The following is a 121,896-nucleotide window of genomic DNA, read 5'->3' as shown; positions in this document are numbered from 1 at the left end:
CTTATATAATTACGTATTTATACAAATATCAGGATTGACGACAAGTCTCCTTGATAATATGTCCATCATGTGTGAATGGGTGAATGACTGAATGTAGTGTAAAGCGCTTTGGGGTCCTATGGACTAGAAAAGCGCTATACAAATGCAGGCCATTTACCATTACCATTACCATCATTTTCTTCATTCTCCCGACGTCAAATTTCCCACATACTACGCAGAAAAACAATGACTTTCCCACTAGAGGGCGGTGTGGCCTTGCTTTTTCAGTTGAGTGAAGTTTAACCAGCATGTAGCTTAAAAGGAAATACAAACGAAAGTAAGAAGAAACCAGTGCATTTTCTTTTTGATATTGATTAATGAGCTTTAAAAACTGTAAACGAGCTGTAATAAAAAATCACCCAAATTTGTTTTCTTTTTTGCCCTTTAATGATATATTTTTAAAAAGCAAACAGAACACCTAAACAGGAGAACGAGAAGACAAAATCTGTATATAATGGTGTCCTAACTTCATGCATGCAGTCTAAATGTTCTTACAGGGGTTATACTTTGGTATACAGCACAGCTGTTGAAGTTGAAGGAGACGCCGCCGCTGTCAGAGAGCACGCCGAGCATCAACCCGGACATGAAGTACTGTTTTACCGCCTCGACGCTGTATATCAACCGACTCGTTCTACCCAAGGAACTACATTTCCTACATTTCCATGTCGGCAGCGCGAGCGCTGTTCAGAAACGAGGTGGGGCTATTTTGAATCAACAAGTTGCCCAGCCAGACAGGCGAGCAGCAATTCCATCGTGTCTTCGTAGCAGCAGGTGGTCACCGCGCGCCCAGCACTTAACCACAGCCTGTTAATTGGATTACGCCAAGTTTCCACGACAGAGCCCACGGGCTGAAATGGACGGAATAGATTAACTTTTTCTTCTTTTTTTGTGAACCAGCCCAGTTCTCTTTTTCTTCTCTCAAGGACGCTGAAAGTGACGCTGTAAATTGGTAGATAAGACTTTCTTTTTAGCGGACTGCACGTTTCTGCGTGCCTAGTGCTCTCGTGCTCAAGACTGTTGACAGTTTTTTTTTAAATATATTTTTTTCTTTTTAAAGTTGAAGTTAGTACATTGTTAATAATGGCGTTCGGTAGATTCAGTAAACTATTTCGTCTACCCACCATGGATATGAAAAAGAAAGCCAAACAGTACGAGCACGTCAATCGGGACGTCAATCCCAACGACATTTGGGAAATTATTGGCGAGCTGGGCGACGGTGCTTTTGGAAAGGTCTACAAGGTAAGTGTGTTCTCAAAAGACACGAGGCACCTGTTGTCTGACAATGCTGTAGAACCCCAAGAACCCCATTTGTCCTCAAATGAAGTAGTCCTCTCGAAATGTTGATAAGTTGCCTGTTTGTGCTTATGAAAACTTCCTTGAATATCAAAAAGTTACTTAAGTTTACTCTGACAAAATGTAGTAAACGTCCTAACTTTATACCAGTTTCATTTCAAATGGGTGTTTCTGTGTATTTTTCCCCCACCTGTCACACACTTTAAAGCCTTGCATCCTTTGGGTGTGGACTAGTTCCATTCACCTGTGGGTGCTGAACCATCCCAGCATTGCTGTAATATGACAGATATCTGAACTATGTTGCTGGTCAAGAGTTCTTATGTTAAACAGACCCATGCAGTCATTACATTAACTTTGGCTGTCATGTGAAAGTTTTGCTAAATATTTAGAATCAGCATGGGTGACTACTACTTCTGTGTGGCTCCTCGATGCACCTCTCTTCTTTTCTCTCTCAGGTCTGACCTCTCAGAACTTGTGTGAATGCAGTTGAAATTATGTATGCCATGTGGAGGATTTAGAAAAATGCCATGATGTGACTCCACTGTTGAGTCAGCCTGCAGGGACAGTGAAAGCACCTTAGCACCACCACCAGCAGCACCACCACCATCAGCACTTTGACTCAGTGGAGATATTTAATCTGGCTCTGTAAGACATTCACTGCCCTCTGCAACGCGGGGCACAGGCCTTCTGTGTCTACACAGCCCAGTGGAGCACAGTGAAGGTCTTTGACACATCAGGGGCCTCAGTGGAAGAAGTGATGCTTTAAGCAGAATTCTGCACTGAACAGAGAGCGCAGTCTTTTCAGAGGACCCCACCTTGTTTAGACTTTTCTTTTTTTTGTTTTTACTGGAAAGTTTACATACATGTGGGGAAATGGGTGTGAAGAGCACCATAATGCTCACTATTCCAGCAAAGCTATTGCCACGATGCAATTTAATGAAAAGAAAATAGTAACATGGCGATCAAGTTATAGCTAGAAGTGAAGTTGCATAATTTATCTTAACAGTGAAGCATACTATGAAAACGCACAGTGCTTTGAGTTTTCTTCCTGAGATGCTAAGGCAGGGACCTGGTACAAGGTTCTTTAAATCTGAAGAAACCTTTAATAAGCTGCTGTTTATTACTCAGGTTTTAAGGATTACTCAGGTTTCTAAGTGCAGAAGTACACACAGTCCACTTCAGCTCCAAAGTGTTTAAAGCTAAAGCCAAATGAAAGTGGCTGGTACATCTAGTGTGATTAAGTGCTACTTAGACAACTGGCAAGCTTACAAAATGTAATGTCCCTTCCACACTATATTTGCCTGGGTTCCTGTTTCTCCTCCTTCAGTTGGTTGGAGGAGGACAGCTCCACACCTGCAGCTGTCAGATGGAGTGGAGGGAGGCAGAGCAAGAGCAGACGATGGCCAAGAGAGGAAACTGTGGGACTGCATCAGGAGACGGCTTCCTCTCGCTGCTCCCAAACCTCAGAATAATTGGCCCATCTGTGGGAGGGAAAGGCCTTGTGTGGTGAATTGTACATGCTTTCAGATGTTAGAAGTATTTGATAGAGCAGGCGTGAGGGAAGGAGGCTCTGTGTCCTGTCACTTGTGAGATCATCTACTTGTCAAACTGTTTGGGGGAGGGCAGGAGTCACAAAAAAGATGGCTGTTGATGTGCAATGGGCAGCAGGAGAAGAAAGTATAAATTTCATTTGTCGGACACCGCTGCTTGTAGAGCTTTTTTTGTTTTTGTTTCGGTCTTTGAGATTGAGGACAGATTTGTGTAATTGTGCAGTTTTGCTAGAGAGTACCGAGTGCTCCACACAGGCTGATTCTCCAAAGGTTAATGTCACCAGCAGGAGAATAACAACTCCCAGGCTTAAGGGTAGTGCTAAGGACAAATCAATCTATGTGTGTGCATGGCTGTAACCCAGGAACAGTGTGAAAGAAGGATCTCGTAAAATGCAATATACTCCCCCAGTTATCGAATATATTCTTCCCTGTAGGTGAAACTGTACTTTTCCATTATTGAAAGGCTGCTAGGAAAAAAAATATGACTGTCTATAAAACTTAAGCCTGTGTTTCTAACTTTTTTTATTGCTGGAGATTGAGGGTCAAAATATTGTGCAAATATCTGTCATCCAAGTGCTATAAGTACAAGCGTGCACTTGTGTTGGTTGATACTTTGATGCATAAATTACCTGAATGCAGAATATTCATTTTGTTAATGAGTCTGAGTATCACAGGACGCTACAGATACAAACATGTACTCAAACATGCTGTTGTTTACACCTTCTGGTGCTCTGTTAATGAGGTTAAAGTATCACTGTCCAGCAGCAGTTAAATGGGATTATAGAGCAGCTAAATGGAAAGCCGATGTTTCTAACACTGCATTTATCACTCGAGGGCCAAACATATCTTTAACCTTAGAGCACATTTTACTTGTCAGTAAGTTAGTTTTGACCACAAAAAAAAAATCTGTGTGCAATCAGTGCTACGTTTAGATTCAAATTGCAGTTAAATTTTATTAGCACTAGTTAAATGCTAAATTGGATTTTGATGCTTGTTATCAGTCTTTTACTTGCTGGTTTGTTTCGCAATGTAATGCACACACCCACAACACTGTGACACTTCTGTCTCCCTGTAGGCTTTTTTTTTTTTTTTTTTATAAACCATCACTGGCTAATCAAGTTTCATATTCCACTTCCTGCAGATTCAGTGTGTCATAGGATGATGTCTTTTCTCTGTGCGTGTTTGCACTTGTTGGAAGGAGTCTTGCGCTTGTGTATGAAGGTGTTGTGGCTGCAAGTGAGGCATGAAACAATTGAGTTGTATAGCCCTTCTCACTAATTAATGAGCCACGTGCCACTGAGCACACTAGCCTGCTGCTGCTAGTGAAATGTTTCCATAGACACACACAGGCTTTAAGGTTACGCGCTGTCAAATTCCCTTTGTGGGATGAAAAGCGCAGTGAATCTTGTCCCTGTTGGTCTGACAGTGTGTTCAGCCTGGATGTTGTGTAGTAGAAAGTGTGTAGGTGGCCTCAACTATGGCAAAAACGAAACGAGTACGGTAGTCGGCCAAGTGTTTAGGCCACAGTACTTAATGTAACGGATCTGATCATCTTTGAAACTTTTAAAAAACTCTATTTATGCACATTAGGTTGGAGAAATGTGGTCATACACCGGGCCAAAATGTTGTGGGAAATCCTGGACTGGTTAAAGGCATAAAACAAGACATTTCTCTTCTATGTAGTTTTTTTGTAAGACTTGCAGAAAATCACTTAAAATATGATTACCATCTACTGTGAAGTCAAAGAGAAACTCACATGGTGAGTAGGAGGGGGCAAAGGTTGCAACTTCCTTTTTGTGAAGGAAAGCCGCAAGGTTCATATGAAATGCTCACAGTTATCAAGAGTGGCTCCAAGACGAATGTTTAAAAAGACTTCAGTGGCATTGTCGTCACTGCTCCCGAGAGCAGGGTTTCCCTGGGTCTAATCTCAGGGAGCAGCTGGGCCCACGGTGACTGATAAGAGCCCAGCTGGATGGGTGTGGGCTCAGAATGGTTGGAGTCCCTGTTATCCTCGTGATGACATTGTCATCGGCATTTACAAAAGCCGTGATCTGTGTTTCTAGTTGTAGGTCTGAGGTTAATGATCTACATGATAATTTCTGATATGTGTGAGTTCATACTCAGACAGCATTAGCAATCGAGAAAATGAAAGATTTAGAATTTTCAGTTATATCAGATTTTCTACATTTGTGTCACTTGTACACTTTTTCTGATTAATCTGGTAATCATGCAGTACTTGCCCGAGCTTGGTTTTGTGGTGTGCTTTAAATTCTTCTAGTCTGCACTCAGGAAGTTTGACTCCTTTGTCATGAAAGTCAAGGTTTGAAGGCCGGTGTATCACTGATTAAAGAATTAAGTGTTACAGGTTTTCTTCCAAGGCTGTCTGTGGTATTGTATGTTATAACTTCCTGCCTCCCTGACCTGCTTTGTTTTTGTGACTTTGGGGTTGAATTTGGGGCATGTTGCAATGTTGATCACAACTTTCACATCCTGAAAAGGCTCATTGCTTCATTGTTAGGCAGTTTTTGTACAAATTTGTTCCAGTCAGGTATCCTTTGCCCAGTAGTCCCAGTAGTAGTCTAAATTCATACATTTGTGCTGTCTTTACAGTCAGTGGTTTTGATAGAGGAGGAAGAGTCATGCTCTGGCGTTGAAAGAAGAAAATATGTCAAACAATCTTTGTTCTTCACTGATGCGTTTCGCTGTAAGAGCTTCTGGTATTTCACAATAGAGCCATAGCTACATTCATGTCTTTAATCTATTTTTTTAAGGTAGGGGTTAGCCATAATGATTGGGTTTGCAGAGCCATTCACATGTCTAGGTGAAAGGTAAGCACTGGCTACGCAGCCTTGAAACATTTTAGTCACTTTTCTTCTTCTCTTACTTTACTTTCTTCTTGAGATTAGACCCAGAGAAGCCCTGCTCTTAGGAGCAGTGACAACCACACTGAAGGCTTTTTATCATTCATCTTTACTGTCTTGGAACTTAAAAAACCTAATAAACAGTAGCAGTGGCAAATTAGTAATTTCCTTTCCTGTTAAAAATATGTCATGTGAGAGTTATAGGTATGCTTCCTTGTGCCTTTTTTTTTTTTTTTTTTTTTTTTTTGGAAGAACATTTTTACTATGTCACATGAATGCATCATATCCAGTAAATAAAAGATGATGACTACATTAGTTTTCATACTTTACTGGGTAACATACTTCCACATAAACCATTTATACTGTTGACCTTTACGCCCAATCAGTATTTTCTATTTTTTTTATCACAAAAAACACAATCCATTACTCTGTAGTGGTTTGTCAGTTTGGCCTAAAGTGTAGGGAGCTTGGGGATGGGGGGGCTCCAAGATAGTGGCTTGGGCCCTTCTCAAAAGCTGCGAACAACAACCTTTACCAAGAAGATAGGAGAGCTGGTGACTTGACTGGGTGGATGAATCCAGGCAAATGCACTATTCAGTCACTTCTACTTCCTATAAGGTCTAATTGCTGTACGCAAACAATAGCAAAAGGTGACTCAGACGAGCTTTAATTATTTTGATCAGCTCATTTCTTTCCCACCTTTAAGCGAGTGTCAAGCCCACTTTAGAAGCATTTGCTTTCTGATTCATACTGGAAATGTGAAGGTGGCAGAGGCAATAAAAAGGAAATTAGGACTACAAAAAGTGAGTCAAAGGCATCCCCAGCAGTAATGAAGAGGTGTGAGTTGTATATGTGAGCTAAGAACCACATTCTTGCTCGCAGACATGTGGGAAGGGCCTGTAGGGGCGAGGCGGTTCACAGGTTTATAAAGGGACAAAGGTCTACCGTGCACACATTCTCCTGAAGGGAGCTGTATGTGTTTAGTGCCTGTTCAGCCTGTAGGTGAGTGACCCCAGAGAAAGTTCTCTGTGTAATCAGTCACATAAGGTCACCTCGTCCCTTGACATGTCACTTAATTTTTTTAAATGTTCTTAACAATAACAAAGATACATTTTAAAAATGAGGAAAACGTTAATCTAAGTTTATTTTTAAGGTTGAGATTAGGGTTTTAGCTGCTGTATTATCCAGGCATGTGCTTTTGAATCAAAACATCCACATTAATCATTAATACTTTAGTCAACACAGGATATTTAACATTATTGCTTCCAGTCCTGATTAACTTTTGAAAAGACTGCCACACAAACACAGGAGACTGGAAGTGTGTGCTTTTGTATGTTTATGTTTACTTAGTCTATCAGTACCTACAGTATGTGTGGAGGTGGACACACAGGACAGTAACATCTGTCCTTGCCCCTTTCTAATTCTTTTGTCTAGCAGGAGCTTCAGAAAGTAGTATGGGAAAACTAAGTCAGGCAGGTTTGGCAGACACATTTCATATTTACAGCTTCGCGTACAAAGTGAGGAGGATGGACTGGGTTTATTGCACATGTGTTACATTAAGTAGACTGAAAACCATATGAGAGACTTAAATCACCTTCAGAAAGATGGGTACAGAGGCACTCTGATAGTAGGCTGGTGGATGATTGATTAAAAAAACATAAAGAAAATGAAAAGATGCAGAAGAAATGTTTTCTTTTCACAGTCTCTGAGATATTATTGATCTAAAGGTTGCCAGAAACTATTTTGATAGGGAAATAATAATTTTTCTAATCTGAATGCTAAGAATTTGATAGCAACAGGCTCACAAATGGTAACTCTGTTGCAATCTTTGGAGTTATGCAATGTTGGAGTAAATGAAATATTTTTTGGCAACTCTTTGGTTTTTAATAGACCAAATTAATCTGCAGATTAAATAATGGCAGTATTTAATTGCCCAACAGCCCAAATTATAAGTCTGTGGTCCAGGTTAATAACTCAGCATTCTGTAGTCTGTTAGTTGATGTGTGGTTTAATCAGATATTTTCAGAATTTACAAAATTCAAAGTGAACAAATGCTTAGGCCGTCTGTTGAAATGCCACAAGAGCAAATGGTAAAACGGACAGAGAGCTTTGAACCATGAGGACAGACAAGAAACAAGTTCTTTAGGTGGAAACCAGACCAAAACAAAGCCTAAGACATTTGTTCTCCTCTGGAGTAGAGTCAGAGGAAGTAAAGAGTCATCGGGTTTGAAACAGTGTTGTCTCGTGGGATGGCAACGGCTACAGTATCAAGTTGACTATATTTCTTCTCCTTAAGGGGTTGTGGGTGTGCCGTCGTTATGTAATAAATTAGATATTTATGTTTTCAATAAAGCGTGATATTTTTCCCTATTCAACTTTAACATCTGGTGCCCGAGTATGCTTTTTAAAAAGTGGAGGAACTTTAGTTATGTCATGAGTGAACATGTTAAGAATGCTGTAGGTGGCCCCTGGGCCAGCTGATATCAGTGTGTGTGTCATCTGCTCTATAACAGATGAGTTGTGTAGGAGTTGCAAGTTGGAAAACTGTTACTAGTTAGAAAATGTTGTCATATTTCTTGCATAAAGTGAAAAAAAAGGTACAATCCTTCTTATATGGGATGATGTGGTGGAAAACATTTTCAATTTTTTAGTTGGGTGCAATAAGCACATTACCATTTATACACCAAAACGTGCACATATGACTGCGTACACTTGTGCACTGATGTGGTGCTAGTTTCCAGAAATTCAGCTTGTCCTTTGAGATTTGATGTTTGTTCCTTTTAGTGGAATGTATACAGATGGTAAGGTGCATATATAAACACGTTTGTGTTTATATACCATGCTTGAGGATCCTCATTGACGTAATGCATTCCTCACTCCACACAAAAAGGACCACATAACTGCAGGACACTCACTTCTCTCAGTCTGCCCATTGAGTCTACCCCCAACCAGCTGAAGCCCAGAGGCACATTCCTCTGCCTTGCTCCCACTGAGATGTAAAGGGGTGTGTATGTGCGTGCGTGCATGCCCGCATGTGTGCATGAGAGACGGGCCTTTCTGAGCAGAGTCTGTCTGATGTATGATTTTATTTTTTAATTAAACGATTGATATAGATATTCGACTTAAACATTAAATGTTTCAATGTATTCGTCAATATTTGTATTCTTTTTCTTTCAAACACATAAAAACTCCACCGACTCCCCTAACATTTGTCATGTTTAGCTATTTGCTCACTCGGTTATGCTTTGCCCGACTGTTCTTGTCTACCCTGTTGTCGTGTTTGCGATATTGTTGTGTGTTGGGATATTCCAAACACATATTCCATTTGTGTTGCCAACAGGGAAGTTGCAAATATCTGAAAAAAGGAAATATTGGAATTTTAAATATCCCAACATGGGTAATAGTTGGACTAGATGGATTAAAAAAATGCTTAAGGAGTGTGTAAGTTTAACCTTTCTCTGAATCATTTTACTTTACACTCTACTAGTAACTAGAACTCCAATAAACCTTCTGGAATTCAAGTTACCTTTTACTTAACAAGGAAGGCAGGTCTGACAAGGAAGAATTGTACTAAATGAGAATAAAATATCTTGTTTCGAATTTCTTAAGTGTCTGGAGAGTTTCATTTTGTACAAGGAAGTTAAGAACTTAAAAAAAATAAATCTGTTGTACTAAAAATAAGGTTACCCACACAGTGTTGACTGTGTGTGTCAGATGTGCTTTCCACAGACATGTAGTTGGAATTGTTAGCTTGTCAAAACATGCATTTCTTTGGAAATCTGACCCCAGATGGTGACTTTGTTGAAGCTGATACAGCGCTATTGCAGAGAGCTGTAATGTTAGCAAAGCAGTTGCAAGAGTTTGGTGTCTGTGTTTACTGTTGAGACTTGTTAACAGACTGATTGTTTGATGGCAAGAGATCGCATCCTGTTGAGTCACACTTTAGGTTAATCTGCTGGTGAAAGTTTAACTTCTCCGGAGCTCTGTTAGGTAAACGCGCATAGTCCAAGGAGTACTGCGATGAGGATGTGTCGCTGTGAACCTCATGTGTTTGTTCAGATGTTTTCCCACAGCCTCTGTAAACCATGAAGGATTCAGATACCAGACTTAATATAGTCTGTTTCTGCAGGCCACTGGGTGGATGTAGACCACAACAGGGTCCAGATTTCACCAGGATAGGCAGTTGTTTCTTTTTCTTTGTTTTTTCCTTATTTAGTCATAAAATCAAACACTTGTGCTCATTATATGCACATGCATTGACCATATTAATCAGACAACATTCATGATCGTGATGAAACCATCACTTCCTAGATATTAGATTTTTACAGCAAAGAAATTGAATTGATATTTTTTTAGGGCAGGTTTAAATGAGGTGTAGCAGATGACCCCGCCTTTAGCTATTTGTTGTTGACTTCACTTTAAGTCTTCATTTGTCTCCAGTTGAACACTAACAATGATTGGAGTGAATATTTACTTCTGACTGTAGAAACACATTGAAAAAAGCCTGCCTCATACACGAGAGAGCGTCATGTGTTTGATGCTGTTTGAGTCACTCTACCGTTTGAATGTTTTGTTGCTTTATTTTCTTCTCTTTACCACTCAGAGCGATGAGGAATTCTTTGTCTATGCGTGTGATGGGTTTGGCTAAAGTGGCATTTTCTTCTTTTCAGTTCCTCTGACTCTTCAGTTGCTCAGGGGAGGGTGTGGAGCTTCCTTTCCAGTTTTGCCTGTAAATGTTAGTCAGCATTTTAATTGCTGTCGTGTGGATCTTGGAGTGTCTTCTTCCGTTTGGCTACAGCATGGACAATAAAGTCCAGCACAGATTGTGATCAAAGTTATCTCTTTTGAACAAACTAAGACTTGAGACTCTTGGTGCCAGATAAACTATGCAGGGCATGTTACCATGATTCCCCAGTGCATTGATGGGAGTGGAAAGTTACGTACTAATTTATAAATGCAGCTAGTTCATTTAAAAAGATTATTAATGCAGTCTACCAAGAGCAGAGCAAATTAGTTTTGCCAAAAATGAGCAGACTTGACAAGGTAGTGAGTAAGATAATATAGTGTATGCTCAGGTTTTACACATGTGTTTCTCTCTGGAAAATGTAATTCAAATAAAAGAGAGGCAACTGGAGAAGGAGAATCAATATGTTTTTGATATAAGAAACTCTACTGTTAGAATTCGCTGTGGAGCATCTCATCTTATCTCTGCATAAAACTGACAACTCAGGTGGAGTCCAGCATTTATCCAAAGGAGGGTTATAAAAATGGTAAATGGCCTGTATTTGTATAGCGCTTTTCTAGTCCCTAAGGACCCCAAAGCGCTTTACACATCCAGTCATCCACCCATTCACACACACATTCACACACTGGTGATGGCAAGCTACATTGTAGCCACAGCCACCCTGGGCCCCACTGACAGAGGCGAGGCTGCCGGACACTGGCGCCACCGGGCCCTCTGACCACCACCAGTAGGCAACGGGTGAAGTGTCTTGCCCAAGGACACAACGACTGAGACCGTCCAAGCCAAACCTCATTTATCATTAGATGTTCCTGTGCTGTGTGCCTAATCTCAGGCATTGTTCTGTCTCTAGAAACTCAGAGTGAGAACTCATTGAGAGACTCATTTAAGGACGGAGCTAATGCTTTAGCACCGAGCTCCGAGCTTTGAGCCATCCATCTTTGTCAATTATGAGCTCATTTTGATAATTTCACCGCCTGACATTCCAAATAAATTACCACTCTTACGGGAAACTATCACAGTCACATGAGGCTCAAAATGAGATGCGCCCCTAGCACATTTTACTGTAAATTGCACGTTGCAAAATTCACATTTGTATGATTTTAAGTACTGTGGAAAATGTACAGAATCATCTACCAACACATTTTGTATTAATTATGGCTAGCTGGAAAAATACCTCTGACTACACCATGACACTGCACCTCTTTAGTTAATCACCAACTGTAGATTTTCAAACAAAAAGGGGGCCTTTGAACTGTAAATGTGGCCCTTAATCTTAACATTGGTCATACTGTGTATTTATTTATTTTTCCCTGTTATATGGGCCATGAAAAATTAAATGTTGGCAATAACCTCCCGCACTGTTGATGTTTTCTGTATAACTAAATGATAAAAATTGGTCTCTCTGGAGACCTGAAACACTTAAATTCACAGGGTTGGTTACTTTTGCTTTGAAAGTCTTTGAGCACAAAAACGGGAGGAAACTGAGTTAAAAAAAAGGTCTGCCATTACTCATGCATGTTTCATTTAACATTGATCTGTTTTCCTTTCACAGGCCAGAAACAAGGAGACAGGAGTTCTGGCTGCTGCCAAAGTGATCGAGACCAAATCTGAGGAAGAGTTGGAAGATTACATAGTCGAGATTGACATCTTGGCTAAATGTGACCACCGCTACATTGTCAAGCTGCTTGATGCTTTCTATTATGAGAATAAACTCTGGGTAGGTAATGCTGAAATCTGAATGAGCAAATCAGACAAACCACAGACTTGCTGCCCTCTGGCTCTTTGTTTTATTTTTCTTTGGCTGAACATTGTCAAAGAGGTTAACCACAAACACTGACACACTATCTTTACACATTTTAACATGATCTGGATGGAGAAAAACAAAACAAAGCAATTAAATAAATTCGACCTTTTTCAATGATTTTAGGCTGAAATTAGATTGGTGCATAATGCACTAAAGGAACTTCAGTCGTCTTCCTCTCAAAACCACTCATAACCAGGACCCAAAAAAGCCATGACACACAAACCTCAACAGTCAGTGAAGAGGGTCAAAACAAATATTTTCACTGTGCATGTTGAACGGCTGGTGGGATGTTCCGTTTCACTCTGTGACAACTGTTTTTATTGCAACAGTTTTATCTTGAGTATATTTCTCCTCCGTATGCAAGATTTGTTGTAAAAATAGTGATAAGAAGAGTCTATTGCCTAAATAGGAATGACAGAAGAACCCCTGGCTGACATAATGCATCAGAAATGACCCTGATGATACTACAAGAATGAGGATTAATCTCAGCTATGTTTCCCCTGCTCTTGAATCATTCCTTCTTCTCACACATACACTGGGTCAAGTGTAAACTTTTCAACTCCCTCTGTAATCTCCCACTCTATCTGGCCAAGACAAATGGTGACCTCACGTCGGGGCATGATTTTAAATATTTGAGGAATTACAAGGCAGTGTTAAAGCTAAAGATAAAGATTATTGCGGTTACTAGAAGTGCAAAATGTAGATGTTTAGTTTGGCATGTTTGTGACTCTTCTGTTAGTTTTCAGTTAATTATTAAGCATTAGAATTGTAAGCCTTAAATCAAGCATGACAGAACTCGTAAGCTATTAAAATTCAAGTTAACACTTAATGAACTGCTGATCAGTCAAAACTTTACCAGAGGTGTAACGCAACAAAGCCAAACTCATGTTTTAATAAAGAATTAATGTACTAAAAATTGCTAAACACAATGTAATTATGCTTTATTGCATACATGCATTAAACCAACAATGAATTTAGTAGTTGACCTAAATAAAATGTGGAGGGGGTTGAACATTGCCCATGAGTCAAAGCTGGACCCTGTGCAACTGTTAGGTTAGCTTGATAAGTTAAATGTACATACCTCTCTGCCCGTTGCTTTCAGACCACATGTTTCCTGTGTTTTGTGGCTTCAGAGTAACAGGCCTTGTTTGTCATGTGAATTCTGAGCTGTCTCCAGTAACTAATGTGTTTCTCTGTCTAACACATAATTACACTCAGTGTCTTAAAAGTATTGGAAATGTTTTTAAAATGTATGTAAAGTATCTGTGTTAAAGATTGTCACTGAAGTGACAAGTGGTTGTCTGTAATTAGTTTTTACAAGAGCACAATCTGGAAAAGTTTCTACACCTCATTGCTGTAAGCACAACAATTAGCCCAGTAGTTACTGGTGGTCAGGCCCTGGTTACCTCCAATTGGGTGGACTGGGCAGTGTAAGTCAGTGCATTCCAGTGACGACCCACCCGCTCTGCTTTCTACCACAAAGAGAGAAGACAGTGAGAGGCTGTTTGTTCCAATCTGGTCTGGAGGTTAGCAAGGCAGTCTGGCCCACAGCGTGAGAAAAACGGGGCCTTTAACGTGGAGATGGGATTGCTGATGTCAGCACCGAGAAGAACAAACAGGGAGAGGCAAAGAAAGATGCAGGAGAAGAGAGGATTTAAACAGCTAAGAGAATATTTCATATCATTTAGCATGTAAAAGTACATTATCCCTTAGTATTACTCATAGTTAGCTATGCAAATTTTCTTTTTTTCTTTTTTTTTCCCCCTAATGAGTGCTCTATGTCTAAACGGTCTAATACTACAAAAATCTGTGTTACTTTAGGCATGTGCAACTTGGCGCTGTCAAATGTGTCAGTGGTCAGAAACTCATGAGGTAGGCTTAAAGTGGGTAATGGGTCAAGTCTTTTTTTTTTTTTTTGTGTGTGTGTGGACCGGGTGCAGCCTAAATGCCACTACACTCTTCAAGTTTTGCCCATTAAGACAGGCTTATGGCTAGGTTGAGGGAATCAAGATCACCCACAGTCTGTAGGCCTGGATTATATTGAATTCATAATATTATATATAATCTTAAATAGGTCATTGAACAGTACCTAGTCCTAGATACAGTGAGAAATTGTAAGTGCATTACTCTAGTCAAGCGCTGTACAGTTTGACAAAGAAAGAAGACTTTCTAAGGGTTTTTGGGGTTTTTTTTGTTTTGTTTTGTTTTTTTTACACCACCTTGCCTGCGTTTTTGAAGGTTTAGTTATCCTCGATTGTATAACATTTTTTTTGCTGGCAAATAGCCTTTTACTTTCCTTTGCCGTCTGTTAAATTGAGGTAAGAAATCACTGTGAAGGTACAGAGTGGCGAATTGGAGGAACACTGCGGTGTCAGCTAAGCCTGCTCCATTTATTTTAAAGCTTTTAGGGGTTTGTAGACTTTATCAAGTTGTGTCCAGCTGTACTCGGAAGAAAAAGACACTCATAAATTGTCCTAATGCTTTTTAAGACACTTGAAGATAAAAAATCACCCCTTTAGAGTAAAATGTGAGATATATCTTTAAACAGGGGATGAAGTACACTGGGTTATTGTTTATTTTATTTTTTTTTTTTTTTAAAGTCTCACTCTGACTCAAATACACAGGGACACTGAGTGTATGTGTGTGTTCAGCCCACAGTGGTTATGAATATCATGCAGCTTGACCAGTTGGAGCGCATTCTTTACCCACAGCATCACACATCATCCAAGATTCTTTCACGCAGCGAGAACAAATCTTTGCTGCAGACACACTGATGACTACACAAACCAGTTGCCTCTGTCACAGCCGAGTAATGTACAGCTGTTTAGTTTGGCCAGCGCTTTGTGCTACCACTAAAGTGCAGTTCGTTTAACTTGGAGAGTGGTTTTTAAACAGAAGTGAAAAAAATGGGCAGTGGTGAGCAGGAACAGGGATGTGGTTTGTAATAAAAGGTGTGATTAACCACCCTCTGTAGTGTTGAGAATATGTAGAATAAACAAAATATTTTCAGAGTGTATATATACTGATAATATTGATGTGAAGAAACTGCACATCAGTTGGTACACATTTTAAAATAATACATTCTGTTCTTATTTAACTTTTACAGATCATAATGGTGGAAGGATGCATATCAACAGGAAATGTTAATTTTTGAAGTGTGTGCGAAACTCTTTTTCCTTAATAATCTTCTTACTTGAAGAATAAAATGCTAAACCTGACCTATGTTAGATTTCTGTTTCTTCTTTGTTGATCAAACAGTGGAATCTTAAAACAGGTTTTTAGCTACTGTAAAACAACTTAAACACGTGGTAAAACTTCGATCTAGTTCAAAGATATAAAAGCTGGAAACATGCGTCATACACAGGCCAGACAGTCTTTCAGCTGTTTATTTAAAAAAACTAAAAATCTGATATGAGACTAACTTTTAAACAGACTAAGCAAAATGGAAGATCGCTGATGACACATGGCAGAGCCCAAACTAATGAAGTTTGTCAGCGTGACAGAAGAGCATTGTTCCACCTGGTGTTCAATGCCAAGAATGGCAGCCCTCATATTCTGATTCTTTGCAAAGTATGTGCGCCTTCACGTGACCGCGTGTACACAGAGGTATGCATAGTTTCATACCGTCAGACGTGCAATGGTGTGGTTTCACCTTTTGGTATTTGTCGTTCATTGTGCGGGTTTGTCTGGGCTGAAACTCCACGCCTTGTCCAGCGCCTGGCTGATGCTTTGGCAGTGTTGTCATAGCAAGAAAGACTGATGATTGTAAAAAATAAAATGAGATCACACAGCAGGTATGCTTCGTAGTACCAAGAGTTCAATTTTGGAATCAAAACATAATTATAAATGAAGTATGTGCTGTGAAAGAAGTTCAATCTTACTATGGTTTTCTAATAGGTGTGTTTGAGGACATGGCTAATAAGACTCCATTTAGGAAACCTCTTCAGTTTTTACCTCCTCCATCTGCCTTTTCTTTTACTTTACTGCTGAACTGATGTGTGTTTGGCAGTTTTTCCTCTACAGGTAGTGATGACATAATTTAACAGGAAGGACACACTTCTGATATAAATTTAGATTTTCTGCTTTTATGTCCCACTGAAAATCCTTCATCTTAAAGTATATTGATGTCTCTGCTATCACAGACACATTAAAAGCTTCATCAACAGCTAAGTCCAAACTCATGAAACACAGACTTTCACTGACTGTTTTTCAGCTTTCAGTTTTATTACTTATAATTCTTGGGTTAAGTTTAACACCAGTTTCTCTTCCCCCCCCAGATCATGATTGAGTTCTGCCCTGGAGGCGCTGTGGATGCCGCCATGCTAGGTAGGCCATTCTGTCTCTGTATTTTCATTTAAAAATCTTTTTCCTTTACAACAACAGTTGGTTTCCAAACCTCAGAGAGTGTTTTTTATTTTTTTGTCTTTTTAAATTTTTTTTTTAAGTCAAAATTAGTTCTTAGCTTTCATGACCGTATATGTATTTAAAAATCTCAAATTTATCAGGCAGAAAATCCTGAAAAACAGCATCATACTACAGCTTTATTAATTTGACCTTGAAGCCTTGAAACAGTCAGACATAGTGGAGTCCTCCTGTGTGGGAAATCCCCCTGGTGTTTTCACTGGGTAATCCACATCCTCGTAACTGCCTGCACCCCATCTGCAGCTAACCAAACACAGACAGAGATGAAACGAAGTCTACAGGGCAGGATTATCTTGGATGTGTGAAGGTTTTTCTAATCTGGGATTACTTATCGGGTAATACTACCTGATCTGCTATGGTGGGTTTAGTGTTGTTTTTTTTTTTCTCATGGAGCTCACACGGTAGCTCTGTACTCTTTATTTTGCCATGATTGTATGAATTACAAGGATGCAGTGTTCCGTCTCTGTTGCTCTAACCTCTCCTCCTCTCCTGCCCATATCAGAGTTGGATCGAGGGCTGACAGAGCCCCAGATTCAGGTAGTTTGTCGCCAGATGTTGGAGGCGCTAGACTACCTCCATGGATTGAAGATCATCCACAGAGACCTGAAGGCTGGTAACATCCTCCTAATGCTGGATGGTGACATCAAACTGGGTAAGTGTTTAGTTTTAGATGTTGTGATGTTCAGGTTTTTCATTTCTAGCAGAGTGTAATGCATTGATCATTTTTTTTATTATAGAGGCATCAAGGTGGACAAAATGATGTTTTGTTTTTGCAACCACATTTGTATGAACAGTCAGAAAACTGCAGTACTGTTTTGAAAACTGAGATTTTATTTGATATTCAGGCAGAAAATATAGTACAGACTAATACAAAGTATTGGTTGCTTTTCTTATTTGACTCGAGCAGTTTTTTAACCTCTTAAAAAACATTTGTGAATTTCAACTGTTGCATTTTACTGCTAAATTAATTATTGTGGGACTAATTCCCAGATTAATGTATCATTCACATTGATTATTGAAGGTTATTTCTGGGGTCTTGGCTAATCTTTAGGTTCATTGTTTCTTTGACATAAATGCATGCCACACATAACATGCACAGTAAGAGGTCCTGCACTCCTCCTTTGCTGCTGTCAGCGAATCGCAAGCACTGTGTGGGAAAACTGTGATCTGAGAACATTGCATATTTTTATTCATTTATTGGCTTTTTGAAGTGTTCCTCACATTCTTCATATTTTATGGCTGGACGACAAAAGTTGGATCCACACTCTAGTTTGTTTTAGATTGAAGTGTTGTGTTCTAGTGCAGTGCTTTGTCTAAGTGCCAGGTAAGCAAGTGCTGAATTGTCTAAATGATTGCATAACATTTAGGATCCTCAGATATGAAACTTTAGATAACTGTTTGTGGCGTGATGTTTTACCTTCTTTACTCTGATTGACTCTCTGATCATTTTTACTGAGCTAAGACCAAAAAAAAGAAATTCATATGACACATTTTTGTCAAAAAGTGTGCTCATTAAGCTGCATGCCAAGAATCTTTCCTGCTTACATTCTTCTCCAGCTCCACCACAGTTGCCTATAATCACTGGGAGTTGCCTCTGTAAACCCATTATGTCATGACATGGACTCATTTACGGTCTTCAAACTTATCTAAATACATGTTAATTCAAACAAGACAGCAATTAAACTATCTTTGAGGTCAGCTAAAATGTCTGATCTTCATGAAGCATTCATGCAGTTCTTTTTTGGATTAAAAAAAGTCTTTAATGATTTTTACGAACTTATTTACAGCAGTTGTGACCAGTGCCAAGAATTGTTGATGATGGCAAAAAAAAATTGCTCATAATTCCTGTTGCTGTATCCAGGTAACGATAAAAACAAAAGCAAATGAATATTGGATCAGAGGTATCATGCCTTCCTGCTATCGTCATGAAGGAAACATTATTTTTAGCCTATACGATTTGCCAATCCGGTTATGCCATGTTGTTGTATCCATCGTTTGTCCGTCAATTCACAAGAATCGCTACAACTCCCTACAGTACTGGTCAGAATTTAAAGTGACTTGCTACAGTGATGACCTTCACACAGATTTTTCTCAAACACAACGTCACATTTGTCGTTCTCAGTGGATTTCAATTCAGTTTTTGATGATGATGATAACCTGTGAACAGTGAGGGCTTGTGAGTCAGTGATTACATCTGTCTCCCATCACAATTTTGTAATTTTATTCTCATCAGGAAATCCTTGAGACGTGTCTTTAAAATAGGCTTAGACCCAGGGATCAACTGATTAGAATTTGACGTTTAAAGGTCAATGTGATCTCATGTAATAATTATTTGGGTCATAATAAATTCTAAAGTCAATGGTCTACTTCATTTTGCTATCAAAATGTTATGCAAAGAAAACATTGTTCAGCACTGTAATGGAAGATGAGCATATTACATATTTTGTCGAATACTGAATTAGTGATGTTAATCTTGGACCCTAATGTAGTAGACATGCGGCAGCGGGAACAAAGGAAAAACTCAGAAATTGGCTTCAAGAGGCAGCAAGCAGCATCTGACACTTAGACCCTCGAATTTGAGGAGTATAAACTCTGACTAATGGGCATAATTGAAGTGGTAAAAGATAAAAGCATAGAGGTTGCCACTAACATTACTTCTGTTCTTTTGGGACTCCTGCTAAAACCTGCTATTGTGCACTAGTTCCTGGAAGTGTAGAACATAATGAGAGCCCTGTTGTAGGTAATGAACAACTATTTAATCTGTTTTGTGTTGTTTTTACCAAAAACATAGTGTTAACTCTTATTCAATGTAAAATAAAAGGACTGCTTAATTTCAATGTCTCTGAGATGTAGAAATCCTTGCTGCAAAAGCTCAGACTGTTTCAAGTGATGCATTTGACAGTGAAGCCAAAGATTTTGAATTGTAGTCTACAAAACCAAAAGTCATTTAAGAACCCATAATAGAACATGCCAGTTTGTAATTGAAGATGTGACCCTGCTGCCTTGTGTGCAAAATCTAAGCGCTACTGCCAAGCACTTCTCTAACCCCGGCATGGTACACATGATATTCCTTCTGACAGGCGGGAGGAAAAAACTAAAGTGAAAACAAGACCCCTGTAATCTGGAAATCTGGCAACTTTTTTAAGGAAATAGGACTGCTATAAATTTACTGTTTCTGGATTTGTAACTCCAAAGATCACACAGTCAGGATGGCTTTACAAGCTAAAAAGTATTTGTCTACCTCATGGGCGTGGTTGTGAGAAAAAAAAAAAAAAGCCGGAAGTTTTTGAATTGGTTTCATTCCTTCCTTCTGTGAAATGCTAGTGAACGTCTTTCCTCCATCACGTGACTTTTCTTTTCGTTTTTCTTTTTTTCATGCAGCTGACTTTGGTGTGTCTGCAAAAAATACCAAAACGTTGCAAAGAAGAGATTCTTTCATTGGAACACCATACTGGTAAGTTTACAGTTTCAGTCAGCAACACTGGGGGTGGGGGGTTGGCTTAGTACGCTACATTCAATGCCTTCAATGACTATATAAATTACACTCTACTTTTTCTAAATCCCATATTATCATATAACAATCCTGCTCCCTGATTTGCAACATTATCTGTAAATCTATTACTGTTATGCAAAACAACTATATTAAATGTTTACTTTAATATAATTCATATACATAGCACTTGTGAAGATATCATCTATGAACTTTAAAATTAGTGGGTCAACCCTTTTTGACTGCTCACAGCACTTAATACCTGAGAGAAAATGATACTGTGCATACAGTCAGTATTCATTGCAATCCTTCATTCTTGTCAAATAGTGCTCCTCCAAATTAGAAATGATTCCCAGCGAACCTTGTTCCATTGAGCCTTCCTTTATACCAATATGACAGTTAAACATTTACTAGAACAGGTTATCATTCATCCCCACCGTCCCAGCTCAATTAAATCATAACTGTGTACAGTCCTGATCGGATCAGGGAAAAAAACTTAATCTAAAATGCTACTTTTTTGACTACACTTAGTCAAAATTTGTATCTTATTTATATTACATTTATGTATGTGTTATTACTTAATTACATCTTGATGGTTATTTTAGATTCTTTGTTATTTTATTTATTTATTTATTTATTTATTTTTTTAACCCATGGGGAGCTGCATGTTTTTAGTCAACAGAGTATTTATGTGCTGAACCATGTGATGCGTTTGTGGAGGAGTTTGCATGCCACAATCTTTAATGTTTAACCTTATTTATCTGTCTCAGGATGGCTCCAGAGGTGGTCATGTGTGAGACAATGAAGGATGCACCATATGACTACAAGGCCGACATCTGGTCTTTGGGAATCACTCTGATCGAGCTTGCGCAGATTGAACCCCCACACCACGAGCTCAATCCCATGAGGGTGCTATTAAAGATCGCAAAGTCTGAGCCTCCTAGCCTGGAGCAGCCAAAGAAATGGTGAGAATCTGAATTCAGCTGTTGCACATTTGGCCTGCAACCGTCTAGCATAATATGTACAGGCTGCGAAGAGGAATTTGTTAACCAGAAAGTGGGGAGTTTGAAACCTGCCTCCATGATTCATAAGCTACACGATAGAAAATGGCAAGTGGAGTCAACGGGGACTTTTATTTCCCTGTCTAGATTTCAACAAGTCATTTAATTTCAATCACTTCCAAGTACTTTGCACACTTGGTATACTGTAATCTGCTCTAAACAGTCATGCATCAGATTGTCCTTCCCTTTTTCCACATGCCAACCATTTTCCAGCAGAGGCTGCACTTAAATGAGTGCCAAACTGTAATTTTTTTCTACCTTTTCTTTAATGAGATTAAATGCGCTGTAGCAGTGAATTTATTACTGTGAAAGTGAAGTTATCAGGTAGAGGGAGATTTAGAAAGGGCCGCTGATTCATTGTTCCTGCTGAGACCTTTTTTTTTTTTTTTCTTTCTTTTCTTTTTTTTCTTTTTTTTTTGCACAACAAAGCTGCGTACAAAGATGGTCTAAAATGGTTGGAAATGTTACTTAAAATTATTTTTTTGTTTTAACTGTTTCTTCACTTCACTACTTCTTTTCTCTTTTATTTACTCAAGGTCACAGGCATTTAATGACTTCCTGCGGAAATGTTTGGATAAAAACCCAGAGACTCGCCCAACTGCAGCTCAAATGTTGGAGGTAGGCTTGATGCTGTGTGTAACTGAATAGTAGTGAATATTATACAGTGCTGCACTTTGACATACAATGGAACATCATACTCTGTCTTTGTCTTGTACTGACACACACACACACACACACACACACACACACACACACACACACACACACACACACACACACAGATCAGTTTAATCTTCTATTTTAAGACCTGAATACAGTGATCTGTGCCAGGTTGGTGTTCCATGGCGGGCACAGGCATGCAGGTGAAAATGAAACGCTTTATAAGAAATTGATAGTGTAAAAGTGAAAAATTATTAGGTAGAAAATGTGCAGTAGCCAAAATGTAATGGTAAAGGATCCTGAATAAAGACACTATCATAAAATATCCTTGAAGGTTTAGATGGGAAGGACAAAAGAAATAAGAAGCTTTGGCCTCTTCGCGAATGCCCCCACCCTACCCTCAAAAAAAAATATTACCCTACAAAAATGTTTTCGACATTATTCATCTCAGAAACAGAATTCAGATTCTGACCATATTTTGTATTCGTCAGCAAGCTTATTTGATGCCTTTTATAGACTTCACTATACATATGATCCTGGGCAGACATGGTTCTAAGCAGCTGTTTGATTATTAAAGGCATCATCATATGGTAATTCTAAGTTGTGGCAATGAAATGCAAATATCTAAAGACGAGCTTCAATCAGACTCTAGATTTCAGAGCCAGTAGAATGAGCAAAGCCATGAGCAGGGTGTGGATTACAGAACAAGAGCAATGTCTATTAAAATTCAGAGCCACAGTTTCCTGTCTGCATCCCATAGCTGAGGAGCTGCCAGCTATTTACATTCCTGCTCTCAGCCAATGGTGTGCCAGGATTAACTTGAGTTTGCCACCTTTGGCCAATTAGAGCGAGGCAAAGATGAAAACCCTAGTCAGGCCTGCAGGGAATTCTCCATGTGTTCTCTAGTGGGGAGGGAAAGAGACAGGCGCGGCCCAGTTTTTGGTGCTGTGCTGCAAGTTTTAGATGTTTATCATGTCCACTGCCTCCTAACAGCTGTAGGCACTTGTGGGCGTGGTCAGATTGAGGCTTTGTGATGGATGTTGCATCATGTCACTTTGCCGGCAGTTACCGTCAGATATGTTACAGGCTTTAGGGTGAAGTGAGCAGATGTGGAAAAATACAGGTGAATAAAAAAGTCAGAAAAAATATCCCTGGTGCTGGATAGACTAAATAAGGGATATAAAAATAAAGCTTTGCAAAGTCTTTGTCACTAAGCTTTTCACAGGAAACAAGAATTGGTTATAAACATCTTTTTAACCTCTTCCCTTTTTTTGCCATAATTACTCTGCGTCTGTCCCACATATGCGGCTGTAAGGAATGTATACAAAAAAACATGACACAGTATCAGTCACTGTGGGTGTGTGGCTGGCCGGGAGACCGTCTGGATGACTAGTATTATATTGAATCCAGCGTCTCCTCCCATAGTTTCTCATGTGCAGGGTTTTTATGGTGTTTTTGGCAGAGCTGCCCTGGAAAGCATATAAACATTTCTGAAGTAGAACTTTGAGTTAATCTTGGTTGTCTAAACTTCATAGAGTATATCTTAAACAAAAGTGTAATCTTCTAATTCTGCAAACAACTTCTTTGAGACAGAAATCTGTCCTAAAGTACTAAATTTGGGTTAATAAAAGTCAAGTCAGTTGAGTACCAAAATTGCACCTTGCCCAGTAAAATTCTTACCCCTAACTTAACTTATTAAAGTCCTAACCCTAAAAACCGTCTTAACTGCCAAACCCTCCTTCAAAAATGAAAATTTTATAACTAGTTAAATTTACATCATTCAAGATCTAAAACTGTCCATAAAGATGGAGGGACAAAAGCATACACTTTATTTTTATTCCTGTGCATGTACACCTGACCTTTTTGCAGGTTTCTCTTCTAGTCACCTAATGGTCCATATTGTGCACATTTAATCTTTATACAAAGCCATGCGCACCAAATCTCCCCCTCTCTGTCTAAAGCAATGCGAAACCTATAAAATGGTGCATATATCCACTGATACACATCTATATCTGTGTAACAAGGCACCAGTGCTAACACTTAGTCTTTTTGCCCTGTGTTTTGCCTCAGTGAGGATGTGTTTACCTGGAGTATGGGAGGTCTGGTATAATTTATTGGATTATACAGCTTAAAGCAGATTTCTCAGAGGTTTACTGCTGTAGGTGCTTGACGCTACAGTTACTCCTACTTTTTTAGTTACTAGCTACTCATACTCATTCCTCATAAGTTCTATGGCAATGGGAGAAAAATATCTTTTATAATCTTCAGTAGGCATTCAAATGAAATAAAGAGCTTTACTAAAGCAACAATGATTAGATAATTGACATAATGGAATTTATTTCAAGTCATTTTTATGGCTTTATAAGTTAGTTTTGATTTTGTTAACATTTGAGAAACATTTTTAAATCAGAAATTTTGGATTCTTAGTTAAAGCAGTTGATATAAAGATGTTTTGATATTTCTGTGGGTTTCATGAATTTGTAACTGGACATTTCTCATAGTTCTCTAATTTAATTAGAAAGCAACAACCATGAGTTGATTATGAAATTAGTTGCCAGTTCCCAGCCTTAAATACCTTGTTGGATGTGTAACATGTCAAAAGAATAAGATGCCTTATTTTCTCTCAGAATTGGAGTAATTCTAATGTAGTGCTTCTCACATTAAAACTCTTTTCTCCAATGTTTCACCTTGCTTAGGCTTAATGTAAATCTAAAACATGTCTGAAATTTTACTTCCAAAAAGCCTCTCTCTGCAATTTTCGGATTGAGATAGTGGAAACAGAAGTTGAGTTTATTTTAGCTCCTTTCACTTTTAAACATGCATTTATTGCAGCACTGCCTCTACCAAACATGACAAACTGAATTATTATTGAAGCATTCACTGCCATCACCATATGTTCATGTGACCTTGTTTACGCCACAGGTTTACATGGCTTTAAGATAAATCTGTTGGCTGATTACAGAGGATGTGGCCGTGTGGTTGCTGAAATCGGAGCCATTTCAGTTGAAGTTTGTCTTTAATTAACCAGCGTTGCTGCATCAGTCATGTTGATGTTCTTCTTACAAAAATCACTAAATCAAAAAGGGCTGGCTGTGCAGCAATAGTTTGAGATTTAAAAACTCTATCTTATGTTGCTCATGTTGTCAATTGATGCCATAAAATGGGCTGACATAGAAAGAATCATGACATCCAAATGTAGACACTATGCATTTAAGCATACAACTTATCCATGCATTCATATTTTGCCTCACAAATAGTCAAATGGCACTCATTTGTGTACATCTCATTAGGCAATAGCTGACTGTTATTTGTCATTGGAGAAGCTTAAAACTCAAGCGTAATGCTGTCCTCAAGGACAAGCAAGCTCCTGAACCTACAACTGTGGAGGCTCACAACACACACTGACTTCTACACACTTCATGGTCCAGCACCCCTTGCAGACTTTTCCCCTTTGTCAGCTGTTCCAGTTAAATTACACAGGAGTGCAAAGCATCTAAATAATAGATGATCAGCTTTTTATCCTTGCAGCACTCAACTTTTAATTTGCCTTTTTTATATTCCTGTTACAGCGTTCTTATTGCCTTACTTGAAGCACGGGGAAACATGCATTTTCTTTTTAGACATAGTAGAGTTGAAGACTGGTTGCTATTTTAGGTGCATTCTGTTAGAATAAACTGTTGCCTCAAGTGGAGAGTTGTATTGTGATGTTCCCATTGTTAATGCTGCGCAGGAACTGGCAGGTGTCAGATAGAGTTTCCCAGCAGTGAAAGTATGTTGTCTTGTCTTCTACTCCGGTTCCATTTAGTGTATCGTTTTTAAGCACCAGAATTTTATTTCACTTGATCCATCATTTTGTATTTTAAAGTTTTACAGATTATTTGAAAAGAAATTGATATCATTGAAAGTTGAGATGTTGCAGAATGGTGTCATCTGCTAATTATTTAAACCTGTGGAAAATACTGTTCTTGTGTTTTGTGCAAATATTGCTTCATGGTTGTAAGCCTTTTAGTCAGCCTCACTCTTAGGCAATAACTAAATGCGTAGTGTTTATAGTATTTATCCCTAAAATAAATTTCTGATCAGCCTTAATAACTGTCTCTTCTCCTATCTACAGCACCCTTTTGTGAAATCGGTGACGACCAACCGTCCGCTGAGAGAGCTGGTGGCTGAGGTCAAGGCTGAAGTCATGGAGGAAATTGAAGACAATAGAGAGGAAGGAGAGGAAGACGAGGGCATGGACCTTACTGTGGTACCAAACCTGTTCATTATCATTGTCCTTTTTATTTTGGTGTTTCGAAAACAAGAGTGGGCAGTCCATGCTCTTCCATTCAATTGGTTTAATTTATTAATGTTGTGATTTAAATTAAAAACATAATAATGGCACAGAAAATGGATGCATTTTGACGTAGAAGTGGTATTGACTTTACAAGTAAATGCATTTCTGTGACGTTCCTCATTTTCCTGTCAGACCACACAGTGAGATGGAAATTACCCTTAATTTCAGTGTCCAGACTGTGTAATTAAGTTGCAACTTGCACACATAATGACAAAAAGGCGTGCATTTACCTGCATGTGTTCCCCAGCACGTAGGTTCCTTCTTAACCACCGAGCCTCACGTTTGTAGTCCTGACTCGTTGACCTCCTCTTAAAGCATATTTTGCTAAATATAGCCTTTCTGCAGAAGGATTGATGGTTTATTCCACTGAAGTCATTCATGAATTCACAGAGAACTGGAGATTAGACAGAAACATAGGATGAAAGTGCAGTTTGCTGCCTGCCCTGAGCACAAACAAAGGAACAGAAGACGGAACACAGGCATTCACCCACACCCGCACATGGTTAAATATAGGTGCTGCTTTTGGCCTGTAGAAACAGCTATTGCCTCATAATCCCTAAAGGAGTAAATTATTTTAGGTTGCTTATTGTTCAGCCAAGATACTCTGACCCTTAATCAAAAACATGGGGATTTCTACATAGCAATAGCAGGTCTTTATAGGATCCTTGAAATACTCTTACAAATGCTGTAATCAGACAAATGTTTTCATACATTTTTGTCCTTTCTCTATGAAGACAAATGGCCTTTTACATTGTACTTCCTTATTGTACATGTTGTGGCATTCAAGGGTCTTTTTATTTTATTTTATTTTATTTTATTTGGGTGACTCTAGTATACTGATGGTGCAAATTGGTGGAAAATGGTGGAACAGTAAACACTCTCATCTAGACAATTGAACAGTGTCTTACCTGGACAGGTATTTGGAATAGCTTTCTGTAGGAGGTCTTCTTTATGCACCTTGTTGTACATTAATCATTGAAAGGAAAGTTATTTAAAAGCAGGTGTGATGAATCAGCTATCTTTATATAAAGTAACTAAATCAAATCAATGATCTGTGTGACCACCCTTTAAAATGCTGCCAAAGTACACTGGTCCACATTTCATGGTACTTGAACGAGATGGTTTGCTTAAAATCTTACTTTGTGTTATTATTTCTCTGTGTATGACGCCAGCTGGTTTTTTTTTTTTGGTTTTTTTTGATAAAATCATTAGTTACTTTATTATCTCTTTTAAGAAAGCACAAATAAAGCTCCCTCTCATTTGCAGGCAGGAACATTTTCACACATACAGTAACAAATTGCTGACTTCGAAACAAGCAGTAACCAGACAGTTTCTCTTTTTCTATATATATCTCACAAAGTGAGAAAGTGATGTTTGCTTAGACATTAGTGAAGCTGTGAGTCATCAAGACAGGTTTTTGTTTTGTTTTGACCTGAGGGAGAAGAGACTGTTCCTGATACAGAGCTGCTGATTAGAGATGTGCACATATGTAGAATTCTTGTCTCACATGTCTGAGATATGACTGTGCAGTTATACATAGTTGTGCAATATCTTCTTTTTGCACATAAACATTACGTTATTTCTGGTTAATGTTGATGAGTGTTGCATGGCAATTTTCTTTTTTAAAAAATTAATTTATATCATTTAAATGATTGGCGTTTTTGTTTTTTGCTTTCTTTGAGCTGCATAATCAGTTAATTCTTTCCTAGTCTGATTTGATAGGGTGCTTCTGAGATGTAATTCCCTTACCTGTGTACATGCTAACTGCAGTAATATAATTTATCTAAGATTGTTAGTCTTGGGTTTTGGTTTTGCAGCATATTTGCAGGTGTTTCACATACTTTTGACACCGTAAAGTGCAGCTTTGTCTGCATAATAAAATACATTTAACGCACTGCTGTATGCAAAAATGAAAGAGTGCACACTGAATTATTTCGCATCAAGATTTTCATAATAGCAATGATAATGATAATGCCATTAACTCTCAGGTCCTGGCAGTCTGTCCTGACTTACGCAGGTTTTTCACCTCTGTAATTATTACCTCGCCATTGCAGATTAGATAGCTATCTAAGCCACACTTAAAAGTAGCAATGTGCAAGTATAAAACAGGAATGACTGCATTCATACTAAAGCAAAGATTGAAGTTACTTAGCAAAAAGGTGGACGGCCTGAATGTTTTTTTTCCCCATTAGTGTTTGGACCAGAAGCAAAGGTTGAAAACATTAACATTTTGGAGACCACCCATGACTTAATGTCTTACGAACATGAAATGTTTTGTCACACCAGTGCCTAACAGCACTTCTCTGTTCCTTTAGTCCTCAGCCAAGGAGCCATGCCAGACTAGTCAGACCAGTTTGGAAGGTGACCAGCCCCCGGACACCCCAAGCCCTACCACACCTTCTTCACCTGCACCAGTACCATTCCCCAGGAAGCTGAACCAGCCAGATACATCAACAGAGGAAGAACCAGGCTCCACCATGGCAGTCCCTGTACCCCTGCCACGGCAGAATGTCCATAAGAAAGATCCAGATGAGGTGGGAGACAAAATGGGTGAAATCCTTGAGAAATCAGAGTCTGAGAAATCTGAGAGTGAGTCCTCAACCAAGACTACCTTCTCAGACTCTGGTATTGAGGATGGGAAGAGTACACCCACACTTGAGGAGGAAAAGGTATTTTTTGAAAGTTGTTCTGCTCGTGTATATTTATGAAGTGGGATTATTTATTTATTTTTAGTATTAATACTAAAATCATTGTTCTAGGTTGCCGGAGACACCCCAGAGACAGAACAGCCACCATCTCTCTTTGATATGGAATCTGAGAGATCTGAGGAATGTACGATAAACTTTATAGGTTCAACAGAACCAGAGGTCCCCAAGATCCCAGCTAATGGAGAATTGCCAACTTCAAGTGGTGTTTCGATTCCTGTACCTTCGCCTGCATCTTCCTCTGCTCCCACCCAGGTAGCAAACGGCAGCCTAATAGAGGATTCCCCTGAGAAGAAACCAATGGGAGCAAATGCTGATCCTGGTTCATCTTATCTCAATGGAGGGATTATTGAGCAGTTGTCCTATTCAGGCAGCATGGCATCTGAGAGCATGGATTTGTCTGTCCACAGGGAGAACACATCCATTAGTGCACGGGTGAGCCAACACAGATCAAAGCTTTCTGTACTTAAAGGAATTTTCATATGATTCATTTACTCAAACTTTTTAAAATGCCAGAAAGGAATGGTCAGAGAAGATAGATCCCTCATTCTCTAAAGTGTTTTTGCAGAACATATCTTTATGGCAAAACCAGTGCTCAAGTGTTAAAGATGTACAGAGGGCAGCTCTGTAGGAAAACCCCTCCTGGGGGGAAAAAAAGAAGTGTTTCTTTGCACTCATAGCGGAACTGAAACAGCATTGTGTCGTTTTAGGGTGTGGGAGTTTGACACAGAATATTGCCTGTCTCCCATTAGGTTTGCACGCACATTGCACTTAGGGAAACTCAAAGTTTTACATTCATGAGGACTTAAGTAACTTTTTTTTATTGACTGTGAGGTTTGCTGGGATTTATTTCTCAAGTTTGGACTGAATTGGTGACAAAGCATATTGGGGCATCTCCAAAATGACTATTTATTTGATTTACCAGCTTGAAAAAGGATATTAGGTTGTCTCTGCTTAAGAATCACCAAATCCATGTCTGACAGTCCTTGTAAGTGAGACGATTGGGAGGCTAGACGTTGGGAAAGAGAAGCCAAATATGCAACACTTTCAGTTCATCTAGACCAGTGGTGGCCTTTGTGTGGGCACAGTTCAGCATTCACTATTGTGAGTGGAAATTTCTATGCAGCCCATTGTCAGTGAGTTGCTTCTGGAGGCTTATGGACTGACCATGATTAAAATCCTATTAACTGGGTGTGGAGTCATGGCTGTTCGACATGTCAGGGTTTTTTTTTTTTTAAATAATAGATTATTTACCAGACGAGTCTGCCTATAAGCTTTTTTCTTTTTATTATTTTCTTGGGTTTTTTTTGTTGTTTTTTTAATATGATTTCTATGTTTCTGCATGAGAGAATGAGTGCAAACATCAGTGTGCACATGCACTTATAAATCCATGGGGTGTGTGTGAGAGCTACATGTGTTTTTTCTTTTGTTTGTTTACTCTTTTTGTTTTTGTGTGAATGAAGAGTGACAGGGAGTCAGCACAGTCACAGATGAACTCAAACATAAACGCCACAGCTGAAATGCAGAGTGATGAATATATATCCTTTCATCTTGGTGTAAATGTGCGATTAATAACACACCAGAACACACAAGCACATAGACTTATTGTCATCGTTAGTGTGTCAGTTACGGAGAAAATGATTCAACAGTACTGAGCAGTGCAACATTAGCATCCGGTAGCTGCCAGCTATGACAGGAGCCTCACACAGATTCATATGGAGCGTGTTTGCTCAGCTGTGTTGGCTTCATGGGGAAGCTTTGTTATGGCGAACAGCAGTTTGTGCAAACCAAAATAATTCCCTCTGAGTGGGGAACACCTTCCTAGGGTCCTTTTGTGCTAATATATTTACTCTTTTTTTTCTTTTTTAAAATCTTCAGCCAATTGTTTTGTTTTCTTCGAACAAAATGGAGAAAAGACCAGAAATAAGCCGACAATACAAAAAGCAAACAAAAAAAAAACTGCTCGCCTACATCTAAGACAAGTACTTCAAACAAGAAAGTCCCTGTTACATTAAAAGATAAAACAAACTTAATTGTTTACATAAAATAATTCTGATTTACTTTTTGTAATAAAATCATTCTTTTTTTTTTTTTTAATTTCAAGGCAGATCTGTATCATTCTCTCAAGAGGAAGAGTTGCGATAACTTCTTATTCACTATGTAACAGTGAAAGCAAAACTGTCATTAGCTTTTTGTTTTAGTTTTGTATTCATTTTTATTTTAATTGAAGCACAAATAACTTTGAGAGTATTGGGATTTTCTCTTACTGTCTTCATACCTTCTGTCTTGCGTTCACGCTCTCTTTAGTTCTCTGGTCTCATCTCCTCTTCATTATATATGAACTATTTATACACCAGGAAGTGACGACATTCAGAACTTCCCAGTGTTTGCTGAGTAAACCCTTTCATATCATTTTGCAAATATTGTCCCTGGAGGATGACTTGGACAGGGGACAAAGAAGGCGTAACTTCTCAGTTACACATGCTCCAGTTAACCGTGACAGTTTTGCATTGCAATTACAATACGCTATGGCTCATGCACTGACTGAAAGGAAATGTGTGTTTACATCATCGCACATTGTTTGGTTGAACTGCCTGATTTGTGCTTTTTGAGCTAGAGCAAACTTGAACAAACCTTCGTTGGCTAAGAAAAAGGTCATCTGCTCTGTGGGTGAATGTCTAGAAATGTCCTTTCGGACAATGTGAAGATCCACAAGTCTGGATAAAGAAGGCCTTTAACCAGTATTCTTGTTGAAGAAGGTTGAGAAGTCAAGTCACATGGTGCCATATTTGGTATACGATGTTGTTACTACCTCCATGGCGCTCTCCATTATGCTAACGGATCAGCATCTTGCTTCTTGTTACAGTAGAACCTGCCATACAGGATATTAGTGCCATGTAAACATACACACTGTCATACATACTTACTCAGCCTCTCCTTTAACAGATAAAGACTACACTACAGATGAACCTTGACACATTTGAAATATTTGAAGTTAATTCGTAGGAATTTGCATGAAAATAGTTTCTGTGAGTGATCTGAAGATTTTTTTTTGGGGGGGGGGGCGATATTGGGGTGTTTGTAGTTCCTTACAGTCACAGTACACAAGAGTCACAAAACAACTCTGTGACTAAATTATATTGCGGCTGATATAAGCACAGAGATTTTACAAGTAAAGTTGCAAATTGTTTTTCACACACAAAAAGAAAACCTGTCTATTGCGAGAGTCTAATTATGCTATGGAAGTGAAAGAATCTGGTAGTACTACTTTTAACTACTAAAAAAAAAAACATTTAAACTCAAAGTACATGAAAAAAGGTTTAATTCTGAGTTTAAAACCAGGCTTTTCTGTGTTTTTGTCTACCTATCAGAACTTTTCAGATAAGACTCTGAGGCGGACCAGAAAGTTTGTTGTTGACGGTGTGGAGGTGAGTGTGACCACCTCCAAGATCATCAGTGACGATGAGAAGAAAGATGAGGAGATGAGATTCCTCAGGTATGTGGGTGATCTTATTATTCCCTGGTAGCTAAGCCATTTTTCATTCACTCTAAATGAGAGGCATGGACTCTTGTGTTCTCAGGACACAGTGAACACTGGATTGGGACTTATTTATTTTTGTTTTATGTTTTAGTTCTTACTATTTAAGTCATCCTGCTCTTTGGGAATTTAGTCCCTTGAGATTAGAACTGTTATTGGAAAAAGTGTAATTTGGTCTCTGGTCTGAGAGGAAAATTTAATTTCTGAAATTACTTATTCGTTAAGTCAAAGTTCAGGTGATCTGTATTTGGCATTTGAAACAACTGATTTCTGTACTTCCTCTGAAGCATAGTGAGTTCCTGTGTTTTACTCCTGCCATCTAGTGGTGGGACTATGATATTGCACCTATGGCTGCAGTAATATTTCGATATCATTCTTAGTTTAAATTTGGTGAAAATAATCTTCAGAAACTCGGTGCTGAACAAAAATTGCATCTTCTTTTGCTTCCATTGGGTTTGCACCATTCAGAGTGTTGTTAGTGGTCTGCCAGCATAAACATAGTTTTTATTATAAAGTAAGCTCAATTTATTCTACTCTCTTATTCATTACTTTTCTGCTGCCGTGGCCTGATCTAACCTGTGATAAAGTTCTAACCTGTAATTTAAGCACTTGTGTTATTTTGCTACCAGTTATAGTAGATCTTACCTGACATAGTTTCATTTATTTTAGGTGTCCTTAGCTACACACATACATACATTTGTTTTGTTTTTTTTGTAGGCGGCAGGAGCTGCGCGAGCTCCGTCTGTTGCAGAAGGAAGAGCAGCGAGCCCTGGCTGCTCTGAATGCCAAACTCGAAACACAAAGGGAACAAATACAAAGACGTTTTGACCAGGAGATGAATGTGAGTCACATTACTCTAACAGCTTTAACAACAGCATTTTCGTCTTTAGCTAAAACTTAGTCAGACAGTTGTTGCATTAATTCTATGGTCGTATGTATTTTTGTCACACTTAAATGTTTCAGGTCATCAAACAAATTTAAATAGTAGACAAATATACCATATGAAAGCACAAAATGAAGTTTCTAAATGAAAGTGTTTTATTATTAAGGGGGAAAAATGCAAACCTACATGGCCCTGTGTGGGGGTGGGGGGGGGGAGTGATTGTTTACTAAACCTAATAACTGTTGAGCCACCCTTAGCATCAACAACAAAAATCAAGCATTTCCAATAACTAGCAGTGAGTCTTTTACAGTACTGTGGAGTAATCACCTTTGCAGAATTGTTGTAATTTTGCCACATTGCGGTTTTTGAGCATGAACCTCCTTTTAAAGGTCGTGCCACAGCATCTCAATCGGATTCAGACCAGAAATTTGACAAGACCACAACAAAGTCTTCAAGAAAAACAAGCTTTTTGTTTTTCCTAAGCCATTCAGAAGTGGACTTGCTGGTGTGTTTTGGATCATTGTTCTGCTGCAGAACCCAAGTGTGCTTCAGTTTGAGGTCACAAACAGATGGCCACACATGCTCCTTCAGGATGTTTTGGTAGACGGCAGAATTCATTCTGGTTCTGTTTACCACAGCAAGTCTTCCAAGTCCTGAGGCAGCAAAACGGCCCCAGACCGTCACACTATAATCATATATTACTGTTGGTAGGATGTAAAATGCTTTGTTGGTTTTATGCCAGATGTAATGGAACTCAAACCTTTTGTCTCGTCACTCCAGAGTATTTTCCAAAAAATGTGGTTAATCACAGTTAATCATGATTTAAGAAGGTCAAAGGGCAATTACTTTTTTACTTTTTCACACAGGACCAGGCAGGTTTGGATAACTTTTCTCCCTTAATAAATGAATGAAATCCTTTAAAACCTGCATTTTGTATTTACTTGGCTTATCTTTATCTAATATTAAAATTTGTTTGACGATCTGAAACATGTAAGTGTGACAAATATGCAAAACACTCTGAAATCGGGATGGTTTCAGTTGCAATAAACTTTTGAACTAGGAACATTTTCCTTGTTTGCCATCAGCTAAAATTATAATGTGCATATCGCCTGTTGGTGTGTCCTAGACCAAGAAGAAGCACTTTGATACAGAGCTGGAGAATCTGGAGAGGAACCAGAAGCAGGCAATTGAGAAAATGGAGGAAGAACACAAAGTTAAACTGAAAGAAGAAACCAGGCGTATCAAAGCAGAACAGGAACGAGACTATCACAAATTCCTGGACCAAATAAAACTAAAGAAAAAGGAGGTAAAGTGTGTGTGTGTGTGCACCTAAGCAAAATAACCAGTAATTATTTCACATATTCTTGCCTTTATTTAAGCCCACTTGATCTCAATAGGACATAAAGAAAGGGTGCAAGTCAAAGGAAGCTTTCAGTGCTCAACCTCGGCGACTGCACAGCTGTGTTGATTTTTGTATACCTTTCTGAAGTTCTGATGTCTGAGGTTTAATTACTGAAGTGTATTTTCTTTTTAGGTAAAACAATCTGTTGATAAGCTGCCCAGAAGTCAGCGTAAAGAAACCTTAAAACAGAAGATGAATTCCTTCCAAGAAATGAAGATGTCAGAGGTATGATGCTAGGTCATTTGTGCCATTTTGATGCATAATTACAGCTCAGTTAAAACAAATTTATTTTTTTTAAACTCTTAAATTTAGTATTATTTTTCAGTCTATATTGCTTTGGTGGTGCAAGTTGCTCAGTTTTGGAAATATTTACAATTGTGACGTGATCATAAAAAATATGTTGAATGCACTGGAGAAAGCTCCTTTTTCAGAAACAATGAACCTGGTTAAATGGCTGCTATATCTAAGAACTATTCTTTTGCTATCAAACTACTAACCAACTTTATCACTGCAAATAGAAGTATACATCTACCAGGAAATAGACTAGATGTAAACACTGATGGCATGCTTCTCAGTTGAGTTATGTTGGTTGCAGGCTTCTGGTAATTGGCATGTGTAGATTGTTTGAAGGGAAACGGCACCTGCATGAAACTGCTGATTTTTGTCTGATTATTCACCCACTCCTCAATTTCTCCTCCTTCTCCTTTGTTTAGGAAGAGAAATTCCTTGTAGCTCAGAAAAACTATCTGCACATCACACTGAGGAATATCATTTCCAACAACAAGAGAGAGATTGCAGACCTGGAGAGGGATTGTCTTAACAAGAAGCAAAGCCTAATCAGAGGTACAACATCCGTAAAGCAAACAGAATCACAGTAACAATTTCAGCTTTGTTTTCTTCATTTTGTGTTTATCCCATCCTTGCTGTAGTTACCATTTGATTTCATTCAGTGTCAACTTTTTAAATTTGATTAGAGCGTGAAAATACGATGTGGGACATGGAGCAGAAGAACCTTTATGAGAAACATCAGTTGGTGAAGCAGCAGATGAAAGATCAGTACTTCCTCCAGAGGCATCAGCTTCTCAAAAAGCATGAGAAGGTACACTAGTGGATATCATCTTGCCACAATAAGTTTGCACACACAACTTGGTAACACCTAAATCATGATTACATGACAAAATCAAGTTAACCAATTCTGTGTTGTTGTTTTTTCCTGCAGGAAAAGGAACAGATGCAGAGTTACAATCAGCGAATGGTTGAGATCCTGAAAACTAACCAGCAGCTGGAGAAGAGCCGACTGCCTAAGATTCAGCGCAGTGAGTCAAAGACTCGAATGACCATGTTCAAAAAGAGCCTTCGCATTACCTCATCGGGCAGTGCTGCAGAGGACAAGGAGAAGATCAAACTGGTGAGACAGAGGGGCTTTCTTACTCCATATTCACACATTCAGTTAACTATTTATTAACTTTCTCCATGCGTGGCTCTCCAGTTTTCTCAGCAGGAGGAGAAGCGGCAGAAGGCGGAGAGGCTGCATCAGCAGCAGAAGCACGAGAACCAGATGAGGGAGATGACTGGTCAGTGTGAAAGCAATATCAGAGAGCTGCTGCAGCTACAGGTGAGTGAGGGCAAATTTAATAAAACATTTTTATTACAAATCTATTTGTAGTTTTTTTTTTTTTTTTCCAAAGAATATAGAGGACACTTAATGAACATAATAACTAGCCCACATTGCTTAACAAGCACATTTTCTGCTGCAGAATGAAAAATGTCACCTGTTGATTGAGAATGAGACTCAGAGGCTCAAAATGTTGGATGAGCAACACAATTATATGATGAAGGACTGGAGGGAACAACTGAAGCCCAAAAAGAAGGTATGTTGTCTCCACTCACAATTTCTTACAAACAAAAATGTATTGGAGTCTATTTTGTGGCTCAGATACTCCCAAAATAGACTCCAATATAGTAATTTCTATATTTTTAAGAGCAGGCTTACTGGGAATTTTCATCAAAAACACACTGAAATGTGCTCTGTGTGAATTGAGATAAAGATAAAAAAATGCCCTTTTTCTTACTAAAGTTGTAATAAATGCAAACAATTGTAAAACATTTATGGTTACGGTATTTTTGCTCTGGTGTTTTGAGAGTGTTTTCATTCTGAGCTCCACTTTTCTGGTTCCAGGCTCATTCTTATAACATATTTTGCTGTAGCCATGCAATTCAATAAGCAAAGTAGTAGTTAAGTACTTAAATGTACAAGACACAATGTAATAACTGCTTTCCCAATCATATAACAGGAACGTTGATATATCAAATAATTCATGATTTTAGTGCTCTGTTTTCTACTTTGTTCACATTGCAAAAGTTTACATCTTTGTGAGGTAAACTTGTGCATTTTACATTCCCAGGCCCTTGAAGATGAACTGAATGCCAGGAAAAAGGAGCAGGAGGCTTTCTTCAGGATGAGTGAGAGTTCCGACTGTCCAAACCCCAGTTCTCCCAACAGAGTCTCCAAATTTATGCCGTATCAAGATGAGACTACCACATGAGAACAGATGCTGTGACATTACACAATATTATCTTCTGCCCACTAATGTATACACACCCACTGGTACCATTGCCTGCTGGCCTTCTTTTTTTTTCTCTTGCTTTACCAGTAATGGCAGAATACTGATCCTTCCATTAGGTTTCTTTATTGTTTTAGTAAATATTTATGTTTTTATTCATGTTCTGATGTGCGTCATTAGACACCCTGACATAATATCTACTCCCATACAGTGTTTGCTTTCTTTTTCTTTTCAAGCATGCTTCAGATTTCTCAATAATGTGATACAAAGGCCATTTATTGGGGTGAGCTGAAGATACCAAATTATCTGTTTTAATGATTAAATATTCAGAAAAACCACCTTATGATTAGGCAACAGGTTTTTTGTTTTTTTCCAAAGCACCCAGCCAGAGATCATTTTTTCCACGATAACAAGGAATGCTATAAATATTAACGACCTAGTAAATGAGTACTTGCTTACCTTAATTTTTCAAGGTTATCTTTCAAATAAGACCAAAAACTCCTCTAGAAATGTTTTGATTTACTGAATCTTTTTTTTTTATTTTTTTATTTCCTGTTCTCTGTGCCTTACTTTGCCTTTGCTGCCAAAGTTTGCCTTTATTTATTTTTACTCAAAGAACATTATACAGCTTACCCCTATATAGTTTTGATTTACTTTGTCTTTTAATCATGGAATGAAGGATGTGATGATTTTGTGTCTTTTTTGTTTTAAATGAGGGATAAGGCTGAATGCAATGTATCTTTGAATTTAATGGTTTCTTTTAAGATTTCGTTGTTAACTAATAAGGGAACTCAAGTTTTGTTGTTTTTTTTTTCAGTATTGCTCAGTTATTTTTTCTGTTGTATCATTACTGTAGAAATCAGTCACACTGGATGGGAACTGACAAAGCCAGAGCTGTTTGGTTTTTGTTTTTGTTTTTGTTTTTCTTTCAGGATGTTATAGAGGGGAGTTAAATTTGAATTGTTATGCAACATGCAGTAAATGCTAACCAATGTGCAATATTATGTTTTTGCTAAGCTTACAGAGGTTTATTTTTCTTAAACTTTGCCTTCCTTTGCACTGAGAGCTTAAACCCAAAAATATATATGTTAACTTTTTTTGGGAGGTGAATAAAAGCCTTTGGTTTAACCATTTTATAATTTTTAGGTATTCAATAGCAATAATTTAGGTTTTTACACAATAGTTCTTCACATCATTTTAAGGGGATGCAACAATTCAGTCTGCTGTAAGATGCCTCTAGCTGTTTAATTTTCTACTTAGTTTGCAGCTCAAAATCATCATTTCTTGAGTGAGGAGCGGTTTTATTGGAGCAGTTTGCATCAGCTAACTGCAGTTGGCCTGCAGATTTACACTGAATCAGGTCCACAATCAGGTACAGCTTAATCTCTCTTATATCAGAAGTATTTACATTTACAATTCTTTTCTTACCGTTTACTGGCTCTGTATCTCTGACTCTCTGCCTTAGTTTACATAACATTATTTGTGTGGAGGGACTGTATGAATAAAATTTTTTTCAGAAGGAACCACTGTTGTAAATAAATGCAGATTTTATAATTGCTGGATTGTTGTGGAGATTCTTTGTAACATGATACCACCTGTTCTACTGGAAAACGCATCAAGACTGTCAGATGATATAATTTTATTTTATTTTTTTTAAACAGTTGGTTAAAAAAAGATTTGTGGGATTAAAAATCCAGTGTCAACTCCTCTATATATAAACACACACACACAAGGAAAGGTTATTAAAAAGAAAGTATTGTGGAGAACGCAGGAGTGTGACTATATACAGGATGTTTTTATGTAACTTATGTTAGATAGTATAGCAAATTCAGTCATTCATTGCAGCAGTGCTAAAGCTGGAGGAACTGAAGCGAGAACATTCCAGTTTGTTACACTCACCACGCACTTCATTGGATACAAATGTTCAATTGCTTGTAAATCCAAATGTTTAATTAGCCAATCACATGGTAGCATATAATCTCCCATGCAACCATCTCTAGCATTTACAGAGTGGACAGAGGACAATATCCAGTGAGCGGCAGTACTCTGGGAGAAAATGCCCAGCTGATGCCAGAGGTGAGAGAATGGCCAGACTCCTTTGAGCTGATAGAGCAACAGTAGCTCAGACATGTAACCTTGAAACAAATAGGTTACTGCAGCAGAAGAGCACACCAGCTGAAAACAGAAAACTGAGGCTACAATTCACACAGATTTAGAAGATTGAAGGAACATTGTCTGCTGTAAGGAGTCTCAATTATGCTACAAAACTTGGTCTAAACACCACAAAATCATGGATCCATACTGTCTGACACATAGTGGTGAAGGTTTCTTGAACAGGAAAATCCCTCGACAATCACCAGATCTCAAATCAGTAGATGGCATTTTGCGATGGGAGATTCACATCACAGATGTGAATCTGACAAATCTGAAGTATGACTGATGTTACCATGTCGACACAGATCAAAATCTGAGAATTTGTGCAATGAAGAATTTAAGCAGTTCTGAAGAAACTACAACCCAAATAAATCAAACGCTAAACACTGAGTGGAAGCAGTGGGGCATCTGAAGTGAAAAATCACAAAACTTTTATTGACTTAAAGCAAAAGCAGATACACTGTAATGAAAACACATAGCAAAAAAGTAAACAGTTTACAATACTGAAATAACCCCTATACACTTGCCTTGCATTGTACTTCTGTCCTTTCCCTTTAGGATTTCACTTTAGGATTTTTTTTTTTTAAAGTTGGTAACATACTTTGGTATGATTGGAAGATGGTATAACATTATAGCAACTACAAGCAGAACAGAATTAGTGTTATAAAGCTTGCAGCCTTGTCTAATTATCTTCATAACTATGAACAGATTTATTTTTTTAGTGTCAGACAATTGGTACTTTGTAAACACTTGAGATATGGACCAATTGTTAGATTACCAGCCAGTTGTTTCCCCAAACCTTTCCTTAATTACTTAAATCCTATCATCAACCAAATCAACAACCAAATACCTTCTTGAAACTTTCTTCTTCTAACCCTTTGATCAGCACAGAGGGGGATAAAATAGATCGAACATCAAAAAAAAGTGACAATAGTTAAGATATGACTCATTTCTGTACAATAAAAAATAATTTGTTTCACCGACCATACTTGAGACCAGTCAAGCGTCAATGTAAAACATTATTCTTATACAACGGTCATACTTTGTTATCGGAGCACCACACTTCGGTTACGAACAGATTGTACATTTACAATACTGTAAATCATTGCACAAATGACTGTAGGTATTCAATTGCTATGTCAGATAGGCAGATGTGCTCTGCCGTTCACATTTTGCAAATCCCACTGATGGCTCTGAGAACAGTTATGTTAAAATACTTTGATATATAGACCCTTCTTGCCTTCTCAGTTTGGATAATATAGCCTCTTTGCTACAGTGAGGATAACACAAATAAAGAAAGCAGTCTGAAAATGGCTTATAAAACTAAATGCACCGTGGCATTCTCCCCTTTCTTTCAGTGTGTGCAAACCTTAAACTTCAGCTGAAATGACTGAAAGTGCACATCTGTTACAATTCGTTGCAACATTAATTATGCAGTCAGAATAAAAGCAATACAACACGGAAACGCTAATATGCACGTCTCCAAGGTAACAAACAGCACTGGGCAAAGAGATAACCAACTATTAGCACTTGAAAGTTCAGATGTAGTCAATGAACTCCCCCAGTGAGTTAATTTAAACGTCTACTCTGTACTCTTGCAATGTACAATGCGATTCTTGATTTTATAGTAAAATGACTCCAAGACTCCAACAAGGACTATTGTCTACCATTGCATACCATTTAATAAGCGCTGAAGCACTTCGCATATAATATTGAGGCACCATATATTAAAAGGCAAGGGTGTAGATACATTTACTGCTCTTCTAGTTTCTAGCCCGAGAAATGGCGAGACTGACACGGTGACTAACATACGGCAGCAAAGGCAAGATACTTTTTTTTTTTTTTTAACCTAAGATTTCATATATAGTTGACATAAAACAAAAAAAGTAAACATTACAAAACCCAACAAGGTCATGTGTTATTGCTGGTTCAGTTGGTAGGTAAAATATTTGTATAAAAATGAAACAAAACAAAATGTGTCAATAAAAAAAATGTACCTATAAATTAAAAAAAAAAAAAAAAAACAGGCTAAGTAGCAAGAAATTAGTGAGATCTTGTTCATTTAGATCATTAAGTTACTTATATGTTCATATGGCGATGTGTGCGAGCACATTTACTTCCTAAGGTTTCTTGCTCAGGTAATTCGAGGGGATCCAGCTCTCGACTTCTTCTCCTACGTTTTTACAGAACCACCAGCCACTGCTGTTTTTTTCCAGAACCTCAAACACTGTGCCCACCTTGAAGCTGGATGTTTGCTCATCCCCTTCAAAGTCTGCCACAGCAAGATACAGCTCATCCTTGCTGGGCTCCTTGAGTAAAGGTGGAAGCCTATCCTTGGGTGGCCCAGGCTTCAGCTGGGGCTTTGGAGGAATTGGGACTTTATTCACCTTGGGCTCTTCCTTCTCTTTGCTTGCTGGTGCCTGAAACCCTTTGGGTTTTGGGGGAGGTGGTCTGCTGAGCTGTGGTGGTCCAGCCTTGGGAACGTCCTGGGTTTCTTTAAGAGTTGGTGGAGATTTAAGTTCAGTTGGACTTGATGGATCAGTTTTCTTTGGAGGGGGTGGTCTTTTTGGAACCGTGGCCGGCGGTCTCTGAGGGGGTTCCTTGTGGGGAGGCACTGCTGGTTTTGCAAGAGGCGATGAGCTCTCCTGGCCATGACCACTGATGTGTTTTGGTGGAAGTTTTGGCTCATTAGAATACTTACCGTTATTCAGAGGTGGGATGCTCACTGGAGGAGAGCTAGGGGGTGAACTTGTGTGGGAACTATTTACTGCTGGCGAGGCGTCATTCTGATGGTTCACCTCTGTTGAGCTAGCATCTGCCGGCTTAGATGGTCTCAACTTGCTTCTCAAGTTGGTGATGTCTACTTTGTTCTCCCCTGGGGGATCTGGCTTGGCAGCTGTAACGGGTTTAGGTCGGACCACTGGCTTTGCCTTCATAAACACAGCTGGGCCCGGTGCCTCGGTTTTCTCCTCCTGTGATTCTGGCTTGGGTTTTGGTGGCTGTTTAGGCACAGGTTTCAGATTAAACTTCTTCACCTCTTTGGCAGAGATCTTGTGGCCACATTCAAGACCCATCTCATTTCGAAGGTGAAGAGCTTTGCTCTTTTCATCTTTCTTGGTCTCTGGGGGTTTGTCTGATTTGAAGGGGGGAGGTTTAGGTGTAACCAGTGGCACGATGACCCCAGGAGCTGGGGGTTTTGGAGGCAAAGGTTTGGAGTTATCTGACCTCGATTTCTCTGCTACCTCCAATTCAAAGCTCTTATTAATAGACTCTCTTCGAGGCGGCAGAGCAGGTTTCTCCTCAGCGGGAGGTGCAGTTGGGGCTGGGGGCAAAGGCCCAGAGAAAGAGGGCCCCTTGCTGGCATTGGACTTCCAATCTCTGAGCTTAGGGCGCGTAGAGGACTCAGAGGCTGCATTTGGCTCATCTGGTAAAGGCTTGGACCAGTTGTCATCTGTACCTGAAACATTCGAACAACCACCATCCTCCAGCCTCAGCTTCTCCATCTCATTGGGCAACGGGGCGAGGAAATTGGGTCGCAAGGCATTGCTGGTCTTCTTGTACTTGTCAATAAAAGTGGCAGGTGCCCAGCCTTCTTTGTCATCGATCTGGATGTACCACCAACCACTTGCATTCTTTTCAATCACCTAGAATGTATCAATGTAGTTTAAACCAAATGTTAGTGAAAAACCATTTTTCTTAATTCAGAGGAGCAAAACTTTAGGCCGTGTCTAACCCACCTCAACTTTGACTCCAGCTTGGAAGCTGATTCCATCAGGGATGGTGGTCTGAAAGTCTGCTATGGTGTAGAACTCTTCCTCAACTTGGGGAGCGACGGGTGGCTTGGGTAAGTTTGTACCACGTGGCTGTGGGATGTGAGAGGGCACACATAAAGGTTGCACTGGTGAAAACCTTATTTATTTATTAAGCCACTGAAAGCTATCTTCAGATATACAGAATCACCACTGGGTATATTCTTACAATGGTGAGATCTCTGCGTGGAGGAGGTCTGTGTCTTGATCCCACTTCTGCAAAAAACAAAACAAAATCACACTAGTAGCTCGCAGCCCAACTGAAAACTAGCAATATGTGTTCTGGGAAATTGTTACACGTCTCCATTCAGGTTTTCTCCACTGGCACAATAAATATTTTGACTGTCATTAGGTAAAACTGTATTATTTGGCACATTGTTGCTTTGCCAGAAAAAAGGTTTTAGTCACTTGTGTGCAAGCTTATCTTTGCAAAGCTTTTGCATGCTTTGGTTGCTTTAATATTTTAAAACTAAATCTCAGAGGCACTGTTTTGTTAAATTCACTTACTGATTTTGTTGTTCTCAGAGAAAACCGAGAGCCTGTTTTCCTTCTGGCTATTCTCTCGGTTTTCTCTAGCGGCGTTGTTTTGCTGGATTTGTTTAGAAAGCCCATCTAGGTCATTTGTACTGGCATGAGGAGGAGCGCCTGCTGACTGCTTCTGCATGTCAGCCTTCTTCAGGTAGGACGCTGGGGCCCAGCCCTCACGGCCTTGGTACCTAAATGGAGGAGAGATGGACAGTTAGTGGCTGATATATAATGAACATAAAGCTGGACGAAAACAAAAAAATTGGACCTTCCTGCAGTCTGTACAGTAACATGCATTAGCATTTTCATTCCTATTACCACCATTATCAACAATGTACTAAGAAGTATTTGAACATATTGCACTGTATTACAAAAATGTGGCTGTTGCTACCTGATCTTCCACCAGCCTTCCAAGTTCTTCTGAATAACCTCAACAATCATGCCTTTCTCCAGGTCGATCTCATCCTGGTCTCTGGCCGAGTACGGATAAATCACTGAATACTTCTCTTCTGAACGTGGAAAAAGGAAATATTGTTACGTGTATCAGAACACGTTATCAGTTCACAGTTAGGGTGCCACAAATAAACGCATAATGTAGGCTGGGTACGTATAGCACATAATGACACACTTAAACTACTATGGCCTAAAGTATTTATCCCCAGAGAGCTGATTCTGGTCATCTGGATGCAGTGTTTTCAGTGGATGAAACATTTTGTCACTTAACCAAGTGACTGGAAAAGAGTCGACTGTCTGGGATTTCCATTACCTGGATTTGTTTTTTTTTTTTAACTTTTCTCAATGTGAAACTGAATCAAAGATGACAGTAAAAGTTACAGCATTTTAAAAAAATTAATTCAAGTAATAATGCAACCAGTCTAAAATAAAATAAAGCGTTCAAAAGGATTTAATAGGAGTGAATGCCATCTTTGTTATTCCCACTCGCCTCTAATGGCAGTACTGGCAGTCGACATAGGTTAATGGGTGTGATCTCCAAGTAAAAGTGTGTTGCCAGTGACACACTGCCAACAAAGCTGAAAGTGGAGCTTGTTGTGCCACTGCTAACGACTGGCACAACAAGCTCTAACTTCACATATTTACGCAGAAGCAAGCACTGGGTGGTTGGATGTTGAGCTGCCTTTTGAGACCAACTTTTTCCTCAACAGACTTTAAATTAAACCTTCTCTTTTTAAGACTGAACACAGAAGGAAATGAGGAATTTTGCTTCTGACCAAAACTTCAAAAACACCAGACACAGACTATCATCCTTTTTTTCCCCACAAAGTTGGCAAAGATTCTTGTTAGGGCAAAAACGACAGGAACTTCTTTCTGATTAACAGAAACTGCTCAGCAATTTAATATTGAGATTTCAGATGAGATACTGTGGTTGCTATAGGCACACATTAGTTTTACCTGTTATAACTTATCTAGTGAGGCAAGGCTTGAGCAACATCTTGTGGAGTGAAAATGTAAGACACAAAAACGCACACACAGGACAAACTTGTTACAACATCAAACACAGCCTTGTCTATTGTCAACACCATTTCTACTACTATTACATACTACACACAGTGAACAATCACGCGTTTATTAATGCTGGTTAAATTGTTCTAGTCATTTATTTGATATATAAATAAATATATATTTTTATCATATATATTATTTATAACAAATACATTTATACACAAATATGCAGTTCACTTTGCATGCGAGGATTTATTTACATGCTGAGGTCACTCATGCAACATTTCTTCATGCGCACACATGGACAAACATGCACACAGTTTTATATGCGTGTGTGTACACACACACACACACACACACACACACACACACACACACACACACACACACACACACACACACACACACACGCACACACATTCATTATAGGGGGAAAAGAAAGGCGTGCGCTCCACCTTGCCCAAAGCCTGTGCTGAATAGATCCCCTAAAGTTCTGCGACGACCCATATGCCTTGGCAGTGACCAGAATCTCCGTGGCACTGACATCCCAGCACAGTAATTGGGGCAAAATAGGAAGTGAACATTACAAATGCAATCTGGAGGATATTTTCATCCTAAAACACTTTCGGTATTGATGGATCTATGGGGAAATAATTGGTATTTTTATTTACTTGAACTGACAAATAGTTCCTTCATCTAATGGTTAATAGGGATCTCTGGGGTGTTTTAAAATTTTTCTTATTAATGTGGCATTTTAAATTGAATGCTGATTAGCATAATGCTGTTTGTTGATTTTGTATTGTTCTCTTACGGAATAAAATCTGTGAATGTTTGAATCAAACAAACTCTCCAGACTTTGATAGGGCAGCCAGCCACCTCATACATCTCAGGCTTTTAAGATCTATAATTTGCATATTGGCAGAGCACCCTATTTTGAGATCCTGTCATTTACTGTACAATATTCCTTTCTTTAGCATATCCTTACCAGGGCTTTGGCAATGAAATTGTAATTTTTTTCTACTGATCCTTTTGGATTTTCTTTTGCCAATTCTCTAGAATGCAAAACACACACAGAGTCTTAGCAGCAACAGTCTTCAACTCAAAAGTCAGTCTGACAAAATAGGTTTGCTTATTAACCATCAACAGAGTACTGAGTGAGTTACAGGAGTTAAACGGTGTGTAACAAAAGATGTGCCTCTGACGTGGTGTATTCTGCACTTCTGCACTGCACCCTAAACCTTTCCTTGTGGTAACATTGAATCTAAACAGTAGCACCCAAATGTAAAGCTTGATGTACCTTCTTCTCCTGGAAGACTGAAGTCATCAGGGTCATCCTGGGCCTCAAGGCAGGTGGCAGGGACCCAGCCCTGAGCATCTTCTGAACTCACAAACCACCACCCTAAACAGGCAGGAAAAACAAAACAAAACTGATATACAAGATACTGCACCTCATGCAATGCTTATTCAGTTAAGGGATTATATGCGTCAGTAAAACGCACGACTGATATTTGACTTGTTGCTGGGATTGTTGCAAAGCACCACCATATGTTGCTTTTTTTTTTTAAGCATGCGTAACCTATAGTTTATGTGATGTATTACAATTATTCTTTTATTATGCATTACTATTAATCTTCTTGGGCAGCGGTCCCCAACCCCCAGGCGTTGTTTGGTACGAGAGAGTTGAGGCTCGGGTGTGAAATTTATGGTTTTCGGGGTTTTTATCGTTATTTTTTAAATGTTTTTATCCTTAACTTGGCTTCCCTGGTTCTTTTCCTGTATGTTATGAATAAATCTTTTTTTGGTACCAGTACTGGTTTTATTTTGTTGTATTTATCCGTGATACCTTAAAAGCCAGTCCGTAAAAATATTGTCGGACATAAACCGGTCCGTGGCGCAAAAAAGGTTGGGGACCGCTGTTCTTGGGTGTACATGTTACCATTGCGGATATTCCGATATTTGAATGACTATTTGTTTTAGTAATTTGATTAATTAATTTAAAAAGTTAATAAATAGCTATGATTTACAAAACAAGATGACATTACTGGCATACTCTGAGGTTTTTAAAATATATATTTTTATTAATATATCAACTGCTATTTCTCTTGAGTATTTTTAGCAAACCTATTTAACTCAACCTTAATAGCTGGCAACAGACCAAGTCCAGCAGTAGCAACAAACCCACAAACCCCCATAATGTTTCAAGTAATTGCATAGTTCCACATCAACACTTAACGTAACAGGTTAGCTGAACAGTGAAAGCAGCAATCTGCCACAATGAAAACATCAGAGAAATGTACAGAATATATGTTCTAATTCTGTATGAAACTTGCCAGACTCATTTTTCTCAATGACCTCCACCACCTGCCCCACATGCAGGCTTATCTCAGAGCTCTCCTGCTTCTCATAGTCTGTTACTGCCACATACTGGTCGAGTACAAGAGGGTCTGCTGAGGAGGAGTCTCCTATTAAGGGAAGAATAAAAAAAAAAATCATAACAGAAGTTTAGCACATCTTCTTTGATCTTTCTTAGGGGAGTCACGAATGAAATCTCAATAATGCGAGAAAAGCCTCCACTCAATATCTTTTGTTCTTCGCTGAAGAGCTCTGTTCATATGTGCATAATATCAAAGGACTGTCCATGAACTTGGAATTATAAGATTGCATCAGTGTGGGTTTAAGGTATTGACCTTTAAAGGTTTTGCATTTCATTGACCAAATGTAATATGACCTTTTAAAATGTCAGACTTTATATGGGCTTTGAATAACTTCACTAAAACCCAATTTAAGCAGGCCTTTACAAAACAGCCAGAATTCAATTTTAGGCTAAGTGGGAGGAAAAAAAACTGCCTTTTGATGAAATGCCAAGAATAATTCCAAGGTCGCAATTTGTGCAAAAGCTATTAAGTAAAAAGTTTTTTTGTTAGAGGGGGCTTATGTACATTACTGAGATTCCCTCAGAGTCCAGACGGAGGAGGCAGTGTACGTGATTGGAAAGGAGCGTGAGGGGAAACAACGAGCTGAGAGAGAAATAAAGGAAGATTTGGAGAATGGGAGTGAAGGGGATGGATTGAAAAGCGTAGATGGTTAATTTATTTCTCACCATGACTGTGACATGTCTATAGAAACAAACCAGCATCATTAAGACCCACCACCAATGTTAGCGCTACATCACTAAAAAAATAAAGTAACAAACGAGGGCTCACAATATAATCACTGTTAAAATAATGTATAAATAAAAACTCTAACAACTCTGCTTTTTCTATTGACGTTTGTTGTGTAAAAATGCACACACTAAAACTTGGCTGACTGATAAAATGCACGATGAAGGGACATTAGCATAAATTGCAGCATGCTAATCACTGAAGGTGCTATCAAACACATTCTAAAGTAATGCGTTTATGGCACACAAAAAGTTCAGATTTAAAATAACAAAATAATAATAACATTAAGTATGTACAGTAATTACAAAATAGATTTTCTTGATCGGGCAGCTTAAAAATACGTTAACATTAGCCTCCTTCAGTGAGCAGCAGCTAGCTAAGAAAATAATCTGATTAAAGCCAAATTTAGTACTGCTTAATCTGCAATTTCTCCATTATGCTAGTTAAAGATTTGAATATTAGTAATGCAAATTTCTCTAAAGCAGAACTGGAGGAACACTAGTCATTTTTAACACAAGCTATTTTCAACTATTCCCTTAGTCATTGTGTGTTTGAGTTCCACATTTTTTACTCCAGATGCCTTTCCAAACAAAACCTCAAACCTTTTTTTTTCCTCCCAGGATCAAACCAAAGATCTCTGGCAAATTTGTAAATCACTACACTATGGCGCCACTAGCTAAACCAATTTAAGTCGGTTAGCGTAATTAGCTCACCTTAAACATAATATTTGATATATTTGAAACAGAGCCATATTTAAAAATGTAAATGACAAATTTATTAATTGTAATTTCTTAATTAATGACAATGGCATCCTGAAACATACTGGTATAAATTTTAAAGGATTCCTTTATAATATCAACTTCTTCGATCCTTTACATTTCAATGCATCTTTAAATCTAGTGATTAAAATATAATTTTTCTATTTCTAACTCCCTGATTCAATGTATTGCTGTTAGCATAACCAAGCTTACTATACAGGGTCATGCATTCATAGTAGAGCATAACTTTACTACCCTGTACCAACACAACATATATAAATAGAGCTGAGATATGACCCACACCAGTTCCAAAAGTCAATCACCAACAATTTATCATTAACAGAACCAATGCAAGCCCCAAGCCTCAACAGAGCCACATCCCACCTGCCCAGGCCAGGGAAGGAGAGGGGGGACGGGCCACTAACGACCCACTGGGGTTACACACACAGCACGACCAAGCATGACAGTGTGTTTACTACCTCGCTTTAGGAAAGTAGTTGCTCTCTCCACAAACCCTGAGGGAAAGGAAAATGAATGGAGAAGAAAACTGAAAAAGATAACATGGATGCAAAATTAAGAATAAAAGATGAACTGAGGGGATACAGAGTATATATAAAGAGGAACAGAGAAGGACAATGTTTGTTTCTTGGTTCAACAGTACTGTAACATCAGTATAGAAGGAATGTCTTCTAATAAAGTCATTGTTTTGGTTTGTTCAACCTGTGACCACTAGATGGAGATAACGTCCTATCATATGACACAGAGGTAATTACTGAAGACTTGCTTTTATTCCTTTCAATACATAGTTTATCAGAGAAAAGCCAAGATTCTCATGATTAACTAACCTACCTTTCATTTCAAATACACAATCAAAGCTATCTCACCTGATTTCTTCTTCCCAATGGGTTCCCTGTTAAAGAAAAGAAAACATTACATGACCACACCATACATACCAAAATGGAATGGAACCAGCATACTAATAATATTTAACATAATTCACAAACTCATGAAGGTCCCACTTAAATAACTTAAAAACAAACATCAACAGCAATAGAACAGCATCCCCAATTATTCATTTCTACTTAATCTCACTATCATTTAACACGTGTACTGCTGGAGGAATTAAATACAAGAGAAAAAGAAAGGCTCTTTACCCATCAGATCTACAAACTGTCACGCAGGAGAAAACAGATCCATGTCTGCAACGCAGGCTAATGTGAATAAAAAGCTTTGAGATAGCTGATCCCGAAAATCCGGGCTGATGTTAAATTCAATACAGCATCTGCTGTGTCTGGTTTAGACATTATCCAGATAAATAGACCATCACTCCACAGCAAGAGTCAGGAACTGATTCAATGGCCAGATGCCTCAAAAAGTCACTGGTGGCTAATGCTCAGCATTTGCTCTGTTTGTCCCTCGTTATCTAAACGTCGCACCCTTACTTTATAGCCTACCAGTGCCTTCCTTTTTTCCATCTCACATCTTCCACGTCTGCTCAACCTACTGCTTTATCTCCCTTGATTGTTTTCCTTGGCAGCCACTCTGTGTCCATTTCTCTGCATCAACATCAATGCTCTCAGCCACATAAAGGATTATTGGATTGATAGAACTGTTAATTGCAGAGACCTCATCTCTGTGAATGTTTACCCCCAAGCTTGCCAATTAGGGTATTATAATGAGAAATACTCAGGGCGACCGACTAAATGGACTACAACACATGAATCTGCGCGTGCACTGCATGTGTATACTTTGTTTTCATACAGAGAATAAAGGTGAAGAAGTTTTGAAACCTCAAACTAAACTTTACAGTAAACAACTGCTCACAGAAAATCGCTCCATCCCTCCCTGTGCCTAATCTTCTCTCTGGATTAGGTTATATGACGTCCTTTTTTTCTATAACGATCTTCCTTGCATTTTCTTTCCTTTTCCTTGCCTTCTTCTTGCAACACTTCCTCTTCTGTACTTCTTTCTTCCTTTTTACTCACTGACCATCTACTTCCTCTTTACAATTGAGTTCTCCTGTCCTCTCCTTTCCTCTCCTCTCTGCTGCTCTTAAGAAGAAAGTATAACATGTCTTACTCGTTGCAGTAGATTTATAGGCCATGATAAATCTTCTCCTACAGTTGCTGTACAGCAGCCTTGTTGTCAGTCAGCCAAGCAACAGGCTGCACTAGCAGAAAGCAGTAATCCAATTTCAATAAAGACAAACCAAGGTCCTTCCTATATTCATCTGCCTCAAGGAATCACATCTCCCTCTCTCTCCCCCGTCTCTACTGATACATGCTTGGGGCTTTGTATGAGGAGTAGGGAAGTATGGGTCCTTGGCAACCTTCCCCGAGGTAAGAAAGGGGGAAAAAAAGATGTGGAGATGTGTGAGAACAAACAAGAGTGCGGACTGGGTGTCATAACTTATAAATATAGATTCATATTCCACCGACAGGCTTCGGAAACTTTTAGACACACTTTTTGTTTGGTATCAGCTTACAGTTGCCATGATCTGCTATCCTGATACCACCAATAGAGTGAAAAGTTTTCCAATATCAGAGAACACAAATGCAAACTCTTCATACAGAGGGGCTGCATGTGGAAAATAACACCCAAATCCTTGTGATAATTCCAGTTTTGGGAGAGATCTTTTCCCCCCACAAATTTACTTGAATTCACTATTTAAAGTAAGAGTACGTACACACAAGTTAGGGCTGTTTTAAATTCCAGTTATTTAGCTAACGTTCATCACATTTTATACTGAAAGTGGCTCATCTTGTCAAAAGAGTGAAGTAACTATAATCAAGCAGTCTTCCTAAAGCCTGGCCCCAGTAAAGTACTTGACGGCAGCACACAGCAGACTTCAAAGGAAGATTAAATCTGTCTGCATTATATATGACAACATGGCAGGCTGTTGCAGGAGCTCATTTCACATTCAATCTTCATAACAGCTTCTTGTCCTGTTAATTGTCCTTGGGCGTGAACCCCCAGCTGCTCACTCAGTGCATGCCACTCCTGAATGGCATTATGGCATTTATAAAACATCAGGATGTGATAGGTTTATACATAAATATAGTCACAGGCCTTATCTAGTGGATTTCCTAACAGCTGACAACACACGTCAAGATGTTTCGACGGAGAGGACATGACTACGCTGCCTTTCTGCAGCTGTTAGCAAAATTTATTAATTAAATAAAACATCTCTAGGGTCTACGGTTTGGCTGAAGGCAGCCATCCATAACCCCTACAGCCCTAAATGTAAGCTTAATAACGACACAGTTGCGTTACTTTTAGTGCTGGATATTGCGCTAATGTGTTGAGAGTGAGATTATCAAGAAACTATGTGGACTCAGCTGTGTAGAGGCTGGTGTCCGCACTCCGCTCCAGCAAAAATGCAAGCTCAGCTTTAAAAACAGGACCTATTAAGTGTGTTTCTGCTAGAAAACCCCAACAGAAGGCTGAGCGGGAGTATGAAATCATATTCATTAGAGAGTATAATGAATGTTCATTACCAGCAGATCTCGCAGGACATGGCATACCATGAGCCAGTGGAACAATGATTTACCATTGTATACAAGAGGAAGGGTTTTTAATAGTTAAGGAGATATGTGAGGGTGTGTGTTTGGGTACATGTGTGCTTCTCACTCCTTGGGTGGGTTGAGGTCTTCAGGTCTGGTCTCAAAAAACACTCTGACCTCCTCGCACTGGGAGATGTAGACTGGCAGCTGAATGAGGGCCTGCGTGCACAAAGATTTCAGGAAACTTAAACACACAAACTGACACGCATAATCACTTCAGTGCACAGGGAGGTCAACCAGAGGATAAAAACGGTGTTCATTTGACCTGGCCTCAAGTTTTTATGTCTGTTCTCATACTTATTTTACCCTGCAACGCTTGGTTTCCAATAGAAAGAACAAAAGCTGTATTAAAAAAATCCCAAAATCACAATCTTCCATTCTTTATTTTTTGGTAAAATCTTTATTCCTCTTTTTAGGATCACCGGCAGCAGAGAGATGAGTCCTGACAACAGATAAAAGACAAACATCCACATTCAGTTTTCTTTATTAGTCATTACTCATGCGCAGCTATTAATTTTTTTATCTGGCTGTTTTCCACTTGCTCTCAATCAACCCTCTAAAGGGGGAGCAGGAGAACGAATAATCACCTCACCAGCTTGATGTGGCAAACCAGAAGAAAAAAAACAACTCCCATCAATGACCTTGTGGAGACTATCCCTCTTAGCTATGAAAAAAATATGCAACTCCTCCATTTGCTGGCAAGATCAGCTCAGTGCTACCCATCAAGATTCCTCTTCTGGTCTCTACCTCTAATTTTAATACTCCTAAGTGTTTCAGCTTTGTCCTTCCAGGAAGCACAGCCTAGCTCCTGGACTCTCTGACACGTGCTGATGTAACGTCAGGACTGACGGATGTGGAATGGAAGCCAAAGACGTAACCAGAGTGTCCTTGTCCCATGCACTATGTTTTCCTTGTCATATGTTTGTGTTAAAGAAAAGATGAGATTTGTGTCCTCATTCCTGTTTGCTGATTCATGGTAAATATTAGGCTTCGAAACTATTAGGCTTCAAAAAAAATCTTGTGTTGTTAAGACTTTCAGAGGACCCACACAACGTTTAGTCATGCAGCCCAGGATGTTGAGCCGTAACTGAGGTCAGAGTGCAAAATCTCTGCCTGCTGCAGAGGATGCAATCCTTAGATTTATTTCCATCCACGTGTGAGCATGTGGCTTGACCGCTCATTACAATTCTCCCCAGGGAGGAGACAAGAGGGAGGCTCAGGGTACATTACGGCAAATGGACTTTATGGGTGTTCTTTATAGAAGGCAGCATTAACGTAATTGCACGCGTGTGTGTGTCTGTCTGTGCGTGTTTGTGTGTATTCTCCAAGGAAAAATATATAATGGAAATGCAAGACCAACCTCTCAGAAGGTACAATACACTGTGGCAGTGTGGGTCAGTGTATAGTATGCTCTCACATGTACATACATATAGTGAATGTTTAATTAGAATAAAGGGCATCTTAGCCATATGTTAAAAAAAAATCTTGATGCTCATGTTATCTGCATAAGTGATTTTTGTACTGTTCCACAGTATAAGCGAGGTCTAAATAAATCTCTAAAGAGACGTTTTATGTGATTGTTTTTTATCAGCTATTTGACCTTCCCAGTGATCTCTTTTTTTCTATTTTTTTAATCCAACCTTTCATCCAACTTTGCTTCCCAATATGAAAAACAAGGTTTCATAACCAGGGAAATTTGAAATGAGTCAGTACAAAGCCTCAGCTGTACAACAGAAGAGATGACTCAGCTCTTCTGTAAGAACAACAAAGTTGTACCTTGTCAATCTGACTACATGTGGGGGTGGATGAAATGCCATTTTTGATCCTCCAGTAAAGTTTTGACTTGTTTTTACCGCTACTGCGATAACTTCTTCGCTGGCAGTGCTTAGCTCTGACATGTATGATACTGCCAAAGGACTGATGGATGTTTTAAATCACTAACAAATGTGTTGGACACAGATACCATATTGCTTGAATTTAAAAGCAATATGGTAAAGGGACTGACTCTTATTTAGTGCTTTTCACTGCAAGTCAGTGTTGCTAACATTCACACTCTGATGAACGCATCAAGAGCAATTACCCAAGGACCCTTTGGGCATGCAGACTGGAGCAGCTGGGGATTGGACCATCAACCTTCCAGTTAGTAGATGCCCTTCTCTACCTCCTGAGCCACAGTCACTCCTGGACCACATTAAGTCTCACTCTGCTTCCCTTCTGTCTTTAAACATAACTTTAGCAAAGCTTATATGCACTGAAACATTTTAAAGGCAGGCATCCTTAAACCAATAATGCTAAGCAGGTATATTTTATGGCTTTTCATACATTTGCACAACTTCAAATTTGACTGTGGCAATTCCACTGAAATTGTCTCAGCCGTTCCCATAAAACACCCACACCCTCAGACATGAACCAGCAACTCTACCCTTTCCTCCCCTACCTTTATTGTTCACATAAGTGGTTAAAGATGTTGCCTACCAGCTGCACATTCCTTTAACCCCTGATGACACAGAGCCCCTTCGGTCCTCTGCATTGTTCATCATACATAAAAGCTTTACTCTCAGGCCTGAAGAATTGCCGTTTTTACTGGTGAAGAAGTGACCAGTCAGTTCCACCTTAGGAAGCAATTTTTTTTCCGTAATGGTTTCACAAGGGTCTTGATGGAGTGAGAGAAGTAAAGCAATTAAAATATAAGGCAGCTGAAAATCGTAAAAGCGCGAGTACAGGCTAAGTCAGAAGCAAAGTTTCCTTCGTAGAGAGAGACATAAGGAAATGTTTGTGCATGTTTTAAAGCCCCAAGTCACGCCTGTAAAATTTAACAAAAACATAGCCCGTGGTTGTGTGGATATGCTGACTGGAGCTAGCTCAGCAACGGGAAAATGCTTTGCCTGTGGCAACCACCACAACTCCAGAAGATATCTGCCTTGTAGATATGTATCCATAAAAAAGCACCTCACTGAGAAAGATGAAAATCTTTAAACTGCTATTCGACTTTACTTCAGAGGCTAAAAAGATGAGCATCAATCATGATTATTTTATATAGGCTGTGGTGGTTGCGTTCCTGTTGAAATGAAGCAATTACTTGCTAGCTGTTGGCAGTTATACGGTTTAACCTCATCTGCAGTGGAGCTTGAGAATGTAGAGTTGCATGATTTTCCTTTTCTTGAGGTTAAGTGAATAATAATCTCTCTGGTAAAAAGCAATGTAATGGGTTGGACAAGGCACAAGTTTTGCATCATCCTTTTTTTCACTTATGGAATGAGCTGCGGTATTTCAAAATGACAAAACAGACACCACACACACACACACACACACACACACACACACACACACACACACACACACATACATACATTACAGCATGCTTGCACCCTGGTCTTGCTCTAGGGGGTCATAAGGCCTACATTTTGTGTGGTGTAACAACATTCTCTTCTCATTTAGCTACATAGAAACTTTTTTCCCCCCTTATACACATCTATCCCTTGAGAAAAATTCTCCTTTGGCGTGTTTCTTTTTGCAGGAAGGTCAGAGTCTACAACAGAGCACCTGGGGACCTTTTAGAACACATCGGCAGAGTGGATGCCTGCGGTCACAAAGACTTGCTCCGGGATGTTTAGCATGCCACACACCGCACAGTGCCAATTTAGATCGCAAGGGCAGCAGCATTATTCATAAAGCTGCTACAAAGTGAACGTATAAATCTTTCTGTTATGCAAATGCTGTAGTTTGACTACAAGCTTGACTTTACTTAATATAAGCATGTGTTTGGACGACTAAAAATGGGCCTGAATGTGATGGAAAAAAAAAAAACGGGGGGGGGGGGAACCCAGCTAGCTGTGATGTAATGTACACAGATTGTGGTTTCTTTTCTCTTGACAAATGCATTTTATAACGTATATATGTTGATGCTTAGCATAAGTAGAGAATTGCATAACGAATACTCACCCTGCAGTATTCATTAATAGGTCTTAGCCTTTTCATTGCCACATCCCTGATGTGGCTCCTCCTAAACAGAATCTTTCCTGGAACAAACAAGGAAAATCAGATTTAGGAACTTAAATACTGCAACCTACCTTTACATACGTCAAGTTAACATGTGCATATACCTTAGAAAAAAATAATAATTCTAATCTTTTCCACAGCAAGTGTTCATATAAAATACACAAAAGCTATATTGAAAAACGAAACAAACAAAAACAAAAAAAACCCCCACCCAAACAAAACCTTGATTGATTTCTTTAAGTAGTGACTTAAAAGAAAAACTTGCAGGTAGACTGAAGGACAGTGAAAACCGTGGCTTTTCCCAAAATGTAGTTAGTGAATTAGCATGCAGACACAACACAGTCGCATCATCAATAACAGTGACAGCACAATGAGGAGGCTAAGGAGGTGGGTGAATAGCTGGCCTTTCCAAGTTAATAAATGATTTAGGACAGGCAAAGAGTGCCCGTTTGACAGTTTAAACACTGCTCCCTTATTCTTATCGCTAGGCACGCATTACCACAGGCACGGGCAAGCTAGTTCACCATAACAATAACAAGAAAGGGCTACAAATAGCCCTCTTTTCTATTCAAAGGCATGTGAAAAACTTAAGAGTGAATATTTTCTTCGTTCTCATTTGACAATAGACACACTGAGACATATTAATTAAAAAATACAGTATAGCAGGGCAAAAGGTTGTGTATGTAATGAGATCCTAAATGCAGGTGACAGATTACAATATTACCGCCATCAAGGAGTCCTGGTGTTTGCTTTTGAAACAGACTTGCTGACACATCATCCATCCATCCATATATAAAAGCTCTATTGTTACAAAAAAAAGTGGCTGCTTCTTTAACCCACGCAGCTTAAAACTGTTTATGCTAATACTTTTCTCTTTGTTCTGTGAATCTGAAGCATTCAAGAAAAGAAGTAATAATGAAAGGAAGGGCCAAGGTGAGACAGAAGTATAAAAGGTTGTACAAGTGTATACTGCTGACTGGAGTAGATATTTGTGGTGACTTCACACCAAACAAAAAGTAGATCTTGCACATTTTACAGAAAACTACCAACACCCAACGTTCAAAGAAACAACCTCCACACCCTACCAAACTATCCCTGCTCTCACTACAACCTACAAGCTGACTCAGGTGGTAGACAAAACAAATGGGAAACCCCCCCAGGATATTGTATAAATAACACAATAAAAGGAAGCTCAAAAGTAAGACAGTGAAGCTTACTATAATATAAAAAAAAACAAAAAAAAACAACCTGCGGATGATGTCAGTTAAAAGGAAAATTGATTTGTGTGGATATTAATTTAACCATCAGGGAATAATAAGTAAAGGGGGGTTCGTCTGATTGTTGGGGTTTTCTCTGTATGATTGTAGGCTCTTTACTTTAACTTTACCTTACAATTTAAAGCGTCTTTAGGCGACTGTTGTTGTGATTTGGTATGATTACCAGATGTGTCCTTGGGCAAGACACTTCACCTGTTGCCTACTGGTGGTGGTCAGAGGGCCCGGTGGCGCCAGTGTCCGGCAGCCTCGCCTCTGTCAGTGAATTTGAATTTCATTGAAAATTGGTTGTCCAACAGTTTCTTGTTCATAACAGGCTTGAGTCTTGGTGGTTCCTCAGTTGTTCTGAAACATCCCAACCAATTTCCTCTCATCAGAGACAGCCTGGGTCTCCTTCCCAACCCTGGCAAAGTGGTAATACTGTATATCCAAATACCTTGTATTTATGTATAATTGTTTGAATGATTTGACTGATGATCTTGGAATCCGCAGTTGTTTAGAACTTTCCAATTTCTTCTTAGATCTTCACAGAGTTCCTTGGACTTTCCCCATTGTAGTGAGCATTGGTCAATCCAATGAGTGCTGCCAAACAAATCCTTTTTATGTTGGCATAGACAAGCTACAAGCTATAGTCAGTCAAGATCACTAACAATTAGTTGATCTAGTCAAGTTAAAAGACATTGTAGAATAGTACCACTTTTTAAAAAGATTTAAGTGAATGTATGTATATATTTGAGCATATACGTTTCTTTCTGACCCTGTGTGGATTAGAGAAAGTCCAAAATAAACACAAGCTTGTCCACCCAATTTTTGTTGTAAAATCATTCCACTCTGAAGAAAGAACAGTTCAGAGAATTCATTAAAAATCCTAAATTTGTCACGACATTCATGCCCATGAGGACAGTATGGAAGCTGTACATAATTAATAGATAGCCACAGCATAGTAACTTTGGCAATTTTTTTGCTGTAATGCCAACGGTCAGTTGTAAGTTTTAGTCTACATTAAAAATGGTGTGTTCATCTCTCTCGGTGAATCCCACAGGTTCAGTGTTTGGGCAGAGTTTAAAAATGTGTACAATAAGCAATGCATCCATAATGTTTGTTTACCAAGGCTGTTAACTATTATGCTACTACTGTTTCCCATACTGCAGATAAATGCATTGCAACAATAAATAAAGACATGAAATCTAGTTTCAACGAGCGTGGTCTGATTAACAGTAGACTTTAATATTTTACCACACTGCAAAGGACAACAAGATCATACTACATAAGGGAGACTGTTACAAGTGAGATTAACTAGAAGAAGAATTAGAGAAGACATTCTGAATCTCTATGGCATTGGCAAGCTCTTGCCAGAGCAGTCGAGGGGACGCTGTCGGGACAGCACTGAAAAACTAAAGAGATTTGAAAGTCAACCCTCAGACACACTTCTCCTTCTCTATTTCTGTCTCTTTCTTCTTCTCCTCCCCTCATCACTCCTCAAGAAGAAAGTGTTCTTGAAGGTTTTCCAAAGCTCTCTGGGGTCAGGAGAGAAGCACTGACTCAACACTGCCTACTTTGTATGCACGGCAGCTCATGGATGCAGCCGATGAAAAGGGCTTATTTGGGCAGGGTGGAATGCTGCTACCCTGGAGCCATGGCTGAGGCACGGTGGACATTTTGGCAAATCTCAGAGTCAGTAGTGACCAAAAGTATCAAACAGCTTTTGTTTCCTGGGAAAACTGAGCAAACTAGATGGAGAAAAAAGGCAGGCTAAGATGGCCATACATAGAGAGGTTATTGTTACCTCACCCAAAGAAAGCTGTTCTCAGAATCCCTCACATCTTAATGACTACATTCACCAACCCAATTAGCCTTTTTGGGGAGATTTTGAGCTGCTTATACTTTCACAAAACACAAAAGGACTTGGGATCTTGTGACAAAACTGTGTACTCGAGACCGTATTCGGATTTTACTTGACACGTGCATATACCGGTATTCAGTCGGGACTTAGTAAAAATAGGGTCGGTCTTGAGGAAAAAATAAATTAAGTAAGCAGCAAAAAGGCATATATTTTTAATTTTTAAAAAATAAATACTATTCTCTACCTATGCACACCAACGGCGTGAAAGAAAATGTTCTAAATCCACGTGTTTTCATACTACATGGAAATTTTCTGGACTTTGCTTGGACATGGCTTATATCACTTTAGTTGCTAAGAAAACTGAGGATATTTCTGTGACTTATTTTTGTTTTGTAATTAAATCGGGCTTGTACAAAATGACTTGGCCACTAAGGTTTTAAATAACACAACGTCTAGGCGTGTACGGAGTATAAGAAGAAATACTGATTTGCGCCTATGTTGTAATTACTACACAGGTGCACATTCCTCCACAGGTTTTCACTATTTTCACTATTTTTCAACCTGACTCTGAATGGTGGGATTAACACATCAAATGTATCATTTTATCTTTATGTCATTTATTAATCAATCTACAAAACCAAGATGGCACCATCTATCTAAAGATAAAGAGTTGACTTCGTAAATGAAAAATACATAAAGTTATGTATTTATTGGACTTCTAACATATTCCTTCCAAAGGCCAAAATCTGACCTCAGAGTAAAAATGCTGTCAATGCTTGTCAAAGAGAAGAAAGCACAAGTTCTACAGTGTGTACTCTTACTGACAAACCACTTTGCTGATGCAGAGATACCAAGGAGTAAAAACAACTTGGGGCCTTGAACAAACCAAACCAGAAAGGGAAAACCACTTCCGTACCTTGTGAGATTGGCCCCCGTCTTTTTTCCAGACTTTTGCTTTGTAAGTGAATGTTTTAGGGTTTATTTCCCCTTGGCTGTCAATGAATACTGTGCAGTTCAGAAGACTGTTTGCTTGGGATCCCTCTCAGACAGAGGTCCGATCTGATGCTAGTAATGGGCCTTCATTTGAATCTCCATGTATTCAGCCACTCAGGATAAAAACCTTCATATAGCATGCAAACAGCTTCACAGCAGCATTCCTAGAGGACGTCCCATGCAAATGTCCATGAGTCCAATCAGACCTTTACTTGTGGTGCCTTAGCAGCACCAAAGAAGCAGCACTTTAGTGCCATCCTCAGCGGCACTAAATTTATTCAGGCAATAAAAACAGGAAGCACACGCTCAGAGTTCAATGTAGATGTTTAATGCATCAGTATGCAGTGCTTAGATGTAAAAAGGATGGTATGAAAAGCAATCTTTAAAAAAAAAAAAAATCTCCCTCTCCTTCCTTTCCTACTTAGATTTCATCAAACGGGGTGAATGCGTGTGTGTTTTTGTATGAGCATTCTCTCAATGAGTTCCAGACTTGCATGGGCATTTAAAGAAAAAAAAAACAAAACCCTAACCCCCACACATCCCAAGCCTGGTGGGGGAGATGTGGGTGGGGTTGACATTAAGGATTTTCTTCCTTTCATAAAGGATTACTTTCAGCAGGATCTCAAAAGTTGGTCAAGTACACCCAAAGCCCCCTTTTCAAAACAAACTTTGTTGCCATTTGTATTTGAGAAAAAAAAATAGTGAAAACTAAAAAGAAGATATTTTAGCCAGTTCTCTCAATGATGATTCAGCCAGGAGAATGATGGAGCTGAGTTGGGATTATCATAATGAATATGGAGTATAACATTCAGATTTCTGTTAAAAATACATGCAACACTGGCAAATAGTCTGTTTCTCTAAAAGGCTCCAGCACTGATTCACATAGATGGTATAATGTGTCTTTAGGCCATTTGCTGAGATAATGTGGTTTAGTCCAATGCTTAAAAAGTACATGCATTAAAATATTCTTGCTTAGTGGCGGAAACAATATGCTTATGCCCAACACCTTTGCTTCAGGTTGTTCTAGTTGGTTTCTAAGCGCACGTGTAAAAGATTAACTCGGCTTTCCTCCAGTTCATTTAAAGGTCATCATCAGTAAGTCATTGCTGCCCAGTGTGTTTGGTTGAAGGATCAAAGGGAGCACACATAATACAAGGACGTGACACTGCAGCAAGGACACGACACAGGAGTTCAAAAACCTTTCCGTATTATAAGCACATGAGCTGTGGTTAAATCGCTCTGTGTGAATCAGCCCTTAAAAATCTAAACTTTGTTGATTTAATTCTGGCCGATTTTTCCCTCAATCACTTTATGGACATCTCATTCTGTGCCTTTGCACTTTACCTCTGTGTTGCATGCTGAATCTCTGTCAGTATGTCAAGACAGCGATCCTTAAATGTGATTTTGATTTTATGGAGAAAGTGACAGGGAAGCAAATCTGGTTGAGTAGGGCCGGTAGGAACTGACACAGGTTTGCGTGACCAGACTCGTCAGGACATAAATGGAAAACTAATGGACTAAGGACGCCTCGGGACATTGAAGTAGAGCTCGACACCTTCAGCTTTACACAAAGGGACAAATTCACGCTGCACAACCAGTGAATGTCAAACAAAATGATGAGCATGACCCTGGTTTCCTGATACACTGTGGTTTGGGAAACGTGGGCCTTTCAACTGAAAACTGCTGAATGAAAGTAAATTTTTGCTGTCTGCACACATTTGAGGTCCATGACGAAGTCACAGAGCACCCAAAATAAGTGGTCATGATGGGATTTTCAGGAAGGACTCTAAAAATAGCACTAGAAGTGGATCACAAGGCCTTCAGAAGACAGCCTTGAAGGGAAGATTAGACAAATTTAAATCAGGTAAGTTTAATTGGGATGGCCTGTAAAAATGGTGTATTCTCCATTTATTCCTAATAATGCCCAGTTATGTGCCATTTCTTTTTTTTCTGTGATTGGTCGTTGAGGGACTGTGTGTTCAACTCTTACCTGGCAGGAATGGAATGATCCGGCGCTTAGGGTCTTTCTGGCCTCCCTCCACTGGGAATTTGTCCAGCAATTCCATCTGAAACGCGATGATTAATCAAAGTTATTAGCATGTAAGGTTTTTACATTCTCACACACGCAGGATACATACACAGGACAGCTGAGGGTGGTTAAGAGAAACTGATGATTTTTTTTTTAACAAATCAGCAGTTCCAACAAGGAATTTGGCCAATAAATGCAGATCTGCCAATAATTATAAATGTACTGAGCAGATGGTATGGTTTTCCCCCCTCTACTTCACATGTTGCTGTAGCTGTAGCTAAGGAGCACCACCGCTGACATAGTGGAACATTTCCTTTGCCATGATTTTTAAAAGGCTAGAAAGCAGTGGCAGCGAAGAAGTTCAACAGTCTTATATTTACCTTACTGAAACTCAGCCTATTCTTATAGCTTTTTTTTCTCCTTAAGTTAAAACCTGAAATCACAAGAAGGTCAATCCAAAAACTGGTTCATAAAATACAAGCTTAATTACAAATCAAAATACTGTGCTACAGCAATTTAACTAATTTACTCAATAAAGCTAAATCTGTATTTTATATGATGAAAACGAATAAAAGGAACCGAAAAATGATCCCTTTCATCTACAAAAGCAGGAATAGTAAGAGAACATGAGTCAAGCAAGTTACTGGAGTTCCGTACTTTCTTGAAATGCATCACAAGACAAATAGTCAGATGCTTAGTCGGTGAATCAGTACCACCTTGAGTAGGATTGTATAAACAAAAAGATGGCCTGACATAGACAAAAGAGACAGAGTGAGGGAAGGAGACAGAGAAACAGAGAGGAGCCAGTACCCCACACACTGTAATTGTTCCCATGTGTCTGACTGCGAGTGCAGACACACCCCAGTCCTTGTGTCTACTCTAAGACTTGTATCTGCTCTGTAATCAGAGGCAGTCAAACAAGAAAAGGCATATGGAGCGAGTCAAGTCATCTCTTCAACATACCATTTACATCATGCACTCAACATCAAATATCCATCCTCGACAGGGGTGAGGATGACAGGCTAAGGCAGAGGAGAGGAAAGCTGCATATGGTTTTAACTTTCTAAAATGTGGTTTTTTCAGTTATGTGCTATGGAGTTTATCTCAGTCATGTGTTAGTATTGTATAGATAAACATATGCAAGTCCAAAATTCTACATTAGGCACTTTATTTCTGTGCCTGTTCCACTGCACTCGGAATACAATGAATATATTCATTTATTTACTTAAAAGTTCATTTCAAAATCTAAAATACCCCCAACCAAATCTATGTGCTTCTTCACCTGATAAAAGGTGTTTAGAAAATATTATGATTCTCCACAATTTAAGGAAAAATCCTGCAAACATTCTGTAAAGAAACTCTTTAATGGAAACACTGAATACAGTTTGACTCTCTTGGTCTACACTTTGACTCCAAACAACATATCTTACGTTCATTTTGGTACAGATTAGAAATATTTCCAAGGTCAGACCAATACTCTTCAATGACATACTTGAACATCCTATCCATAACCCCGCACCATTTTCTCCTGTTTGCTGATTATTGCCACTCACTGCATACGTGCCTAACTGATGTATTTAACGGATTTCAGTTAAATGCAGCCAGCAAGACAGATAACGCATTACTCCAGTCCTAGCAGAATTACACTGCCGTCCCATTCACAACACAGACGCATTTAAGTTTTCATTGATTACTTGTAAATCATTAGATGAAATGGCCCCACTTTGTAGCTCCAAAGTCTTAATGCCTTATTCTGCACCCGAACCCCTCAGATCAGACAATCATGCCAATATATCTTGCAAGATCCAGACCACTGTGTAACAGGCTTCCTCTTAAGCTATTAAATCAGACTCCCTGTTAATAATAATAATAATAATATTAATAGTAAACTAACACACCAGTAACGGCTGCAAGCATCACAAGTGCTCTGAGGTCTCAGTTGAACAGAACTCTACATTGTCTACATGCTACATTCCCAGGCTATTATGATCCTGCAATCTTTTAAACACTGTTATTTCATCCAGCATTTGCTTGCAGATTTACAGTCACATAATGTTTCAAGGGACTGTAATTTGTCTTGTCTATGTCCCTTTAAACCACATCACCAGTATTTAATCAAAAACCAAATAAAGACCTAAGAAGCTCCAGACTGTTGAGCATGAAAAAGGTCCATGAACAATTGTTGCTCTCTTTGCCTGTCTCAATAGTCCTGACATTCTCTGACTCAGTTCACTGCATAATTAAGCCTGAAACCATTTTTTAACCCTTTGTGGGGAAACTGTTCTCATGGCAACATACTGTTACCATTCACATTTGTGGAGTTCTTTAACCTGTTGGTGTTTTTTTAAGTATTTAAGTTAACCACGGTATTATGCGATAGTAATTAGCTCTAACACTGACTAATTAATACTAAGTAATTAGACGAAAGCATATTAACACAGTAACTTGGCAAATGAAGAATGAAGAATCCCAACGGATAAACACTTGTTCTCTAATGCAGAAAAAGATGCTTGGGGTAATGACTATGCGGTAACTATGTGTGATGGCTTAGTTTACCCAGCAGACCTGCTCTGGCTACTGTTAGCACTCTCAGCCATAAGCAATATAAAGGATTGTAACTTCTGCTTCCTATCACTTGTGACTGACTCAATGAACATGCAGCTTCACATTCAGATCCTCGTCTTGCTTGTCAAAAACATCAAGATGGCAATGGGCAAAATAGAAGGTATGTGCAGTATCAATGCAATGTTCACCATGATGTGTCTCATTTAAAAAAAAAATTATAACAAATTTCAGATAATGCCTTATAAACATTCATAATTTACAGCAATACCAATTTTCAGAGGATCTGTTGGTTTCTGATCCCTCAGTTTCTCGAATGCATAAAGTGAAAACATGCACGACATGGGAAAAATAAATGGTTTCAATTGTGCTCGTCATCTCTTCAGCAGTTAACAATAGGCCATTTTTCAAAAATGAGTAATCCTGAACAAAGATAGTGATTTCGCAGACAACAACGTGGACAAGAAGCCAGGGGGTGAAAGTTCAGAGTAGAGCTCCCATTTCAAAGCTTCACTTTCTGGAGATCTGTGCCATGCTGCTAAAGAAACCTCTCCCATTCTCAAGAATGATGAATCTGCACAAGAACATAATGAAGCTAACAAATATGATAACATTTGGTATAGCTTTGTTAGCATTCATTTAGCTGAATCCCGGAAGATTATATAGACTATATACATGAAAACTGTCTATTTTCATCTACCCAAGATAATCCTGATACACTCAGTTCAGCATTTTTATGAAACTTTTCTTCTTTCGTTTTAGCCATCTCATTCTCTCAGGTCATCAGTTTACTTCTTTCAAATGAACTGTTGAGGACATTAAAAATATCGCCATAGTTACAGTACACAGAAATGATCACATTGTTGCTGCTTTGTGAAATGAATGCAAGAGGCAACTTCATATTACAAAGTCAAATAATCTGCCCCCCCCCCCAACCCCCGTTTCAAGAAGCTGAGTTTATTACTGCAGATGGAAAATATGTGACAGCTGTGCAACTCTGAATAAGCAAATAATGTTTTCTTTTTCTTCCCCCCTTAAGCTTTAAAGTAGAAATATATCCACTATCCAAGGCGAGCGGGAATGCAGGAAGCCTGTAGAGCTCGATGGACACGTGTGCAGAATGGAAACTGTTCTTTGTGACATGGAAGCAAACTGAAAAGCTGCTAGGATGAATGCACTGAAAAAAAAAAGAAAGAGAGAAACTAGAAGCCACCATGGGATGGGCTCACACCAGGCCCAGTGCCCCCACCCCCTCTGATCATGAGCTCAGCTGCAGATGTGTCATGTTTCAAGATTGTGTCTTGTATGGCTGTGACACTATCATGTTGACAAAAACGTATCCACAGACAGACAAAAAAGCCCCTAAACTGTATTGTGTATCCAGGATGATATTTTCCACAAAGACACACACAGACACAATAACTGACAAAGATCAAGACAGTACACTCTAAGTGATGTTTTGCTTAATGTTTTGTTTAATGCTAAAACATAATAACTGTTATTATCTGTACATTTTCAAATGTAATGTTTTACAAAAAGCGGAGAAACAAGCGTAAAGCACATTGTTATTTATGATTAAGATGCGTTATAAGTTCTTTACTTGCATTCCCGAACACAAACATTAAGTTTCGTGGTTGAATGTTAAGCTTCTTATAATTGGACTGAATTTAGGTCAATTCATGATTTTAAAGAGAATAAACAGAATTTTTAGTTTTAAACATGTTTTTGACGTTTCTGGCCTTCCTCTCACTTCTGGAACAACTGCCAACTACTAACTTTTGGAACAACTTTACCCTCTTGTTTTTCTGAGGAAAAAAAATCTCAAAAACAGCACAAGTGCCTTTCTCTCCTGTCGGAGGCACACCTCTGTCTGTTCAGTGAGTAGCTGTTTGCACATGCTCAGTGTTTGTTACCCAGACAGAGGATGTTTACTGTATGTGAAAAAAAAAAAAAGGCTTTCTGTGGCTTCTAATTTTCTCTGAGTAACAATTTTCAATGTAAATATAGCTTAAGTCACAGCCCAGCTGATGTTTTTAAACTGTGAGTATGATGAATCTGTCTGATGAGAACACGGTTAAAAATCTATTAAAAAAAGCTGTTAATTAAACAGAAAAATTCTCCATTTCTAGATGGTGCAAAAAAAAAAAGTAGCAGAAATATCCTCAGTGACAAGAACATCTGGCTCTTGCTCAGCTATTCTCTTCCTTAGAGAAATGAGCTATTGATCTGTCAGATCAAAGATAGAATGCCAGGAACAAGAAATACTTGCTATTTTGTTACTGCTGCATGGTTAATCCTAAGATTTGTTCTTTATTTTCAATATGTAAATAACAGCCTTGCTATTGTTGATTTTGCGCATGCATCAAAAGACTTACATTTATAATAGAGAAAACTGCTTTTATATCTTGTTTCAGCCCTTAGTGAAGCAAAATCAACAAAGTCTGTGCCAGCCACACAAAAAGCACATGCTGCTGTGTTTGCAGAAAGAGAATCAGCTGCTTAGGGCAGTTATGTTGACAGGATGTGGTGACTAGCACTTCCTGCATAACACTAAGGCTGTGGAATGACCAGAGATGTATTAATATCTGCATTACAAGACAAGCCAAAGCCACATAATGAAAGACATTATGAAGGAACCTGTTAGACAGATTACAGAAAAATGATAACATAATATAAAAATATATCAGACACATGGGGGATGTATCAGTGTGCTAGTGATCGGAATAAGCCAGCTGATTAGCCACAACTGGTCACTGGATATATTCAATTTCAAGGAAATCTAATTAACATGTCCTGCAGCTTGACATGCACCTCTCCAGCTATGCAACATGACGCTGCAATGCAGACAACAGCTAGTGTGATTGCTTTAGTTGATACAAATACACCGACACCGTGTGATCATGGAAATCAATATAAAGCATACTAATACCCACAGAGACCTTTCTTCCTTAAAACACAATGCATGTTAATATGTGATGGGCTGGGACTGATTGGCTTCCTAATGTTGCTAATGCTGACACTTGCACAGCAGTGAGTAATCTGCTGGGGCAACCATCTGCTGTTTTCATAGCACTGCCACCATGTATAAACCCAGCTTGTTCCAAATCTGCTCTCTTTTTGTGTTATAGTAATTTCAGCTATTCGACTTCAACAAGGTTAGCTTAGTCAGCATTGTAACACTGAGAATTACACTAAGATACTCCACACAGCATCCCAATAATACCACCACCAACTAGTGTTTTGGGGGTGTAATTAAAGAGTAATGCAATTATAACAGATGGTAGAGAAATTGAAATATTCTGCAGCTCATTTTTCTTTTTTTCTTTTTATTTTATTTGTATAAAAAAAACTGTCAGCCCAATAAAATGGAGCATGACAGCAGGTCATGTAACCTGATGCAGCTGTGGACAAAATGTACAGTTTAAACTTGGTCAAAGAAAACTTGGAATAAATGCTGCATGGTGACTTTAAAAAGCTGGAATCACCCATTGCAGTTGCACTTGGTGACTCTTTATTTGCATATAAAACTTATAGTGACACTGATGATATTCAGAGTATTACAATTTTCTACTTGTCTCCAAGAAATGCCAAAACTTTAATGTGGCTTTTATATATTAGTACCAAACCATACAGAGATACAAAAGATGAGCCATTATCTGTTATGTATAACACATCTTATACGCTCTTATTCTAAAACACTGATCTGATACAGTCTGAGTTATAAATAAAGTGTTGCCTGTTGTGTGTAGTAGTTGACCAATTACACAACTGTAATGCAACTAACATATATACAGTCATTTATACAATACAGATGATGTTTAAAGAGCAGCCTTTCGACATTATCTGTAATATTATGCTCATATTTATCCATGCTTTTATACTGTGTCAACAACAGAAAGGTGGTATGGATTAAACAAAATTAATGGATAATGGTTCTATTAGCAGCTTTACTAGGGGTCAAGTCAAATGAATGAAATGAATACTTCACATCCATATGTTAAATGCTACACACGCAGCCTCAGAAAACTCAGTGAGGCACTATAGTTCTGTACTTCATTACCCATGCATTGACCATCTTAATCAATTAAAAGGAATTTAATCCAATTAGGGCCGACAGTACGCCTTTTCGAAATTGACTACATGCTCATTAAAAGTAATTGCCTTTCTGAATTTCCTGGAGTCCATGTTCTGGTGTCTGATGCAGCCAGGGCCGCCACCCCCCCACCACCACCACCACCTCCCTCAGATCCATTACCTTCAAAAAGACAAAAGGAAACTAGGATACTAATAAGACTCCCTCATTGTGCAGCGTGCACCATCACCATGACGTCTGAGAATGATTCAGACATTTCTGTGGTCATCAGTGCCACAGTCGCATTCATCACTGTCCTCTATTAACTTCACTGGAATTTTCCGACTCGTCTCGCACAATATAATTACCAGGGTTATAAGGGTGGAGCAGGGAGAGGCTGGCTACAAGTACTAGTCTTGTATGACTGAGACAGTGCTTCCATGCCTTTCCTGCCCTGTGCACTTGTCCGCTAGCACAAAACAAAAAAAAAAGTCCCCCAAAACGACAAAAGTGAAAGAACACATTTAAAACTATTAAAAGAAACTCAAAAATGACGACACACACGCACACAGTTAGTGGCTCACTCACCTGCAGGTCAAAGAACTTGCTGTAGCGTCTGTAAATGGCCTCTGTACTGCCATCGCTCCAGGACACTTTGATGATGTAAACCTGGCAAAGCAAAATAAAGGAAAATAACATTGAAACTAATGCACAGCTATTATTGTGAAAAACTAAAGCCCTTGGGGCATCACTCTTCAGTCACTACCATTATTTGGGAGTGTTATGAATCCTAGAGAGGGCTGCATATAGCAGACATCCCATTTCTCTGGCAGCATCACGCAGCTGTCACTGAGTGGTTTTCATTACTGTAACATATGCTTCCCCACATCCCACTGCCTCCAGCGACCCAAGAATTGCTCTCCGGTCCCTTAAATGCACCTCAAGGAGATAAAGAAAGAGGAGGCTTTCAGAGAAACCTTGCAAAAGGAAACACAGGTGCATCCTACACAGAAGTCTCCAGTCTTGTGTCGTGACATTTAAATGCCACACTTCCATCCATTATGAGCAAATTGCTCCACTTAAAACACCCTGAAACCACCAACTTCTCCTTTCCTCCATCACATCTACCACATGCCATAGCTGGGAGGAGCTAAGACAGACTTGAGTGCGGGAAGTCAGGAGTCATGCTAATGAAAAGCCCCCAATGTCATCATCCGTTCACATGAAAAGAACAAGGATATCAGATGATTTCACTTCCTAGTGCAGTTACATCACTTCCTGCTGTAGAAAACATAATTGTTTGTCATAATTGTATACATGCAGAAGAGTGAAATAATAATAATAATAATCATAAAAAACCCACAAAGTTTGTGCTACCTTTCTAACATGGGCAGCACTAGGTTAGATAAAAAGAGGTTGACTGTGTAGGTGCAGCTGCAACTTCAATCAGACATATATCTAAAACAGTAAATCATAATGCACTTTAAATAATGTCAAGAGTTTGGGGACAGCAGCAGATTTTGATTTGGTTCTTTAAAGAATGAAAGGGGAGACGCAGGGAGGTGATTGGAAACACCCTTGCGGCTTGCTGTGTTTGGCTAAATGCTGCTGGCCCCAATCCCAGACCCTTTCAGGCCTCATTCTCTTTTTTCAGTGGACTCGAATCCGATATTACGATGGACTGATCAACTACGGGAGCTATACAGACAAGCAGCAAGGCCATCTTCATTAAACAAAAGAAGATTCCCCAAAAAGACTAGTTCAGGTTCTGTCTGACCAACTACTAGAATTAAATTACTCATCAATGAGAAGAAAAACTAATCAGTGCAAAGATATCCTGTTGTGTCCTTGCTGCAGATAAAACTAATTAAGAAATATTTGTTATCCAAACTAATTTGCAACAACTCATAGGAAACAGGAGCTGATACAAAAAAACATAACTAACCCTCCTAATTAAAGTTCCAAGTTCAAAAAAAAAAACTTCAGCCATTAGATATTTGCAGATATCTCTTAAGAATTAGAGCTTTGTGTTAGAAATTCTATAGGATATACTGAACTCTGGTGAGCAGACAAGCCTTACGCAGCTTTTTGCTATTCAAGCTACATGTTCAGACCTGAGACTTTAAATTTCCCGGAACCTTGAGATCTGTGTAAGAGAGAAAAGGCATAAAATAACAGTACACCAGAGACTGAACGAACAGATGGAGAAGACACAGGACCACAAGAACTCTGCGCCCTTGACCACTAACACTCACAGCGGTACAAGGTCTGCTGGTCCTTCAGCCCCCGGTTTAAATTTGCACACCCATATGGATGCATACAAGTACACACACACACACAGTGACACAACATGTACACGGAACTAACACAAACACCTGCTAAGGCCTTGGCTGCGACTCTCTCTCTTTCTCTGGCCAACTACACCAAGTGATGTCATATGTGTGACTTTATACTAAGTGCAGGATTGCAGGCAAATACACCCACATTTAGCTCTCACTAGTCACTAATAAAAGCTCTACTGTCTATGAAAAAAAGAGGCTTTGTCCTGATGACATTCTCGTCTCCCACACAAGGTCTGGTTATTAAGAAAAGAAAATTATTCCCAAGTTCTTCGTCTTCTTTCCCTCCCTTTCGCCAACTGTTGACTGGAAAAGAAACACACAACTCTCTAAACTAAAAATATATATATTTTTAAAAATAGTAATAAAAAAAATGACAATATCTGACACAGTCATAGCCTACTTGTCATAGCCTACAATGTTAGTCATAGCCTACTTCCTGGTTACCAGTGGCAACTAGCCAGTGTGGATAGTTAGGGGACTGGGCTGACTGTATATTATGTTTCTTGGGCTCTTCCACCATTGCAGGCTTCAGTGGTAAGGTGCTGCAATGGCTACGGTCACATGCATGTGATTCTGGGAGTCACTTAAAAAAAAATGCACACTGAGAAAAGGGGTCATAGGTCACGTGAGTCGGCCACTCGAATGCTTCTTAATGATATCCTCACGTCTTTTTTAAATGAGCATTTTATTAGGTCAAAAACAATCTGAAAAACGATAACAACACAAGAGCTTTTGACTTTGGGTCACTGTACAGGTTGCTGAAATATAACAGCGTAAATCTTGATGTCGGTCGTTACTGGTCTTAAGAATAAAGATCCCAACAGATTTAAATAGTCTGAGCATGACCTGAAGTTTTCAGAAATCATATTCTAATAAAGTCTGCTTGACCGTTTCGGCTGATTTGGTCAGCTGTAATTTGACACTCTCTTTGTTTTTTACTTTTCCCAACAGGACAAAGGGGGAGACTGCGGAATATCCGCGATCTGTTGCACATTTCACGCAACAAATCACACGGTTGTGGTAATTACACAAAAGGCTTACGTAGTGTTTGTTCGGATTCCTCCGCTTCTGGACATCTTGAACAGTTACTTCTTGCACGGTGCGCCGTGGCATGATGTCCCCTTCTTTTTACGGATCCGTTGAAAAAAAAGCAGATATCCCTGTCGGGTTTTTTTTCGAGCGATCACACCCGGCTGAAAAAGTTTACACTGCGACGCTTCTTTGTCATCCGAATGGCTGGGATCGATCTGAACAAACGCCTTTTTTTCTCCCCGTAAAGCTGCCCACGTCAAAATTTCCTGTCCAACATTCAGACTCTCGCAAGCCAGAAGTTAATAATCGGTTCTTCCTTTCCCCCCCTTTCTCATGCCTTGTCCCGACCCGCTGACTGCCCCGACCAAACTCCCAGCCTATCCCAGCTCGCCTACTCCCATTTGAGCAACTGGGACGCTTCGTGGACCAACCCTCCAGCTTCAGAGCAAAACCACAGTCTGCAGGAACACTCGGGCTTCAGTCTGCACACTTAGAGCTAGATGTTAGGTTTTAATCAATATGACAGCACTCAAAAACTGCGTGCTCAAGAGCACTTAAGGAGAGCGAACTTTGCCCATTTCTCACTAAATTGGAATTCTATTTATTTCAATTCTCTGTCGCAACTTTGAATGTTCGCCTTCTTTGCGACCAACCGCTCTCCATTAGCAATATAATAACACTGATGCAATTTAAATGACAGTTAAGAGTGGATGTTGTCTCACTGTGCGTACAGCTGAGCTGCAGATGTCTGAATCAGATGGCTTGAGTCTGAGCTTACTTTTCAACTCATATGCTAACTACAAACTACATAGGACATCGTTCAGATATACAGTGCTGTGCAAAAGTCTTGAGTCAATCATCAAAGAGATAGGCACTCTTGGGATGAACCAGTGCTGTCTATATATAACACTAAACTTAGCAACCCCCCCCCCCCCCCCCCCAAAAAAAGCAGTTTTAAATTGTATTTTTAAGACACTTAGTTACTAGCAAAACATAATTTTCTTCCATTTCTTTAGTTAAATCTCTGAAAATTGCCAAAGATAACACAAAATTGAAGTGTTAGGCCTAGAAATATCTAGACTTGAGTGTCTGAAAGTTATGTCTTTAGGAAACAGGGGGGGGGAAAGAAAGAAATCCATAAAAGACCTGACACAGGTCGTGGGAAATCCATCCGGCCCTCACTTGATACATCTACTGTCTGCAGAGGTCTCACAAGAAATGATCTCAGTGGAAGGGTGAGAAAGAGCACCGGGGGAGAAAAGGCTGAGGGATGCCAAATAACACAAGAATTACTCTGAAAACCAGTGGTAGCAGGCCTTATGGCATTATGAACCTAAACTGAACACTTTTGTATGAAATCCTTGTCAGCAGGTACAGAGAAGGTGTAAAACATGGGGAGGCCATGTTTTAACTGCTCTTTGGAAATCACCAACAAGTTGTTAATGCAAAGGTAGAAACTCTTAAATGCTTGAATGAGTCATATGTTAGTGGGAAATGCCTTAACACGCACACATCAGACTTTAAAACATGAAGTGATATCCTGTGTCTCGATGTGATTATTAGTCATAAGATGATGTGATTAGTAAACTGGAAATGTGTTAATATTTATTTTTCCATCCTGGTAACACAACACTATCACTCTATGGTTTATTGTTTAGTATTTAGATTTGTACAAACTCAGAATACTTGCAGTTACGGTCAACATTTCTTTGCTGATATGTCACCAGGATGACTGCTGAGGGCCAGTGTCAGGTTTGTTTTAAAATAGCTCCATCTTTTGGTGTGCCATACTCATTACATTAGTACTGTACATGTGGAAATCTCCCCATCTGTAGATATCAGATGAATATGATGGAAGATATTGGTAATATAATTTTAAAAAATTGAATAAAGTTTGTGTTGAATAAACTTGCTATTTTTAAGATGGGGAAAATATTTGACAGCCTCATTTTTAACTTTGAAATAGAAAGCACTTCAGACAAAAGAAGAAATGAAACTTTATATTTATTCCATTGTTGAAAAATAAAGTCACGGTTATGAGTGATGGGATGTGAGATGGGACATTTTTCACAGAAAAGGAGAAGGAAAATGTTAAACATATGACTCGTAACTTTTTAGAAAACATCCTTTTGTTTGTATTCGATATAAAGTATTACAAAAAATTTAAATGGTTGTAAAAACTGAGAAATGGAGACAGACAGTTATCAAGTATAGTAACGCTGGTCATCACAAGTTTGTAGAAATGTGTTTTAAATAAGTGTTATTGTAAGAAAAACAATACAATGCATCTTTGTTAAGTTATTGTAAAAATACAGACCAACATTTTTTTATGGCTATAATAGAGAATAAGAAGAATTAACACTTACAAAAAGTGTCAGAGTAGCCAAGTAAAAGTTGCTCATAGTAAGAAATCGGAAAGCAAATAAGTCTATATAAATTCTTATTAGCATTAGGGATTTTATGTGCAGGGGCATGCACCACGTAAAAAAGACAAGGACGCATGGTGCCTCAGTTGTATAACACATGGAAATAAAGGTTTATATGAAGGGTGAAGGATCAGTACCATCACACATTTGCAGCTCCAGGTGTGATGTGATGCCAGGGAACTGTTCTTGCAGTGGCAGTAAATAGCCCAAGGCCTCTCCTTGAGTTACCGGGCCGGAGTAACGATAAGGACGGATGTTGAAGATCTTCACGCAGTGTACTAAATGGGACCAAAACAAATATAAATCAATTATTTTGTGGGCATTAATTCCTTAATATCACCCTTAAAAAAATGCTCAGACAAATCAATGACTTAAGCTAACTCAGCTGAATAAAGTGCTTATTGACTACACACCAAAGAGTTTGAGTTTACTGTTTTATAACTTGCTATCAATCACATGTAAATCATATGAAACTGATGAGGAAAATGCTCTGTATGAATGTGACGGCCTCATTTTGAGCTTGTTAACTCTAGTTATTTGTAGAGTTTGCTTCCTTAATGTTTTCCAGCAGTCTGATCCAGAAATTGAGAGCAAAATGGCTGTATTTCCAGTTTTTCTCTGTGAGGAGTATTGGATATCTGACAGATGGGTGTGGGGGATAAGAGTGTGAGTCTGGCTTTTTGATTTTATATAAGTGAGAGCATTTTTAAATCAAGTCTGTAGAATTGGGAAGCCAGTGTAGCTCTAATAAAACTAGTGCCCTCTGTTATGCATTTTAGTTACTAAGCTTGCAACAGAATTCTGATTAAGTTGCAGACCAGAAAAAAAGTGCATTGTAGTAATCCGAACTAAAAGAGATGAGTGCATGAACAAGTTTTTCGGACTGAGCAAAGGGTGGATTTTGGCAATATTCCCAAGATGGAAGAAGGTTGGCTTGGTAATAAGCTCGTGCCTGAAACTCCAAGACTTTCAACTTGTGGTTTTACCCTGTTAGCTTATTTCCCTAGTTTGGCTGAAGGATATAGCTGTGGTAAGGTGGGTTTAGCATTCACTTTATCGTTGGCATATGAATAGTTCACTTGTGCAGCTAAAATCCTCTTCCAGCGTTTACAAATGTTACAAATGCAGGCTCAAGACCCTAAAAAAAACCTTAGATCTCGCCTTTACCATCCACCTAAACAAGCCGGCTGCCAACCTAGAAACAAACAACCTAAAAGTAGTTCTACAGCAAACTCACCAACATCATTAAATCTTAAAAGCACTTAATGATCAGTGTCTCAGCATTAATGTGGGCATCACGGTGAGGTAATGTGTCTCTGTGATGTCTAATCATGTCTGTGCTTTACCCGGAGATGAAAGGAGCTGACAGTACATGTGTTCTTCTGATAATACACTTCAATTATAAGGTGAGAGGCAGAATGAGGACTAATGATGTTTACTCATCATTCCAGCACCTTATCAGCTCAGGATGGTCTCAAAACACATTACCACGCATGAGCACATATACACATACAAATAGGTATACACCGCAAAGGAATACATGGGTATTTTAGGCACATACACAGATGCATTCCCTTTTTTCTCTAATGATGGCCCTTATGGGGGGTCATTACTCATGAACAGCCTTTAGTGGGGTTTCACATAGACCCCGATCTTAGGGGCTATCAGGAGGTCAATGCAGTCTCCGCTCGCGTTTCAGCACCTTAACTAATCCCTTTAAATCATTCCTTTTCATTCTCATGCAATGCCTCTACCATAATAGCATGGCCTCGCCTTTGCCCTAGCCATGGAACTATACAGTAGATTAAAGGAATTCACAGGCAACACTACAAGGTTACAAGGATTTAATTAAACCTGGTTTATGCTTATTTTCAGTTATAAAAATATCTCAATGGACTTCTAAATTGAATTTTTTAGAAATTGAAACAGACTTGCACACCGACTTATGGCCATACTAACAACATGGGTCTTTGAATGATATTCTGGTAGGCCATTTGACTGGTCTGCCACTTTGGTTCCAACTGAAATATTTAGACAAGTACTGGATGATTTGACGTATGTTTGGGTACAGCTATTCATGCAGTCACTGATTCATCCTAATGATGTGCTAAATATCTACTGAAATAGGTCTTTATCTGGTACAGGAATCGGTAAAGACCTGCAAAGTCTTTGTCCTGTTTATTTTGATTGAGACTCACATCTACAGTTTTAAAAACACTGTAATTTTCCTTGCTTTGCTAACTTTCAGGTATTGTGCTAGCATCTTGTCCCTCTTACCATCACTGAGGAGTTTGACTCCATCAAACTGATAACCAGCTGGGTCTTTCCGACTCACTGGACCGGCCAGAGAGCCTGAAAATATTGTGTTGATGATCGAATAGTCATCACATACAAGGTCCACTGCTTTATAAAGGCCATTACCTCTGTAAAAAGACATGTGACAGAGGAGACTGGCATTAGTTTGCCATCAGAAAAGGCTAGATTCAATTAGTCATCTTAATCTGGCCAGAACAAAAATGTCTGATTAGTTATTTGGACATCATCTTTGTCTACAGAAAGTCAGCCTTCTACCCAGACAAAGCTTCACTCATCATTAATTCCAAGTGGTTTGGTAAAAATGTGCTTTGTCATTGTAGGGATCAGGCTTGGATACTATACAAAACTAGACATGGGGCAGTGTCAGCGTCTGCATGTTGCAGTATGAGTAATCCTCTGTGGGCTCTGAGATAAAGATCTGATCAGGATTAGTCACCTTTGGGAGTTAAAAGCTCCACAGCCGTACGCATCACAAGCCCTCACTCTGTTGTGGTGACCGGCACAAAGCATGCTCCAGGCTTGGACTACAGAGAGAGGTAAAATGAAATAGGTTAGATAATACTTCTCCTTCCAAAATAGGCACCATATTAAAAGCTGCAGCACTGCACGCCAAAAGGCCAAGCATAAAGACGATATTTTTAAAAATATGTTTTAACATCCACTGACTGTGACTCATGCTCTATTCATGTGGAAATAAGGCCAATTACAGCAGAAAGGCACTATTCAAATGTCATTTACTGATGTCTTCTCCATCAGTTTTGTGTTACCCACACATACAGCCTCACTCCCACAATAACGTTTTCATGAGTCAGACTTGAAAAAAACTCTGCAAATCCATTTTAATTCCTTCTTGGCAGAAAAAAAGAATGAGCTGTGTGTTTGTGACCATCTGAAGAAGTTTGCAGGAGGTTTGTGTTATTGTAACATTTCGATATGGGCAGATGCATATTTCTATCATACCTGGCATGCAGCACTGGCGCGTCTTGGCCCCTGAACACTTGTCTTTGAGGTATCGGTCTTGGCAGATGTAACGGACTGGCTGGCAGATGCCTCCCAATCTAGTGCAGCTGATGTCACTTCTAGGTCCCATGAACACTCTCTTGCTTCCTGATTTGACTTTCTTTCCTGGAGTCACAGCCTTTGGCCTCCTGTCATTAGAACTTGTGAAATTTCCCTTCACCTTGAGTCTGCTGCTGTTCTTGTCAGGGCTTTGAATTTGTTCCTTTTTTCTCTCTCCATGTTCTAAAGCGCCACTTAACACCACATCTTGGGAGAGATGAAATGAAATGAGAGTTAGAGTTAAGAGTGTAATGGAGAAAGGATTAAAAAAGAGAATGGCTAGAAAATTTCCAGGTTGAAGGATTAAATCAAACTTTTCTGAGACTGATATTTGGAATGAGTTATGCAGTATTTGGAATATGAAGCAGCAGATTTTCTTTCTGTTCAGTTAATACCACTTACAGTCTGTGAAAAAGTATATGCTCCCTTCCTGATTTCTACTTTTTTTTTTTTTTGCATTTTTGCTACATCCATTTGCATCTGCTTATCCAATTCAGAGTTGCTCAAAACTCATAATTGCAATATAGACCGGGGCTGCAAAGTATCTCAAGCTGGAGTCCACGGTGTCACCAAAACTGCCTAAAGTATGCCTCACCTCCAAATCTCTCTCCTCAGTCTGAACCACCTAACCTATAATCTGTTCCTGAAGTGTACCATGATTTAGCAGAAGTGTTCGGAAACGATCCAGCTTTCTTTCTCCCTCCTCACCATCCTTTTGATTGTTTTACAGATTTACTTCCAGAAGCCTCACTGCCCACTAGTTGACTCTACAGTTTAACTAAACTAGAATGTGAAGCAATGGAAAAGTACATCATGGACTCTCTTGTAGATGGAAGTATTCATCCGTCTTCTTCTCCTTTTGGCGCATGCTTCCTCTTTGTCGAGAAGAAAGAGAAAACTCTCCATTCTTGCATTGATTTCAGAGATTTGCACAAAATAAGTACCATTACTGCTCCTTTTATCTGCCTTTGAACTCCTGCAGTGGGCTACAGTTTTTTTTTCCAAGCTGGATCTCCATAATGCATAACATCTGTTGTCAGTGTTGGGGAGTAACGGAATACATGTACCGCCGTTAAGTATTTAGAATACAAAATATGAGTAACTGTATTCCGTTACAGTTACCGTTTAAAAAGGTGGTATTCAGAATACAGTTACTTTGTTGAAATAAATGGATTACACTGCGGTACTTTCCTGTTTCATTTTGTCGCGGGTCAGGACTGTTTGGGTTTTGTTTGACAGCTACGTTCTTTCGTTCCAGGCGGCAGCGTTACGGTTGCCATGGTTACAGGGCGACGCTCTCTCTCTCTTTCTGCGACTGTGTTTCCTGGGTGAGAGAGCGCCTTTTCGTTGTTGTTGTTGTGCTAAGCTAACAAGCAGAATGCTACAAGCATAGCTCTAAAGAATGTAGCATCATGGGCAGTATAGTCCGTGTTGCAGGGAGAATGGACTGCCATACACGTTATGTGTCTGTGAGCGCGAGGAGGGAGAAAAAGGCGAGTGGAAAGGTACGAGTTGTCGTCGAGGAAAAACGGGAGCTGGAAGCATGTAAATATAATAATAACCACTTCAGCCAAGAAGAGTGCCTGACGAGCCCAGTTGTAAGTAAGCTATTAAGACTCGACTGTACACCGTGTTCGTGTTTTCCTCCGAAAACAATAAGTTCCGTTGGAGCAGTCTTTCAACGCCTCTCTCTGTCTCTCGCAAGAAAAATTGACCCACACAACAAAGTAAAGCTATTTTTCGGCTATGAGCCGACAGGGACCCCGCCGTATTAGTCAGAGGTCCCTTTACTACAGTTCGGAGTCGCGGACCTTCAGTAATAGTAATAAATCACACAGCAATAGTACATTCACGTTGTTGTAAAAAGCACGATAATATATTAAGTAATCCAAAGTATTCAGAATACGTTACTCTCATTGAGTAACGTAACGGAATACGTTACAGAATACATTTTGGGGCATGTATTCTGTATTCTGTAACGGAATACATTTTAAAAGTAACCTTCCCAACACTGTCTGTTGTGCATTAAGGAAAACAGCCTTCAGTACTCACCTGTGACACTTCTTATACCTGGTAATGCCCTTTGGTCTTACCAATGGTCCTACTGTTTTCCAAATGCTTGTCAATGACATTCTCTGTGACTTTCTGAAATGTGATTTTCTTTGTTTTATTCTTGTTTACCTGGATGACAATTTGATTTTTAAAGTCCATCTCAGAACACTGTAAGTCCAGCAGCTCCTCCAATGCCTTCTGGAGAAGCTGTATGTTAATGGAGAGAAGAGCTCTAATGCTTTTTGAATGTTGCCACTCTATCCATGACCTAAGGAAAACCTCCTTGTCTATTACTGACTTCTCCAAAGTTTGCCTTCCAGTGAAACTCTTTGCCATGGCCTTGTTCTTATTCAACCAGACCCATCTCAGCAGTTCATTGTGGAAGTGGACGCGTCAGATTCTGAGGTAGGAGTTGTCTTATTTCAACAGAAAAATGGCAAAATTCACTCAGTGCATTGTTGGCGCCCATGAACTGCTGGCCATCAAGTTAGTCCTCAAAGAACGGAGACACTGGATGGAGCAAGCTGAGCATCTCTTTGTTGTATTTACCGACCATGACAACCCCCATTACCTTCAGACCACCAAACATCTAAACTTTTGCTTTTTACCAGATTCAGCCTAACCATCACTTACAGACCTGGCTCCCATAATTTAAAGCCTGACACAATGTCCCATTAATTCTCCACCTCTGATTCCACCTCAGAGAATAAAACCATCCTTCCACTTATTTGCATCATCAGTTCCTTGGCTTGGGAAATAAAGTCTCTCTTAGGGAATGCTTAGCGGGAAATAAGTCCTCCAGCTCCCCACCTTCCCCTCTTCTTCAGACTCCCATTCACCCTCGGTCCCACCTGTAGTCCCATCTGACTACTGCCCAGATTAAATCCACAATGTCTTTCACATCACTTCACAGCTCAAACCTGTTCGGTCCAATCCACTGTTTTGTACCTTTGTCTAATATTAAAATTTGCTTGATGATACGAAACACATAAGAGTGACAACTATGGCAAAAAAAGAAGAAATCATGAAGGGGGATAAATACTTTTTCACTGGACTGTTTATTTATATTACAACTAGATTTAGATATTAGGGATACCAGTTACATTCTGTCATACTTCACATAGATGTTTGCTTCAAAATGACCCCACAAAAAAACACTATTTTAAAAGGATCACCTTCAAAATTGCAGTTTTTAGGTATTAAGGGAAAAACTTTTCTTGCATTTTCTTGATTAGTTAATAAAGTCACCAAGTAAGTCTTAACACACTGTAGGACGCCTTTTTTCAGGGTTGAATGGTGTTACTTGTCTATATAGACAGACAGAGTCATAGTTCAGTTATTCATAGTATGTTTAATTCTGACAGCATACTAATTATCCTGCCCAGGCATGAGTCTTTGATCTTCATTAACCTCAGAAGCACATAAAATATTTCAATCACACTGCCCTGGCACAAGAACACACATTGGGCTCAGTGATTGAAAGAAGCTGCTTATCACTAGAAGGCCTTAATGAGTGGGCAGAATGGTTGTGGCTGTGGCATGGAAAAGCAATTTTCCTCAGCATGTGAACTAAATTAGAAAAGACCAAATTTTTTTGACATGTGCAAGTGTGCCTTTTGCCTCAGCAAAATTAGATAGCATTAAAGGTTTGCTGCAGTTTTACTAAATGTTTGTTTATGTATTGCCAGGCTTCTACTACATTTTAAAGCAGCTGCAGTGTTAGGCTGTTAACAGTTAAGGTACTAACAGTTAACCTGAAGAGATGAACACATGCAAAGACAGACACAGCACTGATTGGCAAGCACATTTCCATTAACTCCACTTGACTGGATACCTCTCATGGAACTGCAGGGTTGTGTCCACTGTGGTGCACGAATCATTTTCATCTCAGTAGAAAGATGGCTGTCTCATTTTCATGTCGCTCAGCAATCCCCCAGAGTTACTGTGCCTTAAGCTTTTTAGTTAGATGCAATGATGTAATGTTGCATTAAGCACTCAGTCATGCTTTAAATGTGTCATCCACTTGCGCCAACTCATAGTCTCTCTGGCAATGGGCTCGAACCCCCCAAGGTTCATGTTTACAGGAGTTTACAGTCTCCTAATAGGGCTCAGTTCATGGTAATTTGCAGGGCCAAGCAGATGTTTATGCACCATTTATTGTTTCCATAATGGGAATCTTATTACACTGCTGAATGAAAATTTGTGTCCTATGTACCCTAATGCATACTTTTAGCATGTGGATTCAAGTATTTTGTGGGAATGCACGTGTCCATTTCTGTATGATCTACTTAATACAATTACTATTTTTCTGCACTGACTGACTCTTTTAATCTTACCCAGTGGGTAAATGAACCTACTCATGTTAAGGGTCACACCCTTGATCTGGTTTTTTCATTTAACGTGGATATATGCATTAAGGAAATTAGAAATACTGGACTTTCTGATCATTCCCCGGTCATCTTTGACGTTGACCTGGGTATCACTGACCCTTACTTGGAGGTTCCTCTCCATCCTACTCGGACTATTAACGCTGATACTGTGGTCAACTTCTCTACATCTTTTGTTAATTCTTCATTTAATATGTCGGACTGTTTTATCCCACACACACTTGAGAATTTTACCAATACTTTTTTAACTACATGTTCCTCGATTCTTAACACTATTGCACCTATCAAACACAAACGCCCCAGAACCTACTCGCAATGCTGGTTAAACGACTCTGTCCGTGTTCTACGGCGTTTGTGCAGGCGCGATGAGAGGAGGTGGAGGAATGATAGACTCCGTCATCATATGACATTTTACGTATTAGCCGCTCGAAATTCCAATCTGCTGCCAGAATGGCTAAAGCAGCCTTCTTCGCTAAGATTATTACTTCTAATGGTGACAATCCTCGCATCCTATTTAAAATTTTTAACTCAGTGGTGAATCCTCGTCCCTCAATGCCACTCTCGTGCTCCCCAGGTCTCTGTGAAAAATTTTCAAACTACTTTCTAGATAAAGTTTTATCTCTTAGATCTACGCTTCCTTTGGTGGCTGACAGTATGTCTAATCCTGACTGTTCTGCTGCCTTACATCAATTTGAATTAATTTCACTTCCTACTCTGAAGCGTATAACTGAGAAACTAAACAATACTAATTGTGTACATGATGTTCTTCCATCTCGTATAGTCAAGGATTGTTTTAATGTAATTGGACCCTGTCTATTGTCTATATTGAACCTCTCCTTGCTTTCTGGTTATGTACCTTCAGTTCTTAAACATGCTTTTATTCAACCCGTTTTAAAGAAAAATAACCTGGATCATAGTGATTTTGCCAACTATAGACCGATTTCCAAGCTTCCTTTCTTGGCTAAAATCCTTGAGAAGGTGGTTCTACTTCAACTGCAGACCTACCTGGACGAGAATAATATAAATGATAAATTCCAATCAGCCTTTAAACAACATCATAGCACTGAATCAGCGCTGCTTCGTGTTTTTAATGATCTTTTACTTATGGCTGATAATGGTCGTCCTTCTGTTTTAGTTCTATTGGATCTTTCATCTGCATTTGATATGGTTGACCATAACATCCTAGTCGCAAGATTAGAGCACTCTGTTGGCATAAAGGGCACTGCCTTGGACTGGTTCAAATCTTACCTCTCCAATCGGCTTTCTTCGGTACATCTGGCCTCATCTTCCTCTTCCCCTGTACCTGTTTGCTGTGGTGTCCCCCAGGGTTCTGTGTTAGGCCCGACCCTTTTCTCACTGTATATGCTTCCTTTAAGCGCTATCTTTGAGAAATACCACATTGCTTTTCACTATTATGCGGATGACATCCAGATTTATTTTGAGTTACATGATGATCTCGCTTTATCTTTAAATAACTTTCGTGAGTGCATGAGTGAGGTCAAGAAATGGCTGTTGGCAAATACTCTTATTCTCAATGAAAAAAAGACTGAAATCATGATTTTTGGCAGTAATGCCCTTCGCGCCAAACTTCAAGATGCCTTTGGCTTTCTTACTAGTTCTTTCTCTGATACTGTCAGGAATCTGGGTGTCTTGTTTGACAGCTCCTTTAAACTTGATAAACAGGTGTCTGCTGTTGTCAGATCTAGTTTTTATCAGCTTCGTCTCATCTCCAGGGCCAGACACTATATCCCGTATAATGACTTAGAAAAGCTCATTCATGCTTTTGTAACGTCAAGACTAGATTACTGTAACTCACTCTATTCTGGTCTCCATGTTACCCTTCTACATAGATTACAGACAGTTCAGAATGCTGCGGCACGTATTCTAACTAAAACCAAGAAGTTTGACCATATTACTCCGGTTCTTGCTGAGCTGCATTGGCTGCCTATCAAATACCATATTCAATTTAAAATTTTGCTGCTTACTTTTAAAATTATCAATAATACTGCACCAACCTATCTTAAGGAACTTTTAAACCCTTATGTCCCTGCCAGGGCTTTAAGGTCATCCTCGCAGTTATTGTTAGTTCAGCCCAGATCTCGGTTGAAATCTAGAGGTGATCGATCGTTTGCCTTTGCTGCACCTGAGTTATGGAACAGCCTCCCGATTGGCATTCGGGAGTCTGATTCTATTTTTTCTTTTAAAGCACGCCTTAAAACTTATCTTTTTGAACTTGCCTTTTCTACCCGTTAAATGCTGACTGTTAACTGCGACCTATTGCATTAACTTTTTACTATTCCTTTATTCTTGGTGTTCTCTATCATGCGGCACTGGGTCTGCTATAATCTATGTGCTGCAGTCCATTTTATTAGTGGCTTTCTACTGTGAACATTGTCTGCTGTTCTTATTATATTTGATATTAATGCTCTTAACTGTATTATTTTATTGTTTTTTTGTAAAGCACTTTGGTATGCCTAGGCTTTTAATGTGCTCTATAAATAAAGGTTGTTGTTGTTGTTGTAATATATCCCAGACATATTCCATACACTATGATGCACGCTAGAATAGTGTGCATTTTGCAGGTGGCAATTTTATACGAAAGTGACTTACGTACAGCATAATAAGAGCGCAGATATGACACAGATCCTAAACAGTCTTCCCATCATCAGGTCAGAAAAAAAAAACTCTGTAGAATGATGAATGAACAACAGAAAATGTTTTTAATCTAATCAAACAAGTGTCCGATAAATGTAATCTTTGTATCAATATCAACTATCTGGCTAAATCCTTCAATAAAAAAAGTTAAAAATATAGCTTGGGTTTTGGTTTTTTAAAAATATAATACTAGGAAATCTGTCTCAAATCTCAAAGGAACACACGGAAATGATGGAATAATACTGAGACTTTTTAGAGATAGAAAATTGAACTAGACTTACCAGTCATGTGCAGATGCTGAAGAGTGGCTCCCAGCTCAGTGGGAAGGAACACAAAGAAGGGACTGTTGGAAAACCAGCCTGCTGTGGAAGCTACACGCCTGAGCCACAGGACATCCCCCAACTGTCAATATTGACATTGGCTGCTAGAAAGCATACCCTTTTACTGGCTCAAAAAGCTCAAGTTTACTTACTTTCTACTGCTACACTAAAAGCTAAAGATTAGGACACACACACACACACACACACACACACACACACACACACACACACACACACACACACACACACACAGCTTGGCTTCAGTAAACATTAAATCTACTTGAGAACTTTTAGTTAAAAACTCGTTTTATGTATTAGACAGTAAATAGTAACTTGGGAAAAGCACCAGCTGTTATGGCTAATCTAAATATACAACAGGTGATATAACAATGAAATGCTTATAATATTTAAAAAATGTTGTTTTAAAGTTCTTTTTATTGTCTCCAAGAAATAAAGTTTATACTGTTTTGCCAATTTCACAGTAGTGGGAACAACCGCTGGCACTATTAGGTTATGCATAGTTGCACTGAACTCTGACTCCTAGCATGGCTCCAATTACACCCCTCCAATAAACTCATTAGTATATGTGGTGCAGTCAGCAGGTGCTTGACTGTTGTGTCAAGCTTAATGAGACAACAACAACGAAGAAAAAAGAAAAAAAGGAGAAAGAAAAATTATTATATTCATACCGTGAGACTGGCATCTTTCATTGCATAATTTGCCTCCGCGAGGCAATGGAAGTTAATCAATGATGAATTTCTTCCTCTCCCTCCGGGAGAGTGAAAAAGACGTACATGGATGAATGATGGATGGATAAACACGTGAATGTAGGCTATTTTAGACATTGCTTTGTGCAGAATAGAGAATGGGAAAGCCAGAGATGAGAAAAAAGGGTTTAATTGAGGTTACACACATTGTATTCTAGCCAAAGAAAGGAGCTAAGTGTTCTGTCTTGAGTAACTGGGAATGCCCAAAATGTGGTTACTGCACTTACAAAAACGAATAAAAGCCCTCAGAATAGGCCTTGCTGTGATGAATTTAGAGTTGATTCATAATAAATAATTAGTAATTGAGTTAACAGATGTACAACTCAAACATCTGTTTAAATGAGTCACAGAGATAAATGTGTGGTTCTTTTGTTGCAGCAACCAATCAAAATTAATTTCAAAAATGAAGGGCTATATCTCTGTATGTACGTCCAAGTGTATTTTTCTCTACTGATGTATTGTGGTCAGCTGGTTGCTCTCTCTGAATTTACAATTTACTGAGAGCAGAGGAATGGATTCAATAGCAGCCGGTAAAGAGTTGAGCCTTTTGCAGCCAGACAGCTTTGATAATCAAATATCTGGGCAGAGGATTACACTGATAGACCATATGGCTTGGAATTTGAAAAAGAAGAGAGGGAATTAGGGAGACTAATAAAAGACAAGGGAACAGAAAACGAGAGAATAATTAGAGCTGAAGTGGTAGTGCTCAAGACTGAGCGAGTGAGGGAGGGAACAAGTGAAAAAAAACACAGGGAAGTGAGAGAAATAGCAAAGACAGTCGACTGGGCAAATAGAAAATGAGAATGAAGCAGCAGAAATTCCAGCTAGCCTATCTGCATCTCAAACATGAAAGAAAGGCTGGTGTTGACTCAGTGAAAACCCTTTGATAAACATGGCTGCTTAAATAAAAACATGTATCACATTCTTCAAACTCCTGGGAGGACAGAACTGACATTTCACTCCTGCTTCTCTGTCAGTTAGTTCTGGCATTTCAAGGAGACAGAGAAGAGATGCCACAAGTGTTTCCTAGCAACAGTTCGCTGCAAAACCCTTCTCCTCCTCCTCCTCCCACCTTCTCTCCTCCGCTCGCCTCCCCCTAGAACTCCCTCCATCCCTGAGATACGAGTTGCAGCAATGCAGCACTTGCTTTAGACCTGAAATACATTCTAATTCTCCTGACCCTCCCTCCCTCTCCCTCCAGTTCCCTTCAGCACGCTGCCAGGCCTGCATCAAATGACATTCAGGCCGCTGTCATCTGTAAAGAAAAAGCATACAGCCAGGCTATTCCCTGTGAAGGTTGAAGGCACTGCAACTGAGAAGTGTTGGCAGACAAAGTACTAAAAGAATGCAGCAATATTTTACCTTTTACACGGTGAGCGGTTAATGTGCATGAGCCTGACTCTTACTCTTTCATTTGATTTCTTTAGCACCTCTTTGCTGCTTAGGTAGAAAGAACATCTCACAAAAGCAGGCTTGTGAAAAGACTCTGTGGTCTGTTTATGGCCTGGAACAGCTTTGAGGGTCTAAATCAGCTTTTGCAACACAGCGGCCCAGTCACACCAACTTGGCTCTGTCGATTTGTAAACATATTCATGGGACTTGGGGAGCGGGTATTTAGCCAGCCTGAGCAGACAAACAGAGCGCTGTAGGGTGTGGGATAAACTTGATGGTGCTGGTGGCAGCAGACAGGGGGCACCAAAGTCTTAATAATTTGTTCTATTAAAAGCATTTCCTATGTTTGAAAGGGCATTGAACTGAAGTCTGCCCATATCTGTAGGGAACAAACCAACAGCATTTAGCCAGACAGGACATTTCAGCATATACAGATGTCCATCTATGTTTTTCATCTGTCTTGTGAATTTTCACAAGCCGTAACAAGCAGTGAGACAATGGAGCAAGAGACTGAATGTGACTGAAATCTTAAGCCTCGGCTACCTCAAAGGTGCGTCCTTACATCATATGGTTGCAGTGTTATTCTACAAATGTAATCATATAATGCGGTGTATGCACAGAGCCTGTGGGACACTACACTACACCATATGGTTGCAAAAATCTTATCAAAGTACAGTGGAAGGAGCCATAGACTCTTTAAAAACTCACCAGCGTCTGTCTGTCTCTTTATTTTCTAATGAAGCTGTCTGGTGAAGTAAAAATTTACCAAAAGGTAGCCATGTAGTAGCACTTGTGCTGAAACAAATAGTCAGTTGACACCTAAATTTACTTCATGTTGCTTCAAAACCTTCATTCTCAGAGAACTAACACAGCCCGTGACACAGCAAATAAAAGATGTGAAGGACAGAAAAGTTGAAGTCACAGATGACAAAGTAAAACTAGCTCACTGGCGAGGAAGGGAAAGCTCAAAGGCTCAGACTGGAGCCTTTGAACTGTGCATGAGTGGACACAACAACAGAATGTGATAGGCCAAGAGGATGGACGTCTCACAGGCCACGTCCAGCGACGTATGCATCAAGACAAGGTTCTGTGATTGATAGATCATTGCGGAGGAGGGAGAGAATATCAGGCACAGCAAGAAAGATGTCTGAATCACATCCCTTTGCTTTGATCGGGAAGAAGGCAAAGGTAGGCAGCACAAGATGGGGCCGAGTAGGAAAAAAATGAATGAAGAGAGAGCAAAAAAAACCTGGAAGTCAGTCTCTCATTATCTGATCCCAGCTGGGGACTAAAAAAAGGAGAGATTTCTTAGAGAGAGTTAATCAAACTCTCTCTAAGAAATCTCTCCTTTTATATAAAACTTTCCAAGACTTGCACCGGCTGAAAACAGCCATGCAGGAAGAGCAATCACACAACCCTCACAAATTTCGTGTTCGGCACTTAGCAGTACTTAGAAATTCTATTTCAAAAAGAAATTGAGAAACATATTGTGTTTATGAGAAAGCAGATCCCAGGTGTTAAATGTGGCAGACACAGACAGAGAAGCCACTGGGTCGATTAGCCTGCTCTGTGAGGTTGCATTGATGAGCAGACAGCCCAGATAACCCTTATTTTCACGTCCAATATTGTTGTTCCAAACTTGCATAGGTGAAATTGATTTGTGTAAGTGAGGACAATACATTTCAAGTAAGTTCCTATCTAATGCCTGCTCTCATCTAAACAACATCTCACTTGAAGTCTGTTCATTAAGAGGTACCTAATTACGCCCACATTATCTATAATTACAGTATTTTTACATCACGCTTCCAAGATAAAACTCCTTTAATGTAGCTTCAGTGTATAATTAGCATTAGTAGGCTCCTACTGCACACATAATTAGAGAGAAATTGATACTAATACACCTGTGTAACAGGGCAAAGGGAAAAAAAGTACTATTGTATCCCCAAGTTGCAACATAAACCATTTCACAGATATGATGGTTGCAAGACAATGTGTGTCTGTGAATATTATACACTGAAACCCTGTTGGGATAATACTCTGTTTTAAAAGAGAGATGTGATATTAAGAAAGCCGTCCCATCATGTATCAGTGAAAAACAAAAAATCTATGGAAAAATGTGTTGTTGGGCTCATGCAGTAAATGCTTAAAGAGATGCAGGTGGAGTGACATAAACCTGCAAAAGGCTTTGTTTTATTTGGGTCTACCTGCCCATGATGTTCAGTTTGCAGCTGAAATAGAATATCTCATCTTGATGAGCAAGGTGAGGAGATGTATTTTAAGCAGCTTCAAGAACCACGAGAAAGAAGAGTGATTATTATGAATCTATAGCTACAACTGAGTAAAGCTAACTGATGTGCTATTTTTATCCAGCTGCTAAAGTCTATAGAAGAGCAGTGGCTTACAGTATGTGTTAGCGGGATTGGTTCATTATTGGTTTTGTCTTTTTGCTGAATAAGTAAATAACTGAAACCAGCTGATGCCTTTTATTTTATTTGTAATAGATGTGTGTATAAATGTTTGATTTTAGGGGCTCGTGGTTACATTCAAGAACTGGTGAATTTCTTTCTTTTTTTCATGGTGGCCCCATCAAATTTTCTCAGGCTGTAGTTGCTTCTGTAGCGATATAGGACAGAGAGGGACAGAAACTGCATTTTGCATAGTTACCTGTTGGTCTCTTTTGACTCGGCTATCCATGATCTCAGAAAAAAACTTGTCAGCTCCTTCCTCTGTCACATTTTTCTGTTTGCTGCAGGGATATTCATATTAAATACTTTCCCCCCCAGAAGATGGCAGTAATAATCCACCAGACTAGGCCACTGAGGCAGGCAGGAAGCACGTTGCAAAAGCAAGAATCTCATAGGTTAATTACATAGCACTCTCATGCCAGGGAACGTGATCATTCAAACAGTATCTAACTTGATAGAAGCACAGAAAGAGATCGGGAGAGAGAGATAAACAGAAAATGTGTGCAAGAGAGAGAGAACCTAAACAGAGAAAAAAAAGAAAACTTTTGTGTTGCTTGCTAATAATCACCTTGGCTTGATTTGTTGTTACAGTTTTCAGTGCCTCTTTTTCCTCTTGTCACTGTCCACATAATTACAAACAAGGACTGGGAAAGCTGGTGGGTCAATTTAGACAAACGTACTGGCTTATCTTGAAGGAGGTTAAGTAGTAAGTCAGATGAAATGTTCACAATCACAATGTTTACACACATAAACACAGCACGGAGTTGTATCTAATCAGAGTCGCCACGTGACGGGATTGTGTAGCACTTCATGAGAACAGAGAGCGTCATGCTATAAATAAATGAATAAAGTAAATGAAGGAGTAAATGTTTAATGTTGTAAGCCTGAAGAATATCCAAGAAAACATTCAAAGGAACATCTAACAGTTTATTCTAATGTCAAACTTCCACCTGCTGCATCACAGCTCTAGATTGGTCATTGTTTTAAATATATTGAAAAGTCCATTGAGAGTCAGCAGACAAATCAATAGACTGTGGTAAAAATAAGATTTCCATAATCACTTTAAGGCTTTCAGGGAATTTCCATGCTTAACAGTAGCAGGCTGATAACACAAATTTAAACAACCGAAGTCACACATTAACTCAAAAAGATATAAAAAGAAAAGACCGAGATCTTGAATTTGCCTACCAGTACTTCAACTGAAATTGCTTCTCCCGAAGTTATTTTTTTCTGCTATTTTTCAAACGCGTTTATTTAATTTTTCAACCTAATGATGGCTTTCTTCACATACGTCGTCATCTCTTTGGAGAATGTTCAATTACTTTTGAGTTTCATGAGGGACTATACATAAAGATGAATTGAATTCCTGCAAATGTGATACTTTTGCAAAACATATTTCCATCACTCATGAGAATTAAATGGTGTAGATTCAGTTATTACGCCGCCATATGCTCTTGTGGTGGTGGGGAAGGTTTTTGTTGGTGGTTGGCATATGCAATGTGCACTTTGCACTTGTTTGCAGGCATCTTTCTGTTTAATTATGCTACATGGCTGTATGGCTGCTCATAATTAAACAGAAGCAATAAGGAAAAGTGAGGATGATAGCTATTGGAGAGAGCAAGGCTACAATTGCTTAAAAAGGACCTAAAAACTATAATCATTGGCTGGAGGCATGACCATTATTAACACAAGTAGTGTCCCCACAGCCAGATAGTTTAAAGAATGCAGGAATGCACAGGGGTACCTTTTAGCACAGAAAGCATTGACCAAATTGTTGAAGAAGCTCAGTATGTGTGGGAGACCCATTTATACTATACTCCCACGGTGGCAGTGTTCTTTTCTTATCCCCATTTCCTGATGAAAATTGCATTTTGCCACTCGAATAAAAATGGTTTGAATATTTTTCACAAACGGACACTGGGGAAAAAACCCCTACAGAATCTTCTAATAAAAGTGGTATAGCGATTTAGTTTTGGGGATATATGCTGCCTCACATTTTGAGTAAAGTGCAACTAAACAGCTAAAACATGCAAAGTTTAGCTATATTTACAGATTGATTAACTATTCATATGTCATAGCTTAAGATTCAGAGATTCAGATTTCTGTTATTATCAGTCAATTCAATGCATTTGCAGTATGGTCTAGGTAAGTGGTGACCCAGACCATAATAAGAATCTGAGTTTTCAACTACAGATCTATTTAGTACATATGAAACTGTAGCCAACGTTAACAAATAGATGATTAATCTTTAATTAATGTTTCTAGAGAAAACCATCGACTATTGCACAATAACATGTCCTGTTTTACCTAAGACATGGAAACATAACCATAATGATCCATGAAAATAAACATAAACGTGGCAGGTAAAGTTTCACATCTGTCACACTGAAAACTAATCTAAAAAAATACAGGCCAGATCTGTTTATCAATCAATTTAATACATGATCAACAGAACCTGTTCAAACTAATCCTGTTTTGGATTAGTTTAGGAAAGGTTATTTAATTTCATGGTGAAATAATAACATTTTTATAATTTTCAAGTGTCAAAATGGGTAAAATTTGACCCCAACAATAAGGTAACAGTCATTCGTGTTCATTCGTAATTGCAAATCATAGGAGCACCAATGCCCAGAAGCTACTGTGTTGATCTTGGAAATAATTTTGATTATATAATTAAGATATTTTTGTAGTAGTGACTCACTCTTAATATAGTTTAGCCAGACAGCTTTATTTGTATCTGTATTTTATTTTTATTATTTTGCCATAGTTACACTGTGAAATTAAGAGAGACAGGAATGTGGAGAATAGGGGAACACAGTGGTGAACACACCCAACTTTACTCATGTGTAGATGGTCATCGACACCCTCTACCCTCATGGTGTCGGAACATCCCAGTGCACCCACTGCACAATAATCAAACCACTGCTGTGGTTAAAAACTATTACTAAAAATACTTATTTGGGGAGGGTTAGCTTTAAATAGTTACTGTCAGACTAAGCATGTCACAAAACATCCTATAATCTTATATCTATGCAGAGAGGGTCTTGTGACTGGGACTGAGTGTTGAAGAATGTAAGTAAAAGGTAAATTTCTGTCTGAGAGAAAGGAGGCAGTAAAAAGCAACAACAGCAACAACAAAAAGACAAGACAAGAAAGTTATGTGACAAAAAAACAAGGGCTCTGAGAGTTCTGAGCAAAACTTAAAAAAAGAATTTTCAATGAAATAACAAAATGAAAGGGGACAGGAGTCATTGTGTGCTGTGCAGGCTGATCCTCTTCAGACAGCAGGATGCCAGTGAGTGGGTAGCTGTGCTAGAGGGCCGCCCAGTAAGGAGTGACATACATCATAGACACTGCTTTCCCCTGCACCATTGTCTCCACTGCTATCCTTCAAAAGTTACCTCACTGCTAACACATAATATATGACTTTTGCTAAAACTGGCAAAACTGAAACATTGTAAATACATACGATCATTAAAATACTTGAAACATCTACATGACCCTGTAAGTGTACCATAACTCTACAAAACCCCAAATCTCTACGGGAAGATGAGCCTGTGTGCCTTTTTCGTGCTGTGCGCAGCTAGGCCCCACGGGCTGAGGCCCGACCACCCTCAGACACCCTCCACAGGCCTGGCTCCAGCCCTGGTAACCCTATCATTGGCATGGGGAACTGCTCCCTAGATTTTTCGATTCTTCTGCATCTTTTGAATCACTTTTTGTCTGGTCCCTCACCCTGACCAATTTGCCAGGAGACTCCCAACAACATAACCCCTGGGATCACTGGGACAGACAACCCACTCTACCACGATAAGGAGGCGATTTACTGAGGTATCTGGGGGTCTTGAAGAAGGGAGCAAGAGATCGACATAGGGATTGTTGTCACGGCTGCAGTGATGCGACCAGTGTCTGTCGTGGTGAAGAGAGATTTACCAGTCAATCTACGGCCCTAGCCTCAACTATGGGCACTATCTTTGGGTAATGACCGAGAGCAATATCGCAGATACAAGCAGTGGAAATGAGCGTTCTCTGAAGGGTGGCTAGCCTCTCCCTTAGATATAGAGTGAAGACTTTGCCCATCCGAGAGGAGCTCAGAGAAGAGCCGCTACTCCTCCACATCAAAAAGAGCCAGTTGAGGTGGCTCAGGAATCTGACAAGGATGCTTCCTGAGCACCTCCTGGGTGAGGTGTTCCAGGCATATCCCACTGGGTGGAGGCCCTGAGGGAGACCCAGGACACGCTGGAGAGATTATATCTCTCAGCTAGCCTTCAAACACCTTGGTGTTTCCATGGATAATCTGGAGGAGGTTGCTAGAGAGAGGGAGGTCTGGGCTTCTCTGCTTAGGGTGCTGGCCCTGCTCCTTGGCCCTGGATAAGCTGAAGAAAATGGATGGACGGATAATTCATCAATTAAGTACAACAATTTTTGACAAACTTTGTTTCATATCCAGGTGGTGTGCAGCAGATTTATTAAGGTTTGCTGATGAAAAGAGCTACCAGACTGGGGAAACATTGATTGCTTTGAATACAAAATGACTACCTAAAAGATTCTAAAAGCCCATTTGATCTGTATTTAAAATAAGAAAACAAATAAGATGATAAATACTTAATTCATCCTATTTTTATGGATTTTTTTCAACATGAAAGACACGCATCTAATGGACAAACGAAAAACACGTTTGGTATTATGTCATTCACAGATTCACAGATAACCAGTAGCCCTAACAAAATGATCAAAGCTTACTACCAGTGTGAGTAGAACCTGCGATGACCTGGAGTATTATATCTTTCTCTGGAGCTTTTTGATCCAGGGTCAGTTATAAGAATCTATTTATGTTTATGTTACAGTGAGCTGGTGAAGTTGAGGTTGTCTGAAGGCAAACAAATTATAAACTAATTTATATAAAATGACAAAGTTAGTGAGTCTCAAACTCTTTAATGATCCTTTACATACTACTAAGAAATTAAAAATAAAAAAGGCCATACCTCATTAATATAATCATTCATCAGATAGAGAGTATTATTAATTGAAATGATTCTCCTCTGGTATAGACATTGCTCCATTACATAACTAAAAATCTGATTCCTTTTTCATGCTTGGAAACAACAATCATGTTCGGTTATTTCGTGCATGTGTTTTAAACCACATGCACCTAAAGCTCTGTTACTTATATTCTACTCATCCTTAACCTCAAGGATGAGTAGAATATAAGCAATAGGAACGATGTCCATAAATTAAATGAGCAAATTACGAGTGCTCTTCCGTCTGATAAGTTATGCAAAAATTTGGTCCATTAGCATGGAAACACTTGAATCTTTCTGCCTTCTGCCAAATGCTTTTAGGGAAAAGCTTTACGTGAGGTGACCGTGAAAAGGATTAAGTTGGTAAGGAAAAAAAAGTAAGAATATAATTATGGAGATATTCTGAAAAGATGGATTTCAGGTACCTTAAGGTATCAAATCCTTCAATGGGATTTTACAGAGTAAAGATGGTTTAGAATACTATGTCACCATAAACTACACAATAACAAATCAAACACAGACATCATCATCATCTAGACATGTATGCATATGGTGCACACATATTCAGATTCTGTCATAAATTTGAGCTCCTCCTGCAAACACTGAATCAAACACACACTCTCATATATTCACATGGAGAAAGCTCATATCTTCAGTGTTCACCTTGACTTAGCAGAGGGCTCCCTTCATAAATCCCTCCTTATCTTGGGTCTCAAAGACACCCAGATATATGACAGAGGAATATGACTGAAATATGTAACACTATCAACAGCACTGATTGGTCAAACCCTTCGCACGTTCACCTACATACGCACGTGTGCAGTGGGAGAGTTGTGAAAAGTGTTATATCACAGAATAAATTGCATTGTTGTGGTTTGGATCTTTATAGTAACAGTGTAAAATGCTGTTGCAGAAACTGTGAAACTAAGCGGGTTACATCCCCCTCCAGTTTTGAACAGGGCCATTGGATAACCTTCTGTGGGTATCACTCAACATATACTTTCAGCACAATAACTTGTGATTTATAGCTGGCACAACAGTTCTTCGTCTGTCCTTCTACTGGATGCTATTTACTTTGCCCTTTGGTCCTTGCTCCAAGCTAACATGTGATGCATCAGTTTCTCCACTAAACAGAGACAGACTTGAGTCAAAGAGCAAACTTCAGAAAAACCTCCACACGTTCAAGCCGATCTTGTAAACTGTCAAAGTAACAAAAAGCTACCTTGACAGAATTACTTTTAAATACAAGCTTTTAACATTGCAAAATGCTGACAGATAAATTGCATATACAGTACTGTGTATAACAGTCTTGAGTCACTCCTCATTTCTTTATATTTAGGAGAATGGGAAATAGGTGCAGTGGAAATACAGTATCTAAGGGAAAGACAGGGTATTTACAATTCTACCAAGATTGAAAGTAAACTCTGTAAGTCAAGTCTTTTTGCAATTTCTTTACGTAATCTTCAGGAATAGGTCTCCAGGCTTCTTAATAGACATTCCAAAGCTCTTGCTTGGATGTTGGCTTCTCTTTGATGCATTCGGTGTCAAAATGATCCCCCACTGCTTCAACAAAGTTGAGGTTAAGGCTCTGGAAAGGCCTATCCATGTGTGTTGGTATCACCTTGTTGATGCAAAAATACTATTTCCTGCCTGTTAAACTTTACGTTCCATATCCCTTTGGCATTTTTTGCACAGTCATCTAAAGACATGGAACGAATTATGTGTTTTTGTGATAGCTGCTAGTGACAAAGTGCCTAAAAATAAAACTGGTTCTTTGCTAAGCTGTCTGTTATGTGTAGGCACAACACTGTTTTATCACTGGTTAGGCGAGTTAGTGTCAACTGGCTTAACAAACAAGGACAAGAAGAGAAGTAAGGTGGAGAGAACACAGGTAGAGGTTGGAGCCCTGACATCCAGTGGGACAACCTACCTGGAGAGTAAAGCTACTGGGCATTTATATTGCCCCTCCCACGATTAATAGGGCTGTCACTTATGACAAATGTTGCACTGTGTATGCGACCTACTTCAAGATAGAAGACATGTAAGATTTTGCTTCCTTTCCCCCCTCTTTCTTTCTTTCCTTCCTTCTTTCTTACTTTCTAAATGAAACACTCCCTCTACAGCTTCCCTATCTCCTGCTTTTTTGTTGCTGGAATTCTGCCAATGTTCCGTCTTTATCTGGGGCTATAAAGTTCCTTTGCACTGACAATGGGTTCTTGCTTTTTCCATGTGACCGCAGAGGGACTGTCCTCAGTAGGGCATTACTGAGTCTTTGTGGCACTGAGGTCCCTTACAAGTGCATTCAATACTGACATCAGTGGGGGAAAGCAGGACAGATGTTCTGTGTTGGAGTCCTGCACTTTGTATCACTATGCCCAGAAAGTTAATTGAAATGCATGCAAAAATGATATCATTTTTTAATTGGTAAAAACTGGCAAAGATTTCACTTGCATTCTGTCATGGGTGAAGTAATTTGCTGGGAGGTCCTGGAAGAAGAAAAAATGAAAGAAAACTGGCAAAACTGGACTGATACTTGACTGTTTTAATTGTAACACAATCTTGGGGTGGGCCCATTACTTTTAACTTTTGTCCAAAGTGGTGGAACAGTTCTGTGTCTATTTTTGGTACCTTTGTGGTTGTGTGGAGTACTTTTGAGCTCAGTCTCCCTAAGGGTCTGTCAACCTGCATGAAACAAAAGATTCTGAGCACAACACACCCACATCTTCATAAGCTCTATGTTTCTAGTATACTGTTTTGTTTGAGTAATCATAACATATAGATACTTTACACAAAATGTTCACAGCTTCTTCTTTTTTTTTGCAAAAGGTTGGATGTTATCTGCATTTCTTAATTTTGTTCCATTAAAGTAAATAAACTTGGAGGCTGAGAAGGACAAGTGCTATTTAAAGTTGTAAAGTTTGACAGTGTGTGTACCTTCTGACTTGGCAACTTTGCAGTAAACCCTGAAAGTCACAAAAGAACAAGCTGCATGACAGCTGAGTGCCTCGGATGTATTTCAGGGTACAAAAAAAAGTTTGAAAAAGGTAAAAAGCAGGAAAAGTAGAGGACACTGAGGAAACGTGTCGGTGCATGAAAGGGGATTTGAGTTCAATGTTTTCGGTTATCATTTTGTATTGTTTAAGCTATTTAATTTCTATTCACTTTGCTGCATCAAATGTTAGGTGTATGCAAATATTTCTTACTTGAAACAAATATCTCATTAAAGCAAGTTTATAAGACTTTTTATCCTGTAAACTCACTAATCAGAGATGCTAGATGGAATCGATCTGATGGTTTAAAATCCTCATCATCATATATAAAACAACCTAGTGTCGTGGCAAAACATGTAATAGACACACAGTCAAAGTGGGATATAGACACGCATGCAAAATTTGCAGTAATCTACAGTAAGAGCAGAGGGCGATATTTTATTTCAAGACAACATAAAAATAATCACGGGAAAGTGTTTAAACAGACATTATTAACACATTTACACGTAAATAGCCACCTAACGTAATCCTTTCCAGTAATCAAGGACACTGGAATGTACTAGATATGTTTTTTGCACACTGTGTGAGGACAATCGTGGTTTTAAATATATTATCTCCCCCAACTGGTAAATGCAACTTCTGCATGCGTGTCCATTTCATGTTTTGGAGAGGCAGAGTGTGAAATGGCCATGGTGGACCAACGTGTCTATTACATGTTTTGCTGTGATATTGGGTGTATAAAGGGGGTCAAATCAAGTTCCATGCACTAAAAGGACAATTTCCTTTAAAAATAACTGAAATATTTTAATGCCAACTCTGTAAAATACATACAGTGTACACATAAAGCACAGAAAATGGATGCAACTGTTAATGATTTAATACCTCTTAGCGGTATTCATAACTAATCTGTAGAGATTACTCAGTGTTGGGCAAGTTACTTTGAAAAAGTAATTAATTATAGTTACTAGTTACTTCTTCAAAAAATGCCACGTTTTCTTGTTAGTAACAGTAACGGCATTGTAACGATAGAAAAAGTAATTAGATTACTCGTTACTGAAAAAAGTAATGCCGTTACTTGTAATGCTGTTATTCCCATCACTGGTCATAACTAATCTCTACACATGTCTGTTGCTCTTTAAAAGCTAGGAGATTATAGATATGCTTAATTTCCATTAAATTTTACTCATGTAACACCAAATCACAATAAAACAACCCCCTTTGAGCAAGCACTTGGCGACACTGGGAATGAAGACCTCCCTTTTAACAGGAAGAAAGCTCCAGCAGAACCAGGCTCAGGGAGGGGCGGCCATCTGCTGCGGCCACTGAAGGAGGATGGGAGGAAAAAAAGATAACATGCAAGTCAAAATAGCAGATGAGCAAATAATTTGTGCATGTAAGAGAAGTGTGAAGGCTTTGGAAGAAAACACCACAAATGAAGTTCCTGGACGACCATTTATTTTTTTACTCTTGATTAATTTGTTCTCACTTTAAATTTAAACACCTGCCTCTAACACACACACACACACACACACACACACACACACACACACACACACACACACACACACACACACACACACACACACAAAATAAATAATGAAAAATAATCACAAACTAGTTAATTATACACAACAACAGCATAAGCCAGCCTCTTTCTCTGAGACACTGTTTCTGCCTGTTCTTTAGGAGGCCTTTATACATTTGAAAACACAATCAAGCTGTGTCAATGGATGTCACGTTTTCTGAACTATGTAGTAAAATGACTCCACAGAGAGTACACATCTGTACTATTTCTAACAAGCAGTACATTTACTGCTTGCAATAAACAAATATAGTAAATGTTCAACTTGGCATAGTAATTTAAGTGAAAAAGGTTTACCCTCAATGCGTGCATTTATAAATACATCATTCTGAATGGTAATGCAATGCTAAGAAACATCAGGTAAGGCCATCAGGCTTTCTGAGAGCCTTGCTGAACTCATTAATGTCGAAACAAGATGGACTTATGTTTAGTCAGACCAGTAGAATTAAATGAAAGTGGGCTTTACATTCAAGGGTTGCTTACAAAACTGGTGATGTTCCATTCAGATCTGATTCCTGGGTTCACTAGGATGTGGCTTGTCTAATAAAGAAGAAAAATCAACAACTATCAAGACATGGTAGATACTATAAAAAAGTTAAAGGATTTAATGGGTGCCCTCGCTAATAGATTGATGCTTGGTGAGGAAGGCTGAGATCAGAGTTCAGCAAACTGACTTGGGTCCCAACAGTGGGGTGGGTGTTAGTTAAATTACGCTTAAGATTACCCAGTGTATTCAAATGGGACACTAGAGGTGCTGACCAACCACCCATATGCAGTGAAGTGGTCGTAATTGGTGTCACCACTGCTGTGAATCAAAGTGCCAAATAACACATCATCTGAGACACCAGTGGTTTGACAAAATGACAGTTTTCAATGCCTTGAGAATGACGACCAACTGTCAGTCAGCAGCCTCACTGTCTACGTTTTACTTGTGTTCTAATTTTATCTCCCTCAGTCACCTGTGGCCCCAAATGGCTTGTATGTGGCTGTACGGTATCTGCATTTGTCTGCTGATGTCTTCACACACCGTAACACATAGCTCCTGCCAATGTGTGAACGTTACGTCTGTATGTTGAGACACACATCCTTGTGTTGTGAGGATGACCCTGTCTGTGACTTTATATTCCTTAGATTGTGTTTGAGATATTCTGGAGGTGTGTGTGCAGTGATGGAAAGGATCGTGACAGCTCATGTCACCCTTTTCACTAGCCACTGGGGCGAATCACAGAGAAAAATAAAAAATAAAAAAGGAAAAACTAAGACCCGTGTCTTGGCTTGCTCACTTGAGGCTACCTAGAACATGACAAGTCCATTCACACATCCTAGGGAAAAAAGACACACACACACCCACATACACAAAGGAATACGCTGGTAGATGAGCAGATATAGACACAGAAAGACACATAGTCTAAGGTTAGACACAGGCTTTTAAAACTGACATTTAACTTTTATCGACTGCATGTATTTTGTGAGCTCTAACACTGGGGCTTATCTTCCATTGGGACTGTAGGGAACATGCTAACCATACTTTCCCTTTATGATATCGACTGAACTTTGTTCTGACCTGGTTTTCAGCTGTTGACATGTTGAGCTTGTTGTAACCATGGAAGAACCCTGAAGGAAAATTTTCAGACTGAAAAATATGTATAACATTACTGCCTAAACCCAATTTCTCACCTTAAACTTGTCTCATTGGAATTTTCAGATTTTGTAAGAGCACCTCTTTCTTTTATGAGTATTTATACGCATGACAATGTAGATGACAAAGACACGTATTTAAGGGCAGAATAATGGTCACAAATTCTATGTGCATAGAAAAGTCCAAGGTTAATCGGTTACCTTTGCTTAGTGTCCTCAAGCAAGTGATGAAAGTCATTTTAGCTTTACAGCCCTGATGACATGTCAGCCAGTGTCCAGTGTCAAATCGATCAGTGCTTGCACCAATGCACAATTGTGTGCTTACGTGTAAATGAATCTCATGATCTTTCTTTCAGTAACCACGACATCTTGTTATGTCAGTCTCCTAATATCTTTGCCTTCCTTTCTTTTTTGTTTAAACTTAATCACTTATCTTTAGACCCTTTTTTTCTCTTACCATTTGTTTACTTTCTCTTTCTTACTATTTTACTTACTTTTCTGTCAAGAATCCACTTCTTTTCACTCCCCCCAAGTCTTACATCTCTTCTCTTTCTGTCACCCTTCTCCTTTCCCCCCAATAATCCTGCGTTTATAAATCTGCCCTATAGCTCCTATTTCATCTTATGTATCCTGTAATCCTGAATTTATCATCCACAATGTTTGTAACAGTGCTTTCTGTAGAGAGGTTTACTCTGTACTGCTCTCTGTACCTGTGAGGAGAAATGCCCCTGAATGGACATACATAATATGCAAGAAGAAAAACACTTCTCAACTTATTTGGAATATATCTTTTTTTTTTGTTTGTTTGTTTTTAATCAGTGATCTAAAACAGTATACACTTTTTACTGATAATTAGTATAATTTTTCATTTATAAATTTTATTAAATGAAAAGTTACTCCCCTCAGTCAATTGCATCCTTACCGTGGTGGAGGGTTTTTTGTGTCTCAGTGATCCCAGGGGCAGTGCCATCTAGTAGGGTCTCTCCATTCTATTTTAACCCAAACAATTTTTACTATTTCAATACTCAAGAAAATAAATATTAATACTAACAACTAATAAAATAAAAATATAGCACCCTAAAAAGTGAAACATGTTTTCAAAGAACACTATATGGATGATCATCGTGACTTAATTTCAAGCCAATATTTACCATTTATGGTAATATTTTTTTTAATATTTATTGTTTAATAATTTTAATGTTTGTTAAGAACAGACAAAAGTAAAACTAAAGGTTCATTAACTTACAGTTTGCTATTTATTAATGATGATTATGATTATTAGATTATGATTATTATAAAGTTTCACCCATTTAGCAATGTGAGAGGTGACTGCCTTAATCTCTTTTTTTGATATCATATTGAATCTTGTTATTGTAGCCTTTTGCCTGGCTAGCTGAATTCAGTTGAAGTCAGTATTAATTTTACCTCTGTATGTTCACATGGAAAATAATTTTTTAAAAAAAAGGAGAAAATCCACATTTAAAAATATCCATGTACATGTGGATTTGGCATTACACTAATTGTCAATCAGTAGTCAGTCAGCACAGTGTGTCAGATCAGGCTATCTCAGAGTTTTGTGACCCAGGCTTATCCCTTTAATTACGGGCCATTATTTGTGCTGCTGCCTCAGTATAAGTGAAATAAGAACCACTTATTGTAATTATTGTGTATTTATTCAAAGTTTTAATCACCAAACTGATCACTGTGGCTGGGTCTACAAATCTGTACACTTATGTTTTGCTTTTATTTGGTATTGTAGTGTGATCCAGTAAATAGTAAAATAAGACAGCAATCCAGGATTTTCTTTCTTCACATTTACTGTTTCTGTCTGCAATTTAGTTATAGTAGTTACAAAGTTGTAGTAACAAAAAATATAAATCAATTTATGTAACTATCGTTGGAAAGCTATAGTCTTTCCGTCTTTATGGCAAAGTTGTGTTTATGTATTCTTGTCACTTGTGAGAGAGTAGGGCCCAAAAGCTTTAACCAGCAAAGTAAGATTGATAACGTGATGGTAAGTCCAATAACTCACCAATTTCATCAAATGAAACCTCGGTGGAATAAAAAGAACATAAGGTTTCTCTCCCAAAGAGAATGAAAAATGTCTTTTTTCCCCAAAAAACTTCTTTCTGCATGGACATGTACGGGTCTCACATACAGCCTTTGTGATGTTCACCACTTTTCCACTTCACGTTTTTTAATGGATAGAGGGCTGAGATCTCACACAAAAGCATCATCTCTGTCTGTCTGTATCTGCTGTCTCACATCATCTTCCTCTCTACTTCTTTATTCTGGCACCTCTCCACATCCTTCACTCTCACATCACAGGGAACATTGTCCAGAGCAGACAGAAGATGCTGTCATGACGCATCTTAAGAGACAGATTGCGATGAGAGCTGCGTCTGACATAGAAGGTGGATATAACAAAGGCCCAGGAGAGTCTCTTGAGGTTTTGTAGCTGACAAGCATTGGGATCAAGCAATGGGACTGTGTGTTGCAGTATGCAATGAGGCACGCAATGAAGTGCTCAGAGCTTGGTTCTAAATGATGTGGGCTGCATATCAAATGAACAAATGATGGGCAAAAAGATTTGAATGGACATCAAAGTAAACATAAAAGAGAAACCAGACAAACAAAAAAGGCTGCATGATAGAGAATGACTTCCTAAACCTAAATGTTGACAGACTATGATTTTAGACTATGCTGAAGTTGACTGCCCGGCATGGCAATGTGAATTTAAAAGGGTAGAGCACCGTGAGGCTGCATAAAAGGACCAGAAAGATAGGCAGTCTTTACCACTCAGTTGCTATGGATACAGCTGCTGTGAAATCTCTCAAACAGCAAGCAGTCATCAAACTTGCACTGTCACCACTACCACATTGATCCCATTATGCCTTAATACATATGTATAGCTGGCATTTATCTGCATGTATAAAGCACCTGATTTTCACCTTGGTCTGACCTCTGTACGCAGTCTATTCAGTTTATCACAATTTAGCAGTGAGATTTGCCAGAGTTCACTGAGCTCAGAGATTAGCTGATCAGAGATACAGCTAAATGTTATTCTGAATATTAACAGGCCCGTTCTTTACTTTCTTGATTAATCATTTGCTCTTCAATCTGCTGTGCCTAGACAGACAGAAAACAGATAAAAGCTGTGAAAGATCACAGAGGAAAAGGTTTAAATATCAGATGTAAGCTGGCAATTAAGTGATTACCAAAACAGTTGCTGATGCTTTTCTGTAGAAATTATTCAGTTATTCGCTTTCTGCTATTATAGCACACCTCTGAAACATTTAGTAGGCACTTTAAGTTTTATTTAATTATTTGTACATTAGTCTGTGGAGTTCCTTTCACTTTTAAAATCACAGTTCAGTACTAAGGTTCTTCGTAAAACTTTTATGAGGGTTTTAAGATGCTCATTTGTAGCATTAGCGACTACATCTGACACACAGCTTTGCTGCATCACTGCACACAGACCCAGCTCCTCCCCTCACTAACAGCTGAAGTCAAAACAATTTAGGCAAAATTTGTAAAATTGTTTCAATAACACTGAAGTTTTAAACGATTATCATAAATATTAACCTTACTGTTTACTATTTACAATTACCAGATTTAGCAATTTAGCCATCTGCTATCATTAGCATAGCGGCTAGCAGCTACGATCCAGCTAGGATAACGGACACGTGAGGGTCCTGGTGGGTTGCTTGCTGTGCAGAGCAGTGACGGAACGATAGGTGAAGTTTCTACTATGTGTCCATAGTGTGGTGAAGTGAAATCTGGAGCCAAGCAATTGAATCAGATGGTTTCAGGTCTAAAGAGCACAGCTGAGGATGTAAAGAGCTGCAGATCGAGGCAGAGCAGCGCGATTGGTGGGCGAGAGCAATGGTGCAGGCAGATGTGTTTCTTATTTTGTTGTACTGCAGCCAGCTGTGAGGTCAGTTTTAAAATGCAGGCAGTGACCAGTTCAATCTATCACAGTGAGTGCTGTTTTTTACATCTTCTAAATTTTAGCATAATTAATACAACACTTTATCCAAAGTTTATTTTTAACTTTTCCATAATGTTCTTCTTTTACAATAATTACATTATTTTGGTAGGTATTGCATCACTTGTTGTACCCCTTGTTCATTAAGTATGTCCTAAAATATATTTTACCTTAATAATCTGAAATGAAATGACTTACATTAAATTCTGCCTTTCATGTTTTACGCAACTTTCATTTCCAAAATATGTAAAACCTCCAAACTTAATATTAAATATTTATTTTGCTGAATTTAATTTATAATTGGGAATATTGATTGAAAATGAACAATTTTAACAAAATTGTTAAAAATGAACAAATTTGAACTTTCATTCTTCACCATTATGTCTGTTCTCGCAGGTCAAATGCTTCCCTGTGGTATCATAAAATGTACTGATATTTTTCTGGGTATTGGTACGGCAAGAATGCCTGCTATTAGCAGTGCTGAGAAAGTCACCAAAAGTACCCTGTACTTTACTAAAGTATTTTTATTTTTTATACCAGAAGTTTAATTGCACTAATGTAAGAGCACTTTTGCTCAATTAAAGATTTTTCTCACTTTCTTTTGAGCCATTATAATTATTTTCTCTTGGTGTGTCACGGACATAGGCTGGAGACGGGTATTACAAAAATAGTTTGCAGATTGAAAAACATTTATTCATGAATTCTATTCAGTGTAATGGAAAACTGATGTTGGATTTGTTTTGAGGTATCAGAGAGTATCACCTGCTTCATCAGCAAAGTGTTTTTCTGAAAGCTCGGGGACGATGAAGTGAAAACACAGCTCTGAGCAACATGACATTCAACTGTCCTGCCTAGAAAAACAAGCAATGGCAAAATTCAATTCACAGGTCCCATCTCCTCGTCTGACCCTAAAGCGAATTAAGCGATAGTTTGAGAGCATTCTCTGGAAGATTAAATTCCCCTCTAGCTAAATCTCCTTGTGTCCTATTTGATTCCCAAGGCAGAAAAGAGAGAGACATAATCACCTTCTCAAATATTTTGCTCTGTTCTTGGTTTAGGGGAACTTGAAATGTAGTAATGCTAAGAGAAACCTAATTTTATTGACATATTTTGTTCCTAATATCTTTTTTAACAAATTTGATGAGCTCATAAAGTTTGTTGGTCACGTAGAGGCTACACAAAGAAATGAATACAGGCAATCATTTAATTGATTGATTACTGTGAAAATATTAGTTAGTTAGCTTGTCTTACACATCCAACAGGCTTGAGCAATATTGGTATTAATCTGCCATTATTTATCTTGGTGTAAAATCTGTTTCGATTTCAAAAAACATCAAACTGAAGTGAACAACTCTACGGCCACATATTAGCACATTTGCCCATTTGCCCATCAGCTGGTTTCTGCCTCTGCTACTGTTGCTGGGCAGATAAAAAGGTTTATTTGGTTGTTTAAAACAGCCTGCTGTGACACGATATGAAGCTAAAGGCTTTAGAAACTGTCAAACAGGCAAATTTGTGATATTGGACTCAAGTCAAAAATGCTTTGACTTGAGTTTTATCAGTTAAGACTCTTAATATGTTGGTCATTTCTTGTTTTTCATGGTTAAAAATGCTTTAAAATGTTCCCATTTTGGTAACTGTAGGAAGACCTAAAAGAGACACAAAGCTGAACTAAATCACCCTAATACATCAACCTCTTATTCCTCACTGTCTTCAAAATGTAAGAATGGCTGTGGTTGGACCATTTCAGAGGTCATTAACATTTGAAATGGTTATTGTTCAGTCTGAGAAAGTACTGCAATTAAATACAAAGAGAGCAAAGACGGATCTCACATTGCTCCCTCAAATAAATCAACATCATTAACGTGAACAGCACCCTTCTTCATAGCACACCTGTGCAATCTCCTTTTAACAGCAAAATCTAAATATACTCTTCATAAATAATAATATAGTCCAGCCAACAGAAGTATTTTCTTTTCGGTGTAAGTGAAAGACTATAACATCTATGAGCTTTTTGCGTTTCTCTGTATGACCTTTCTATTCAGCTGTATCCCAGTGCAAGATCTTATTCACTGCTGGCCATTTTGGGAGACATATGACAATGGCATCTGACAATGCTCATGCAAAGTTCTGTGTATAATGGTGATTCATGGAACCTCAGTGGCAAATTGCCTTCAGCCTCCTTCATGTCTAGAGCAACATTAGATATTAACTATGCTCAGGCATATATGAGAAACCCTGTGCATAATATGTTTTTGTTGCCTTGCTCTAAGTCAGACCTGACATTGGGCCTCTGCATTGGAACAGCCTGTGGCCACAAGCCTCACCAGTAATCAGCGAACAAAAGAGCTGAAATGGAGGATCAATGTGAGTTAGCGTTATCTCCCTTAGTGCCTGCAGCATGTTGCACAGGAAGGAAATGTCAGTGAGGTAAACTGATTCACATTCAGTGCTGGCTCATGGCTATCAGCTGCAGGCTCTATAGGGCGTGCAGCTCTAAGAAGGATTCACTGCTGGTCCTGTGAAGGTTCAACCAGCCATCTATGTTGCTTATGTCAGGCTAAGCAAGCCAGTCTCCATATCCTGGCAGCACACAGCCCCATGCCCTCTACAGAGGGCTATAAATCTACCCTGAGGTAGAAAATCTGTGTTTCTAACTTTGTGTGCTTTATTGTAGCCGTTTTGTTTTTTATCATTTAGTTCATTGCCACTGCTCTTAATAACCCCATCACAGCAGTTTTCCAATGCAAAAAGAAAATACTCATTCTGTTCTGTGTTTTCCATAAAAAATACAAAAGATGTTATTTACAACTTGTTCTGATGTCTCCATGTTGCCCTCAAAATCTATGAATATTTAAATCCATGGGGAAGTAAGATGTGTTATATTTAGTAAGTAAACCTTGGACAAGTGTAGCATGGGTTTCCTTGAAAGGCCATCCCAGATTAGGTAATCATGAAAAAAATATGACTGGTCCCCGGGCTGAATTCTGTTGCACGAGATGATTATGCTCTTCACATTCATTTTGTCCTGAACAGCTATGTTTCTTTTTAGATTACAAAAAAGCACTTACCACTGTCTTGATAGTTTCTCAATAAATGCAGTTTCCAAAACATCTATCTATCTATCTATCTATCTATCTATCTATCTATCTATCTATCTATCTATCTATCTATCTATCTATCTATCTATCTATCTATCTATCTATCTATCATACATCAGCATCTTCTTTTGCTCCTGCTTTTTTCCCTCTGGTGAGAACAGAGCGTCTGTTCCTTAACGACTTCCCACCTGCTTGACTAATTACCAGCCCACGACAAATCAACTGCATGAAAGACAATGCTGTGTAATGTCTTTTAACATGTGTGTACATCTACAAAACTGAGCTAAGTGGTGTTAAATCGTGGGGAACTTAAGAGAAAAACAGAGAAACCTGTGATCGATCCTTTGAATGGATTGTTTGAAGCACAGATTGGTGGTAACTTATGTGGCTTTGTGGACCTGTGTGTGATTGAAGCCAGTGCTGATGGCCACATATTTAATCAAACAGTATGATGAAACACAAGTACCCCCAACAAATGTTTGCCATACTGAACAGTTAATGTTTGTTTTGTTGTAAGGCATAGTGCATACAAAGTATTCCTGTAACATTGAACTTTGAGCTTTTCAAGAGGAAATACCGAGTACTGAGGAAAATAAAGCAAGCTTAGTTTGATTAATTTCCTTTTTCTCCAGCCTTCATTTAGATTCCAGCTTCTAACACAACTGTAGACTGAATACTTTGTTTCTTGAGTGCTCTTGACCTTAGAAGCACCTTCCAAACATCAAAAATATAGAGATGAGAAGAACATCGCGCAGATGTGATTCATTTCAAATTGCTATTTGAAAGCAGCTGGATTAAAAATGGCAATTTGTGTATGCAAATTATTATTTTTATATATATCTGTGTGTGCATTGCGTACATGGGCATTTTCTCTCCAAGTGTTTGTGCATTGTGACTGTGTGTGTTCTTGTGTGTGTGTGTTGAAAGTAAAAGCCCCGCCTCCCAAGTTTGGCCTGTTACATGCTGGCAAGCCAACGTATGGCTCCGAGCATTCCCAAGGCTTCCATCTAATTGGTTCTCTACAGGGAACATTGATGCTTCCATGCATCCCATATTGACATTGCTTATTATATCAGAGCCTGACAGTTAACTTTAATCACACACACTGAGCTCTAGACTTTAGCACACCCTGCATGTTGTAAGCATTCAAGGAAAAGTGCACGCCATTGCACATTATTATTGGCCATTTATGTTTTACTGTCACAGGATGTCCTCATTGACATTTAAATGAATCTCTGCTATGAACACAGTGATAAAATCTTTGCGATTACGGAGTAAACAAGTACACTAGATCAGGGATGTCAAACTCATTTTACATTGAGGGCCACATACACTTTAAATTTGAGTGGGCAGGATTAGTGAAAGTCCACTTTGTGTCAGGGTAAAGATGTTTAACTGCACATTTAATTCCTGGGTTATCTTAATATAAGAAATAAAAGTGCAATTTCAACAGCACTTCTCTGTTTTTCTACATGATGAATATGTAAAATTACAAAAGAAGTTCTGGTAGCTCACTGCCCAGTCTCTCGTATTTATGAAAATTTACTTTTTTTTAAACCACTATTTGTATAGTAGACAGTGAAAAACACAGACCTTTCAGTCATTTAACATCTATTACTTAGCTACTTTGGTGCAGTTAGGCCCAGAGATTTATGCCGTCCTTCATGTTTTCCAAAGCTATCCACTGGGGCAGACAGGCTTTGCCAGGCTGATTATGGCCCCCAAGCCTTATGTTTGACACCCCTGCTCTAGACAGAAATAAGTGGTAAGAAAACCACATTAACACATACAGATTTTATCCATTATTGCCAGGTTGCAAGAATTAGTTCTTGTTGAATCTTACTTTTCCTAAATAAAAAAATAATAATATAAGAGCTGAATTTCTGCCTTTTGTCTGTACATATGTACAATCCAAAGTTTTACTGAAGCACATAAAACTTTTAATACCTTTAAATATCTGTCAGTACTGCATTCATAACTGGCTGCTTACCCCTCTGTATACACTTCATCTGCAGTCTGTTTTTTTTAAATTGGTAATCTTTTGACAGTAGGATTTAACAATACCTTCTGTGCAGTCTGCACACATTTCTAATCTATTCCACACAGATCTAAATTTATACTCTGAACTTATTTAAAAAAAAACAGCTGGTTTTAAAACTCCTCGAACTCTGCAAATCTAAAATAATAATTATACATTATTTTATTTGAAGTTGACTAAACTCTACTCTTGTCTGAGAGGTCAAAGAGGAGATGCAATGCTTGACGTTCATCTCAACCATGTGGTTAAAGTATGCTGAATGTTAAATGTTCAAAAAGTATTTGAACCAAATTATTCAGATTAATTTTCACGTATAAGAATGTGCATTGCATAAATATGTTTTGTGTGTATTTTGTTGGTGGCACTTTGCAAACACAAACTCAGTCATGCTTATAGAAAAGAAACTGAGACATTGTTTTTGGATCATTATTGGTATGACAGGAACTATAGCTTATTAGTGAAAATTTTAATACAACACAAGGATACGTAATCATGTAAAACATTCATTAAAACACACAAAGTGTGCCCTATATTACACGCTGAAACATGCAATTGCATACCGTTCAGCGTGTGCACAGACGTGAGCATAGTGTGGAGAATTTCTTTCTAAGACCCCAAATTAAAGCAAAACATAACAACATACATGTAACATGTAGTATTTAATGTAGCCATTGCATTAGTGCAATGGCTTAATTTCTCCACACTATCTTAAAAATAATTTAGAAGGAATTAAACCATATGTGAATGAATTAGGAAGCCTGTCTAAGCCTGTGCACGTTTGACAGGTGGATGTATGTAGGCTGAATTAGAGAGCTGGAATGCAGCAGATGGTGAGACAGCCATATGGGGGCTAAAATACATTGAGACTGTCAAAATCAATGCCAAGTAATGTGTGGAGGTATAAAACAGCATTTGCAAATGAATTCTCAAGAAACTCTCAAAATAAGTTACATGTCACAAAATGCATAGCCCAAGACCCTAGGGAGACTTAATTCCATTATACACATATCACTTTCTAGCTTAATGTCTGTTGGTTGCACAAAGTCACACCTTTTAAATTGAGACCACCCATATGGATGCAATTTAAAGACAGACAATTACACCAGAAAGACTAAATTAAGTTCTGAAGAAAATTAAGTGAAAATTGTGCAAAGTGTGGCTGTAATGGATATACCTATCTCTAGCTGATGTAGCTCTACTTTCTCCCCCATAGAAAAGCCTGTAATGAGAGAATAAGGAATCGATCAATTACCAATGTTCTCACTTATAACACTGATTAAGCAGGGTTGGTGTGCTTCTCCTCCACTTGTAAGACAACTAATTTAAAGTTGGTTTGAATCTGACATGTGTGATTGAACAAGGGCCAGAACGCATAAGGAGCGTGGGCTGGCGATCGAGCTCCAGCAGTGCCAACATGCTAATGTGGAAGGCGATTAAGGCCGACAGACCAACAGGGGCTAGTGACCTTAAATTCAAGGATGAGTCCTTCAGCCCAAAGTCAAGTCACATCTGCTGCCTGCAAAGCCACAGCTGTATTCTTAGCATCCTATTTATCATTAATAATTTTGAACACTGGCAATGCTGCACACCTTAAATTCAGTATGTCCACTAAAGGACAACAAACATAAAAATCAGTAAAAAAGCATAGAAGAAAAAACTATAGAAAACCTTTGTATGTATTTTTGCATGGTGCTAGCTAATGCCCAATAAAATACAAGGCCCATTTGGTTAATTCCTATGATTTATTCTTGTACGTCTTTAATCTGCTGTTTGTAGATTACAAATAAAGCTATACTTTCAGTCCAGTTAAGAAAAGCAAAGTATCCAGCATTTAAGCATTTAATTGGAAAAATGTCCTGGCATGGTCAAGATCCCCGTCAGATTGTCAACTGCTACACTGATCACATGTATGGGGACCAATTCCAACCCAGGCCATATGCCAGAATATCTGTACACATGTCTGGTGTGTAGACATGTGTATGAGGAGTTTGGAGCATAACATTGTGGTATTCAAGAGCAACAGGAAAGTTAGGGCATGTGGAATGATGTTCAGTGTTACTAATCTTGTAACATACTTGTATGCTCACTGTTATGTACTCACTCATAAACTTTGTTTTGACAGATTGCTAAAATCATTTTATGAATAAATCCTCTGAATAGAAACAAACAGTGTACTTCCGAGGTATTGGCTTTCACTACTAAATTGTTAATGATTTCTTTTGTTATTGCATATTCCAAATGCACGGCATATTTTGTTCATGCTTGGTATTGCTGAACACTGCGTAATACCCAGTTCAGTAAACTGATAAAACTGTACACATGCCCAACGTTGACAGTTTTTCATAGAGCAATCTGGTGTCAGAATACAATGATTATTTGCATGTTGGCTTGAAATCCCCCACTGCTGGTACTCCAGCTTAATGTAACTTCTGCATCCATACATTTCACGCTTTGGAGAGGCAAAGTGTAAAATGTACACAGTGGGCCGGCATGCCTATGACATGCTTTGTTGTGATTCTGGGTCATTCAGGCCCCACACAATCTGGAGATGGATAAGTGGAAGAAACTGGATGGATGGACGAATGAATGGTTGGAAAGTGCAGCAGAACTGGAGAAACGACATGTATACTGTCCAACTCAAGCTAAAATGCTAATAAAATCCCAAAACAAGAGACGACGCCCTCTATCCACTGAACTTCACTCAGGGCCAGAATATTTTTTAACTCTGTATGGAGAGTATTTGTTGATGTCTTCAGAAAATGTCTTGTCCAAAGGAAGTGCAAGAGGAATGGTGGCTCTACCTTGGATATTTATTTCCCCTCTAACTGACCGAGTCCCAGTTTGTGCCATGTAAGTAATTCAGTTTTTGTATTTCCTGTACATAATAATAATAATGGATTGCATTTATATAGCACTTTTCGGCGCATATACATATAGCGCATGCAGTTTCACAGTGAGTTTACTTGTAATTCCTTTATTTTCTTGAGATGTTAACACAATACGTTGAGTGCAGATGGGAAATGAAAGCCCCACTCTATTTAGTTTGTTGAGAAAAGCAGATGCAGAAATGGACTGATTGGGTCCACACGTCATTAGACATTCTACTATATAGCCCTCACCTCTGGGCTGCCTTTGATGAAGAACAATTCAGTCAAGAGAAATTGGATTTACCATGTTTTATTTGTCAATGGGAAGTCTCTGAAAATGCAGACCTGTCAGTAGATGGCCTTCTTATCACTTAATAGGAAAAGCTGAACAATCTGATTACCCCCCTCCCTTCTTATTTACTCTAGATCCATACAACTGAATAAGGTAGACATCTGGGTTTGTTAAGGTGTGGGCACGAATAACACATGGATAAGGTCATGCTGTAGCTTATGTATGACCTTATTAGATGAGAAACCTATCAATTTCAAGGCTACTATTTATTAAAATCTTTTGGTAAAAAGTTACATGCCATATGTTTCATACAGTCACGATAAGTTGGCCAAAAAGTAAGAGTTCATACATTTACCCTACGGTAATTAAGGGGATCTATTCCTGTATTCACTCAATCAATGATTTACGTCAAATTAAGTAAAAAATGTATCCAAGCCAATAAATGTTTGTACTGAACATTGTGGTCCTTAGCAAATAAAGTTGATTCCTTTTGCAGAAATTAAAAAAAATGAAGCTGATATTTTGTTTGATTAGTCTAAAAATTGGTAAACTGTTATTAATTCTCATGTTTGCATATTTATTTTCTGCACAAAGTTCTCAGCATGGTGCATTCTGTGTTGTGTTGCTTTGTTTACGCTGATTAGTCATACGCAAAAAAGCAATAATACCATCATCTGTGCAGAATCTCAATGAAATGTGTAGGATTTGTTGCTCTAGGCAAAAACACTTGCACTGTTTTATAACGCTCCTACTAGTCACATAATTGCCAAGCATTTGAGTAAACGAGTGATGCAAAATGTGGCAAATTCTCATAAATCCTGCCCTGTGTTCGCCCTCTGCATTTTGAATGTCTTACCTAGACTTGAATAGAATACCAATTTGGAACATGCAGTCACAAAAAATTCTAATCGAAATCAAAGTAAAACACACTTGCATTTATACAGCAATTCTCTAGTCTTAAAAACACTTATTCTTTAGATTACAAGTCACATTTAACCACACACATACATTTATACACATTTTACCTCAAATACATGGCCAATTTATAATTAGCCTAGCATGCATGTGTGTTACGTTCCCCCCGAAGGGGTCTAGGCATGTGAGAGAGGGGACCAGTAACAAATGAGTCTGGAATCAGAATGAAAAAGGAAAACAAACAGAGTTGTTCTGCATCAATAAAACTTTATTACAAAACGGTACAGGTTACCATTAACTTAAAGGGCCGGCAACGCCGTCTTACCAATAACGCCAAAGAAACAAAGAAAACGCTCGCAGCCACGAAAGGCAGGAGGACTACCAAACAAACACAATAAAAAAGGAGGCCCTTCCCACACTTCCTACCCTACTCCCCACCACGGGGAGACACTCTCAGGGCCCACAAGCCCGTCTGCTCACTGGTCAGAAAGCGGCTGTCTGTCCAAAATCTAGCACAGAACCGCGTAGAGCCACCGAGGAAAAAGCCACCCTGCTCACAGCTCATCCCCAGTTTAAATAGCCTCAGAGGATGATTGCTGACTGGAGTCAGGTGGCAAACGAGGCTAATCAGCAGCAGCTGTGTCCTGGGGAGAGAGGAGAGTGAGAGAGACAGAGAGGGGTAGGAGTGGCAAGAGGGGTGGAGGCGGGGAGAGTGGGCAAACACCCCACCCACACACTCCCACAGCCTCACAGAACGTAACATTCCCCCCCCCCTTACATTGAAGCCCTACCAAAACAACAACAACAACAACAACAACAACCTATTGCGAGCTGCGTGAGAGCGCATCAGCCACTATATTGTCAGTACCTTTCTTGTGTATGATCATCAGATTGTAATCCTGGGCCAGGAGTGCCCAGCGCATCAGTCGCTGGTTGTGATTGTACATCCGGTTCAGAAAAACAAGGGGGTTGTGGTCTGTGAACACGGTCACCGGGGAAGCGCTGGAGCCCACATACACTTCAAAGTGCTGCAGAGCTAGAAGCAGAGCTAAGGCTTCCTTCTCTATGGTAGAGTAGTTCAGTTGATGGGGTTTGAACTTTGCAGAGAAATAACAGACCGGATGGCACACACCTTCCTCATCATCCTGCAGCAGGACTGCCCCGGCTCCGGTGGCACTGGCATCGACCTCTAGCTTAAAGGGGCGAGAGAAGTTTGGAGCTGCCAATACAGGGGTGCTGCACAGAAGAGATTTTGCCGACTCAAAGGCATGCTGGCATTCAACTGACCATTCAAAAGGCACCTTTGGGCTACACAGTTTGGTTAGCGGGGTCACGACCACAGAAAAGTTCTTACAGAAACACCGGTAATATCCGGTCATCCCTAGGAACCGCCTTAGTTCCCGTCTGGTGGCTGGACTCGGGTAGTCCAGGATTGCAGCAACCTTCGCCTCCACTGGGCGGACCTGCCCAAACCCCACCTGCTTACCTAGGTAAGTGACGGTTGCCTTACCAAACTCACACTTAGCGAGATTGAGGGTCAACGAGGCCTCGGCTAGCCGCTGAAACACTGTCCTCAGAAGGGACATATGATCTGCCCATGTGTCTGTGTACAGCACCACATCATCTAGATACACATTGCACTGGGGCACATCTCCCAACACCAACTGCATCAGTCGTTGAAAAGTAGCTGGGGCATTTTTCATGCCAAAGGCCATTACTGTGTATTGCATGAAGTGGTCAGGGGTGACAAATGCGGAAATCTCTGAAGCTCTGGGAGTGAGAGGCACCTGCCAGTAGCCTTTAAGGAGATCGAGTTTGGTGATGAATTTGGCAGGGCCGATGCTGTCAATGCAGTCTTCCATACGAGGAAGCGGAAAAGAGTCAGAGACCGTTACAGCGTTTACCTTCCGATAATCTGTGCAGAAACGGGGTGTGCCATCAGACTTAGGTGTTAGTAGACATGGGGAGCTCCAGGGGCTACAACTAGGTTGTGCCAAGCCGTTTTCTACTAAGTACTCAACTTCTTCTTTCATGACCTCACGTTTGGCGAAGGGGCAACGATATGCATGCTGCTTGATTGGGACTGCGTCTCCAACGTCAATGTCATGCTCACAAACGTGGGTACGCGAGGGTACGTCACTAAAAAGAGACAGGTAGGAGTGCAGCAAGTCAAGTACCTCTTTACACTGGGACGGAGGAAGGTGAGATAGGTTGGCCTCGGCCTTAGCTAAAAAAACGGAATTTGACAACCGCCCACATTGCTGTCCCTCAGAAAGGGTACCCAGATCATCATCACCCTTAACTTCAACACTTAGCAGGGCAACAGGGACTGAACCGGGGACAGCCGTCCCAGCAGTGTCTGATGATTCTGTCATGCTGGTGTCTCTGGTATGGTATGGTTTCAACATGTTGACATGGCATAGGCGAGTCTTCCTTCTGCGTTCTGGGGTGTTGAGAATATAGTTGGTGTCAGACACTTTTTTCACTATCACATAGGGGCCTGAGAAACGAGCCATGAGGGCAGAACTGGGCACGGGCAACAACACAAGAACTTTGTCCCCAGGCTGGAACTGTCTTTCCACTGCTTTTTGATCACATCGTTTTTTCATGTTTGCCTGGGATACACAGAGAGCCTCTTTTGCTAACAAAGTAGCCCGTTGCCACCTGTCCTTGCATGTTTTTACAAACTCCATCACAGTAGTTTTAGGCACACAACCACTGAGAAAACTCTCCTTCAGCACCTTTAGCGGACCCCGCACGTCATGTCCAAACACCAGGGTAGCTGGGCTGAACCCCAAAGACTCCTGCTTCACATCACGTATAGCGAACAATACAAAAGGGACCCCTTCATCCCAGCTTTTTCCGGTGTCGTGGCAATACTTACTCAACATCGCCTTGAGAGTTTGATGCCACCGCTCCAGTGCACCTTGTGACTCTGGGTGGTAAGCACTAGACACAGAATGAGAAACTCCAAGGGACCGTAGAGTCCGATTAAAATCCCTGGACATGAAATTGGTACCCTGATCTGTCTGCACGGTTTTCGGGAGGCCAAAGGTGGTAAAGAATTTGACTAGTGCTTTGGTAATGCTTGCTGTCGTGATTTTCCGCAGAGGAATCGCCTCTGGGTATCGAGTGGACACACACATTATGGTTAACAAGAACTGATTCCCTGCCCGCGTCTTTGGTAAGGGGCCAACACAGTCTACCAGGATATGCTCAAAAGGTTCACCGACAGCAGGGATAGGACGTAGGGGGGCGGGGGGCACCGCCTGGTTCGGTTTACCCACAAGCTGGCAAGTGTGACAGGTGTTACAAAACTGCACTACATCTGCTTTCATTGCCGGCCAAAAGAAATGCTGCAGTATACGGTCATATGTTTTAGTGACACCCAAATGACCTGACCATGCGTGATCATGTGCTAACTGCAGCACATGCCACCGCAGACTGGTCGGAACCACCAACTGCCGCACTACGCTCCAGTCTTCTCCAGGCCTTGGGGTCCACTTGCGCATCAATAAACCTTCCCAAACGAAAAATGTCTGCCTCTTGCTCCCCTCACCTCCCTTATCCTGAGCTGCTGCGGTAAAACACTGAACTAATGAAGGGTCTTCTTTCTGAGCCTTCACAAGTGCTTCCCGGGTGAGCAGAAAAGGAGCTCCAGACACAGGAGCTGGCTCAACCACACTGTGAGCTAACTCCAAGGCTCCATTATCTCCCTCATCGGTGCAGGGCATCACATCCTTCTCTAGAATAGAGCCGATCACTGAATCTGACAAATCAACCCCCCCACCTTGTTGCTGGGCACGTGAACGAGTCAGAACGCTCACCGGGAACACATCCGGGTGCTGCAGGCTGAGGGCATCTAACACAGGCTCTATAACAGGATTGTTGGTCACCTCAGGGGTAGGGTAAACTTTCCCACCCGCGATATCATTTCCCATTATAAAATCCACCCCATTAATCGGGAGAGAAGGCCGCACACCCACTGAGAAGAAACCACTCGCCAGCTCACTCTGTACCCAGATACGATGGAGGGGAGCAGGCACAAAACTCATCCCAACACCTCTTACAATGATGCTAGAGTCACAGTCAGACTTCTCATTAAATTCAAGCACACTAGCTAGTATGAGGGACTGTGAGCCACCAGTATCACGCAGAATGGTCACTTCACGCTTATCCTCGGTCTTACCAGAAAGCGAAACTATCCCCTTAAAAATGAAGGGCTTAAAACACTCATCCGGGGTCTCAGGGGAAGGGGGCCTACTGACAGGAGGCATGGTTTTAATCAGCCCAACCCCTTTTGGTTTACGTGAAGACGAGACTGATTGTTTCCGTCTGTAAGCTTCACAATCTGCGATCAGGTGGCCAGACTTAAAACAGAAAAAACACTTTCGGTCTGCCTTGGGACGAAACACAAGTACCTCACTCTTTGGGTGCTGTGCAACTGGCACCTCGCTAGCCTTCACTGGAGCATCGCGCCGGTCATACCTACTGACACTGGTTTTATGGACGAGCGCGAACTCATCAGCCAGCGTCGCAGCCCGCTGTAGCGAGGAAACCTTCTGTTCATTAATATATACCGCGATGCGCTCAGCAATGCAGTTCTTAAATTCCTCTATGAGCATTAGTTCCCGGATCGAAGCCAGGTCAGTGGCTTTGCAGGCCACACACCACCGATCGAAAAGAACACCTTTTTCCCTGGCGAAATCAAGATAGGACTGACCCTGACCTCTTCTCAACCCCCGGAAACGCTGCCTATAGGCTTCTGGGACCAGCTCATAGGCCAGCAGGATAGCCCTTTTCAGCTTGTCATAGTCCAAGCTGTCCTCAGCTGACAACGAGGAACAAACTTCTTGAGCCTTACCCGCCAGCTTACATTGGAGCAAAATGGCCCATGAATCCCGTGGCCAGTGCAAGGCCGTGGCTATTCGTTCAAACGACTCGAAGTAGCTGTCGACCTCAGTGTCACGGAACATCGGAACCAGACGACTGTTTTTCCCTACGTCAAACGGGGTGTCCGCCTGACGAATGGAGGCGGTCGGAGGAAGGGAAACCTGCCGGAGTTCCAGCTGTCGCAACCTCACAGCTGTCTCTGCCTCCACCTCCACCTTCCTCAATTCGACCTCTCTGGCTCTAGCAAGCTCTGCGTCTAAACGCCTAAGCTCCAGCTCTTTCTTTAGCTGGAACTCCCTCTCACGGTCCTCCTTCTCTAACTGGAGACGAGCCAGGCGTACACGGAGCTTAGCATCCTGCTTCGAGCCTTCACTTGATTCAATGGAGAGGGGTTCGAAGCGAGGCAATGTCATGGGTTTGTCCACAGGCAGCCCCTGACCAACAGGTGTCGACACCAATGGACCTACAGCTTGAGCTGGCGCCTGCGGAACAGGCTGAGACGCTGCACCATGCTCAAGTGGACTGGCAGATACTGGCAAGGCCACTATCCCTTTCTCCACCAAGCCAGCCACAAGAGCAGCTTTCAGCTCAGCCTTACGCAGAGCTGTGGAAACAGAAATGCTATAACCTGATGCCACCTCATGCAAATCCCTCTTCCTACAGGCGTCCAGTTGGACAAGCGAGGGGTTTTTATTAAACACGGCAATATCAAAGGTAGCCATCAACTCTAAAAACAAAAAACTACCTGAGGCTAACAATAACAACAAAGAAGCACCACCTCCAATACACAAATGAGAAAACAGGCGGGAAAAGTGTGGCCAGAGGTTAACCAATAAATAAAAATACCGCCGACCCTCTCCCCAGACCTGCCTACTAAAATCTTAGCCTAGTTAGCTTCTGGAGTGTACCAGGCTCGAGGCAACTTTAAAGGCCAAGCATCAAGTGCACAAAGCACCGACAAGCCTACCCCCGACAGGGAACTAATCCCCACCCGGGATTACTCCGAAAATAATAAAGGAAAAATAAAAAATGAGTGCCTGAAGGAGGAGCTTACGCTCAGCTAGACACTCCCCTTTGCTAACTGGAGAGAGAGCGCAGCAGATACCATACAACTAAACAAGCCACCGGCAAACAACTCACTAAAACTCAATTGTTGTTCCTTCCATTCATATCCCGGACGAGCCCCCACATTGTTACGTTCCCCCCGAAGGGGTCTAGGCATGTGAGAGAGGGGACCAGTAACAAATGAGTCTGGAATCAGAATGAAAAAGGAAAACAAACAGAGTTGTTCTGCATCAATAAAACTTTATTACAAAACGGTACAGGTTACCATTAACTTAAAGGGCCGGCAACGCCGTCTTACCAATAACGCCAAAGAAACAAAGAAAACGCTCGCAGCCACGAAAGGCAGGAGGACTACCAAACAAACACAATAAAAAAGGAGGCCCTTCCCACACTTCCTACCCTACTCCCCACCACGGGGAGACACTCTCAGGGCCCACAAGCCCGTCTGCTCACTGGTCAGAAAGCGGCTGTCTGTCCAAAATCTAGCACAGAACCGCGTAGAGCCACCGAGGAAAAAGCCACCCTGCTCACAGCTCATCCCCAGTTTAAATAGCCTCAGAGGATGATTGCTGACTGGAGTCAGGTGGCAAACGAGGCTAATCAGCAGCAGCTGTGTCCTGGGGAGAGAGGAGAGTGAGAGAGACAGAGAGGGGTAGGAGTGGCAAGAGGGGTGGAGGCGGGGAGAGTGGGCAAACACCCCACCCACACACTCCCACAGCCTCACAGAACGTAACATTC

The 121,896-nt window shown here is 39.5% G+C and overlaps 4 protein-coding genes across 9 annotated transcripts; 1 reads left to right on the top strand and 3 right to left on the bottom strand.

Moving 5' to 3' along the window:
* The first annotated feature begins 749 nt into the window (after nucleotides 1-749).
* Nucleotides 750-38,912, top strand: stk10 (serine/threonine kinase 10). Its single transcript, XM_026183152.2, has 20 exons — nucleotides 750-1,278; nucleotides 12,040-12,204; nucleotides 16,569-16,617; nucleotides 17,216-17,365; nucleotides 20,095-20,167; nucleotides 20,974-21,168; nucleotides 21,801-21,882; nucleotides 26,039-26,173; nucleotides 28,576-28,929; nucleotides 29,020-29,400; nucleotides 32,337-32,461; nucleotides 33,221-33,344; nucleotides 34,513-34,692; nucleotides 34,921-35,013; nucleotides 35,502-35,631; nucleotides 35,763-35,887; nucleotides 36,008-36,196; nucleotides 36,278-36,403; nucleotides 36,546-36,659; nucleotides 37,194-38,912. Exons 1-20 carry the CDS (start codon nucleotides 1,120-1,122, stop codon nucleotides 37,332-37,334), a joined length of 3,090 nt encoding a protein of 1,029 aa, XP_026038937.2. The 5' UTR covers nucleotides 750-1,119; the 3' UTR covers nucleotides 37,335-38,912.
* Nucleotides 38,913-39,915: 1,003 nt separating this feature from the next.
* sh3pxd2b (SH3 and PX domains 2B) lies at nucleotides 39,916-73,303 on the bottom strand. 4 transcript variants are annotated; one of them, XM_026183153.2, is made up of 15 exons: nucleotides 72,939-73,296; nucleotides 70,144-70,224; nucleotides 62,883-62,958; nucleotides 56,726-56,802; nucleotides 52,851-52,942; nucleotides 50,105-50,130; nucleotides 49,700-49,735; nucleotides 47,632-47,763; nucleotides 46,599-46,700; nucleotides 45,757-45,840; nucleotides 44,232-44,349; nucleotides 43,823-44,031; nucleotides 43,485-43,531; nucleotides 43,244-43,369; nucleotides 39,916-43,150 (listed from the first exon to the last, which is right to left on the bottom strand). In XM_026183153.2, the coding sequence occupies exons 1-15, from the start codon at nucleotides 73,008-73,010 to the stop codon at nucleotides 41,627-41,629; spliced, it is 2,802 nt and encodes a 933-aa protein (XP_026038938.1). In that variant the 5' UTR covers nucleotides 73,011-73,296; the 3' UTR covers nucleotides 39,916-41,626. The 4 variants fall into 4 exon arrangements, with proteins under 4 accessions (XP_026038938.1, XP_026038939.1, XP_026038940.1 ...); XM_026183154.2 differs by lacking the exon at nucleotides 49,700-49,735 and having other exon boundaries at nucleotides 72,939-73,303; XM_026183155.2 differs by lacking the exon at nucleotides 45,757-45,840.
* Nucleotides 73,304-74,916: 1,613 nt separating this feature from the next.
* LOC113029981 (leukocyte cell-derived chemotaxin-2) lies at nucleotides 74,917-86,211 on the bottom strand. 3 transcript variants are annotated; one of them, XM_080307237.1, is made up of 5 exons: nucleotides 86,106-86,211; nucleotides 78,632-78,937; nucleotides 78,108-78,195; nucleotides 77,633-77,778; nucleotides 74,917-75,633 (listed from the first exon to the last, which is right to left on the bottom strand). In XM_080307237.1, the coding sequence occupies exons 1-5, from the start codon at nucleotides 86,110-86,112 to the stop codon at nucleotides 75,467-75,469; spliced, it is 714 nt and encodes a 237-aa protein (XP_080163363.1). In that variant the 5' UTR covers nucleotides 86,113-86,211; the 3' UTR covers nucleotides 74,917-75,466. The 3 variants fall into 3 exon arrangements, with proteins under 3 accessions (XP_080163363.1, XP_080163362.1, XP_080163364.1); XM_080307236.1 differs by lacking the exon at nucleotides 86,106-86,211 and adding an exon at nucleotides 85,784-85,954; XM_080307238.1 differs by lacking the exons at nucleotides 77,633-77,778; nucleotides 86,106-86,211 and adding an exon at nucleotides 85,784-85,949.
* Nucleotides 86,212-115,447: 29,236 nt separating this feature from the next.
* On the bottom strand, nucleotides 115,448-121,243 carry LOC145431449 (uncharacterized). The gene is made up of 2 exons (XM_080307235.1): nucleotides 116,069-121,243; nucleotides 115,448-115,844 (listed from the first exon to the last, which is right to left on the bottom strand). The coding sequence occupies exons 1-2, from the start codon at nucleotides 120,813-120,815 to the stop codon at nucleotides 115,828-115,830; spliced, it is 4,764 nt and encodes a 1,587-aa protein (XP_080163361.1). The 5' UTR covers nucleotides 120,816-121,243; the 3' UTR covers nucleotides 115,448-115,827.
* Nucleotides 121,244-121,896: the final 653 nt, after the last annotated feature.

The sequence above is a fragment of the Astatotilapia calliptera genome, chromosome 10 (genome assembly GCF_964374335.1).
Source record: "Astatotilapia calliptera chromosome 10, fAstCal68.1, whole genome shotgun sequence".
Lineage (NCBI taxonomy): Eukaryota > Metazoa > Chordata > Actinopteri > Cichliformes > Cichlidae > Astatotilapia > Astatotilapia calliptera.
Note: the sequence above shows the minus strand (reverse complement) of the source record. Positions and strands in the feature narration are given on the sequence as shown.

What these genes read in the sequence shown, in the direction of transcription:
- stk10 (XM_026183152.2), top strand. Translation starts at nt 1,120, where the DNA reads ATGGCGTTCGGTAGATTCAGTAAACTATTTCGTCTACCCACCATGGAT. An exon ending in CTGCAGCTCAAATGTTGGAG is followed by an intron (nt 21,883 to 26,038) that starts GTAGGCTTGATG and finishes TCCTATCTACAG; the next exon opens with CACCCTTTTGTGAAATCGGT. An exon ending in ACACATCCATTAGTGCACGG is followed by an intron (nt 29,401 to 32,336) that starts GTGAGCCAACAC and finishes TCTACCTATCAG; the next exon opens with AACTTTTCAGATAAGACTCT.
- sh3pxd2b (XM_026183153.2), bottom strand. Translation starts at nt 73,010, where the DNA reads ATGCCACGGCGCACCGTGCAAGAAGTAACTGTTCAAGATGTCCAGAAG. An exon ending in GATCATTCCATTCCTGCCAG is followed by an intron (nt 56,803 to 62,882) that starts GTAAGAGTTGAA and finishes TGTTTGTTCCAG; the next exon opens with GAAAGATTCTGTTTAGGAGG. An exon ending in CATTGAGAAAAATGAGTCTG is followed by an intron (nt 46,701 to 47,631) that starts GCAAGTTTCATA and finishes CTGCCTGTTTAG; the next exon opens with GGTGGTGGTTTGTGAGTTCA.
- LOC113029981 (XM_080307236.1), bottom strand. Translation starts at nt 85,835, where the DNA reads ATGATGGGAAGACTGTTTAGGATCTGTGTCATATCTGCGCTCTTATTA. An exon ending in GCGCCAGTGCTGCATGCCAG is followed by an intron (nt 78,196 to 78,631) that starts GTATGATAGAAA and finishes CTCTCTCTGTAG; the next exon opens with TCCAAGCCTGGAGCATGCTT. An exon ending in GGAGCTTTTAACTCCCAAAG is followed by an intron (nt 77,779 to 78,107) that starts GTGACTAATCCT and finishes GTCTTTTTACAG; the next exon opens with AGGTAATGGCCTTTATAAAG.
- LOC145431449 (XM_080307235.1), bottom strand. Translation starts at nt 120,815, where the DNA reads ATGGCTACCTTTGATATTGCCGTGTTTAATAAAAACCCCTCGCTTGTC.